Source organism: Tachyglossus aculeatus, chromosome X1 (genome assembly GCF_015852505.1).
Source record: "Tachyglossus aculeatus isolate mTacAcu1 chromosome X1, mTacAcu1.pri, whole genome shotgun sequence".
NCBI lineage: Eukaryota > Metazoa > Chordata > Mammalia > Monotremata > Tachyglossidae > Tachyglossus > Tachyglossus aculeatus.
This window is the reverse complement of record NC_052101.1, coordinates 51,159,415-51,303,593: the sequence shown is the minus strand read 5'-3', so window position 1 is coordinate 51,303,593 and position 144,179 is coordinate 51,159,415. Positions and strand designations below refer to the sequence as shown.

Genomic DNA, 144,179 nt, shown 5'->3' with positions numbered 1-144,179 from the left:
TGAGCCCCCCGTGGGACAACCTGATCACCTTGTAACCTCCCCAGTGCTTCATTCATTCATTCATTCATCCATTCAATCGTATTTATTGAGCACTTACTGTGTGCAGAGCACTGTACTAAGAGCTTGGAAAGTACAAGTTGGCAACATATAGAGACGGTCCCTACCCAACAGCAGGCTCACAGTCTAGAAGGGGGAGACAGACAACAAAACAGAACATATTAACAAAATAAAATGAATAGAATGAATATCTACAAGTAAAATAGAGTAATAAATATGTGCAAACATGTATACATATATACAGGTGCGGTGGGGAGGGGAAGGAGGTAAGGCGGGGGGGATGGGGAGGGGGAGGAGAGGGAGAGGAAGGAGGGGGCTCAGCCTGGGAAGGCCTCCTGGAGGAGATGAGCTCTCAGTAGGGCTTTGAAGGGAGGAAGAAAGCTAGCTTGGCGGATGTACAGAGGGCGGGCATTCCAGGCCAGGGGGAGGACGTGGGCCGGGGGTCGACGGTGGGACAGGTGAGAACGAGGCACAGTGAGGAGATTACCGGCAGAGGAGCGGAGGGTGCGGGCTGGGCTGTAGAAGGAGAGAAGGGAGGTGAGGTAGGAGGGGGCGAGGTGATGGAGAGCCTTGAAGCCGAGGGTGAGGAGTTTTTGCCTGATGCGTAGGTTGATTGGTAGCCACTGGAGATTTTTGAGGAGGGGAGTAACATGTCCAGAGCGTTTCTAGACAAAGACGATCCGGGCAGCGGCGTGAAGTATGGATTGAAGTGGGGAGAGACAGGAGGGTGGGAGATCGGAGAGGAGGCTGATGCAGTAATCCAGTCGGGATAGGATGAGAGATTGAACGAGCAGGGTAGCGGTTTGGATGGAGAGGAAAGAGAGGATCTTGGCAATGTTGGAGAGGTGAGACCGGCAGATTTTGGTGACGGATTGGATGTGAGGGGTGAACGAGAGAGCGGAGTCGAGGATGACACCAAGGTTGTGGGCTTGTGAGACGGGAAGGATGGTAGTGCTGTCAACAGTGATGGGAAAGTCAGGGAGAGGGCAGGGGTTGGGAGGGAAGATAAGGAGTTCATTCTTGGACATGTTGAGTCTTGGACATGTTGGATGGCGGGCAGACATCCAATTGGAGATGTCCTGAAGGCAGGAGGAGATACGAGCCTGGAGAGAGGGAGAGCGAGCAGGGGCAGAGATGTAGATTTGGGTGTCATCAGCATAGAGATGATAGTTGAAGCCGTGGGAGCGAATGAGTTCACCAAGGGAGTGAGTGTAGATCGAGAACAGAAGGGAACCAAGAACTGACCCTTGAAGAACCCCTACAGTTAGGGGATGGGAGAGGGAGGAGGAGCCCACAAAAGATACTGAGAATGAATGGCTGGAGAGATGAGGAGAACCAGGAGAGGACAGAGTCTGTGAAGCCAAGGTTGGATAGTGTGTTGAGGAGAAGGGGGTGGTCCACAGTGTCAAAGGCAGCTGAGAGGTCGAGGAGGATTAAAACAGAGTAGGAGCCGTTGGATTTGGGAAGCAGGAGGTCATTGGTGACCTTTGAGAGGGTAGTTTCCGTGGAATGTAGGGGACGGAAGCCAAATTGGAGGGGGTCGAGGAGAGAGTTGGCGTTGAGGAATTCAAGCCCTCTTTTGCCCAGCTCACTCTCCCTTGTGAAACATCTGTGCACTTGATCTGTGACCTTTAGGCATTTGATATTCACCCCATCTTCAACCTCATGGCCCTTATGTACATATCTAAAAATTATAGATTATAAATTATTTACTTATTTTAATATCTGTCTTTCTCCTAGACACTAAGCTCATTGTGAGCGGGGAACATGTCTGCCAACTCTGTTGTGTTGTACCCTCTGAAGCGCTTAGTACCGGGCTCTGCACATGGTAAAGGCTCAATAAATACCATTGATTGATTGATTGAATTAGACACAGTCCAGGCCCATAAGGGGCTTATAGCCTAGGAGGAGGGGAGAATAGGTTTCTTCCCCATTTTACAGATGAGAAAACCAAGGCACAGAGCAGTTACCTAACTTGGCTAAAGTCACACAGAAGATAAGCTGCAGAACCATTATAACCCATGTTTCTGATCTCTTTTCACTAGGCCACACTGTTTCTCATGGAAGTTTATGAAGAGTGGAGAGATGTGTGCAGAAAAATCTTTCAGGTGGTAGAGTGAAGTTTGAACTAGAAGGGGGAGAATCGGGAAGAAGGGAGGTCAACAAGGAGGCTGCTACTATAACCAACCTGGGGTAATATGAGTGCCCCAGGACCAGTGTGGACCAGTGTGGTGGCTGTTTGTATGGAAAGGAAGGTGCTTGGAAATGTAGAGGAATAACTGATAGGATTAATCAATCAGTGGCATTTATTGATACCCAAATCTTCATCTCCAGCCTTGATCTCCTGATCTCCCTCTCTGCAATCTCATACTTCCTCTTGCCTTCAAGACTTCTCTACTTGGATGTCCTCCGGTCACCTCAAGCTTAACATGTCCAAAACAGAATTCCTTATCTTCCCACCCAATCCCTGTCCTCCCCTTGACTTTTCCATAACTGTAGACAGCACCTCCATCCTGTCTGTCTCACAAGCCCATAAACTAGGTGTCATCCTTGACTCTTCTCTCTCATTCTAGACTGTGAGCCCACTGTTGGGTAGGGACTGTCTCTATATGTTGCCAACTTGTACTTCCCAAGTGCTTAGTACAGTGATCTGCACACAGTAAGTGCTCAATAAATATGATTGATTGATTGATTTAACCCGCATATTCAATCCATCACTAAATCCCGTCAGTCCCATCTTCACAATATCGCTAAAATCTGCTCTTCCCTCTCTGTCCAAACTGCTACCACGTTAATACAATCACTCATCCTATCCCTCCTGGTTTACTGCATCAGCCTCCTTGTCGAACTCCCGGCCTCCTGCTTCTCCCCACTCCAGTCCATACTTCAGTCCTCTATCCAGATCATTTTTCTACAAAAGTGTTCAGGACATGACAACCCACTCCTCAAAAAACTGCAGTGGTTGCCCATCTACCTCTGCATCAGTCAAAAGCTCCTCACCATTGACTTTAAAGCACTCCATTACCTTGCCCCCTCCTACCTCACCTCACTACTCTCCTACTACAACCCAGTCAGTACACTTTAATCCTCCTAATGCTAACCTTCTCACTGTGTTTCGATCTCACCTTTCTCGCCGCTGACCCCTTGCCCACATCCTGCCTCTGGCCTGGAACACTCTCCCTCCTCAAAGTGACAGACAGTTACTCTCCTTCGTTTCAAAGCCTTATTGAATGCACCTCTCCTCCAAGAGGCCTTCTCTGACTAAGCCCTCCTTTTCTTCTTCTACCACTCCCTTCTGCCTTGCCCTGACTTGCTCCCTCTGTTCTTCCCCCCTCCCAGCTCTAAAGCACTTATGTACATATCTTCAATACTTTTTTATGTATTAATGTCTGTCTTCCCTCACCCCCAGACTGTAAGCTCGTTGTGGACAGGGAATATAATAATAATAATAATAATAGCATTTGTTAAGCGCTTACTATGTGCAAAGCACTGTTCTAAGCACTGGGGAGGATACAAGGTGATCAGATTGTCCCATGGGGGGCTCACAGTCTTCATCTCCATTTTACAGATGAGGTAACTGAGGCACGGAGAAGTTAAGTGACTTGCCCAAAGTCACACAGCTGACAATTGGCGGAGCTGGGATTAGAACCCATTACCTCTGACTCCCAAGCCCATGCTCTTTCCATTGAGCCGTGCTGCTTCTCATGTCTCAGAATATGTCTGTTTATTGTTGTATTGTACTCCCCCAGGTTCTTAGGACAGTGCTGTGCACACAGTAAGTGCTCAATAAATATGATTGAATGAATGAATGAATTGAGCACTTTTTGCATGTAGAGCACTGTGCTAAGCACTTGGGAGAGTAGAATACAACAGAGTTGGTAGACACAATCCCTGTCCATAAGGATCTTACAGTCTACGGGGGGAGGCAGACATTGAAATCCACTACAGATAGAGGGGATATAGAAGAGCATAAATATATTTACATGATTGCTTTGGGGTGGAGTGAGTATCAAAATGCTTAAGAGATACACAGCCAAGTGCATAGTATACACAGAGAGGGGAGCAGATAGGGGAAATGAGGGCATAGTTAGGGAAGACCTCTTGGAGGAGATGTGTTTTAGGAGGGTTTTGAAGGTGTGAAGAGTGGTGGATTGTCAGATATGAAGGGGGAGGGAGTTTCAGATAAGAGGATAGTTGTGGGCAAGGGAGCAACGACAAGACAGAAGATATCGAAGGTCAGAAAATAGGCTGGCATTAGAGGAGCTAAGTCTGTGAGCTGGGTTGTAGTGGGAAATCAGAGAGGTTAGGTAGGAGGGAGAGAGCTGATTGAGTTCCTTCAAGCCAATGATAAGCCGTTTCTGTTTGATGTGGAGATGGATTGAGCAACCATTGGAAGTTTTTGAGGATTGGGGAGATATTGGCTGAAAACGGTCCATGTTCTGCACACAGTAAATATTTAATAAATGTTATTACTTCTAAATGATTTTTCAGAAAAACAATCCAGGCAGCAGAAAGAGGTATGTCCTGGAGAAGTGAGAGACAGAAGGCAGGGAGGTCAGCAAGAAGGCTGTGAGTAATCAAAGCTGGGAAATGATAATCAATCAATCAATCAATCAATCTTATTTACTGAGCACTTACTGAGTACAGAGCACTGTACTACGTATTTGGGAGACTACCCCAGAGTTAGAAGATACATTCCCTGCCCACAATGAGCTTACAGACTAGAGGGTGAGACATTATTATAAATACATAAACTATAGATGAGCATGTAAGTGCTGTGGGGCTGAGGGAGGAGTGAATAAAGAGTACTAAAACCAAGTACAAGGGTGACACAGATGAGAGAGGGATAGGAGAGGTGGGGAAGCAGCATGGCGTAGTGCACAGAGTACGGGCCTGGGAGTAAGAAGGTCATGGGTTCTAATCCTGATTCCACCACTTGTCTGCTGTGTTTCCTTAGGCAAGTCACTTCATTTCTCTGGGCCTGTTATCTCATCTGCAAAATGGGGATCGAGATTGTGAGCCCCATGTGGGACAGGGACTGTGCCAACCCAATTTGATTGTATCCACCCCAGTGCTTAGTACAGTGCCTGGCACATAGTAAGCGCTTAGCAAATACCATAATTATTATTATAAGAGGAAATGAGGGCAGCTTAGTTAGGGAAGGCCTCTTAGAGGAGATGTGCTTTTAATAAGACTTTGAAAGTGGGGGGAGGGATCATCTGTCAAATATGAAGAGGGAGGGCACTCCAGGCCAGCGGCAGGATGTGGGCGAAGGGTTGGCGGCGAGATAGACAAGATCGAAGTACACAGAGTAAGTTGACATTAGAGTGGCGAAGTGTGCACGCTGGGTCACTGTAGGAAATCAGAGAGGTAAGAGTGCCAGGGTGAGGAAAAGTGCTTGGATCAGCTGGTAGCAGTTTAGCTGGAGAGGACAGGGTGAATTCTAGAGGTGTTGTTGCCGTAGAACCGGCAGAATTTCTTTACAGCTTGAATGTGCTGGGTGAATGAGAGAGATGACTAAAGAAAAGTCAATCAGTCAATCAGTGGTGTTTATTGAGTGCTTACTATGTGCAGAGCACTATATTAAGCACTTGTGAGAGAACAATAGGGTAAATAAAAGTGCTACCTACCCCAGACCCAAGTGCAGTGTTTAACAAATAGTGCTTAACAAATACTGTTAACTAAAAACCAAAAAAGCCCCACCACACAAAAGAGTCTGTTGCTTGTTTTTTTTAAATTAGGCACAGTCAATTCTCTTATAATGCAGAAGCAGTGTAGCCTAGTGGATAGAGCCTGGGCCTGGGAGTTGGAAGGACCTGGGTTCTAATCCCGGCTCTGCCACCTGTCTGCTGTGTGACCTTGGGCAAGTCACTTAACTTCTCTCTGCCTCTGTCTCTGATATGTAAAATGGGTATTAAGACTGTGAGCCCAATGTGGGAAAGGGACTGTGTCCAACCTGATTATCTTGTATCTACCCCAGTGCTTAGAACAGTGCCTGGCTCATAGTAAGCACTTAACAAAATACTGTTATTATTATTATTATTATTATTATTATTATTATTCTCCTTGAAGAACCCTATGTGAAGGAGAATCAATTAATCATATTTATTGAGAGCTTATAGAGTGCAGAGTACTATACTAAATGTTTGGGTGAGTACAATGCAGTAGAGTTCATAGATGCAATCCCTGCCTTCAGGGAGAATAGTCTAGTCAAGGAGCAGCAGATAATTTTTGCTATAGTATTCATTCTGATTGCTTACTGTGCATAGAGCACTGTACTATGTATGTACTTTTTATGGTATTCATTCAGTACTGACTCCGTGCAAGCGCTGTTTTAAGCACTGGAGTACATACACGGTAATCAGGTTAGTCACAGTCCATGGGTCTGTGGGGCTCACAGTCTTAATTCCCACTTTACAGATGAGGGAACTGAGGCACGGAGAAGTTATGTGATTTGCCCAAGGTCACACAGCAGACAAGTGAAAGAGCCGGGATTAGAACCCAAGTTTCTTTGGCTTCCAGGCTCACACTTTATCCACTAGGCATGCTGCTTCTATTGTTGCTACCTTATGCAGAACTTCATAGTGAGCCCTGGGGAGAGTACACCTTGGCATTAAACAGAAACTCCTCCCCATCAGCTTTAAAGCAGTCAGTTGGCTTGCTCCCTCCTTCCTCACCTCCTTGATTCCCTGCTACAACCCAGCACATGTTCACTTTGCTCCTCTAACACCAACCTACTCACTGCACCTAGATCTCATCAACCTCTTCAGTGGAATTTATGGCGTTTGCTACGTGCACGGCATTGTACTCAGCACTTACGAGAGTACAATACGAGAGAGCTGGAAGACATTTTCACTGCCCACAGTGAGATTAATGTCTAATTGAGAAGCAGCATGGCCTAATGGATGGTGCATGGGCTTGGGAGTCAGGAGAACCTGGGTTCTCATCCCGGCTCTGCCACTTGTCTACTAACCACTTACCTTCTCTCTGCCTCAGGTACCTCATCTGTAGAATGGGGATTAAAACCGTGAGCCCCCCATGGGACAACCCGATTACCTTGTATCTACCTCAGCTTTTAGAAAAGTGCTTGGCACATAGTAAGCGCTTAACAAATACCATTATTATTATTATTATTCTAATCCTGGCTCTGCCACTTGTCTGCTGTGTGACCTTAGACTTAACTTTTCTGTGCCTCAGTTATGTCATTTGTAAAATGAGGATTAAGACTGTCAGCCCCATGGGGGACAGGGACTGCGTCCATCCCGATTTGTTTGTATCCACCCCAGTGCTTAGTACAATGCCTGGCCCACAGTAAGGGCTTAACAAATACCACAACTGTTATTAAAATCAAATCTCCTCCAAGAGGCTTTCCCTGACTAAGCTCTCATTTCCCCTCTCCCTTCTGTGACACCCTGGCACTTGGATTTATTTATTCAATGTTTATTCACCCCACCCTCAGCCCCGTAGCACTTATGCACATATCTGCAATTTAAATGTCTGTCTCTCCCTCTAGCTAGTGAGCAGTGAATATGTCCTTCAACTCTATTATATTGTTCTCTCCCAGATGTTTAGTAAAATGTTATGTGCCCACTGATTGACTGATGTAGTGATTGATACACTAGGGAAGGCGACATGGTGTAATGAAAGAGCACCAGTCTGGAGGCCAGAGGACCAGATTTGAGCTCCTGGCCTGCTGTGTGACCGTGAGCAAGTCATTTAACCTCTCTGTACTTCAGTTTCCTAACCTGCAAAATAGGGATGATAATACCTGCCTTTCTACCACCCAGCATTGTTGTAAAGGCAAAAATGGATAATTAATATGAGTGCTACATACCAAACCCTATACCAAACCAAGATATAATTTTACCAGAAGCAAGCATCACACATTCCCTTTCCTCAAGGAATTTACAGTCTAATTGGGGAGAATAAACCTGGCATCCAAGCCTTTGGAGGTTTTCTTATCTCAGGAATTAAAGAAAAAAATAAAAACTCTTCTTAAAATTGAATCTCGTTTTCCTCTTGAGTTTTAACCAGGGACTAAATATAAATCCTCAAAACAATAGCTGACCTTGGTGCACTGTTCCATTTGAAGAGCTGTAACTCCCCATTGTCTTGGATTGCTCCTCCCCAGCCATGGCTGCCAAAGGGCAGAGGCCCAGAGGGCGGGACAGCAGAGAAAAGCATAAACAAAGACAAAAATGTGAAGGCACTTGAAGGTTTGAACAATTCTGTTGCTCTCAGAAATCAAAATACTTTCCTTGCCTACCAGAGAGGGCCAAAGAAAACCACCGTCTTCTTCCCCGTCCACTTGATTTCCTTGTTGGCCCGGGTGATTTCTTGGCAATGGCTAAGGACAGGTTCCCCCAGATCTGGGCTTCCCTGAGATTCATTTATTCAATCGTATTTATTGAGTGCTTACTGTGTGCAGAGCACTGTACTAAGCGCTTGGGAATATACAAATTGGCAACATATAGAGACGGTCCCTATGCAACAACGGGCTCACGGTTTAGAAGATTTGGGGGAGTGGAGCATCTTCCTGTCATGGTCTGGGCTCGTGGGGAGCTAACCCCCCGTTGCTGGGGACCACAGGACGTTTTGGCCGGAGTGGTCTCTGGAGGTGGGCCGTGATGCCATGCAGAGCTGTGGGGGAGCTCCAGGGGTGCTGTGGAGGCAAACACCTGCTGGCTTTCCAAAGGGGCTTCAGTTACCAGGTGATGCTTCGGAGATCCCTTGTCAGAACCCTCCACCCCTTCTCAGCCCTGGCACTTTGGCCCATTGGCAGGACACTTTTCATAGTTTAATCTCAGTAGTACAAGAATTTACTGCCATTTAATCTGATACTCTTTACCCCCTGCAAGTGTGTGCCTGTGTGTGCCCGTGTGTGTGTCTGTGTGTGTATGTGTTTAGACCCAGGAATGAGTTTTTCCGCCTGCAGGATTGCCAAGCGCCCATAAATCGGTAGACTGTAACAGCATCCTAAAATTTTAAGCTGGTAAAACCATTTCGACTTCCATAAATCTGGTGGTGCCACACTGGGGTAGCCGTGGTTGTCGAGGCAAATGTGGAAAACCAACTGCTGCATATGCAGGAAGGGCAAGAAAGGGAGCCCTTTTACCACCAGGTTCTGCTCTCCCTGGCTGATCAGTGGCAGTAGTGGCAGTGCCAGTCCTGGAGCTTGGATCTCGGTGCCCTCTCCCACCCCTGGCCAAGGAGGGAGCACTCACCTGTGGCAGTGGCTGCATGAGTGCCAGGCTAACACCCTACTACCTCCTCCTTCTGCTCTTCTTCTTCCTCTTCCTCCTCCTCTTTCTTACTCTTCTCCTGGTCCTTCTCCTTCTTCTCCTCCTCCTCCTGCCCCTCCCTCTTCCTCCTCCTGCCCCTCCTCCTCCTCTTTCTCTTCCTGCCCCTCCACCTCCCTACTCCTTCTCCTCCTGCTTCTCCTCCTCATCCTCTTTCTTCTTCTCTTTCCCTTCCTCCTCCTCTTCATCTTACTCTTTGCTCTCCTCCTCCTCCTCTTCCTCTTCCCATTTACCCTCCTCTTCTTCCTCCTGCTCCACTTTGTCCTCCTCTTTCTTCTCCTTCTCCTCCTCCTCTTCCCCTTCATCCTTTTCTCCTTCCTACATCTCAGCCCCAGCTGCCAGCTCCCAAAGCCAATCATGTCCCCCACTCTAGCTGGGTTCCCTTTCTCCTCCCAAAACAACAGGGCCCCAGCTCCATACACCCCCTCCCCCAACCCTGTTTTTCAAATGATGCACCTGTCCTGCTATAGGCCAGGGTTAGCTGGGAGAGGGGAAAGGGAGAGAAGGAAAGGGAAGAGGGGAGATGAAAGGGGGGAGAAGGGAAAGGGAGACAGTTTACCTGGGAGGAGTGGTCAGGGGAGCTGCCACTTCAGAGCTCTGTTCCAGGCAGATAGAGAGGAAGAGGGGAAGAGAAAGGAGCTAATAACAGTAATAATTGGAGTATTTATTAAGCATATACTAAATGTCAAGGCACGTACCAAGCATTGGAGTAGTTGCAAGGTAATTGTATTGGACAGTCCCTCTTCCACATGAGGCTCACAGTAGGAGGGAGAACAGGTTTTAAATCTCTATTTTACATATGAGGAAAATGAGACACAGACATATGAAATGACTGGCTTAAGATCACCCAGCAGGCAAGTGGCAGGGCCGGGATTAGACCCCCTCTTCCCAGACTCCTGCTCTTTCCACCAGACGACACTGCTCTCATGTGGTTCCTAGTTGATGTTTCTAGTTGTTTCCCCCAATATCCCTCTCCCTCACCCCCGAGCCTGGGTTTGCGTGCCCTGCAGACTTCTGCTCCCTGCCCTAAGGGAAATGAGTCCAACCTGAATCCGACTGCTTGACTAGGGCTGTGTTGTAAACGATTTCACCACCAGAGGGAGACCTTGTTTGATAAAATGGGAGGCCGGGCGTCTTCTGGCCGGCAATTCCAAACCCAGAAAGTCCAAGTCGGAGGCATCTTAGGGCCTGTTTCCCCAGTCCTGCCACCAGACACTGGGCAAGTGAGTTGTGCTACTTTGTGGTCCAGGAGCTTGGGAACGGCTAAAACCTAGGTTCACTTAATTTTGTGCTATGAATCGTTAGTCTGTTTGGTGGTAGAACACTGTGACGCTTAGGTTTGGCCCTTATGATTTTCCCCATTAATAGCCTATCGGAGAAAAATTGCTCTTCCTGGCTCCCAGCCCCCGTCCATGGATGCGGGGGTGGTGGGGTGGGGAGAACCTGCCACTACCATTCATTCAATCGTATTTATTGAGCGCTTACTGTGTGCAGAACACTGTACTAAGTGCTTGGGAAGTACAAGTTGGCAACATATAGAGACGGTCCCTACCCAACAACGGGCTCACAGTCTAGGTCATGCCCACTCCAAGGCTGGGTCTGGATAGTCAAGTCTATTACCCAGTTAATTCTCCCCTCCCCGCCATGCCACCCAAACCCCTCACCATGGCATGTTGGCCAGAGAAGGGAGGGATCGCTTGTGGAAATGATGGTTTGCATAGGGTGGCCACTTTCCGATTTGATTTTGCTGACAGTGTGGTTTCCAGATGGCCGGCCCCATCTATTACAGACTTGACACCAGATGCCTTTATTGCTGGTATTTTTCCCCTTTTGGCCCCCAGCCTCACTGTGCCTCCACTCCTGCTGTCCAGGCGTGCAGCTTAAGAGGGGCTTGGGAGGGGGAAACACTTTGCACCTGGAGTGAGGGAGGGAGGATCTGTGCTCTGTCTTCTGGGGACCGCCCCCTTCCCCCATTGCTCATGCTCCCCAGAAGAATCCCTGCTTCACCCAACCTCCAGTAGCGGTAGGAGAGGGCTTGGAGCCACAAATCCCCAAACAGCCCCATCCCAGTGGTGAGGGCATGGTTCAGTCTGAAATGGGCAGGGGCCATGTCTACTAACTCTATTGTATTTTCCTCTCCCAAGCGGTTAGTACAGCGCTCTGCACACAGTAAGTGCTCAATAAATACCACTGATTGATTGATTTACTAATTAAATGATCATCACAATAGAGCTGAGCCAAGTCCTCACTTTGGGGGAGGAGGGGTGGAGTTCGATGCCTTCCGATGCTTAGTTGGAAGCCGTGGAAGCTCAGGGAATAGGGGTGCAATTCATCCATCAAACAATCATATTTATTAAGTGCTTACTGTAGTGTGGCTCAATGGAAAGAGAAAGGCTTGGGAGTCAGAGGTCATGGGTTCAAATCCCAGCTCCAGCAATTGTCAACCGTGTGACCTTGGGCAAGTCACTTAACTTCTCTGTGCCTCATTTACCTCATCTGTCAAATGGGGATTAAGACCGTGAGCCCCACGTGGGACAACCTGATCACTCACCCTGTATCCTCCCCAGCGCTTAGAACAGTGCTTTGCACATAGTAAGTGCTTAACAAATGCCTTCATTATTATTACTGTTTGCAGAGCACTGTACTAAGCTCTTGGGAGAGTACAATGTAGCAGAGTTGGTAGACATGTTCCCTGCCCCCAAAGAACTTTCAGTCTAAAAGGGGAGGCAGACATTTAAGTAAATGACAGATATGTACATAAGTGATTTGTTTTGTTGTCTCTCTCCCCTTCTAGATTGTGAGCCCATTGTTGGATAGGGACCATCTCTATATGTTGCCGACTTGTACTTCCCAAGCGCTTAGTACAGTGCTCTGCACACAGTAAGCACTCAATAAATATGATTGAATGAGTGAATGTGGGACTGAGGGTGGGGTGAATAATGGGTACAAATCCACGTGCAAAGGTGATTCAGAGAGGAGAGGGAGTAGAGGAAATGAGGGCTTAGTCTGTGGAGACCTCTTGAAGGAGATGTAATTTTAATAAGGCTTTGAAGGTGTAGGATATCTGTAGCATATCTGCATTTTGTAACTGTAGGATATGAAGAAAGAGAGCATTCCAAGTCAGAGGCAGAATGTAGGAGAGAGGTTGGCCGGGAGATAGATGAGCTTGAGGTACAATCAGTCAGCCAATCAATGGTATTTATTGAATGCCTACTTATTGCAGAGCACTGTATGAAGAGCTTTGGAAAATACAACAGAATCAGCAGGTAAGTTCCCTGTCCACAATAATAATAATAATAATAATGATAGCATTTGTTAAGTGCTTACTATGTGGGAAGCACTGTTCTAAGCACTAGAGGGGGATACAAGGTGATCAGGTTGTCCCATGTGGGGCTCACAGGTTTCATCCCCATTTTACAGATGAGGGAATTGAGACCCAGAGAAGTTAAGTGCTTGCCCAAAGTCACACAGCTGACAATTGGCGGAGCCAGGATTTGAACCCATAACCTCTGACTCCCAAGCCCGTGCTCTTTCCACTGAGCCACACTGCTTTGGGAGCTTACATAATGAGCTTACAATCTAGATGGGGAGACATACATTAATATGAATAAATAAGTAATGTATCACATATAATTTAAAGATGTGTGCATAAAGGCTGTGGTGTTGGGGGTGGGGTGAAGTGTGTGGGCTGGGTCTTGATAGGAAATCAGAGAGGTAAGATAGTAGGGGCTAAGCTGATTGAGTTCCTTAAAACCAGTGGTGAGGAATCATTGATGCAGAGGTGGATGGGCAACCCCTGGAGCTGCCTCAGTGTACTGTCTTAGTGTGGACTCAGTTGTCTAGAGTCATGTGTTTGGAAAAATAATACGGAGACAAGTCAGGGAAAGGGCATATTTTTTCATTTAAAATGGGTACCCAAGCTCAGGTTGTAAGGTTGGAGGGCTGGTTACCCTGAGATGCTGTGGGTGAGGCACTGTCAAGAAACAGAGTTGAGCCATCATTCAGTGCTCAGTAGTATTTATTGAGTGCCTTGTGTGTACAGAACAATATGCTAAGCCCGTGGGAGAGTACTATAGAGGTAGGATAATAATAGTGGCCTCTCAGGGTCGCACCTGGAGAGTTTCCAGTACTCTACCAGTCTCGACTATGGGAGGGAGAGTCAAGCAGACGCATACCCATTCCATTCCTAGCTTGGGTAGTGGCAAGAAAGTGGAAAGCAATCAGCTGCAGGTTGCTCACCTGTGCTGGGCAACTCACCTGTGCTGGGCAACAGCAGCATAGGAGAGAGTCGAGGGCGGAAATTCAAGTTTATTGTGTGAAAGGAAACAGTGGTAAACTACTTGCATATTTTTAGCAGGAAACCTCTGTGGATATGCTACCAGAACGATTGCAGATGGAGGTGGGGCATTCTGGAAGAGATGTGTCCATGGCGTCGCTATGGGTCGGAGATGACTCGACGGCATGGTGGCATTTCTTGAATGCATACTATGTGCCAATCAATCAGTTAATCAATTCTTTGTATTTATTGTTTACTGCGTGCAGAGTACTGTTCTTAGCACTTGGAGATCTGTAATACAGTAAGTAGGTAGATATGGTCCCCGCCCACATGAAGCTTACAGAACAGTGGTGTACACAGACATTGAAACAAATTACAGATAGATATGTGCATAAATGCTGCAGGGGTGGGATGAAAATCAAAGTGCTTAAGGGGTATGGACCCAAGTGCATCGGTGACACAGAGGCCATGAAATACCATACCATAAAATACAAAAATACAAATACTATAAAAAAGGGAGGGGAAAGGAGAGAAGTATGAGAAGCAGCATGGCCTAGTGGAGAGAGCACAGGGAGTCAGAGGACCTGGGTTCTAATCCCACTTCTGCCACTTGTTTGTTCTGTGATTTGGGGCAAGTCACTTCACTTTTTTGTGCCTCAGTTACTTCATCTGTAAAATGAGGATTAAGACTCCGAGCCTTATGTTGGACAGGGGCTATGTCTAACCCATTATCTTAAACTACACCAGTGCCTGGAACATAGTATGTGCTTAACAAGTATTTTTTTTTTAAATAGGAAAATGCGGGCTTAGTCAGGGAAGCCTTCTTGGAGGAGATGTGATTTTCCGAAGGCCTTGATAATGGGGAGGGTGGTGGGCTGTCATATATGAAGGGGGAGGGAGTTCCAGGCCATAGCAAGGACATGGGCAAGGGGTCGGCAGTGAGATAGATGAGATAGAGGTATAGTGAGTAGTTTGGCATTAGAGGTCTGCAGTGTGTGGGCTGGGTTATACTGGAAATTAGTGAAGGGGAGAGCTGCCTGAATGCTATAAAGCTGATGATAAGGAGTTTCTGTTTGATTTGGAGGTGGACAGGTAACCACTGGACTGAACATATGTTTAAAGGTACAGATCCAAGGACACAGGTAACACAGAAGGGAGGGGGAGTAAGGGAACTGAGGGCTTAGTCAATCAATCAATGGTATTTATGTAGTGCTAATTATATGCGGAGCACTGTACTAAGCTTTTGGGACATGCAACAGAATTAGTGGACATGTTCCCTGCCAATAACTAGCTTACAGTCTAGAGGAAATCTAGTCGGGGAAGGCCTCTTTTTTTTTTAATGGTAGTTGTTAAGCGTAAGAGAAGCAGCATGACTCAGTGGAAAGAGCCCGGGCTTTGGAGTCAGAGGTCATGGGTTCGAATCCTGGATCTGCCAATTGTCAGCTGTGTGACTTTGGGCAAGTCACTTCACTTCTCTGGGCCTCAGTTACCTCATCTGTCAAATGGGGATTAAGACTGTGAGCCCCCCATGGGACAACCTGATCACCTTGTATCCTCCCCAGCACTTAGAACAGTGCTTTGCACATAGTAAGCGCTTAACAAATGCCATCATTATTATTATCCAGTGCTTAGAACAGTGCTTTGCACATAGTAAGCACTTAATAAATGCCATCATTATTATTATTAGTAATGGCTAGGGTAGATCCGAGATAATCAGATTGGACACAGTCCATGTCCCTTGTGGCACTCGGATACCCGGCTTAAAAATGAGATAACTGAGGCATGGAGAAGTTAAATGACTTACCCAAGTCATTCAGCAGACAAGTGGCAGAGCCAGGGTTAGAACCTAGATCCACTGAATCCCAGGCCCCTGCTCTTTCCACTATGCCACACCGCTTCTCCTTCTCTTTATTCATTCATTCATTCCATCATATTTATCGAGTGTGCTCTTGGGAGAGTATGATATAACATTAAAAAGACACGTTCCCTGCCCACAACAGGCTTACAGAGGAGATGTGATTTTAATAAGGTTTTGAAGGTATGGAGAGTAGTGGTCTGTCACGTATGAAAAAGGAGGGAATTTCAGGTCAGAGAGTTATAAATTAGATCGCGGTACAGTGAGTAGGTTGGCATTGGAGGAACAAAACATGCGGGCTGGGTTGTATGAGGAAATCAGTAACATAAAGTAGGAGAGGGATAGCTGGAAGTAATGAGTTTCTGTTTGATGTGGAGATGGACAGCCAATCACTGAGCCGACCACGTTCTTGAGAAGTGGGGGGACACATGGACGGAAGGTCTTTTTGAAAAAATGATCCAGGCAGCAGAGTGAAGTATGACTGGAGTGGGGAGAGGCAGGAGGCGGGGAGGTCAGCGAGTAGGCTGATGCAGTAATCAAGGAGAGATACAGTTAGTGCTTGGATCAACGTGATAGCAGTTTGGATAAAGAGGAGAGGGTGGATGGATGGGAAATGGAAGGATGGCTAGGAAGATAAATGCTTCAATAGTAGAGTCAATGGTTCATACTCTATCCTAATCCTCCTCGACCTCTCAGCTGCCTTCGACACTGTGGACCACCCCCTTCTCCTCAACATGCTATCCAACCTTGGCTTCACAGACTCCGTCCTCTCCTGGTTCTCCTCTTATCTCTCTGGTCATTCATTCTCAGTCTCTTTTGCAGGCTCCTCCTCCCCCTCCCATCCCCTTACTGTAGGGGTTCCTCAAGGTTCAGGTCTTGGTCCCCTTCTGTTCTTGATTTACACTCACTCCCTTGGTGACCTCATTCGCTCCCACGGCTTCAACTACGCTACGGCTTCATCTCTCCACTGATGACACCCAAATCTACGTCTCTGCCCCTGCTCTCTCTCCCTCCCTCCAGGCTCACATCTCCTCCTGCCTTCAGGACATCTCCATCTGGATGTCTGCCCTCCACCTAAAACTCAACATGTCCAAGACTGAACTCCTTGTTTTCCCTCCCAAACCCTGCACTCTCCCTGACTTTCCCATCACTGTTGATGGCACTACCACCCTTCCCGTCTCACAGGCCTGCAACCTTGGTGTCATCCTCGACTCCACTCTCTCGTTCACCCCTCACATCCAAGCCGTCACCAAAACCTGCCGGTCTCACCTCCGCAACATTGCCAAGATCCTCCCTTTCCTCTCCATCCAAACCGCTACCCTGCTCGTTCAAGCTCTCATCCCATCTCGTCTGGATTACTGTATCAGCCTCCTCTCTGATCTCCCATCCTCCTGTCTCTCCCCACTTCAATCCATACTTCACGCCGCTGCCCGGATTGCCTTTGTCCAGAAACGCTCTGGGCATGTTACTCCCCTCCTCAAAAATCTCCAGTGGCTACCAATCAACCTACGCATCAGGCAGAAACTTCTCACCCTCAGCTTCAAGGCTCTCCATCACCTCGCCCACTCCTACCTCACCTCCCTTATCTCCTTCTACAGCCCACCACGCACCCTCCGCTCCTCTGCTGCTAACCTGCTCACCGTGCCTCGTTCTCGCCTGTCCCGCCGTCGACCCCCGGCCCACGTCATCCCCCTGGCCTGAAATGCCCTCCCTCTGCCCATCCGCCAAGCTAGCTCTCTTCCTCCCTTCAAGGCCCTACTGAGAGCTCACCTCCTCCAGGAGGCCTTCCCAGACTGAGCCCCCTCCTTCCTCTCCCCCTCCTCCCCCTCCCCATCCCATCCACCTTACCTCCTTCCCTTCCCCACAACACCTGTATGTATGTATATATGTTTGTATGTATTTATTACTCTATTTATTTATTTATTTATTTTACTTGTACATATTTATTCTACTTATTTTATTTTGTTAATATGTTTTGTTTTGTTCTCTGTCTCCCCCTTCTAGACTGTGAGCCCACTGTTGGGTAGGGACCATCTCTATATGTTGTCAACTTGTACTTCCCAAGCGCTTAGTACAGTGCTCTGCACACAGTAAGCACTCAATAAATACGATTGAATGAATGAATGAATGGAGTACTGTAAGGTTCCAGGTGGCTGGGAATGTTCTCCTCTCAGACTATCCCCCAGGCTGGAACACCCTCCCTCCGCAAATTTGACAGACTGCTGTGTTCTACAACTTCATGATATCCTACAACCCTACCTCCTCCAACAAGCCCACCCCCATTAATTCTAAACCCCCAAAGAGGATTCAGTTCAATTCAATTCAATCATATTTACTGAGTGCTTACGGTGTGCAAAGCACTATACTAAGTGCTTGGGAGAGCACGATATAACACAGACACATTTCCTGCCCACAGTGAGCTCACACTCTAGAGGAGCATGTCTACCAATCATCTTCCTCACTTATTCCCCTATTGAAACCCATCCTGAGCACTTCTGTATACATCATTCAATTTTACCTTCATTGTTCTATTTGTAAATATGTTCATATATCTCTCCCCCCTTAGAATGTAAGCTCTTTGCAGATAAAGGAATGCACTGCTTCTTTGTTTTGTACTTTCCAGGTGCTTTGAACAGTGCATTGCACCTAGTAGATGCTTAAATAGCAGCAGTTAAGTTCTCTAGACTGCAAGCTCATTGTAGGGAGGGAACATGTCTGTCAGTGCTGTTCTATTGCACTCTTCCAAGTGCTTAGTACAGTGCTCTGCACACAGTAAGCACTCAATAAATACGATTGATTGATTGATTGATTAGTACTACTACTACTGCTACTACCAGGGTGGTTCCAAAGGGCTGAAGGGGTCAGCGGGATGGACAACTTGAAAAGTAGCAGCTGCTCTCACACCAACAATGCAGTTGGCTACATGGAGAGAGCCACATCTGTTTCGAATTGCGGACATTCAGCGATCAGGGTGGCGGAACGGATACAGTATCTTATAGCCTGGGAAATCCCTACCAGGAAGATGACTCCGTTTCCGAACATTTCACCTGCAGGTGGCAATGTGACCAGCTTTTAAATCTCCCAGTTAAAATGGAAAAAAAAATGAAACATTGACTGTCTCACCACTTTCCTCAATTTGGTTCAATCTTTCATGTTTCCCTTAGGTGGGGTCTGGTCTGCTTTTGCATGGGCCAGCAGTTGTCAGACCTGGAAAACTTGATAGCCTAGTGGAAGGAGCACAGGCTTGGGAGTCGGGAGGACTGTGTTCTGATCCCAGATCTGCCACTTTGATCAACCGGTACATGGTGTTTATTGAGCACATACTGTGTGTAGAACCCCAGACTAATCACTTGGGAGAGTACAATACAATAGAGTCGGTAGACATGATCCCATTTGCACCCTGACTCTGAGCAAGTCACTTAATTTCTCTGGGCCTCAGTTTCCTCATCTGTAAAAGGTTCTCCCTCCCTCTTAGACAGTGATCCCTGTATGGCCTGGGACCATAGCCTATCTAATTATTTTGTATCTGCCACAGTGTTTGGCCAAAGTAAGTGCTTAATAAATACCATCATTATTATTACTCCTCTCATCACCTCAAAAGCTCCAGCGGCTACCAATCAACCTACACATCAGGCAGAAACTCCTCACCCTTGGCTTCAAGGCTCTCCATCACCTCGCCCCCTCCTATCTCTCCTCCCTTCTCTCCTTCTGCAGCCCAGCCCGCACCCTCCGCTCCTCTGCCGCTAATCTCCTCACCGTGCCTCGTTCTTGCCTGTCCCGCCGTCGACCCCCGGCCCATGTCATCCCCCAGCCTGGAATGCCCTCCCTCCCCACATCCGCCAAGCTAGCTCTCTTCCTCCCTTCAAGGCCCTACTGAGAGCTCACCTTCTCCAGGAGGCCTTCCCAGACTGAGCCCCCTCCTTCCTCTCCCCCTCCTCCCCCCTCCATCCCCCCCGCCTTACCTCCTTCCCTTCCCCACAGCACCTGTATATATGTATATATGTTTGCACGTATTTATTACTCTATTTATTTATTTATTTTACTTGTACATATTTATTCTATTTATGTTATTCTGTTAATATGTTCTGTTTTGTTCTCTGTCTCCCCCTTCTAGACTGTGAGCCCACTGTTGGGTAGGGACCATCTCTATATGTTGCCAACTTGTACTTCCCAAGCGCTTAGTACAGTGCTCTGCACACAGTAAGCGCTTGATAAATATGATTGATTGATTGATTGATTGATTGATCACCCTCCCCTAACATATATGTCCCCCTTGGACCAATGAATCACAGTCCAAGGCCAAACTCTAATTTCAAAAGATGACTCCTTAGAGGCTATTTTGAAAATATCTCTCAATTAAAAACAGAGCCCCCATTCTCAATTAGAGAAACATTGGATTGGTTAGGAATGAATGGATTTGGCAGGCAGTAAAGTAGTTGGCTTTGCTGTCACTACCTTTTATCTACCCAGGTGCTTAGAACAGTGCTTGGCATATATAAGTGCTTGACAAATAGCATAATTGTCCAGCATTTAGAACAGTGCTTGGCACATAGTAATAATAATAATAATGGCAATTGTTAAGCGTAAGCGCTTGACAAATACCATCATTATTATAAATAAAAACCCCTTAGTAAGACAGAGCGTGCTGGCTGCACAGTGTTTCATTTGGGAGTTTTCTTTGGTTTCTGTTGTCTGGAAATTACCATGGCAACAGAAGCAACCACAACACAAACCCAGTGTGAGGGCTTGGCCACAGGAAGTAACCACTTCGAAATGTGCAGCCCTTAGTGTGCTGAGCAGTGGAGTAGTAATTGTAATATAATTCTTATAATGATAACAATAATAACTGTGGTATTTGCTAAGGGCCTTCTATGTACCAAGCACTGAGGTAGATGCAAGATCATCAGGTTGGACATAGTCCCTGTCTCTCACTGGGCTCACAGAATAAGCAGGAGGGAGAGCCAGTATTTAATCCCCATTTTACAGATGAGGAAACCGAGGCACGGAGACTTGAAGCGGCTTGCCCGAGGTCACACAGCAGGCAAGGGGCGGAGCTGGGATTAGAACCCAGGTCCTCTGATTTCCTGGCCCATTCTCTTTTCGCTAGGCCCAGTTGCTTCCCAAGCGTAAGAGCCTTCTGTTTGTAGAGCAGTGGATGCGGCGTGATGTGTCCAAGGAAGGCGGCTGTTCTCTGAGACCTCGGGGATGTGTCTGACCTTTGGAGCAGCTGCTGGAAGGGTGCGTTGGGGCGCCGCTCTCCGCTGTTACTGGGATCCAGGGACCTGATCTCCTTAGGCTCCATTTCCTTGCCAGTGCATCCAATTCCTCACGCTATTCTTTCCTCTTTCCTCTCCATCTCCTGAGCACTGCCCTGCTATTCTGCTCCCATCCCTCCCTTCCTTGAAATCTTCCATTGGTTACCCGTCTCCCTCTGCACCAAATAAAAACTTCTGAGCATTTTTTAATGGTATTTGTTGAGCATTTACTACGTGCCAGGCATTGTACTAAGCACTGGGGTAGATACAAGCTAATCGGGTTGGACATGGTCCATGTCCCACAGAAAGCTCACAGTCAATTAATCAATCAATCAATTAATTGTATTCATTGCGTGCTTACTAGGTGCAGAGCACTGTGCTAAATTCTTGGAAGAGTACAATACAACAGAATTAGCAGACACACTCCCTGTCCATAATGAGTTTACAGTCTATAGGGGTAGACTGACATTAATATGAATAAATAATAAATTTATAATATATAATATGGGTCAGAGATGGCATTAATATGAATAAATAAGCAATTTATAACATATAATTTAAAGATATGTGAATAAGTGCTTTGAGGTTGGGGGTGTGAAAATCCCCATTTTGCAGACGAGATGACTGAGGCAAAGAGAAGTGAACTGATTTGCCCAAGGTCACATAGCAGATAAGTGGTAGGGTTGTGATTGGAACCCAGGTCCTCTGACTCACAGTCCCAGGCTCTTTCCTCTAGGCCACATTCCTTCTCAAACATTGGCTTCAAGGCTTTCCACCAGCTTTCCTTCTTATCCCAGATGAGCCTTCTCATCCTCCCTTGCTCTCCCTTCTCCTGTCTCCAGCCCCACGTATGCTTTCACCCCTGACCATAGTTCTCTTCACCTTCAGCCCCTTCTTGAAGTTCCATCTCCTCCAGGAAGCTTTTCCAGATTCATTATCTTCTTCCCCCAGCCATATAATAGCAATAATAATAATTTCAGTATTTGTTAAGCACTTACTGTTGCCAAGCACTGTACTAAGTGATGAGTTAGATGCGAGTTAACCAGTCCCCTCCCCTCTCAAGATTGCACCTGGAGAGTTTCCAGTACTCTACCAGTCTTGGCTACCCATTCCATTCCTAGCCTGGCCAGTGGGTGAAAAGTGGAAGGCAATCTGCTGCAAGTCAAAACTCCCCTGTGCTGGGCAGCAGCAGCATGGGAGAGAGTCGAAGGCAGAGACTCAAGTTTATTGTGTGGAAGAAGGCGATGGTAAACTACTGCCGTATTTTTACCAAGAAAACTCTATGGATACACTACCAGAATGACTGCAGATGGAGAGTGGGGCGTTCTGGGAGAGATGTGTCCATGGAGTCTGTATGGGTCGGAGATGACTCCTCGGCATTGGACAAGAATCAGTTCCCATCCCTATCTAAAGGAGAGGGAGAACAGATATTTAACCCCATTTTGCAGATGAGGAAACAGGCACAGAGACATTAAGTGACTTGCCCAAGGCCACAGAGCAGGCAGGTGGCAGAGCTGGGATTGGAATCCAGGTCCTCCAGTTCCCTGACCTAATGATCTTTCCCCAAGGCCACACTTCTTCACATCCTCCAAACTACCACCTGAGCACATTTTTTGTACTCATTTTTTGTACATGTGTCCAAAAGCACTAGTTAAGCATATATTCATTCTCTTATCCATTCTCTATTTCCTCCTGCTTGTAAGTAATGTTGTGCCTGCCTCCCCAGTAAATTGTAATTCCTTGAGGGCAGGAATAGTATCATCTACCAGCACACAGTACAGTTTTCTACCAGCACAGAATACAGTGCTCTGAACAAAGAAGGATCTTAGTCTATTGCTCACCCCATAGTAGTTGCTCAGTACAATGGTCAGGATACATTTTGGTAAAGTGCTATTAATTATTGAATTAATAGCATTGATCAATAGAGGATAATCTATGTTATCTGCCCCTGGCCATCCCAAAACCTTGTCCCCTAATTGTTTCCCCAAACTGGGGTAGATTTAGTGGATTGAGCTTGGGGAGAAGGAGTTAGTGGAGTATGAGTTCCTTTTATGGGATTGCAACTCCCTTGGGAATTTTGCCTTATCCGTGAGGCCCTGTAAACCCTGTGAGCTTCATGAGAGCCGGGACTGTGTCTGATCTGATTATCCTATATTTAACTCAGCATTTAGCATAGTGTTTGGCACAGAGTAAGCCCTTAATAGTATTATTAGTAATAATGCCTGCCAAATCTTCTTTGAGCCCATCAGGGTGAAATTCCATATGACTCTTCAATCTGTTGTATTTATTGAGCACTGACTGTGTGCAGAGCACTGTACTAAGTGATTGGGGAGCCACAACATAGGATTGGTAGACATGTTCCCTGCCCCCAAGGGGCTTACAGTCTAGAGGGAGATCTTTGAGTCACAATCTGGAGAAGCCTTGTGGCCTAATGAAAAGAGCCTGGTCCTGGGAATCAGATGACCTGGATCCTAATCCCTGATCTGCCATGTGTCTCCTGCGTGACCTTGGGCAAGTCACTTAACTTCTCTGTGCCTCAGTTTTCTCATCTGTAAAATGGGGATTAAATCCTCTTCTCTCCAGTTTTGACTGTGAGCCCCTTGTGGGACTGGAATTATTATTATTATCATTATTATGATTAGCTCTCTGTTCCTCTGATCAGCAAACAGCATAGCTTGCTGGAGGCCTTTCCAGACTCCCTTGCCTAGGATAGAACTCACTTTTGATCAGACAATAAATCAGTACTATTTACTGAGAGTTACCTGTTTCAAGAACACCCAGCCAATTGCCCACTGTTTGCAGAGCACTGAAGTGGTTGTGTCTACTGTGTACAGAGCACTGTATTAAGACCCACTTGGTCCAGGACCCTATTCTGGGTTCCTACTGTGGACAGGCACTGTACTGGATACCTACTGAGTACATAGTGCTTGGGAGGGTACAATAGAGTTCAACCCAAAAGGGTAAGAGTTGCAAAAGGGTAAGACTGGCCGTGAGCATATTCTCTCTCTCTCACCCTCTGTTCTTTTACCCTTTGAACTTTGCTAAAGGATCCTCATGGCCTAAATTTCATAGAACCCATTATCCCCTCAGCATCACAGTAAACACAAGCTTCCTCTCCTGAATGAGGCTCAAGTTATTTACATGTTGCAGTCCAGAAAGAACTGCTCTGCTGCTGGTTATCTGAAGAGTGGAAGCGAGGGATTTTCCACCCGCTTATTCAAAAATGCATTTCCTGCTAAGGGCGGGGAGCCCGGCGGATGGATCCGCACCCTCCAGCCTCCACCCTCAGCTGCAGCCAAAGCCTTTTCCTGTTGGTTTAGCTGGAAGAACACTCAAGTGCCTGAGCGGTGAAAGGCAGGGAGCGATATATGTTCTGCTCACCGCTGTTGTTCGCCGAGTCCCTTCCACAAGCCTGCCCCTGGCCCAGCTCCGTGTGGGGATCGACGTGGCCTCAGGGGAAAAATCAGGGACTGTGAGCTAGGGATCCCTGAGCTCTAGTCCCAGCTCTGCCTTCTTTGTGATCTGGGGAAAGTCACTTGACCTACTATTGAGAAGCAGCATGGCCTAGTGGATAGAGCCCGGGCCTGGGTGTCAGATTCTAATCCTGGCTCTGCCATTTGTCTGCTACATGACCTTAGGCAAGTCACTTAACTTCTTTGTGCCTTTGTTCCCTCATCCATAAAATGGGGTTTAAGATCATGAGCCTTGTATGGGACAGGGGCAGTGTCCAATCCAATGACCTTGAAGCAGCGTGGCTCAGTGGACTTTCCTGGGGACTTTCCTGGGGAGCACTGGGGAGGATACAAGGTGATCAGATTGTCCCACTTGGGGCTCACAGTCTTCATCCCCATTTTACAGATGAGGTAACTGAGGCACAGAGAAGTTAAGTGACATGCCCAAAGTCACACAGCTGACAATTGGCAGAGCCGGGATTTGAACCCATGACCTCTGACTCCGAAGCCCGTGCTCTTTCCATTGAGCCATGCTGCTGGACAGGGACTGTATCTGTTCTGATGCTCTTGTGTTTAGGAGGGTGCTTGGCAAACAGTCAGTGCTTAGTAAATATGATAATAGTAACAGTGGCTTTTAAAGCACTTACTCTGTGCCAAGCAGATAATCTGCTTGGCACAATAATCTGATCAGACACAGTCCCTGTTCCACATGGGAATCAAAGCCTACGGGGGAGAGAGAACAAGTATTGAATCCACATTTTACAGATAAAGAAACTGAGGCTTAGAGTAGTTAAGTGACCTGCCAAGGTCACTCAGCAAGCAAGTGGCAGGAGGGGGTTTAGAGCCCAGGTCTCCTGGCTGCCAGCTCCGTGACCTTTCCACTAGGCCACACTACTTCTTTAAAATAGTAACTGGGCGCTACAATAGAGAAGCAGCCTCCTAGTTCCCAGCCCCCAGCCTTAAGATCTCCCTTGGGCAGAGTCCGGTACACACCTTCAGAGCCCAGCTAACCAAGTGGGGCTGCAGCCCTGAAGTAGTGGGCCCAACCCCCCATGAAGACCCAGGCAGCTGTATACTGTTATCTGCTTTGAAATGGATTAAAGCTTGGCATTCCAAAATGCATCCACAGTGAGTCCATAATGCAAGAAGTGAGTCAGAAAAAACAACTTCTATTTGGCTTTCCCCTGCCCTCCTCCTGAAGGACTTGTCTTGTCTTATGCTGTTGAGTCATTTCCGACCCATAGCGACACCATGGACAAATCTCTCCCAGAATGACCCACCTCCATCTGCAAACGTTCTGGTAGTGGATCCTTAGAGTTTTCTTGGTAAAAATATGGAAGTGCCATATTGCCTCCTTCGGTGCAGTAAACCTTGAGTCTCCTCCCTCGACTCTCTCCCATGTTGCTCCTGCCCAGCACAGGTGAGTTTTGACTTGTAGCAGATTGCCTTCCACATAGCTATCCACTGCCCAAGCTAGGAATGGAATCTGTGTGCCTCTGCTTGACTCTCCCTCCCATAGTTGAGACTGGCAGAGTATCGGAAACTCTCCAGATGTGACCTTGAGAAGGGTCCTGAAGGACTAGTCATCTGCAGTCACCCAGAGGGGCTCCTCTTGCCCTCAGCTATTTCGCTCCATCGACTGCTCGCTCCCCTTTTGAGCCCTTCTGTCTTTTAGACCCTGCTCCCTCTTCCCACTTGTCTCTGGTCCTTCTCCCCACCCCTCGGGAGAGCTGGATATTATGCTGGTGTGGCCATTTGTCCAGTTTTATAACCCCATGACATTTTGGTTTTCAGCTGATCTGTTCCTCCTCTGTTTCAGCAGGACCAGAAGCCCTCATATCTGCTGTTTTTATGTTAAGCACCCAGCCTCCCTCTATCTCGACTCTAACTGCTGAGCCAAAGTAGCGTGCAAGGTCACATGAACCAGGGAGGCCCTGGTTCGAGGGCAGGGCCAGGGGCCATGGTTCCCCCAAACCCCAAACTCTCTGCATTTGGTGGATTTCCACCCAACACCTTTCCATGTGTCCTTTTGCTGCTATTATGTTATATAACTAAACAATCACTCAATCAAATTTATGGAGTGCTTACTGTATGCAGAGCACTGTACTAAGCACTTGGGAGAGGACATTATAACAGACTTGGTAGGCATGTTCCCTGCCCACAATGAGCTTAGTTTAGGGAGGGAGAACCTCTGACTAATCTAACTCTCTTGGTTTTCTGTAACATACTCTGCAGCTCCTGGGTTGGCAAAGGCTGTCAGGTATTTGGGGTGTCATGGGCTAACAGAACTAAACACAAACTAAGCTAATCAAACCCCTTTTCCTCTTCCCCCCGTGGTTCCAGTTTCTAGAACCCCAATCCCACGAGTATTTGTGGTTTGAGGTGTGCCATGAGTTGCTCCTTCTTGAGAACAGCCTCGAGGGTAGCCCGCATCAGGGATGGTGCTGGAACATATCCTTCCAACAGCTGAGTCACTGAGACCCAGCCCTGACCTTCTCCAAAGGGAGGTTCAACCAAACAGGGGTCACATGGGCATTTACTCGTCCTGTTTTGTGTGTCCCACAAAACACAAGGTCTCAGAGAGTTCCGGAGGGCGGAGGGAGGAGGTTTTGAAGTAATGTTAAGGAGCGGTTGTGAAATCGGCTGTTTACCAAGCCTTCAGATGAAAACATAAGCAACTTAGTTCTGCGTTTAAGGTTTGGTTAGCATCCCAGATTGGCAGAATGGTGGGGTGGGGTGTGGGGCGGGGTGTTCCTTATAGAAGAATTGGATAGGGAAAATAAAGGGTGGCAAGAGGAAACAAAGGGAGAAAATGTGGGGAAATGAAAAACAAATGGCATAATGAAATGTGTGACCCTATGCCAGCAGAGAAGATCTGGAAGCAGCAGAGCCAGGGTCAAAAGAGGACAGTGGAACCATGGAAAACTCGAATTGCTTTTTTGGGGTTTTTTTTTGCTTTGCGAATTCATCTGGCCATTGCACATCACAAACAACAGGTATAGTGCCTCAGCCAAGTACTTGTAGGCTATTGTTGGGGAAAAAATAATTAACAATATTGACATTGTTAAAGTCAATGTGATCCATATATAATATATATATATATATATATATATATATATATATATATATGTATGCACTGTTCACCGCATTCATATTATTAATGTTGTCCAATTGTCATTATAGGGTGTGTGTGTGTGTGTGTGTGTGTGTGTGTGTGTGTGTGCGTGCGCGCGCGTGCAAGAGTGATGATTGTGTACAACTTTGGAGGAAACGTAAGATTAAAGTAGACTTGGTCCAGGGTGCCTGCTTTCTACTCCTACTCCACCTGGCCTGAAACTTAGAGATAGGGCTGATCATTCTCTCTGTCCTCATTACCATAATCATCTTCCTCTTCATCTTCCTTCTTCATCTCCATCATAACCTATACCACCATCGTTGTCCCTCCTAGACTGTGAGCCCACTGTTGGGTAGGGACCATCTCTATCTGTTGCCAACTTGTAATTCCCAAGCGCTTAGTACAGTGCTCTGTACACAGTAAGCGCTCAATAAATACGATTGAATGAATGAATCGTTGTCATCATCAGCACCTCCTTCATCTTCCTCTGCTTCATCATTTTCATCAGCATATTCATTCTTTTCCTCTTCCCCATCTTGGTCAACCCCACCTCCATCATCAGCATATCCTTCATCGTCATCACCATCATCACCATCAACACCCCCCAGATCATCCCCTTCACCAACCACCACTGAGCTCCCTCCATCTCCTCAGTCCTTTAAAAGTAAATAAAGTACAGAGAATCCAGCCCAACCTCTAATCTGGTTTCTAATTTGCTTTCAGTAAAAGTGAGCGAGGCCTCCTAGCTCCATTTTGATCACCTTGAAAATAACTGTCCTCGGGGCCTAGAAGAAGTCAAGGCAGGCAGAGAGGAAGCACACAGCTTAGAGGAATTCTCCCTTGTCTCTTCAACGCATGGCCTTCTCACCAGGTTTCCTGGCTCTACCATCAGGTGGGGCTATCTGAGATGCTACCTGCAAGCAGCTGGGTGGTTATCTTGGCTCAAGGCGGCCGGGAGTCACGAGAAGAAGAGGGGAGGGTTAGGGGAGGGAGAAGGAGTGGGAAATGTGAGTCATGGGTCTAAGAGGAAGTGGTTTCTGCTGGCTGACATGAGGCCACCCCAAGTCGTCCCAGGGCCGAATTTCAGCTCCCTGCGGACAAAGGTGTCCCAGGGCCCATCCTGACTCTGTGACCCCGTGTGTTAGGGGAAACAGGTGAGTTGCCACTGTAGCTGAAGCTTGATTCTCAGTCATCCAGCAGGGTCTTGGGGATGAGTGCACTCTGAGAGCTCTGAAGACCTGCTGTTAGCCCTCTCTGCTACCCCAGCAATACCCCACCCGAGGGAACTTCCACATAGGGCCCTAGGGAAGGGAAATGTTTGGGGGTTGGGCTGTTCTGTGCTGATTGGGCTGTTAGACCGCTGATGCATCAGTTCCTCCTCCAAGAGGCGGTCAGCGTCCGAGCGCAATATACCACAGAGGATCACGATCCTGTGCTCCTTCCCCCTTTAAGTCCCCCATTAGAATCATGTCCTCCAATTCCCTTTGGTTCTCTGGGGCTGGCTCACCTGATCTGATCCCCCCAAGGGATGCTGCTCTGGAGCCCTGTGGTCTGTCAGGTGTCCAGGCATCTGCACACAGTAAGCGCTCAATAAATACCGTTGACTAATTGATTGACAGCCTCAGTAGGAGTAGAATGTCTGAACATTCTTTATACCTCCAGGGTCTGCTTTGGCGTAATCAGCTCCCTCCCTCCAGCCACATTGGCATGAAACAGTGGAAGGCTCAATTTTGAAAACAGTTTGAGAATTTCATAACTCCCCCACCTTCCTAGTTCTGTGGGACTCTGTCTCCTCCTTAGAGGGAGGGAAGAGACTGGCCAGGTTCTGTTATATACAGTCGTATTTCTCCCCACTGAAAATCATGCTGTGTCTATCTGCCTTCCTGTTAGATTATTAGATCCTTGAGAGCCTGGAGCACTCTTTTACCTCAATTGCACTCCCCCAAGTTTAGTGATCTGCCCACCATAAGTGCTCAATAAATACAAGTGATATACGGATGAATTACTCTCCTTCTTCCCCAGTATTCCTAGTATTGCTTGGCAGTCGCAGCTCTAGACTCTTCCACCTCCATCATCTCGTTCTTATTGTTCCCCAAGTTTGGAACTCCTTCTGCCCCCAAATCCAATAGATCCCAGCTCTCCCCGCATTCAAATCCTTCCTGAAGGCCCATCTCCTCCAATGAGCCTTTCACGATTAAGTCCCAGCACTTCAAGTCGTATAAACCCAGCGGCCATCCCAACCACTTAGATCTTTTTTTAAAATGGTATTTAGTCCAGTGTTTAGTACAGTGCTTGGCACATAGTAAGCACTTAACAAATATGAGATAATCAGGTCTGACAGAGTGCCTGTCCCATGTAGGACTCCCCTTCTAGCTAGGAGGGAGAACAGGTATTGAATTCCTATTTTGCAGATATTTATCTGTACCAACTCTCAGCAATTACATATATATGTTTTTTCAAATGTGCATTCAATTATTTATTTTGACCACTCTAGTTTTAAATAGTTTTATGTCTGTCTATCCCACTAGAGTTTAAGTTCCTTGTGGACAGGGAATAGGTCACTTCTTTATTCTCTATTGTTCAAGAGTTTAGTTCTTGTCTACGGTGTGTACAGATGGAAAGGGCTGGGACCAGAAATCGGGGTAATGATTTTGAGGGCTCTACTGGATCGAGTTTCTCCAATATGAGGGACGGAGCATGCATAGAGGCTAGGCAGCAGTCCTGATGTGAATAAAGGAGAAAGACTCAGGAATGGATCCAGAAGAAAGTAGCATAGGCATTCCTCTCAAACCCAGAAAAGGATTTCTTCTGAAAGTGAATTATGCATTTTCTTCTAGAAAACGGGGGGGCTTCACACTTACTATTTAATTCTCTCCTTCCTGTCCCCTTCAAGCCCTCTCCTGGCCGCTTTTTCAAGGCCCGACTCTTGAAATGCTAAAACGGTGATTTCTACTAGAATCAATGACTTTACTTTCCATCCAGAGAGGTGAGCTGGAGCCACTACCGGGATGGCTGTTGGCAGCACTGCGTGGATTCTGGAGGCCTCTTAGACTGTAAGCTCTTCATAGGCAGGGATTGGGTCTGCCAGCTCTGTTTTTTTTATTTATGGCAATTGTTAAGCACTTATTATACGCCAGACCCTGTTCTAAGCACTGGGTAGGTACAAGATACTCAGGTTGGACATAGTCTCTGCCCCACATGGGGCTCACAGTCTTAATCCCCATTTTACAGGTGAGGTAACTGAGGCATAGAGAAGGGAAATACAAGGTCACATAGCAGACAAGTAGCAGAGCCGATTAGAACCCAGGTCCTCCCAAATGTTTAGTACAGTGCTCTGCACATAGTAAGCACTCATTAATACCACTGATCCCTGAGTGATTGATGCATAATAATGATGTTATTTGTTAAGCACTTACTATGTGACAAACACCTTTCTAAGTGCTGGATTTGCTGACTTGACCGGTCACATGCTTAGCTCACTAGCACTGGGGGCGTTGGCAGGGAACCGTGGGAAGCATTAACACTTCCCAGACCTCCCGGTGCTACCAACCCCAGAGGGGCTGGGTGAGCAATAAGGCTGAATAATTAGACCCGGAATGAGAAAAATTGCAATGGGTCTTGTCACACAGATCTTTTCTCACCCCAGATGTGGCCATCAGAAGGGAAGAGGATCAGGTAAGGCAAGGAGTATCTGGGGAGGGGTCTCCGCGAACTCTTTGTAATAGGTTGGAACTCTGACATACCAATGTGTCAAGTTGCCTCTACCTAAAGTCAGGGACACCCACTCTGTCAGACTCTGCATGGTGCCGAGAGACCTACTGGGCCTCCTCACTACAAGTATGCCAACTTGTTGCTGACTTGTACTTCCCAAGCACTTAGTACAGTGCTCTGCACACAGTAAGTGGTCAATAAATACAATTGAATGAATGAAAGGTAGGCGGAGTGAGTATTCTAGGAATTTGACCCAGAAACTTGAAAAGAAGCTTGTTTGGGGGTTTTAGAGGTAGCCCGTTTGGGGTTACTTAAAAGGGAGCCCACTTGTGGGGGTTTGAGAGGTAGCCCAAGGAGACAACCAGTGTCTCCTTCCCAGTTTTACCAGCTGCTAGAAGTGGGGTACCATGCGGGCCAGTGTACTTATTTCTTATTAACCTAGGTTTAGCTTTGCTCCTGAGGGGGTTCTTTGTGCTATCATCTTAATAAACCTGCTTCTGTTTCCCACAACCCTCGAGTCTGGGAATCCATTTCTAACTCTCCTATCCATGAGCTTATGAGTTACCTGGTGGCTGGTTCCACCTGAGGACAGCTGACCTGGAAGAAACAGGCATATGTTACTTTACATGTGCTATACAGGTTCTCTGATGTAATGTACTGACAACACACATGCCATTTTGCGCAAATCAACAGACCCTAGAAGGTTTCACCCTAACTCCCTCCTTTACTCCAAAGCCAATGCATTCCTCTCTCGGGTCCCTCTGAGCATGGTGCCATTTGGCTCCAGAAAGGAAGGCCAGTAGGTCTCGGGCAACTCATTTAAAGTCTTTGTGCCTCAGTTTTCTCATCTGTAAAATAGGAACTCAATACCTGGGCTCCCTCTTACATAGACTGTGAACCCCATGTGGGACAGTGATGATCGTATATCTATCCCAGTGATTAGTACGGTGCTTGGCACATAGTAAATTCTAAACAAATGATATTATTATTATCATTATTACTCTCTTACTCTTTTAGTTATTGTATGTCTGTGTCTCCCTGTTCCCTCCACTAGCATACAAGCTCCTCCAGGACGATGACTGACCGCACATCGTTTACTTTCATCATCAATATGATTGATTGATTGATTGATCTGCATTTCCAATGCCTGATATCAGTCTCGTACTCAGTAAATAATCCAGGATAATGCTCCTCACTGGTAGGAGTCCATTACAGAGCTCCTTGCACACAGTAGATAAATGAAGACAGTGCTCCTTACTGGTAGGAGTCCACTACAAAGCTCTGTGCAGACAGTAGGCAGTACAGGACAGTGCTCCTCATCCAGTTGGAGTCCACTTCAGAGCTCTGCGCACACAATAGTTTCCCAGTACAGATGGGAAAATAAGGGCATGGGGTGGTCACTTCCTGCTTTTTTTTCATGGTATTTGTTGAGGCACTGTACTAAATGCTGGGATAGTTACAAGCTAATCAGGTTGGACACAGTCCATGTCCCATGAAGGGGTCACTGTCTTAATCCTTAGGCCACGTCATACCTCTGGCCTTGAACGCCCTCCCTCCTCAAATCCACCAATTACTCGCCCCACCTTCAAAGCCTTACTGAAGGCACAACTCTTCCAAGAGGCCTTCCCAGACTAAGCCCCACTTTTCCTCATCTCTCACTCCCTTCCGCCTCACCCTGACTTGCTCCCTTTGCTCTCCCCGCAACCCGCCCCACAGCATTTATGTATATATATATGTATTGTATTTATTTATATTGATGTCTGTTTATTTGTATTCATGTCTGTCTCCCCCACACTAGACTGTGAGCTTGTTGTGGACAGGGATTGTCTCTCCTTATTGCAATATTATACTTTCCCAAGAGTTTAGTACAGTGCTCTGAATACAGTAAGCGCTCAATAAATATGATTGATTGAATGAATGAATGAATCCTCACTTTAAAGATGAGGTAACTAAGGCACAGAGAAGGTAAGTGACTTGCCCAAGGTCACACAGAAGACAAGCGGCAGAGCTGTGATTACAACCCAAGTCCTCTGAATCCCAAGTCCTCTAAACCATGCTGCTTCCTCCCTGTTTCCCAAAACCCTGCCCCAGCCCACTTTGTACTCCGGAAAAAAAAAAAATCACTTTAGCCTTCCCTCCTCTCTCTCTTCCCTACTCCACTAACCCATGGCCACATCACTGGATGGGTGGAGGGGGGGAAGTGGAGAGTCCAAACTTATTTATTTTGCTCTCCAACAGCAGTCCTGGTGGAAGGGGGAGCCAGGGCAGGTGAGGGAAGATTGAAACCCTCTAGACCATAAGCTCCTTGAGGGCAGGGAATGTGTCTACCAACTGTTTTATTGTACTCTCCCTAATTCTTAGTACAGTGCTCTGCACAGAGTAAGCACTCAATAAATTAACACTGATTGAAACCAGTAACAAAATGAGCTCAGGCATTTCCAGTCTCCATGCTCACCCTGCTCCCCTAAGACCAGGGTCAATTCAGAATCAGCTGGTTTTTCTGTCCAACCAGCTTTTCCTGGGGAACAGCTGGCTCAGGATGCAGAAACAGACATGTTCAGAATGCTCGGCATTGGCATGGGCCTTTTCATCCAGGTTTTAACTCCCTCCAGCAGGAAAACCTCTCAATAAATCTTACTTTTGCTTTTGCAGTGCCTTCTCTCTACAGTTCTCTCTCTTATAACCTTCTACTCTGTTGCCCAGTGCTATCACTCCAGTGAGGACGATAGTAGGTACTATGGGCCAAGCAATATGCTAGGTGCTGGCACAGACACAGGTTAATTAGAGCAGGCACAACTCCTGTCTGTCATGGGGCTTACATTATAAGAAGAAGGTGGAGCAGACATAATAAGCACTCAATATGTGCTCACTGACCTAAGTGCTGGCGTAGATACAAGTTAATCAGGTTGGACACAGTCCCTGTCCCACATGGGGCTCACACTCTTAATCCCCATTTTATAGATGAAGTAATTGAGATTCAGAGAAGTTAGTGATTTGCCCAAGTCGCACAGTAGACATGTGGCTGAGCCAGGATTAGAACCCAGGTCTTCTGACTCCCAGGCCCATGCTCTATCCACTAAGCTATGCTGCTATTCATCTTATCCCCATTTTATGGATGAGCACACTGATTCATTCAATTGTATTTATTGAGCACTTAGTGTGTGCAGAGCCCAGCGATGCCCAGAGGGGTAAAATGACTTGCCCAAGATCTCACTGAAGGCCAGTGGCAGAGCTGAAACTAGAATTCAGATCTACTGACTCCCAGTTCCATGTTCTTTCCAGGGGAAGCAGTGTGACTTAGTGGATTAAAATTGGGCTGTGGAATCAGAAGGACCTGGGTCCTATTCCCTGCTTCTCCACTTACCTGATAGCTCCACAACCTGATTAGCTTGTATCTTCCCTACTGCTTAATACAATGCCTTAATACTTAATATATAGTAAGTGCTTAAAATATAACAATAATAATATAAAGAAGCCATGATTTCTCCTTAGGTGTTGACCTAGTTTTTTATTCACCATTATCATTCCCATTGCAGGTCAGAGGCCTCCTCCCCAAGGCCCCAACACTGATTCAGAGAGAAAAAGGAGGTCTGTCTGTCCTCCAGTGGACTAAACTCTTGAGTCAAACTACTGGCCCTATGGTGAGTCATAAAAGATCCAGCACTGAATGGTCATCAACTCAATTTATGGTCTGTTGTCAACCATCCAATTGTTAATCAAACTAATTACTGTTCCTAGTAATTTCCAGGTCGTGATTAGTGCAGCAAAGTACCAGGTGCATCTGTCCAGGAAAAAGGAAAAAAGGGAGGATAAAAATTGCCTCTGGGGGAGAGAGGAGGGTCTCCATGTGGCTATGGTCTATTTGCAGTCCACTCCCTCAGAACAGATTGCACCAAGGTAGGTTCTTCTTTGACTGCTTTCAGTGTGTACTAAAGGAAAGAGCACTGAACTGAGAGACAGGACATTTGAGTCCTAGTCCCAGCTCTGCTGTGTGACCTTGGAGAAGTCACTTAACCTCTCTGAGCCTCAGCTTCCTCATCTAAAATATGCGGATCAGATGCATGCTCTCCCTACCCAGTGCTTTGAACGGTGCTTTGCACATAGTAAGCACTTAATAAATGTCATCATCATTATTATTATTACTTCTTAGATCAGGAGCCCCCAGGTAGGACAGGGACTATGTCTGATCTGATGATTCGTAGCTACCTCTGTGCTAGGGGCCATAGAAAGCACTTGTAAAATACCATCATTTACTGACTTGTGGCTATCTGTGGGAGCATCCTGCTTGAACACAGAATCCCGTCCTCATTTAGGGGGTGTGGTGGCATTCATAAATTTCAGTAATTGGGGTGGATGGAGAACTAATCCTGGGTTATGATTGGCTAGTGACAGATTTCAGTGATTAAGTTGCTGACATGTTGATTCTGAATTTGGGGAATAAAGTGTTCATAATATTCCAACAGTGGACATTTTGATATTTTAGTTTAGAGCCGCCAAAGCAACCAACATAATCTGAACTCCTTTCGTACATGCCAAGATTTTACTTATTTCCCGGGACACAAGTTATTTCCTGTTTTAAAGGTGCTTCCCTTTAGTATTTCTTGGTTCCACCACTTTCTCTGTGTTCTTCCTACCATTGCTCTGGTTTCAGGCCTCAGCACTTTACAGCTGGTCTAAACTGCAACAGCCTCCTTATTGGTTTTCCTGCCTCCAGTCTCTCCTTGAGTCAGTCAAGTCCTAGCACCTTTCTCCACTCCTCGAACTCCTTTTGTCTCACCTTAAGAACCTCCAAGGGTCTTATTGCCTCTCTCAAAAAGTAAAAAATTATAAACAAAGGATTCCAAGTTTCACTCACCTCTCTCCTTCTTACCTTGCTGCTTTCTTTCATTCAATCATATTTATTGAGTACTTACTGTGTGCAGAGCACTGTACTAAGTTCTTGAGAGAGCATTCCAGCTCTTTGCCGTTCCCAAGACAACCTCTTAACTATCCCTTGCTCATGACCACCCTATCCTAAACCCAATTCTCATTCCTTGCATGAACTCTTTCCCCTCACATTCTCCCTTCCTTATATAGTCTCCAAAAGCCACTTCATCCAAGAGGCCTTTCCTGATTAACCCCCAATCTTCCTGATCATGTCACCTCAGCAGTTTCACTTCAGACACTCAGTCATAGATTCTTTTGTGTAATCATTTTATTAACTCATGTTTCTGTTTCAACATGTGCATCTATTCTAAAGAAGGACCATGGACTAGTGAAAATACATGGGCCTGGGAATCAGAGGACCTGTGCTCTAGTCCTGGCTCTGACACTTCATCAGCCATGTGGTCTCGGGCAACTCATTTAAAGTCTTTGTGCCTCAGTTTGTGCCCTCCTGGGCCTAGATTGGATGCTCCCTGTGGGCCAGGACTGTGTCTGGACTGATTTTCTCATATCTACCCAATTTCTTCAGAATGTCTTCCTCAATTAATTCACAGCACCTAAGACTCTTCAACCCCATGCCCACCCTTAGGAATAATAATGGTGTTGTTTGTTAAGTATTTACCACCTACCAAGAAATGCACTTAGAGCTAGGGTCTTTGTGGTCTTTGTGCCTCAGTTTTCTCATCTGTAAAATGGGAATTCAGTACCTGGGCTCCCTATTACATAGACTGTGAACCCATGTGGGACAGTGAATGTGTCTGACCTGATGATCTTGTATCTACCCCAGTGATTAATACGGTGCTTGGCACATCGTAAATTCTAAAGAAATGATATTATTATTATTATTATTACTCTCTTACTCTTTTAGTTGTTGTATGTCTGTGTCTCCCTGTTCCCTCCAGTAGCATGCAAGCTCCTCCAGGGCAATGACTGACCGCACATCTTTTACTTTCATTATCTGCATTTCCAATGCCTGATATCAGTCTCGTAGTCAGTAAATAATCCAGGATAGTGCTCCTCACTGGTAGGAGTCCATTACAGAGCTCCTTGCACACAGTAGATAAATGAAGACAGTGCTCCTTACTGGTAGGAGTCCACTACAAAGCTCTGTGCAGACAGTAGGCAGTACAGGACAGTGCTCCTCATTCAGTTGGAGTCCACTTCAGAGCTCTGTGCACACAATAGTTTCCCAGTACAGATGGGAAAATAAGGAGGACTCATAGGTCAAAGAGGGAAGATCATTAGTTGTGCTTTACATACGATGAGTTTGAGAATTCTGCAAAACAACTAAGTGGACAGGTCTTTGAGGCAAACGCACATGCAGAATTTCTGGCAGAGGAGAGGGAGAGGTCGTGGAAGTTCAGAAAAGGCAAGTGGCATATTCTCTGTCCACACAAAACTCGCCCTCTAATGGGGGACACGCAACATAAAACAATTTACAAAGAGCAATCAAAATATATAAATGAATTTTCAATTAAATAAATGTGTATCTCTCTTTCTATGCTCTATATACACATAAGCCCCATGTGGGACAGGGACTATTTCTGATCCAATTCTCTTAGGTCTACCCTAGTGATTAGTACCATACTTGGCACATATTAAGCACTTAATGAATACCATAATTATATATATGCATGCAACTCGAGGAAGGATACAAGCAAATATATATGAGCTAATAAATAAGGATGAATCTTAGATGTGGGTCAGCCCTGTGCCTGTATTTCAACCTACATACAGCACTCTGCAGCTTGAGCACTGGCGTGGAGGAAATAATAATAATAATAATGGCATTTATTAAGTGCTTACTATGTGCAAAGCACTGTTCTAAGCGCTGGGGAGGTGACAAGGTGATGAGGTTGTCCCATGGGGGGGGCTCACAGTCTTTATGCCCATTTTACAGATGAGGGAACTGAGGCACAGAAAAGTTAAGTGACTTGCACAAAGTCACGCAGCTGACAAGTGGCGGAGCCGGGGTTTGAACCCATGACCTCTGATTCCAAAGCCCATGCTCTTTCCACTGAGCCATGCACTGTGGAGGTGATCCAGGGTGATCCAGGGTGGGAGTTAGTGGGGTGTGATTGACACAAGAACAGAATGAGGGAGTTGAGTTGGATGGAGTGGGCAATGGAAAAGGTGTGGTTGGGTAGGGGGTCCGAAAGGGGCATGATGACTTAGGATCAGTAGAGGAGCCTTCTATGGATCAAAGGCCTCAATCTTTTCTCTGCTCTCTAAGCACAGGTAACCCTTGGGTGTGGCAGTGCCAGCCAGTATGTGCACCCAGGGAGAGGATCTGCTGGTGTCTGCTGCCATTTCTCTTGGGACAGTGCCACTGGAGAGAGAGAGAGGCCGCAGCACCCTTGCCACCCTTCAGGAAAGATAGGAGGGCAGTTTGTGAGCCTTAGACTGGGCAGCATTGGGACATGCATTTCAACACTGAGCCATGACCAGGGTGGTGGGTACCTGACAGGGTTGCTTGGCGTGCCTTTGGCAAGGTCCCTGCAGTTGCCAAAACCCATTCAAAATTTGACACAGGAGCCACCTTGTGGGTTAAACTGGATTATTTTCATGCTAATTAACCTCAGGTGTCAGTGACCCTTTTAGGACAGTAAATCTGGCTGGATGATGGATCTGGGGGTGATGCCCTCCAGGAGAAGGTGACGGCTTACTATCCTTTAGGGCTTGGCTTTCTCTCATGCCAGCCTGGGCAAGATTCAGAATTAGGAACAAACACCAAGGGGAGGCTGACCTCTGGAGGTGTAAGTACTTTTATGTGTGGGGAAGAAGAAGATTCCTACTCCCCTGTTCTCCTCCTCAACCCCCTTTCCAGATCCCTGCAGTCCTCCAGCCCCAACTCCCAGGGAAATATAGCCAGTTGGGGTTCAGGACTGGCCAAAGGAGGGTCTGGTAGAAGGCTGGGCAGGAGGTGAGGGCTGAAGGCGGAGGGGAGGTGGTGCAGTCATTTCCCTGTCGAACCGTGGGCCTGTCTACTTTGGCCTTACCAGGAAGAAGACTGGAACACGTGTACTAAACTGATTTAAAGGCTTGGTGTGTGACCTTAGACAAGTCAATTAACCTCTCTGTGCCTCAGTTACCTAATCTTTAAAATGGGGATGAAGTCAGGGACCCCCATGTGGTTCATGGACTGTGTCCAACCTGATTACCTTGTATCTAGCCCAGCTCTTTGAACAGTGCCTGGAACATATTAAGTGCTTAACAAATACAATAAAAAAAGAGGAAGGTGAACAAGCAGGCTCTGTTTAAAAAACACCACATTTTCGTGAGGCCCCAGGAAGCCTGCTCTCTCTGGGAGAAAATTCAGGTGAGAGGGGAAGAAAGGAAAAAGGGAGGGAAGACAGGAAAAAGAGAGCTACAGAGAGTGAGAGACCTAAAGAGAGGCAGAGGGTTAGAGATAGAGAATAGAGAGAAGGACAGAGACACAGAATGAAACAGAAAGAAACAGAACAGAGATGAGCAGAGAGAGAGGCACCAGAGCAAGGAGAGGGACTGGTAAATAGAGAAGGGGGAGAGAAGAGAGTCACAATGAGACAGAGATACTGAGAGTGACAGGATCAGAGAGATAGAGACAGGCTGATCAAACAGAGAGCCTCAATGAGACAGAGACATTGAAACTGAGAGGGACAGAAGGGAAGACAGAGAGAGAGGGTCAGAGAGATAGAGAGACAGGCAGAGAGAACAGAGAGCCACAGTAAGATGGAGAAAGACAGAGCCAGAGACAAAGAAAAGAGGAGGGTGAAGAAGAGATGGCCATGGGCCAGTGAAACAGGTGAGATTGTCTAATCCAATTGTATTATGTCTACTACAATGATTAGCATAATATTCGGTACATACTAAGTGCTTAACAAATAACATTATTGTGATCATTATTATTATAATTGCTCAGTAGAGGGCTCCTCACACAGTAAGTGCTAAATTACTGCTGTTGCTGTTGATGCTGCTGATGATAGGTGGATGGATGTTGGTGACCCAGGGCCCGGTGGAAAGAGGTTCAATGGAGAGACTGTCCATTCAATGGAGAGACTGTCAGTGGAGAGACTGCATTGGTACCAAACTTGGCTGGGCAACAGGTCTGGGAGTGAACTGGCCTGATTTGGCTCCAGGAGGAGGTGAAGTTGAAGCTGACTGATGACTGATCCAAACTCTTATGACAGTAGCTTTGAAGATTTCTTTTGATCTGCTACTCACGGGACCTTTCTTGTTTCACCAAGCTCCTCCCAAAACAGAAACCCATTGGGGAAGCCACCCTCCCTCTGTCCCTCCTACTCCCTGACCCCAACACACAGCCACAACCCCAAATGACTTCTGAGGGCAACAGGAATTTTATGGCAGAGTGGGGCAGCCCCCATTCCCCGACCCCACCTTAAACCCACTTCCTGGACAAAACCTGCTGGTTTTTACTGCCAGGGTTTCTGACTTCTTGTACTGTTCCTAGTTTTCGATGTCATTTGGATTATAGTCTCACTGTGGTATGGATCTGCCCCCCTGGGCCTAGATTGGATGCTCCCTGTGGGCCAGGACTGTGTCTGGACTGATTTTCTCATATCTACCCAATTTCTTCAGAATGTCTTCCTCAATTAATTCACAGCACCTAAGATTCTTCAACCCCATGCCCACCCTTAGGAATAATAATGGTGTTGTACCACCTACCAAGAAATGCACTTAGAGCTAGGGAAGATCCAAGATAATTACACTGGACACAGTCCCTGTCCCACATGGGGCTCACAGTCCAAGTTATAGGGAGAAAAGGAATTAAGTCCCCATTTTACAGATGAGGAAAGTGAGGTGCAGAGAAATTGTGACTTGCTCAAGGTCACACAGCAGGCAAGTGGTAGATTTAGGATTAGAAGCCAAGTCCTCTGACTCTGAGGCCTATGCTCTTTCCACTTGGCCACACTGTTGCCCTTAGTACTTATATTTTCATACTTATCATCAGGAACTATATACGTCCATATACTCAAGTACACATTCAGTTTTTCAGCTAATTTCACCCTGATATGCTTGTGTCATTCCCTTTCAATTAATCAATAAGTAGTATGTTTAGAATGCATACTGTGCATTAAACACTGTAATAAATGGCTGAAAAAGTATAATACAGTTAGCAGACAGGATCCCTACTCTCAAGGTGCTTACTGGGACAAACAGATGCTAAAATAAATTCATTCATTCATTCATTCAATCGTATTTATTGAGCATTAACTGTGTGCAGAGCACTGTACTAAGCACTTGGAAGAGTACAAAATAACTAAGTGAGTAGGCATGTTTCCTGCCCGCAGGGAGCTTACAGTGCAGTGGGTGAGACCAACATTAATATGTCTATAAATTATGGGTATGTACATAAGGGCTGTGGGGCTGACAAAACAATCCAAGTGCAAGGGTGACGCAGAAGGGATAGGGAGTAGAGGAAATGAGGTCTTAGTCTGGGAAGGCCTCTAGGAAGGAAGGAAAGAAGGGAGGGAGGAAGTGAAGGCAGGAAGTGGGGGAGGAAGGAAGGAAGGGAGAGAGGGAGGAAGGAAGGAAGGAAGGAAGTTCCACACACTGTAAGCAGTCAGTAAATACTATTGGATGGTTGATTGATTGATTGGCCCACAGGTCAAAGAGCTCAAAGTTCAGTGTGGAGTCCGCATTACCAACTATGTTATATTGTACTCTCACAAATGCTTAATACAGTGCTCTGCAGACAGTAAGCACTCAATCAATATGATTGATTGATTGGTGCCCAGGCCTCGATGGAAATCAGTTCACAGGTCCAGGAGAACTGCATCTCTTCAACTTCCCCTCTGACTTCCATCTTGTTTGTTTTTCTGGAACATCGTGAGTGGGGAGTGCAAAGGAGGAGGGCAGATTATGACACTGGCTGTGAACTGCAGGAGAACTCTGTTCTCTGAGACAAGTGACATGAAGCAGTATAGCCTAGTGGATAGAGTGTGAGCCTGGGAATCAGAAGAACCTGCGTTCTAATTCGGGCTCTGTCACTTGTCTGCTGGGTGACCCTGGGCAAGTCACTTCACTTCTCTGGGCCTTAGTTCCCTTATCTGTTAAATGGACATTTAGACTGTGAGCCCTTTGCAGGTCAGGGACTGTGTCCAACCCGATTACCTTGTTTATACCCCAGCTCTTAGTACAGTGCCTGGCACATAGCAAGTGCTTAACAAATACCATAAAAAAAGGGGATGAGTTGGTGATGAGATGGGAAATGGTCAGGCTGGCAGGAGAAGGAGGGGGATTGTAGAGAAGGATGGAAATCTTCCAGGCTGGATTAAGGCACGCAAGTAAATCTCCTGGTCTCTAGTCACCAGAAGAGCGTGATCTAATAATGGAAAATCAAAATATCATCATCCCCTGAATCTGCATGGCACTGCTTATTTTTCTAAAGCCTTTTCCTGTAAGGGCGGGAAAACAAGGATCTCATCCCGATTTTACCACTGAAGAAATTGAAGCTCAGAGAGGATGAGCTATTTATTTATCAAGTTCACACAGCAGGCCACTGGAAGAGCCAGGACAAGAACCTGGGTTTTTTTTCCTCCTAGCCTTGTTCTCTCCCCACTAGGCCAGTTTGTCCCAAGCAGGATGGGCTTCAAAACAACCCAAGCCAAGGGACCACCCTCTTCCGAGTGGCCTCTGGGCCCACTGGAAGCAGTTAGTTGTGTGGCCAGCACTGGCAGTCTCCTTCCGGTTCCACCCCGGGCCTCCCTGAGCAGGTCACAGGCCACTTCTGGCCCCATCCTGGGTCAGAGCGAGTGAGCGGGCAGGTGAGCTGACTGAGCCCAGACACTTCACTGGCTGGATGCTGCTGCCCAGCTTGAAGCCTTTCCTGCTCCAGCTCCAAAGCCTTTACCGAACTGGAGAAATATGTGTTTTCGGCTCTGCGTGCCAGCTCCTCTGGAGGGAGCGGGGAGGGCGTGAGGGGGAGGGTGCTTAATCTTTTCAAGACTCTCTGGAAGAGAGCTGCAAAAAGAGATCATGTGGCCCATGCTGCTGTGGACCAGCAGACCCTGCTGCTCCCCTGTAATGATGGCCCGGGCTCTGGCGTTGGGGGGTGCGAGGCTGCTCCCTCAGTGCAGTGGGGAGAGGACAGGGGACCCCTGGGGAAAGAGTTGCCTGCCCACCACTGGCCTCTTCCTCGCTCCAGTGACCGCTCCCACCCCCCAGGCCCAACTTCGTTTATTCATTCAATCATATTTATTGAGCAGTGTTCAGAGCACTGTACTAAGCACTTGGGAGAGTATGATACAACAATAAACAGACACCGGGACGACAGTGGCCATACTTGTTTCTTGATCCTCCCTCCCTCTCCCCTTCCCCCCAAATAAAATTGTTTCCTGCCACAAGTTTTTGTTACGGTGCTTCATTTAGGCAGTCAGGTTTCAGGGAGGTTGAATGACACAGGACAGGAGCAAGGGGAAGGATTGGCAGGAGCTGGTGAGTGGGCAGTGCGGGGCCCTGGAGCCCAGCGTCAGCTCCTGCCCTAAGAGCCAGGCACAAAAGGGGCTTATGGAGAACAGCTGGGGCTCCAGACCTGTCCATTTTACTGAAGCAGTATGACTTTGCGGAAAGAGCATGGGCATCAAAGATCCTGGGTTCTAAACCCACTTCTGCCACTTGCCTCCTGTGTGACCTTGTACTTCCCAAGCGCTTAGTACTGTGCTCTGCACATAGTAAATGCTCAATAAATATGATTGAATGAATGAATGAAGTCATTTAACTTATCCATGCCTCAGTTTCCTCATCTCTAAAATGGAGATTCAGTACCTGCACTCCTTCCCGTTTGTTCTGTGAATGCTGTGTGGGATAGAGACTGTGTCTAACCCAAATATCTTATATTTACCTCAGCACATAGGTACAATGCTTTGACACATAGCAAGCACTTAACAAATAACATTATTATTATTATTAGTAGTAGTAGTAATAATGGTAATAGAGAAGCAGCATGGCTCAGTGGAAAGAGCAATCAGTGGAAAGAGCACGGGCTTTGGAGTCAGAGGTCATGGGTTCAGATTCCGGCTCCACCAATTCTCAGCTGTGTGACTTAGGGCAAGTCACTTATCTTCTCTGTGCCTCAGTTACTTCATTTGTAAAATGGAGATTAAGACTGTGAGCCCCCTGTGGCACAACCCGATCACCTTGTAACCTCCCCAGCACTTAGAACAGTGCTTTGCACATAGTAAGCACTCAATAAATGCCATCATTATCATTATTATTAATAGTACTACTAGTATCATTGTTATTATCTGGCTACAGCTTGAGTACTGACTTCTGAGAGTACCCTATGCCCACAGGCACCCACTGCTGCTGCCCTGCCTGCCCCAGCCCTGGCAGCCCTGGCGAGGAGTTGGTGGCTGAGGGGACTCAGTACTAGCACTTTTGAGCCCAAAGCAGCCCACCTTCCTAGGGTGAGTCTGGGGCAGGGGCTGAGGGGTGAGGAGAGGAGCATGGCTCAGTACTCATGACTCAGCCAGTTTAGGCTACTGGAAAAGAGACAGTGGGGGGCAGAGATGGGGAAGGCCCCGCAGGGTGGGGAACTCTCCAGCCGCACTGACAGGGGGAAAGAGGAGGCTTGGGCGTTGCCCTTCCTCGGGGTTGACTGGTGTCTCCCACCCCTTTTAGAAGTTTCTGGAAAGACAATGACTGGTGCCTCCCTCTCACAGGTGCAGAAGAGGTTGAGCCGGGAATTCGGGTCACCTCCTGATGTGTATAGGAGCCAAACTGATCCCTAGTTCCCCTCCCACCCTTCCCAACTTGGCATCTACACCACCTGGCCAGCCCTGGTGGGTGGCCAGGTGCCCAAGACCCAAGGCTGGGGTGAGCAGCCTGGGCATACCTTCACATATGCAGCAAGCCACATGATATCATCAGGTCACATGGAAGGAGGACTGCCAATTGGGCTTTTGCATCAGGGCAGCCAAATATCTGAAGCTGATCTGCCCTCACCTTCACCCCACTTCACCTGTGCCTTGGCGATGCTCAGCAATGGAGAAGATTTCTGCTACTGTGCCAGGCTCTATGAAAAATGCTGGAGCAATCAGTCGATCGATTGGTTCATGTTTGTTCAGTGAATGCCACTGATAGGTCGATCGATTGATTGTCCAGTCAGTGGCCCTCATGTTGAATGTTCCCTGTCCTTAAAGAGCCCACAATCTAAGGAGGACATAAGCTAACAAAACGTATTTGCAGAGTGTAACCAGGAGGAAAAAAACATTGGTTCTCCACGACATCTCTCCATCTGAACAGCTAACACATTGCTCCATTCATTCATTCATTCAATCGTATTTATTGAGCGCTTACTGTGTGCAGAGCACTGTACTAAGCGCTTGGGAAGTACAAGTTGGCAACATATAGAGACAGTCCCTACCCAACAACGGGCTCACAGTCTAAGTCCAGGCACTTATCCTATCCCACCTTGACTACTGCATCAACCTCCTCACTGGCTTCTCTGTCTCCTGTCTCTCTCCACTCCAGTCCATACTTCACTCTGCTGCCAGGATCAGTACTGTGCACTGATTCCAGCCCATGCTTCATAAATACTGTTACATGCAGTGGTCCCTTTGGGTCCTGCACTTAAAAAAACCTTCATGTACACTTCTCAATATTACAATAAACAGACACATTCCCTGCCCACAAAGAGCTTAATTAGCTGAATATTCATTTTTTTTATATCCATCTCTAGATATAGCCTAAAATGATTACTACATTTCAGGCAGAATCTATTTTAGGTGACAACTAAGATAGGCCCACACATGGAACATGAATCAAATAAAGACTTCTTTTTATGTAATAATAATAATGTTGGTATTAAGCGCTTACTATGTGCCAAGCACTGCTGTAAGTGCTGGGATAGATACAAGGTAATCAGGTTGTCCCACGTGGGGCTCACAGTCTTCATCCCCATTTTACAGATGAGGTAACTGAGGAAGTCATGCCTACAGTTAATATCCCACTAGGGCCAAAGAAATGAAAATCCAGAAAATATGGATTGTTCTTGTTCTGAATTATCCAGATAGTTGCCTTAGTTTTCTTATTTCACTTTCCTAATACAACCCTGGCCATTCTGAAAATCCACCTAATGATGTTCCTAATGGAGTGTCATTATTATTGAAATGGAAAGGATACAACACCTGTTGCTAAGTACTGAACTAGACCAGACCAAACTCAGCCACAGCCTAGGGTTAATGTCTGTCTTCCCCCAAAGACTGTAAGGTCCATGTGGGCAGGGAACATGTCCACCAACTCTTGAATTGTATTCTCCCAAACACTTAGTACAGTGCTCTGCACACAATAATTCTTAATGATTTTTTTATGGTATTTGTCACTCCATGTCAAGGACTGTTCTAAGCACTGGGGTAGATACAAGTTAATCAGGCCTAATACAGTCCCTGTCCCACATGGGCCACACAGTCTAAGTAAGGGAGAACAGGTATTGAATCCCCATTTTGCAGTTGAGGAAACTGAGGCACAGAGAAGTGAGTTGCCTAAAGTCACCCAGCAGGCAAGTGGCAGAATTGGGATTGGAACCCAGGTCCTCGGGCTCCCAGGCCCATGCTTTATCCAGTAGGCCAGGCTGTTTCCCAATCAATTGATTGACTGATTCCTGTCACTGGGGCCAGATTCTCACTTCTGGGAAATGCCCCCTATCAAACCCAGGAGATCCCAAGAGCAGAGACCCCGGCTGCTTTTGGGATCCCCATTAACGGAAGCAGGTGAAGTTTGGTTGGTAGGAGCGGTTGCTTGTCAAATCTTCTCTGTGTTTTCCCACCCGTCTTGCCTGGAGCCAATCAGATGTCCTCGCTTTGGTGGTAAGGGTTTTCCTAAACTCATGCTTCCGCTGCAAGTCAGAGTTTCTCCGTTGACGCCTGAGGCCACTGGTGACCTGCATGAGAACTTTCACTTCCCCATCCAGATGTGTTGCAGAAGAGTTTCGCCATCCACACCCTCCTCCCCCAGAACGAGGCAGGCTGAGGTGGGGGATTGTCTGGGCCATCACCTTCTGAGTGGCTTGAGAGAGAGGTTGAGGTCCAGACCCCCACACCCACAAAATCTTATGTGATACCAGTTCTGGCCCAGGCAGGAAACCTCCTGCCAGTCCCTGGGAGTCTCATGGGCTGGAGGCACAGGTGACGTTGGCAGGTCTGAAGCTAACCATAGGGAGAAGAAGCTTTGCACGAGTCCATTAACTTGAGGAGCCAGGAATCACCTGGGCAATGGCTGTCCAGATTTTTCCTCCTGTGGGAGGCATCTCCTGCTTTGATCTCTCTTGAGATTCACAAGCCAAAGTGAACAGAGCCACGTAAAGGGAAATCCACTCCCATTACACTGCTACAGAAGTAACTGTGCTGTTGGGCTTTACACAAAGGAGCAACCCCTAGAGGAAAACCCTCTGGCAACATTCTGTGTCCAATTAATAATATTAATTATGGCATTAAGTGCTTGCTCTGCTCCAAGCATTGTGCTAGAAACATGATAATCAGATCGGACCCAATCCCTGCCTTACTTGGGAGGACCTGGGTTCTAGTCCCGGCTCCACTGCTTATCTGCTGTGTGATCTCGGGCAACTCACTGAACTTCTCTGGGCCTATGGTACCTCATTTGTAAAATGGGGATTAAGACTGTGAGCCCCATGTGGGACATGGCCAGGGTCCAACCTGATGATCTTGTATCTGCCCCAGAGTTTAGTACAGTGCCTGGCAAGTAGTAAGCACTTAACAAATACCATTAAAAAACAGAAAACAAAAATCCAGGCATCTCATCTCCACTTTCCAGATGAGGAAATTGAGGCCTAGGTCAAGCACTAGACCAGTGTCAAGTTGGGACTAGAACTTGATTTCACCAGCTCCTAGTCCCATGCTCCTTCTTCCAGGCCATGGTGCTTCTCTGACAGGATGAGGAAAACCTAGCAGAGAATGATGGAAAGGCTTGGCTTACTGAAACTAGGGAAAAAAGGCAAGGAGTTGGGATTGAAGAAGGGAACCTGAGGGGAGGACTAGTAAGTCTTCGGTGAGCGGCTGGACTATTAAAAGTCTTTTCGTCTGTGAAGGTCCGTTCTCGTCTGTGAAGGTCCATTCTTGACCATTCTGACCTGTCACTTGCATGCTTTGTGGGCCCAAACAACTGCTGGCCTATAAATGTTCCATCTCATCCCAGATACGATTCACATCACACACATGATTCACACCATATTTTTCTCTGATTTTATTATTACAAACAATGGTTTTCCACACTTCTCTCTCAGAGGATCTTTGCACAAACAACGACCTTTTATCTCTGGTAAGAAATGACATAGAAACGTCCCAACCCAAAGCATTCACCACACACAAGAAACCAAATCATAGCTTATATCATGCAGTTTCTCTAATTGAAACAGATTTTTCAAAACACAGACCTCACACCTCAGAGGAGCCTCACCAAAACAAGAAAGATGTGAAACATTATTCTGAAACATTATTCAGAATCTGCAGTTAAGTGTCATGAATTTGAGCTTTCCTCCTGGCTATGGTTTCCCTTGTGAAATGTATATAAAACAACCATTTCCAGGAAAATGAGTAATATCACACACACACACATCCCCCCCCCCCCCACACACACACCCACACACCCATCCCCCCCCTCCCTTTTTGGTCATCATCTTTCTTTAGATGGAGCCCACAGAGGTTGAAGTGTGATATTTGGATTGGGTAAAATTCAGTATCTTCAGCCAACCAATTCTAACTGTGATCGAAAGTATTCACTGTCTGTCCATTCACCCAGCTGCTCTGCAGGTTATGGTTTCATCCTCTCTAGCAACCTCTGATAGGCTGGAGCTGAAAGAGAAGGGGAAGAGAAACACACTTATCAATGGACAGTGCAGAAGAGTATATATCTATCCAGGGACCTACTTTTCTTGTTTTCAGCTTCCTCCTCCACATAAAGTGCAGATACGAGAATACTACCACTCTCCTCTTCTTCCGGGCAAAATCGATTGGACTCCCCTGGCTTTTGGGAATTTCCAACAAGCCCCCTTGTAGCCAGCCGCCCCATGCTACAAGCCTTAAACATGAATCTTCCATCATGTTAGCCTTTTGGGCTGAAGGATTTGGAAATCTGTTTGGCAAGAGGCTGCAGTTTGCATGTCTCAGAAGAGATTAATCAGCATGCATGTGCCCTGTTCTGGCCTGTTAATAGGCCACTGTTGAAGTCAGTGATATCTGAACTGGCAGCCTAAGGTAATAAGGCAGGAGATCCACAGCTGAACTGACTGAAAAGCATTAGAGATTTTCCAGAAATCAATGAAATAAAAATTCCATAACTTACCCAGTCGTATAGATCTTTGGGAAGCCTGTAAGAAAATCAAAGGCATAGTGTTTTAGAGGGAAGATAACCCCCATGCTTATCTTTGATTGGGTATTAAAACCTTCCCTACCCCTATCTAAATAACACAGCAGGTGAGTGTGGATTATGCACGGTCTGAAGAGAGACTGGGAAAAATGTGCATAATTGGAACAGACAGAAAGTTCAACAACCTCATTCAACAGGTTTTCTCCAAATGGTTAAGAAAAAGCAAAATTTGAATTTTGCCTCCTGCCATTGTCTCTGTCCTTTTCTGAGGACGGTAAACAATGACCAAAAACAAGGTAGGAGTGGGGAAGTGAAGGAGGAGGAGGAGGAAGAGACAGGGTTAATCCATAAAGGCAGGGATTAGTCCCTGCTGGGTGTCTGGAAGTTGGAAGGACTAAGTATTTGTCCAGCCGGGATAGTGCAGGGGAAATTCCAGGGAAAATCTCCTTTTGGGTCCCCTGTATTTCAAATTAGAATCTTCTTGTGAGAGCACCCTGGCACTTCTCACCAGTGGAAGTTGAAGAGAAAGGGAAATCTTTCAAGCAACCAGAGCCCTTCATCATCCACAGTATTTTCTGATGCCTTCGGTGTGCAGAGTGTGGTGTTGGGTGCTTGTGAGACATATAGAAGCAGTACGAGGCATTGCCCTTTAGGTGCTTACCATCAAACTGGGAAGGCTAGCCAATATAAATGGATGCCTATACAATAGTTAAATGAGCCTGACAGTAGATGTAAACAAGAAATACAGAGGGATAAAAAAACAAATCCCACCCCAAATAACCAATGTATAATAGGATTGTTGTGGTGCTGAGGGGAGGCGATGCGCAGGGGAATTAATCAGGGAATGCTTCCTGGAGGAAGTGATAGTTTAGAAGGGTTTAAAAGGAGGGAAGGGATAGATAGTGTTCCTGGAAGGGGGAAAGGCATGAGCAGTGGATCGGAGATGGGAAAGTTGCAAAAGAGGCAGGGCTAGGTGGTTTGCTTGGGAGGAGTGACAAGCCCAAGAGGGTTTTATCATCCTGATCATAATCACCAGCACCTACTGGGTGCGACTGTGAGAGGGGTACTGTACTGGACATATACAGGGTGTGGAGTACTACACTGAGCACCCACTGGATTCATAGTGCTCTCCTGGGTGCTTGGGAGTCTACCCTGGAGGAGTTTACAGGCTAGTGCAGGAGACAAGCAGCCTCAGATGGTCCAATGTACAGTAGGTTAAAGAGTAACAGAATCAATACAAGTCATCGTTACAGTGCTCTGCAAATAGTAAGCACTCAATAGAATTGATTGATTGATTGAAGGCACAAGGATGGAAATCATCACATGCCAAACAAACAGATATCAATCAATCGATGGAATTTATTGACGGCTTACTAGGTGCAGAGCACTCCACATCCAGGCCAAGATAGTTGATGGAATGAGAATCCTGGGGCAGTGATGACAAGTCAGGGGAGACCTTCTGGAGGAGGGGGCTTTTTGAGAAAGGCATTGAAGGTGCAGAGAGATGTGGTTTGGTGGATTTAATTGTGGGAGGTGACTTGAGGCCAAAGAGGGGAGAGACTGGAGGTGGGAAGACCGGTAAGGAGGCTGATATGGTAATCCAGCTGGGAGGGAAGAGGATTTGAATAGATATAGAGGTTGTAAGAGTAGAGAGGAAGGGGCGTATCTGTGAAATGTTACCGAGGATGGAGCAGCAGAATTTGGAGAAAGACTGAAGGAGAGATGAAAATGAAGGGAAGGGTTAGGAGGGAAGATTAGGAATTGAAGCTAGGCTCAGAATGTTGTGAAAAAGGAAACTGACATTGCTGGAAAGAAATGGGGGTGCAATGTGCATTGCCCATTAGTGAAGCTGCTGATGCACTGAAATGGATTACTGGGGAAGCTCGTGTCTCCCCCTTACTAGAACATTTTAAACGTAGACTAGAGCTGTTTGGGTGCCTTTAAAATGTAGCCCTGCAGGGAGGCAAGAGTCACTTCCAGCCCTCAGATTCCCAGAATAGGGTGTGCGCCCACCCCATTCCTGATACCTGCCACTAAAACTGGGTGAGAGGATTGAAAAGGGAGGCATTGCCCAAGAAGGAGAGCCACCAAAACTCACTTTGGAATACGCGGATGCCTGTTTGAAGATTTCCAGTGCCGAGTCTGCAAGCTCATCACCCCTTTCCTGGGGTCTGTTGGCTAAACACACAAGATTATGTTTAAATGGATTTCTTCCCCTTCCTGCTTGAGTTAGTTACAACTGGTCCTTGGATGCTCCAACCTGCTGGAGTCTCCAGTGGGAATGTTTTCCAGCCACTCTGCCCTGAAGGTGCAGGGGAACCTGGATGGGGGTGTCCGGCTCATCCAGGGAGCCAAATATTTATATTATTATTGTATTTATTCCAGGTTTCCTCTGGGCCAAGCACTGTGCTAAAGGCTGGAATAGATGCAAAAGCTCATTGTGGGCAGGGACTGTCTCTATTTGTTGCTACATTGTACTTGCCAAGCGCTTAGTATAGTACTCTGCACACAGTAAGCGCTCAATAAATACAATTGAATGTATAAGTGAATAACTGGATCGCACCCAGTCCTGACCCACTTGGGTCTCACAATCTAAAGAGTAGGAAGAGCAGATAGTTTATCCCCATTTTGCAGATGAGGGAACTGAGACTCAGAAGGTTTGAGCAACTTGCTCAAGGCCACACAGCAGGACAGTGGCATAGCTGAGATGAGAATCCGGCTCTCCTGTCTCCCAGCCCTGTACTCCTTCTACCGTGTCAGGCCACAGACTTCGTGTATGAACCATGCTGATTGAATACACGGCTCCATTTCCAAACAGACAACTATGCGGCTGGTGAGAACTTGGCTGAAGGAGAGCATGCTATAATTTGGTTGATGTGAATGGAATCAATCGATCAGTAATATTGATTGAGGGGTTACTGTATGCAGAGCACCATACTAAGCCCTTTGGACAATACGTGATTCCTGCCTTCGAGAAGTTTAAAGTCTAGGGGGATTCTCTCTGTCTTCTCAGACCCAACAGAGAAACAACAAAGGACTGAAGACTGTGTCACTGATTTAATTGTACTGTAGCTAATCCAGTACTTAATACAGTGCTTAGCACATAGTAAGCACTTAACAAACAAATAATAATACAATTATTACTGTTATCATTATTTATTGGGAAAGATGAGGTGAAGATGACTGCACCTGTTTGCTTTATATCATTGGTTTTAGTTGCCAAGACCAGGGTGGGATTAGATACTAGAACATTCTGTGCAATTATCTCCCATGTTTCTTTAAGGGCAGGCAGTTTAATTCTTTGGATTTCTATAGCACCTCTTCTAGGAACCTTAAATCCCAGTTAGCTCCTTCAACCACCTACTATTCCTATAAATAAGGAACAACTGAGGCCCAGAGAGGATAAGTAGCTTACCCAAGGCCACAAAGCAAATAAGAAGATTGGGCCTACAGACCAAATTTTCTGGCTCCTAGTCAAGTGGTATTCCCAGCAGTCTTCCCTATTCTATTTATCTTCCAAAGCGCAAGGGCTCAGGGCCAAAGCCTTGTCTTACCTGGAGGTTGTAAAACACTGTTGATGGCATAGATCACCCCATTCGTGGCCATAATGTCAGTCTCAACAACCGGCTCTTTGTTGATGTTCACAATGCTGTTTTTCTGGGAGAAGACAATGAAAAGCAATCAGAAAATACAGAACTAATGATTCCTTCACCTGGATCCCCATTCCTCTAACCAAATAGAGCCGACTTTCAATTTCATTTCAGCTCAAACATTTTCTCTCTCTCGAGTTTTTTTACATCCATTTACTCACTAAACTTTTAGAATTCACCAGAAGAAAGGGAGACTTGCCACCATCTTAAGTCCCTTGAAAGGGTGAGAGGCAAGACAAAACCAGTTTTCTGTTCTCCACTCCGGGGAGATAACTTTGCAAAACACATTTAAATGGAAACAGGAACCTAAATTCTGCATTGCTAAATTAACAGCTACTTGGGTTCCTCTTCTGTGGAAGAGGCCCAAAGGGAGTTTTGGCACGGGGATTGGCTGCTTCTGGTCTTTTTCCAGAAGCTCAGCTTTTTCTAGTCATCATTTAAGAATTCGGGAAAACTGGGCTATTTTCATTTTGAGGAGCTGGAGTTAGCCATTTCAAATCTGCCTCCTTGGGGCCAATGGCCTTCTGAAAACATTTTGCAGTTCAAAACTGCCAGCCCCTCAAAGTTTCTATGGCCCCACTAAACTGCTGGTGCTAGACAGAATTGCTTAGACAGAGCATGTGCATATTTATCAACTGGACTGATGAACTGTGGTATTTCTTGTCATTATTTGTTGTCATAAAAGGAAGAGCTTACACTATGAACCCAATGTGGGTCAGGGACTGTGACCACCCTGATTATCTTGATTCTATCCAGTGCTAAACAAATACCACAACTATTATTGTTATGAGTTAATCAGATTGAACATAGACCCTTTCCCACATGGGTCTCATGATCTAAGAGACGGGGAGAGAAGGCTAGCTTATCCCCACCTTTACAGATGGCAAGGCTAAGGCCAGAGAAGTCCAGTGACTTGGTCAAGGTTGCAGAGTTGGACTAGAACCTGGATCTCCTGGCTCTAAATCGTGTGCTCCTTCTACTAGGCCACACTGCTTCCCTTGCTGAACAAGACCCCAGTCAATTAATCGATGTTATATACTGAACCCTTACTTTGAACGGAGCACTGTACTAAGATCCCAAAGCACAGAAAATCCCAGTTCCTCAGGGGAGAGCACTCACCGAGCTGACTTCCAGCTTGTCCCCTTGCAGGGATTTTAACCTCACCAGGGCCCCAACTGCACCGCTCACCAAGATCTCATCCCCAACGTGGTATTTCAGGACACTGGCAAGCTCCTTGGTGTTTCCTGGAAGGATAGAGACATATGCAGTAAAACAAGAGGTGACGATGTCGCTTCTTGTTTTGCTGCTTTCTGTTCCTGAACTACGAGAGCAAGAACCAGCCGAAGGGCCAAACGTTAGCGGGATCCCTGCCTGCTCTCCTAGAATAAATGGTCCAGACTGCCCGTTCCTTCTGACTGGTTTATCCTGATGGCTGGAATGGTCTGCCTTTTACCCTCTTACAGGTCTGCCCCCAAGGCTATCATGGACTCATTCGGTAACATCTGAATACAGATGGAGAGAGTCTCAGCTGGCAAAGATATATTCTGTGTCTCAGTTTCATGAGCTGCAAAATAGGATTCCAGACACTAATGGGGGCATGAGGGTGTCAGTGTCTGAAGAGCACATTGAGTTGTTTGAAAAAGAAATGTGGGCATCACTATTATTTGCAAGGATTTTCCTGAGTGAGCATCTTATGGTGATGATGATGACAAAGATAAGGATGATAATGATGATGAGATTTCTTGTTGTAAACAACAGTTGAGCTTGGTCCAGGCTCAGAGATTCTGGAATTGAGTACCTGTGTGAAGGAACTGATTATAGTGCTAAGGCCTTGGGCAACCCCATTAGCACTCAGGACAGAGCAGATGAAGTAGCCTCTACACTTTCTTCAAAAGTTCATCCTCACCCAGAGAAGTCCCCAAGGGCGTTCTGAGAATTGACAGCCCTGCTAGATCTGTCCCTTTCAGAGTCCTTCTGACCCAACAAGATTTGAGTTAAACCTGTCAATATGGCCATCTCATCCAGGTGGAGCGATAAAGAGGACGGAGATGCGATTCTCTTGGCACAGGGAAGTCATTAGGTCATACATGCTATGAGTATGACTCCCATTTCACTGAGCTAAATATTTGCTTGGAAAGTCAGTGACATTTCCACACACCCCATCTGGGGTGTTTCATCACCCAATCAGCTACAAATAGTTGCAAAATAGTAGTAAAAGATTTACACACATTCTCCTCATGTCCATTTGCCGTCTTGGACTGTGGTTTTCTAAACTATGCAATTAAGAGGATAAACAGCTGGTCTTTGCAGAGGCTGTAAAATTGGAAAGCCAGGAGGGCCATGGGTAACCCCTGTAATTCTCCAAGTCACGCAGCCCCGGATTCTTTCCAAGCCATGTCAACGTCTGAATCATGAGAGAACTTTCTATGGCATGGGGAAAATCTGTCGGTGAACACGTTCATATCTCGAATCCTTCCATTTTTTGACTCACTGGCTGCTCTATGGTCTCCATTTAAGTGTAAGAGCCCTGTGGGCAGGGAACATGCCTTGTGCACCTGTGGTACTTTCCCAAGCACTGAGTACAGTGCACTGCACTCAGTAAATGCCATTGCTACTACTGAGTTTGCTGGTCTCTCCTTTAGCTGTAACCTCCTCCACCATATTTACTATTCTATTTATTTTGTTAATGATGTGCATCTAGCTTTATTTTTATTTATTCTGGTGACTTGACACCTGTCCAGATGTTTTGTTTTGTTGTCTGTCTCCCCCTTCTAGACTGTGAGCCCGTTGTTGGGTAGGGACCTTCTCTGTATGTTGCCAATTTGTACTTCCCAAGCGCTTAGTACAGTGCTCTGCACACAGTAAGCACTCAATAAATACGATTGAATGAATGAATGAATGAATAGACCCTTTAGCTTTGCTTCAGTGCCCTTGTCAGAGATGCAGGAGGCAGGGGGGCCTGGGATATGTGTCCACATTGAAGACAGGGAATATTGAGGCATGCCCAGGGATAAAGGGCATTTTCAATGTCAGACAGGAGCCCCGCTCTCATCTCCACCACCAATGTCCAATTCAATCCAACTAAACGTGCCATAGGACCCAATCTCATTTTTCCTGCTACTTTTCCAGGATAACTGAGATGTGGTGAATTCCCAGACTGGGTCCACATTCAGAGGCAAATGGAAGTGGGCTGGGAGGAGCTGGGTCTGACCCAGGGAAAAGGCTGAATGTTACTTTTGGAAGATGGAACTTATGGTGGGTAGGAACTCCATAAGGGCTGCAGAGTAAATTCTAATAGGATCATTTTTTTTCTGATGATCTCATTGGGTCACCAACCGAATGCAAAAGATGTTCGACAAACTGTACTAGCGATTCACACCAGGGACAGACTCCAAAGAGTTAGCTGAGTCACAAACAGGTGACTATAATGATGATAATAAAAATAATAACGGTATTTGTTAAGTGCTTACTATGTGCCAGACACTGTTCTAAATTCTGGGGTAGATATTAGATAATGGGATTTCCACTTACACACTGGAGAGGATCGGAGAATGAGGTGGGTATTTGGAATTATCGCCACCTCCATCATCAATAGCATTTGCCAGGTGTCTACCATTTGCAGAGCATAGTAATAATAATAATAATTTTGGTATTTGTTAAGCACTTACTATGTGCAAAACACTGTTCTAAGCGCCGGGCAGGATTCACGGTGGTCAGGTTGTCCCATGTGGGGCTCACAATCTTAATCCTCATTTTACAGAGGAGGTAACTGAGGCACAGAGAAGTTAAATGACTTGCCCAAAGTCACACAGCTGACAAGTGGCAGAGCCAGGATTTGAACCCATGACCTCTGGCTCCTAAGCCCATGCTCCTTCCACTGGGCCATGCTGCTTCTCCTACTTAGGGCCTGCTGGGTGCAGAGCACTGTACTGGTCACCTACTTTGTACAGAGTGCTATTTTGAGCACTTACTGTGGGAAGAGCACTCAATTGGGCACATACCAGTTGCAAAACCCAATATTGAGTGCCAACTGTGTGCAGAGCATTGTACTGGGCACTTACCATGTACAAAATGCTGTTCTGATCACCTAGTCAGGGCAGAGCACTGCACTAGTTTCTTGGGAATCTACAATAGATGAAAAAGACACACAACTCCTGGCCTTGAAGGCTAAAACTCGATCTCTGGAAAATATTTAAGGCTTGGGTAACATGGTCCTGGTGAGAGGCGGGGAACAGATCAGGTGGTCCCTGAGACCCCCCTTCCAAATGAAGAGCCTATAGGCCTTACCCACATGGTGAACACTCATGTCTTGAGGGATTCAAATGCTAATTTGAAATGTTTTTGCAAAGGCAAGACTCTTCCCCCAACCAAGGCCTACAATGACATCACTTACACATGGACATGTGGGGACCACATTGCCCAACTATCAACATTTTGCTGACCTGGTGACGAGGAGGAAAATGATGATCAAAAAGTTCTGCTACTCAGAGGGATCAGAAGAAGTTTGTCACGGGAAGACCCAGGCGGCAGATTTCAGAACTAGGGAAATGGGATGGGGGAGATGGGGGCCGGCCCAGAGGCAGGGGATGGGCTAGAAGAGCAGTGTTCTCCAGATAGATGGTCAGTTCTTCTAGAATGCAGGGGGGTTCTGAAGAACCCCACTGTACTTTCTTGAAAATCCATCATATACCTGCTGTGACCAAACCTGGGCACACACTCACAACTATTTCTTGACATCACAACACTCCAAACATTTCTTGACAGGGAAGCAGCATGGCCTAGTGGAAAGAGCACAGGCCTGGGTACTAATCCTGACACCGCCACTTGTCTGCTGTGTGACCTTGAGCAAGTCACTTCATTTAGTTCCCTCTACCTCAGTTCCCTCCTCTGTAAAACGGAAATTAAGACTGAATTTATATGTGACAGGGACTCTGTCCAACTTGATTATCTTGTATCTACCCCAGCGCTTAGTTCAGTGCCTGGCATATAGTAAGTGCTTAAGAAATACCATTAAAAAATCCTTGTATCATGCTGCAGGATGCACTATAGGAAGGCAGATGTGACAGACATATTCTTTTGGAAGAACGCTCGCTAATTTCCCCAACAGTGCTCTGCCCAAAATTCACAGTGAAAATGCGCACTATAGAAAACCAGACTGCACTAACTATGACTTATAAGTAAAATCATGAGAGGCTAGCATAAAGGGATCAGAGGATCCTGCATTCTCTTTCTGACTGATCCATTCTATCTCTTGGTCCCTCAGCCTACCTAACTGGGAAACGAGTACATGCTGCCTTGCTCAGAACCAGTCAGCAACTGACTGGGAAAAGCCCTGCCCTATGTGTGGGAAGGAGTTCGACACCCCCTGACATTCTTGTGGGAATTACTGGACTGAGATAGGGCTCAGTCCCTTGGGCCTTCTGGAAACATAGCTCTAGACATGCAGCAGTTAGGTTTGCCATTACCCATGAGTTTATTCAGTTCTCCAGGAGGCAAGGCCCGGAAGGCTTCGTTTGTGGGAGCGAAGACGGTGAAGGCCCCTTCTCGGTTCAGCGTCTCAGTCAGTCCCGCAGACTGAATGGCGGCCACAAGCATGCTGCGAAGACAGAGGAGAACATGACGTTAACCTAGGCCGATCCTCCCCCTCCCTCCCCAGAGCACCACACCACCAAAATTCATCTGCAGTGGTTGTGGAAAACAGCGTGGCCCGGGCAAGGGAAAGCCCCTACCTACCATTTCCATTGTTCTCCCTGCTCTCTCCAATTCTTCTCCAGAGCAGGGAACCATGGGGACCATCTCTCCCTGTCCTCATACTCAGAAGAGTATGATGAGCAGTGAGGAGCAGATAAGCAGCAGAGAGGGAAAGGAAGGAGCCAGGGACAAAGCTGGAATATCGAGTTTTAATCCCTGCAGGGGTACGGCAAGCCAATCCCATGCTCCAGACTATTAGGGCCTTAGAAACAGAGGAGGGCTGAAGCAGTAATGAAACTTATATGATTAGAGGATATGAATTTGAGGAAGTTTTTTTCTTACACTTTGGTTCCTAGGATACAAGGCAAATGCATTTTACAAAATGACTCTTCTTGGTACTAAAAAATTGGAGCAAATTTTCCTATTTTGCCAACTAATAAGTTAGTAAGGAGGTTAAAAGCATGGGAATCTTGCTACAAAATGGCAGATAATTAGGGCCTTATGCTCTCAGATTTGAGGCCCTGAGGCTTAGTGAAAATGGCGTGGGACAGGAAGCCGGATCCCACCTCTATCACTGGCTTGCTGCGTGACCTTGAGCAAGCTTCTTTCCCTCTCTGGGCCTTGGTTTCATTATCTGCAAAATAGGGATGAGATACTGCTCTCCATCCATCATAGAGTGAGAGCCCCAACTGGAACAGAGACAGTGCCTGATCTGACTATCTGTGTCCACCCCAGCACTTAGTCCTGTGCTTGGCACCTAGTAGGTGCTTAATCAATCCCATAATAATAATCAGGTGTGGTTCATTCCTTCCTGTTAGTAATTAAGGTCCTGCTTATGGTGGGGCAGGGAGGGGCTCATTCTTCAATCTCACTCTCAGATTAGCTGGAGCATCAACTCTTCCCTGACTTCCCCAGGATGGGATTCTGTTCCTGTCCACCTGTGAGCTCGAAGAAGGCTGGGATGCAGGCTGAGGGTCACACCCTGGAACAAGACCCCAACCCTGAGCCCCAAACCAGGCTCAGGGTGGAGGATCTCAGCCAGGAGACATACCTGAAGCGGTTGTCCCCCTTCAGCATGTCCATGATGGTCCCCATGGGGGGAGACAACATCCTGTCCACAGTGAACAAAGTGCCAAATCGTCCTCTCTTGTCATGGGCTGCAATGCAGCTGTTCTCAATGCACAGGTTCTGTGCAGGGGATAGCAGACAGACACAAGGACAGGACTGTTTATCACAACACTCTTGGGAACTTCACCTCCAGGCCAGAGTGATCAGGAAAACCATCACAAACCACTGGGAGGCCACGCTGACTCTCAGTGATAAACAGACTCTGTTTTCTAAGACAAATTGACTAAAAATGCCCTTTTTGGGGTTCCAGTGCTCAGCATAGTGCTTGGCACACAGTATGTGCTTAATCAACACCGTTGGTATTTTCATTCCCTGCTCAGGGAAAGTCCAACAGTAGGATGCCAGCATTCCTTTAAACTGTAAGCTCCTTGTCAGCAAGGAAAATGTCTATTAACTTTATTATGTTGTACTCACCCAAGGCCTTAATACAATAAGTTCCCAATAAATACCATTGATTGATTGATTGATTCTTAGGATCAGCCTGGTCTTACAGGCGCTAACGGCATTTGATGTGTTAGCCAGCTAATGAGATTGGGGTTTGCTCCTCATACTTCAGGCTGCAGTTCAGCATGGTTGTCTGAAAAATGGTTCTCTGGGAATTGGATGGTTTCTTGGTGTAAATTTTCAGGTAATTTGAGAATCACAGTGATTGACAGCTGCTCTCTGGCAGTGCTGGTGGGGGTATGGGGAGGGAGCTCAGGATGGAAAAGCAGGGAATGCTGTCTGCCCATCACAATGAGCTGGTTGCCAGGATCCTGAGGTGGACTTAGGACTGGACTAGATACTCTCCGTCCATCACAGTTTGTGTGCTTTTGATATCCTTCATATGGTCAAAAAAAAAAATCGCACTGGCCCAACCAACATTTCAGTGGTAAATAAAAGATTAGAGTGAAGATGGTTGGACAGTTACACAACACATCATACCATGTGAAATTCAAGAGGGTTACGTGTGACAAGAAATCTGCATTATCTGATCCTTTTTCTGAAAACTTCTTAATGGTCATTAGCACCCCTCAGAGAAGCATTTTCAAATTGCTGCAAAGGTAGTTTCTAGTAAAGAATTAATTTCAAATGGCGACAGTTGGTTTCTTTTTCAAAGCTAATGATTACTGATAACATCGCCATGGGATCAGGCCATCTGGCTTGAAACAGGTTGTACAAAGCATTCCTGAATAGAGTTGTAAAATACAACCATGTTATGATAACCATATTCTTCTATTCTTCCATCACATTCTATCCAAATTGGGCTCATAAATGTTGCATTCTGGCAGGAATACCAGTATGTGATTCCTTTTCCACTTGCTTGACTCACCCATTGTTAACATTCATTTGATACCTAGGGCCAAATACAGATTCAGGACCCTAATGGCTTTTCCAAATCAAAAACAAGGTTCAAAAACTTTTCCTGGACTGGCATGGCCCTCTGGACCTCTGGTAAGAAAAAAATGATATCAAGGAACATTTGGTTGCCGCAAAATAACTTTCTGTACATTCATATTATAAATTTTCTTTTATGGAATCATGTGGTCAGGGACTGTGTCTACCAACTTAGTATATTATATTTTCCCAAGCATCTAGTGCAGTGCTCTGCACATAGTAAATGTTCAATAAATACCAATGATTGGTGGGCTCTCACAGGGAGGCAGCAAGGCCTAATCTAATGAAAAGACCTGGAGGTCTTGGAGTCAAGAGACCCAGGTTTGAGGCCCAGCTCTGCCACTGGCCTGCTGCGTACCTTGGACAAGTCACTTCACCTCTCTGTTAAAAGAAAATGGAGATAAACAGTCCTGTGAGGGACAGGTACTGTGTCTGAATCTACAGTCTTCTATCTACCCCAGTGCTTAGCACAAAGTAGGTGCTTAATAAGTGCCACGCTTAATATTATTAAGTCATGCCCCTGCCTCCAAGCATGACTATTTTAAACTGATCCCAGGGGCAAACCTGTTCCAGGTCCGAGCCAACTGTTTTGCAATTTGCCAATCTTGGTTAAAAATTAATATCCATCACTGGAAAAGCCCTCCAAAAATTCCTTGGCTTGCTTTTTCTGGAAAGAGCATTGTTTCCCACAAGTAAACTTAACTTACATTACGATAGACAAAAACTCTCAGCTTCTTGCCACCCAGCGTGTCCAGAATCTGTCCATGATAGAGGTGTTTGGAGGCCAGCTGATCCTTAATAATGTGATTCAGAAGCAAATTCTTTGTGTTGCCGTCGATGCGAGGAGTTCCATCTGTAATGCAATGTTCATTAGGACTCGGTGGGGCGTTTTGCTGCCAAGAACAAAGGGCTGTGAGTGGGCAGATTCAGTGCGACAGTCCTACCTACTGAACCTTTCAAAGCCAATCACCACTCATTCCTCCACGAGCCCTCAGGAGCAGGAAGCTGAGCTGCAGCTCTGAGCAGGGAATCGAGCCTCTTCGGGGAAGCCATGTTGGCAATCGAGAGTGATTCGTTAGTGAAAAATAGAGGGGATTGGGAGGCAGATGAGACCGGGAACTTGGCTGTGCTTCTCGGGGACTCCGCTCTGCAGCTGCGTCTCAACAAAATTTACTCTGCCACACATTTCTCCAAAGACACCATCCTCCATAGTGGGGGCGGGAAAATGCAGACCACCTAGACCACCAAATGAGACCCTTGATCGCTCCTGTTACCTGTATTAATGGTGGTCTTGATTAAACCCTTACTCTGGCCAAGCAGTGTGCTGAGCGCTGAGGTGAATACAATGTAATTGAATTAGATACAGTTCCTGTTCCAAATTGGGTTAGCAGTCTAAGAGGTAGGGAGGATGGTTATCTTGTCCCCATTTTATAGCTAAGGAAACTGAGTCCCAGATAGTTTAAATGACTTGCCCAAGGTCGCACTGCAGGCCAGTGACAGAGCTGGGACTAGAACCTGGGCCTGTAACTTCAAATCCTGTGATCCTTATCTTCTCCTCAAGTCATAATTCTCCAACTACCTGTTCAGTACTTTTATGCCAACTACACACTTGGGTACTTACACCCACCCAAAACCCTCCTATGCATACTGGCTTGCTCTTGTATTTACGGACCAGCTCGTAAACATAACCCCTTCTCTTTCTTCTTATCTTTGGAATTATTTCAGTGTCTGTCTCCCACTGCTAGACTGTAAGCTCCCTGAGGGTAGGGATCATGTCTACTATCTCTATTGCACTTTCCCAAAAATTTAGTACAGTGCTCTGAACACAGCAGATATGGGAAGCAGCATCCAGTGGCTGCCTGTCAACCTACGCATCAAGCAAAAACTCCTCACTCTCGGCTTCAAGGCTCTCCATCACCTCACCCCCTCCTACCTCACCTCCCTTCTCTCCTTCTACAGCCCAGCCTGCACCCTCCGCTCCTCTGCCGCTAACCTCCTCATTGTGCCTCGTTCTCGCCTGTCCCGCCGTCGAACCCTGGCCCATGTCCTCCCCCTGGCCTGGAATGCCCTCCCTCCACACATCCGCCAAGCTAGCGCTCTTCCTCCCTTCAAAGCCCTACTGAGAGCTCACCTCCTCCAGAAGGCCTTCCCAGACTGAGCCCCCTTTTTCCTCTCCTCCTCCCCACCCCCCCACCCTACCTCCTTCCCCTCCCCACAGCACGTGTATCTATATTTGTACAGATTTATTACTCTATTTATTTTACTTGTACATATTTACTATTCTATTTATTTTGTTAATGTATAATGTTATTTTGTTTTGTTACTTTGTTATTCTATTATTTTGTTTAGCTTTAATTCTATTTGTTCTGACGACTTGACTCCTGTCCACATGTTTTATTTTGTTGTCTGTCTCCCCCTTCTAGACTGTGAGCCCGTTGTTGGGTAGGGACCGTCTCTATATGTTGCCAACTTGTACTTCCCAAGTGCTTAGTACAGTGCTCTGCACACAGTAAGCGCTTGATAAATATGATTGAATGAATGAATGAATAGAGCACAGGCCTGGGAGTCAGAAGGTCATGGGTTCTAATCCCAGTTCTGCCAGTTGTCTGTTGTGTGGCCTTGGGCAACTCTCTTCACTTGTCTGGGCCTCAGTTACCTCATCTATAAAATGGGGACTAAGATGTGAGCCCTATGTGGGACAGGGACTGTGTCCAACCCGATTTGCTTTTATCCACCCCTGCGCTTAGTACAGTGTCTGGCACTAAATGAGCTCTTAACAAATGCCATTATTATTATTCGATAATTATGGTATTTGTTAATCATTTACTATGTGCCAAGCAGAGTACTGAGCATTGGGATAGATAACAGATCATCAGGTTGGACACAGTGCCCATCCCACATGGAGCCCACGATCTAAGTAGGAGGAAGAACAGGTACTGAATCCCCTTTTAACAGAAGAGGAAACCGAGGCTCAGAAAGATTAAGTGACTTGCCCAAGGTCACCAAGCAGATTTTTGGTAAATACTACTAATTGATTTGATCACTGAGGCCATGCTCCCTTTTCTGGCTCTACCATATCGAACAGCAGATGACTAGATTCATGCTGAGTGGACATTCTTCTCCCATGGTCAGATACGTGGAAGAAGCATTAGCAAGCTGGCCAGGGCCCCATGGGGCTGGTGGCGATGGGCTGAAGAGCTGTGAAGGCATCAAATGGGTATTCTTTTCCAGGGTTACCTTTAAACACAGTATTCAGTGGTGCGAGGAGGGTGAGACGCTCGCTTCCAGAGAGATGAGACCCAAGCCCTGCTTGTTGAAAAAGGTCAATGGACGTCGAAACATCAGATTCTGCCGCCAACTCAAACAAGGTCTTAGCTGCGAGGAAAAAGAAAATCCGTTCCAAAGTTAAAAAGGTTGCTGGCATTCTCTATCCCCGGAATGCCAAGTATCCCCCCTCGAGCATTGCAAATGCAGACAGGAATCTCATCGGCCAGATAAACAACCACTTTAGGTGTCCCAGATGTGGGGCAGAGTCCAAGGGCCGAGGCTCTTGGGGGCCTGGAGAAAGAACCCCCTGTGGAACAGAAGGGGAAGGGGCAGCTCCTTCCCAGGATCCCGAAGATAGACTGGGATACATTGCTGGGATACACTGCTGGAGAACTAAGTTTGAGTTCCTCAATCTGCTGCTTCTGAATCATGGGAATGTTTAACTGGAAGTGTCGCTGGAATCACAGGCTAGGAGTGCGGGGGGGGCGGGGGCATGGCAGTGTGGCACACTCTTATTCTCAAAAGGAGTCTGTAGTGGAAAACTCCATTTGTGACCCAGGACAAATCTTCCCTTAAGGGCGAGCCTCACCAACTGATGTTTCCGGAGCCACGTCCCGGCCTCCAAGCCCCGAGTACATGCCGGCCCAACACCCTGCAGTTCAAACTTGTCCCTCTCAGGTCCCCGTGGATCTCGCCTCAGGACTGTCTCCTGTTCTCCTGGTGCCTGGGAGGCCCCAGGATGGATCCGGGAGACCACGGAAGTTGAGTGGGGCAGGAGTAGCTGGGCAAACCATGCACCTCTCTGACCAGACTGGGAGAGACGAGGCAAAACAGGCAACTAGGGAGACTTGCTGGAGCCAAAAACCAGGATCAGTAAGACCACTCACGAGTGGTGCTGAATGCACTGCGATGTACAATGCCGTACTAAGCCTTCCCATTATCTGCACCTGATGACTTTAAAGATCATGCTTAGGCCCGGATCCAAATGGTTTGAAATTCGAGTATGGGGAGAGTTTGGGAGGGGCCCTATCTGAGGCCTGGGTGCATCTTTCTCCTGAGCTGGCCTAATGAACCGCTACGTTCTTGACATAGAGTGGGAGAAGAAATCTGCATTGCGAATCCTTTTAAGTCCATAGTAGGTAAGCCAAAAAGAATCAGAGTCCTCTCTCCCCCTAGCAGCAGCCCCCTCAGGAGCAATGACTTTTTCATAGGCTCACAACCATGTGAGCCCTTTTTCAATAGAGGTCCTTTTTTCTCCATTCATCCATAGCCATTGTTACTGGTAGAACACTTTGAGGAATGGTTTTTACCATTGGCCTCAGTGCCCACTTGTCCTTTGTGGGAATTCAGAGCCCCTAACGGAGACCCCATTCAGGCTGGAGTGATCGAGTGATCCAAAAATCAAACCCAAACTAGAGGACTGCGCACAGGAAGAATGACTTTGTATTGGAAGTTATCCTAGAGGCCTCATGAGTGGCACGGGGAGAAAATGTATTTCCACCATTAATCTATCACGTCAGAACTTAACTACCAAATAGAGAGCACTTCAAGGGCAGTGACAAATATATATTGACTGGACGCTCTTAAACTCCTAGTTCAGTGCTATGCACAAAGTACATATGCTATGCACTAAGTACCATCTCAGTACAATGCTCTCTGCACAGGGGGCACCGAGTACAGTGTTCTACATTCAGTCTGTCTTCTCTTATGCTGCCAAGCTGTTTCCGACCCATAGCGACTCCATAGGCGCAACGCTCCCAGAATGCCCCACCTCCATCTGCAATCATTCCGGAGGTCTATCCATAGAGTTTCCTTGGTAAAAATACGGAAGTGGTTTACCATTGCCTTCTTCCATGCTGTAAACTTGAATCTCCACCCTAGACTCTCTCCCATGATGCTGCTGCTGCCCAGCCCAGGTAAGTTTTGACTTGTAGCAGATTGCCTTCCACTTGCTAGCCACTGCTCAAGCTGGGAATGGAATAGGTATGCTTCTGCTTGATGTCTCCCTCCCTTAGCCGAGATGGTGGAGTACTGGAAATTCTCCAGGTTGATCCTAAGAGGCCTACACTCAGCAGGCATTCAACTAACGACTAGCTGCCTGATGACTGTGCCGGAAACCCTCAGAAGAACTCTCTCCCACTGTTAATGGGGAAAATGGATGAAAACACCACAATGACGCAGCCAGGACGCCACATGTACCTGAGTCGGGGATCAGCAGTTCATCGATGTAGTGGACCACGCCATTGGTGGCCAGGATGTCCTTGTTGGAGATGATGGCTTTCCCATTCAGCGTGAGCACATCACCATTGCAGCCAACCTCCAGCTGGGTGCCCTCCAGGGTCTCCATGGACAGGCCCGCGATGATGGCTTCGGCGCACATGGCTGACTTCAGGATGTGGTGATTCAAAAGGTCTATGAGACAAGTGGGCTGGGTTACAGAACTGGCTCTGGCCCCAAATACAGGGCTGCAAAGGTGATTCAGATGGGAAAAAAAGCCTGTTTTCTGCTGAACCCTCTCGTTTGAGCTTTGGGGACCAGTGGTCCACCTTCCTCTGGTCAGCAGAGTCCATTTTTTAGTGGGTCTGGGAGTAGGGAGACAGCCACTGGCCTGCTGATTGATATTCGGTAAGGCCCTTAACCTCCCTGTGCTTCAGTTTTTCCATCTGTAGAATGGGGAGAATCATTCCTGCCTCTTCCTCCCTCATAGGGAATATGGATGGTGTGTGGGTGAAATGAAATGAGAGATGTTCAAGCACTTTGGGAAAATCAAAAAACTAAAGTAATACAGGATTTTGTTATTATTATTATTATTATTATTATTATTATGTCATGGCTCCTTGCTAAGCTGCCCATCCAGCTTCTTGTTCTCACAAAGCCTGAACCTTACCCAGTGGGGAAAAAAATTGAAATCCCAGCATGACTCAAAGTGAGGCAACTGAAGTGGCTAAACTGTGATTCACTATGGAGCCTTGTGGCTCTAAAAAAGTGTTTATTCCAATAGGAAATTTTCAAGAGCGATGGCCAGGGAGGAAGGGGCTTATAGCTGCACTTCAGTGAGGTGGCTGGGTTTCTTCCAACCATGTCCACTGCACTGGCTTAGCTAATCACACATTCCTTTGGTTCAAAGCAGAGGTTGCCCAAGTGCACCCTGGGATTCTAGACATTTAAACTAGGCAGGCAGGGCCCAAACAAGCAGCTTCAAGGGGCAGGGGCAAGATATTCTTTGACAGCCTCAGGGAGGCCGGCCCTGAAATCCATGAGGCTTTCTGACCCATGGCCCCAGGAAGGGGTTACTATCCCTTTTCCTGCCCAATGCAGAGTAGAGGGAAAGGGAAAGCCTAAATGGACCAGCTTATTTCTTCCTGCTCTCTGTGTGCAGCAATGCGTTTTGGGAAGAGGACACTTGGAATGTAGAGACATTCCCTTCCCTGCATCATTTCTCTCTCTCTCTCTCTTGCTCCCTTTCTTGGGGTCACATGGATGAAAGGTCACATCTCACACAGAATGCTTGTGGTCTAGAAGAGGTCTTTCCTTTTAAACCTGTGCTCCCCTGGGAAAAGCACCATTTGCCCTCCAGCTCCTAGCCTTCAGTGGTTCAGGGGGCAGAGCAGCGCTTAGGGCCGGGGGCAGGGCAGGGTGTGAGGCAGGGTTCACAGTGGAATACAAGGGGGTTAGGTAACCCACATCCCATGCCCCTCTGCCATATGGCATCAGCCACTGTGAACGAAGCCATGGAGAGGGGAGGTTAAGGCACAGCTCAGGCTGGGCAGCTTGGAGCTCCCCAGTGACCCATACTGACAAAAAAGAAGTCCTCCCCGACAGAGCAAAACCCAGCCCTGCGCGCCCGGGGAGACCCAGTCCCAGACAGCCAACCCCCGGTTGCCCTCTACCCAACCCCACCCCATCACGTTCTAACTTCATAGAAAAATGATGTCCAGGGTTAAGGGCGATTCACCTTTCAGAGCTTCCGGGTCACCCAGGATTCGGTTCAACGTCTCTTTAGGGATCTTCTCAAAGGCTTCATTGGTCGGGGCCAGGAGGGTGAACTGGCCATCACCCTCCAGCAACGTGTTAAGGCCGGAAGCTGCCACGGCAGCCTGAAAGAAATGGGATGCAGCTCACTCTTTCTACTGCCCAGCTCCTGAGGGAGACATGATCCTTTTCTCCAGAGAGGAGAAATAAGCATGGTTTCAGGATCACAGGAAGGTGTGAGCTTTAAATGGCTGCCCTCAATCAATCCATCAGTCATACTTATTGAACACCAACTGCGGACAGAGCATCGGATTAAACATTTGGGAGAGTAGAATTAGCAGACATGATCCCTGCCCTCAGGGAGTTTACAGTCTAGCAGAGGAGACAGCGTCCCATAATTTTCCAAAGAGATTTTGTATTATAAATCATATTAAAGGTAGCCTATTGGGTGAAAACACTTTATAGGGACTCTACCTTGGGCAGGGCGCTGTACTGTGTGCCTTGTGTGCCTACTGTGTGCTCTGAGCTAAGCACTTGGGAAAGTAGTCATAATAATGATAATGACTATAGTAATAATAAATATAATAATAGAATACGTTTAATATATAATATATAAAAATAATATAATAAATATACTAATGACTATCATAATAATAATAATGGTGATAAGGATGGTATTAAGTGCTTATTACATGCCAAGTACTGTACTAAGTACTGAGGTAGAGATAAGACAATCAGGTCGACACAGTTCCTATCCCACTTGGGGCTCACAGTCTAAGTGGGAGGGAGAACAGCTATTTCTGACCCTGACTAACCTTCATTCCCCACTCTATTTATTCTCCTTTCTGTGTCACCTATGCACTTTGGTCTCTACATCTTAAGCAGCATGGCTTAGTGGAAAGAGCATGGGCGTGACAGTCAGAGGTCATGGGTTCCACTCCCGGCTCCACCGCTTTTCAACTTGTACTTTGGGCAAGTCACTTAACTTCTCTATGCCTGTTACCTCATCTGTAAAATGGGGAGCCTCACGTGGGTCAACCTGATTACCTTGTACCTACCCCAGTGCTTAGAACAGTGCTTGGCACATAGTAAGCGCTTAACAAATACCATCATTATTATTATTATTATTAATATTAAGCACTTTGATACTCACCCTACCCCCAGCCCCACTGTACTTGGGTAAATATTCTTACACTCTGCTGTTTCCCATAGCTGCAATTTATTTTAACACCTGTCCACCTCATTAGATTATAAATTACTTGGAAGGAGGGATCGTGTTGACCAACTCTATTGTACTGAACTCCCCCAAGCACTTTGTATAGTGCTCAACCCACAGTACATGCCCGATATTTAATCCCCATTTTCACATGAGGAGACTGAGGCACAGAGAAGTGAAGTGACTTGCCCCAGGTCACACGACAGTCAAGTGACAGAGCCAGGATGAGAACCCAGGTCTCCTGACTCCCAGTCCTGTGGTCTTTCCTCTTGGCCACACTGCTTCTCTCACTGCTGAGTACTCCAGAAGCATGTCCAGGCATACATAACACTGTCGCCCTACATCTTCCAACCCCACTTTGGTTCAGAAGTCCCCGCCTCCTCCTCCTCAGTCCTGCCTCTGGAATACCCATGCAAAGGGGAACCCATCCAGATCACCTGAATTATCCAGATTCTCCAGGCAAGATGTGGGCTGTGACCTCCACGTGTAACAGGGATTGTGTTATCTTCTATCTACCCCAGTGCTTAGTAGAGTGCCTGGCATATAGTTAAGCGCTTAACAAATACCACCACTATTGTTGTTATTATTATTATTATTATTATTATTATTATTAATAAAAAGACTTCCCCTTCATTATACTAGGGAGAAGAGTGCTTACCTCTTCTGGGGGCCCCTCCAGGACAGGAGAGGCATCCACCCGATCTAGGGTTTAGCTGATTGGAAGTTATTTGCTGTGTATAAGCAAACACACTTCTGTTGCAAATTCCTCCCATTTGTCCACAGGGAGGGTGGTGATCAGCTGATCACATTGGGAGAAAACTGTACCCTGTACCCACAGAGGACTAAACTCCTTCCCCACAGCCACAGAGGAAGTCAACAGCTCAGTCTGGAATTAAATCCCAGGCTTGCAAGTCCTAACCTGTGGCCTGCCCGCTATTTGGAGAGGAACGGTGTACTGGATGTAACGTTTCTGAAGGGGGAGCAGGGTTCAGAAACAAACATGGAGGCTGACACAGGCTGGAGAACAACAAACTACTAAGAAGACATGCCATCTGGATCTAATTTATTTTTGTATTTTTATTAGGGACAGTTTCTAGGTAACCTGCTGCTGTGCTCAAGTCTCCCTCATTTGGAAAAATGAGTAGGTCCAGTTAATGGGAATTAAATAGAAAACAGCAAAAATCACAACAGTGATCTAGTTCACACACATACAATCCCACAACTCTGTGAATGTACTACCTAGATCATCTTCTTGAAACACTGTATGGCACATATTTCTCAACTCTTCAAAAACCTCCAATAGCTACCCATTAACCTCTTTATCAGGCAGAAATGCCTTCTCCTCAGCTTCATATCAGTTCCCCATCACTCCTCAATCAATAAATGGTATATATTGAGTGCTTACAGTGTTTGCAGAGCACTTGGTTGAGTAGTCAGTCAGTCGTATTTACTGAGAGCGTACTGTGTGCTCTCTGTACTAAGTGCTTAGGAGAGTTCGGTATAACAATAAACAGACACACTCCCTGACCACAGTGACCTTTCAGTCTAGGTGAGTGAGGAGAGAGATATTAATATACATTGAAAAATTACAGACAAATTATCTGCAAGGATAAATTTGAAGTGGATGAAGTCAGCCTGCTATCTAGATTTCTGCCAGCAGTGCTCTGTGGCTCGTGCACAAGGGCGAAGGAGCCAGACTGTGGAGGTGATACAGTTCAGTGAGTTGGTAGTATGAGATCGATGAAGAGATAGGGGAGTGAGTGAGTTGAGTTCAGTAGAGAGGGTGGTGTTGAGAGCATCAATTGAGTGTACTACAACAAAGCTGGCAGACACAATCCTTGCCCACAAGGATCTTATAGTCTATAGGAGGAGATAGGTATGAAATAGCAGGTAGGGGAAATAGTAATTACATTTTTAGTTCCTCCCCAGATCATCTACATACTACCTCATTCTTGACTCTCCTTCCTCCAAGACCTCGAGGAACAGCAGCACTGTTCCTCCTGCTTGAAACTTCTTTCCGCCTGAGATCTGCCAGACCACAGCTCTCTGCCTCTTCAAAGCCCACCTAAAATTCACCCTCCTCCAATAAGTCTTCCCTTATTAATTTCTCAAGAGCCCGAATTGCTGAAACCCAACAGCACTTCTACACTTCTACCGATTCTCAGATTTCCCAAAGCTAAGGATAGTAAATTATATATTTAACTATTCCATCCTGACATGCTCATTCTACTACCTATTATATCTTTGTTCTTCCTCCTATCCCCACTATTTGTAAATCATTTATATTGTCCTGTTTCTCTTCTTAGAATGTAAGGTCCTTGGGGGCAGGAGCTGTGTTTTTTTTCGTTACTGTGGTATTCTCCAAAGTGCCCAGTAAAGGGCTCTGAATGCATTACTCGATGAATACCATGGATTGATTGATTGACTGATTCTCTTCTGCACAGAGATCACAGGTTTGAAATGATCTGGGGAATATACCTACCCGAAGGGTCTCGAAGGTGTCCTCGATCTCAATGATGTGCTGGATACTGTTTGTCGTGGTGGAAATGACTTTGTCTATCAGGTGGACCACTCCATTGGTAGCATGGTGATCAGCTTTCAGTAGCCGGGCGCAGTTGACTGTGACAATCTGCAGAGAGGGAAAAAAGGGTTGTAAGTTAGAGGAGAGCTGGCCATGGGAAATCAGAAATTGTCTAGATTTTAAATTCCCCTTGACCATGAATGACTTACCAGGAATCTTAAGGATTTCTTCATTATGCTGCATTTTACCAACTGTTCTCTTCTAATAACTCAAGGCTCTCAGCCTAAGATGGTCTCTTCCTCTCCAAACCCCTGGGAACCAATTCCAGCAGAGCCTTCTCTTTTGGTTCTCTCATCCAGCCCTGATCTTTCACATTGGAGGTGAGAGTACTTGACCCACCTGCAGGCTTGGATCCTTTGAATCCTTTGTCCCTTCCCTTCTGCCCAAACTGGACTAAATTCTCTAAATGTGGCGCGATATCCCAGGGCACTAGGAGGATATAATCCCAGACTGTAAATCCCAGGAGATCAGGGACCTCCCTTGTGATCTCAGATTGTAAGCCCCTGCAGGGCAGAGACCTCCCTTATGGTGTCCCCTAGTGAAAATACCGTGGCCTTGGAATCAGAAGACCTGGGTTCTTGAGCAAGTCACTTAATTTCACTGTATCTCAGTTTCCTCACCTGCAAAATGGGGATTCAATCCATTTTCTCCTTCTCTCTTAGACTGTTAGCCTTGTGCGGAACAGGGACTGTGTCCAACCTGATTATCCTGCACCTCCTCCAGCACTTAGTACAGTGCTTAGCACCCAATAAGCTCTTGGCAACTACCAGATACTTTTGATGATGATTAAAGTTCTAGAGTGTGAATTTGGGTTGGATAAACTGTAGAGAGCAATGAGTTGGATTTTACTCCCTGTTTCCCATCACCACCCATCACTGAGAGCCAGCTGTCCAAGCAACAGTCTCTGTCTGGTCAAACAGCTCCAAGATAGACAATGGGGCTGGGAGAGTCCCAGGGAACTCACTCACTCCATTCGGGTAGTGGTGGATCTGGATGTCAGCGTTCTGGTACATGGAGGAGAGGGTTGTCCCGTGTTTGAGCTCATCGGTCAGGACCCGCCGGTCCACCATGTGGTAGCGAAGTGCGTTGAGCAGCTCGATGTTGACATTGCTGACCAGGGAGTCCAGCATTTCCTGAAAGCAGCCAAGTCAGGTTAGGGACAGGGCCGGGAGCCTGACTGCCAACATTCCCCGGCAGATCCGGGACTGAAAGTGTCATGGGCCATAGGGGCTGGAGGCATCTGTGATCCACCGCCCTAGAGAGGCTGCGAGGGAAGAGCCTGCCCTGAACTGCTGCCCACCGGGATGGGTGGAATAGGGCCTGGTGGAGCCAGAGGGAGGCTGGGGCAGCTGTACCTGGGCCCTGGTCAGCCCAGGCTGATGCTCTCTCCAGTGCCAGGGTCTGGGCTGGGACCAAGGCTGGGGGTAGGAGTGGAAATAGCTATAAGGAGTGGGAAGGAGCCTTCAGAAGAAGCCCTGGGAGCAAGCGGCCCAGAGGAATGGGGTGATGGAGGGAGAGCCTTGGCTCTCTGCCCATCTCTCAAAGTCCAGTTCTTCTTCCAGGAGAACCGGGTTTGGGAAGACTACATCCAGAAGCAGGTGGGATGACAGGGAGGTGTCTCATGGTTTGGGAACAGGAGGCAAGAACTCAAGCAATGAATAGGACAATTGCAGCAGGAGGGGAGAAGTTAATCAAATATTATCCCCTGCCTCTAAAGCCACCCCTCAATTATTCCGACTTCTCTCCTGGTTTTCTCTCCCAATGCTACAGGTCTCCAAGGAAGACGTGGTCTCCAATTTCTCTGAAAGGCAGTGTGGTCTAGTGGAATAAGCACGGGACCGGGTGTCAGGAGACCTGGACTCTAGTCCAGCTCTGTCCCTAGCCTGATGGGTGACTTTGGGCAAGTCGCCTAACCTCTCTGAGCCTCACTTTCTCTAACCATAAAATGGGGAGAAGATAACTGCTCCCTCCACCTCAGATTGCGAGCCCCAGTTGGAACAGGGACTGTCACCAATCTGATTATGTTATTTCCAAACCAGCACTTAACATATAGCAAGCACTTAATGAATGTCATAATTGCCCCTGCCTTCTGGTTATATTTATTGAAGTCTTTAATTCTTTGTGGCTTAAGCATAGGCTTTGCCCTCATTTACCACCCCCATCACCAGCAGATCAATGCTCAAAGCAGAATGGGAAGAGTGCATTTCCTCTCCATCCAGCTCACTGCTGTCCTGGGGCAGGAGTGTGAGCACAGCACACAGGGCATGCAGCCATCACACCAAGGCTTCAGTTTCCCAGCCACCACCCTGACCCATTATGAAGCCCCAATTTCCCCCGGAAATCTCCTCCTATAGCAGTCTCGGCTTACAGGAGAGAGAGAGTTCCAGGCCTCGTTGCTCGGGGCGAAGATGGTGAAACTTCCAGGTCCCTCAATTTCCGGCCTCAGCTTCTCCGTGCGGTCAGCGTAGAGCTGGGTGGTTGTGGCCCCTACAACTCCCAGAGTCTCGTAGATGTTGGAAAGAGGCAGTGCTAAGAAGGGAATGGAAAGGGATGGGGGGAGTGGAGATATGCACCACCCCCACCCCCCGAGTTGGACCAAACCCCCAGAATGACCCGTAGAACGTGGTTTCTTGACCCAGGCACTCAGTCTAGCTTTGGCTTGGGCTGGCCCCTCAATCAATCCACCAATTCTCTGAGCTCTTTCTGTGTGCAGAGTACTAGACGCTTACTGCTCAGTGTGCACCTGTCTTCTCTGGCCCACAGTTGTCCAACTCCAGATTTCCGTACTAACCACATAGCCCTTCATAAACCCAGCTCGGGCCCTTCTGGGGGTTACAGAGGTCCAAGAGATCAGAAAGGCCAGCTCCCCTGCTCCTCCTCCCTGCTCTCCAGCTAGGATGAATTTCCACTGGAACAGGACCCTATCATAGAGGAAAGACGATGTCAGCCGGTGGGAAGACTGGGCTGGGTAAGTCCTGCCCCCCGGGACCAGCTGGGAACACTACCCTTATAGACACAGCTCCAAGCTTCCAGGCACTGCCCCATCCTAGATCTCTGAGCCTGAACTCCCTTCCGTCTCCCATCATAACACAGAGGGTCATTCCCACCCCACAGTCTCCATTAAAATGGCTTCCTCAGGTCATCACTTCCAGTTCCTATGGCAAAGAGCCCGACCTAGAGACAGAATGATCTCAGAACCAGTCCTGAGACAGCTAAAGCTGGGCTCAAAGTGAGGCCAGAACAGGCATTATTATCTTCACCTGAACCTTCGAGGCCACACGGCACAGAATGGAAGAGGCTGCCAGAGAGTGTTTAGTGAGACTCCTGCTCTTGCTGAAGACTTTACACTTTTCAAATAGGGCTGCACTCCAAATAAACTGTTCTGAGGGGAGTGGATTTGACGCATAGCGAGTCCATTCATCAGACAGCTTGCCTCTCCCTGCCAGTTCCAATGCTTTGTTCCCTCTAACACCCCCACGGTAGTTTGGATGGTGTCTTAGTCCCTCCCACCCCTCCACTGAAATCCCTTCTCCAGCAAAATGCGAGTGTGGCATTACCAGCTGGGCAGCCTTTCTCCCCTGGAACCTTTTCATATCCAGGGCAACATTCATAGCTGATGATTCTGAAATGAAACACACACATTGGAGGTTAGAGCTGTCAACCACTGTAACCACTGGGTTACAGCCAACCACTGTCTTGAGCTGAAAGGTATGTCAGTTTGCATCAGTTTCTCTCAGTGTACTTGGGCAGGAGTTTCATGTCCCCGGCATTATCTGTGATATCAAGTTTACTATGGAATTCGCTGGGTTCTGCATGAACACAACTTCCGTGTTGTAGTCATTCATTCATTCAATCATATTTATTGAGTGGTTACTATGTGCAGAGCACTGTACTAAGTGCTTGGGAAGTACAAGTCGGCAACATATAGAGACGGTCCCTAACCAACAACGGGCTCACAGTATAGAAGGGGGAGGCAGACAACAAAACAAATCATGTAGACAGGTATCCAAACCATCAGAATAAACAGAATTATAGCTATATGTACATCATTAATAAAATAAATATAGTAAATACATACAAGTAAAATACAGTAATAAATATATACAAATATATTCAAGTGTTGTGGGGAGGAAGGAGGTGGTGGTGGGGGTGATGGGGAGGAGGAGAGGAAAAAGGGGGCTCAGTCTGGGAAGACCTCCTGGAGGAGGTGAGCTCTCAGTAGGGCTTTGAAGGGAGGAAGAGAGCTAGTTTGGCAGATGTGTGGAGGGAGAGCATTCCAGGCCAGGGGAAGGACGTGGGCCAGGGGTCGTTGGTGGGACAGACGACAGTGAGGCACAGTGAGGTTAGCGGCAGAGGAGTGGAGGGTGAGGGCTGGGCTGTAGAAGGAGAGAAGGGAGGTGAAGTAGGAGGGGGCGAGGTGATGGAGAGCCTTGAAGCCAAGAGTGAGGAGTTTTTGCTTGATTCTTAGGTTGACAGACAACCACTGGAGATTTTTGAGGAGGGGGGTGACAAGCCCAGAGCATTTCTGTACAGAGATAATCTGGGCAGCAAAGTGAAGTATGGACTGAAGCAGGGAGAGACAGGAGGATGGGAGATCAGAGAGGAGGCTGATGCAGTAATCCAGTTGGGATAGGATGAGAGATTGAACCAGCAAGGTAGCAGTTTGGATGGAGAGGAAAGGGTGGATCTTGGAGATGTTGTGGAGGTGAGACTGGCAGGTTTTGGTGAGGGATTGGATGTGTGGGGTGAATGAGAGAGCGGAGTCGAGGATGACACAGAGGTTGCGGGCTTGTGAGATGGGAAGAATGGTAGTGCCCTCTACAGTGACGGGAAAGTCGGGGAGAGGACAGGGTTTGGAAGGGAAGATAAGGAGCTCAGTCTTGGACATATTGAGTTTTAGGAGAGCTAGGCAGGTCATATTGAAGCCCTCCTGGCCAAGTGGTCTTTTTATGTTCTTAAATATCTCTAAAGAAGAATGCTGATCGAGATCCTTTAATCTAATAACCCATACTGACTTTCCAAACCAATGGTCAGTCACATTGACAGCCGACTCTGTGGATGTAAAGAGCAAACGACAGGCAGTTGGGAAACCTGGCATCTAGTCTCACCTCGGCCACTGGCCTGCTATGTGACCTCAGGCAAGCCAAGTAACCTCTCTAGGCTTTAGTTTTCTCACCTGTAAAATGGAGATAAGGGACTGCCCTCCCTCTCCCTTAGATCATGAGCCCTACATGGAATAGGGACTAGGTCCATCTGATTGCCTGAAATCTACCTCAGTGATTAGTGGAGAAGCAGCGTGGCTCAGTGGAAAGAGCATGGGCTTTGGAGTCAGAGGTCATGGGTTCAAATCCTGGCTCCGCCAATTGTCAGCTGTGTGACTTTGGGCAACTCACTTAACTTCTCTGTGCCTCAGTTACCTCATCTGTAAAATGGGGATTAAGACTGTGAGGCCCCTGTGGGACAACCTGATCCCCTTGTAACCTCCCCAGCACTTAGAACAGTGCTTTGCACATAGTAAACGCTTAATAAATGCCATTATTATTATTATTGTTATTATTATTAGCACAGCACTTGGCACGCAGTGATTGTTCCATAATTGTTATCAGCCTTCACTGGCCTCCCTAACTTCCCAGATTCCTACAAAGAAGAGTTTAATACATATACTACGGTGAAGTGGGGCCATCTAGGAATTGCACAGCCCCTAGTTTTGCTATGAGCAGAGGAGAAGGTGAGACAGAGGTCTAAACTTCCAAGCAAGGTGGTCCAGGACAGGCTCTTTCCCCTATGAGAAACCTGTTTTGCAGGTCATAAATGCTTATTAAATACCTCTGAAATGGTGAATGATGTTAAAGAAAAAAATGCCCTTTTTATATATCCTTAACCTAATACAATAATAAAGTGCCAGTAGTACCCACTTCTATTTGTCCACAGGACAATGAGTTGATTCCATAGGGCTGTCAAGCCATAATAGGTCTCAGAGATTCACCTTGAGCAGATGAATGCTGAGCTATTAAACACTGAGTTCAGTGTAGAAAAATCATCGTTCAGCAGAAACACCCAAAAGCCACAAACTAAGATCTTACCTTGAACTGCTGTCCTTTCTGATGCAGTATGTACATATCCATAATTTTTTTTTTATATTAATGTCTATCTCCCACTCTAGATTGTAAGTTTGTTGTAGGTAGGGAACTTGCCTACCAACTGTGTTGTATTGTACTCTCCCAAGTGCTTAGTACAGCGCTCTATAAGCACAGATTAAGTGCTTAATAAATATGACTAATCGATTGATTGATTCTCTGGCTAAATTTCACTTTATAATTGGATGATGAGGTAAGTTGTGAGGGAAATGCAGAAAATCCAGAATGCTCATCTCTCTGTCCTGCATCACATCCCTCTGAAATCAAGGCAAAAGTTTGCGGTTGGACTGATCCCCACTAATTAGAGAAGCACCCTAGCCTAGCAGGAAGAGCATAGAGCTGGGAGTCGGGGGACCTGGGTTCTCATCCCAGCTACACCATTTGCCTTCTGTGTGACCTTGGGCAAGTCAATGGATTTGATTGGGTCCCAGTTTCCTCATCTAATAAACAAAGATTCAAAGTCTGTTTCCCTCATCCTTAGACTGTGAGCCCCATGTGGGAGAGCAACTGTGTCCAGGCTTATTATTTTTTGTGCAGTATAGTAAATGCTTAAAAAATAACCACCGGTATCATCTATTAGGAACACAGAACCAAGACCAGTAACTGCACTTTGGTGATGGGGAATCCATTCTGTGGAATGGTTCCCAAAGAAACTTGCAAAGCAAACCAGACTCACTGTCTAGACTCTGGATAGACCATGTGGGGAACAGTCTGTCTAAAACAATCCCTTTCATAGCTGGCTGGTCATCTGTATGCCAGGTTGTTTTCCATTCTGTAGCTCTCACAGTGTTAGAAAGATCAACACTGTATAGAACCCTTTCTTTCACCCTAATGGCCTAAGAAGCGCACACACCAACTTCCAGGACTCTGACCACTTTTCAGGCTGGGACTTCCATAGTTACTTAACAGCATCTGGCTAAGAGACAGAAATAATTCTTGAATTCTAGCCCATTTTATTGGCCGGCAATGGTGCCCTCAAACACCCACACACTCTTGCACGCAGAGGGGAATGAATGACAATGATAATTACCATTAATTATCTTTAATTAAATAATTATTACTTGGCACACTTACCATATGCTGAGTACTATACTGCCTCTAGACTGTGCGCTTGCTGTGTCTGTTTATTGTTATATTGTACCCTCCCAAGTGCTTAGTACAGTGATGATGATGATGGTATTTGGAAAGCGCTTCCTGTGTGCCGAGCACTGTGCTTTGCACACAGTAAGCGCTCAATAAATACAATCGAATGAATGAATGAAAATACACCAAGTGCTGGGGTAAATGCATCGTAATCAGATCAGATATAGACCCTGTCCCACATGGGGCTCACAATCTAAGAGAGAGGGAGAACAGGTATTTAGCAGATGAGGAAACTGAGGAACAGAGAAGTCAAGTAACTTGCCTAAGGTCACACAGCAGGCAAGTGGCAGACAAATCCCATCTCCATCATCATGGCTGGAAAACTTCAGCTGATGCCAGATTCCCTCCTTCCCCTGGGCAGAAGTCCACTGAAGTGGCAGTGGATAAGCACACTACACACACTGGAGTGAGAGAGGCTGCTCGGACTAGTCCACTGAAATGAAAATCTGCCCTGAAATTGACCCACTTTTGGCTCCAAAATGAGCAATTGCTGACCCTGAGTCCTAGGAGCTGACACTGTGGCATCCCTTGTACCTCCCCAAAGGTGTGACCTGTGACTCGGACTGCCCTGGCACTGCTTCAACTCCACTATTATGGCCTCATAGCTTTAAAGCTGGAAGCGATCCTGGATTAGTGTGGGTCTCAAACAGATCTCTGACTGCTGGGGCCCAAATGGACCGCTTCCTCTACTTTCCCCCACTTCAAAGCCTTATTGAAGGTACATCTCCTCCAGGAAGCCTTCCCTGATTAAGCCCTCCTCTCCTTCTCCCACTCTCTTCTGTGCCACTCATACTTGCTCCTTCATTCATCCTCTCTCCCTTCCCCGTGGCACATATGTATATATCAGTAATTTATATTGTCTGTTCCCCTCTAGACTGTGAGCTCATTGTGGGCAGGGAATGTGCTTGATGTTATATTGTACTCTCCCAAGTGCTTAGCACAGTGCTTTGCATATAGTAAGTGCTCAATAAATATGAATGAATTGGATTGAATTCCTCTATCCCAGGAGGTGAAAATCCAATCAGGAACCTAATTGCCAGAGCAGAGGGGGCTATAAATTGTATGCTCCTTGTGGGCATGCGATGGCTGTTCTCTTTCTGGAGCACTTTTCCAAGCTCTTAGAACAGTACAGTGCGGTAGAGAAGCATTGTGGCTTAGTGGAAAGAGCATGGGCTTGGGAGTCAGAAGTTGTGGGTTTTAATCCCGGCTCTGCCACTTGTCAGCTGTGTGACTTTGGGCAAGTCACTTAACTTCTCTGTGCCTCAGTTACCTCATCTGTAAAATGGGGATTAAGACTGTGAGCCCCATGTGGGACAACCTGATTACCTTGTATCTAGTCCAGTGCTTTGCACAATGCTTGGCACATAGTAAGTGCTTAAGAAATACCATCATCATCATTATTATTATTATTATTACAGTTCACTATAGTACAGCTCAGTTCAAGGCACTCAGTAACTCCTCATGTTGATGATGGGCTGGACTCAATAAGATTGTCACTGACTAGATTTAGGTCTAGGATGCCTGATGATCATTTATAGTTCCCTATGCCCCTGTGATGTCTGTATCAGCAGACCCTTTCAGAACACTCTCATACAAAGGAGGCTTGTCAGGCACTTGGAATGCTTTCTCACCACAATTTCCTCCACTATTGGTTGAGTCACTCTGTGTAAAAATGTTATGATTAATAGTTCTGGGTCCCCATTGTGCTGTGTGCTACAAACCCTTGCTCAGCAGCTGTCAGCCGCCTGCCCCTCACCCTACCCTGCAGACTCTCTATTATTTGTATTCATTGTCCCAGCCCAGTTGGCCATTTTAAGAATTGAAATGAATTCTGGGGTGAATTTTTTAAGGTAATGAAATAAGCTCAGGCTACTAAATAAATAGCCACTTGTAACCATTTCCTGTAACAAAATCCTTATGTTTGGGATTTACAAGCAGCAGGGTTTTTTTTTTTCTTGGAACTGGAAAAAAAAAATGAACCTTCCAAAGACTTAACACTGGAGGAAATGAATGCAAAATCTTCCACAACAACGGGGAAAAGGAGATGGTGGATAATCAGAATTCACAGATAATCCAAAAGCATCAGCTTCATTAGACCACATCTTTGCTCAGCATTAAGCCATTAATAATAATGATGGTATTTGTTAAGCGCTTACTATGTGCAAAGCACTGTTCTAAGCACCATTGATCAGCACTTCTAATACACTGTCACATGCCTGCATTTCATTACAATAATTTCCTTCATTGAAATGAGGAACGTCTCTTCAAGAGACAACAGCTGCCCTACCCAAGAAGTCCACTGACAAGGAGTCAAGTAATTTACCCTATTCCCTGCTGAACCACAGGGAGTCAACCCATAAACCTCTCTGGTTGGCATTAGGGAAACACTCCAAGCCTGATGATGCAGTGTGGAACTAATGAGGACTAGTGGAAAGAGCCCAGGACTTGGAGGTAAGAGACCTGAGTCTCTTTTGTGCCTCAGTAAATAAAGTAATTTATTAAGCATTTACTATGTGCCAAGCACTGCACTAAGCTCTGGAACATCTGTAAGATAATCAAATCATCGTAATCCTTGTCCAGTGAAAGAGGGAGTGAGAGCAGATCACTTATCTCCATTTTTTAGATGAGAAAAATGAGGCTTAACTTGCCCCAAGACATACAGAAAGCCAGGGGCAGAGCTTGGACTGGACTCTCAGCCTCTGGGCTCCCAGGCCCATGCTCTTTCCACCAAGCAAAGCTCATTCCCAAAGACGGAACAGATGAAAGTTTTTTGAGCCTGAAGAAATGATTCCCATAGGCGATGGTACAGGCCATGGAGTACATATCTGGGAAGCCTCCGAGAGGGTGGTAATGGTTTAAGTTCAGTACCTCAACCCCTGTATCACAGAAAGCCAACACATGGCCTCTGCATTACATCCAATCACACAACAATCCTGCCTGGCCCAGGATGACATACCCTGGGGGCATTCCGGGAATATTCCGCCCACCCCCCACCCCATGAGCCTACTGGAATCCCAGCCTAAACATACTGAGGATCACAGAGCAGAGTGTGTGTTTGCTGCTGGCATGAAAACAGCAAACAACTCTAAGAGTTTCTGTTCAAATGTGAAAGCTGCTCCGTTTTCAGGGTACCCTGGACTAGCCTGCCAATGGCATCCCTCCTCTGAGGGCAAAGCCTGGGGGCACGGCGCCTGTAGAGACAGGTCAGGGGATCCCAGTTGCTGCTGGCAGCTCCTTCCCCGGGAGAGACCATGTGGTGCTTAGCCCGCCCTCTGGGCACTGGGTCTCTCCTCTCCTCTCTCCCTTAACTCCTCGCCCAAGGAGGCTGAGCTAACAATAATAATAATAATTGTGGTATCTGTTAAGCAAGCACTTACTATGTGTGGCTGAGCTAATGATAATAATAATAACTGTGGTATCTGTTAAGCAAGCACTTACTATGTGCCAGGCACTACTAAGTGCTGGGGTGCATATAAGCAAATCGGGTTGGAAATAGTCCCGGTCCCGTGTGCAGCACACAGTCTCAATCCCCATTTTACAAATGAGGCAACTGAGGCCCAGCAAAGTGAAGTGACTTGCTTAAGATCACACAGCAGACAAGTGGCAGAGCCGGATTTAGAATCCACAACCTTCTGACTCCCAGGCTTCTGCTCTATCCACTAGGCCATGATGCTTCTCTAGTACCTGAGGGGACAAGTGACTCAGGTGTGTTGTTCTCAGAGAAAGTTTGTGGCCCAGCTCAGACTTGGCCCCTGTTTTGCAGCCTCCACATGGATGGGAAACTCTAAGGATTTTCAGCAGAGTTGTACTTTCAGGCTCTGTTTCTCTCACTAGAAAACCTTTGGGGCACCTGAGGCTCCCTGTCTGGAATTAAGCGGACTATTTGCAAGAAAAACAGAGACCAGAGCCACCGTCTTTCTAAAGCATCCCCAAGGTTTGCCTAGGAAGCATCAGATGTAATAATATTGATGGTATTTCTTAAATGCTTACTTTGTGTCAGTCACTGTACTAAGTGCTGGGGTAGGTACAAGATAATCATATCCCACATGAGTCTTCCAGCCTAAGTACAAGGGGAACAGGCCTTGACTCCTCATTTCATAGATGAGGAAACTGAGGCAAAGAGAAATTTGGGAAAGTGACTTGCCCAAGGTCATACAGCAAGCATCAGAACTGAATTAGAACCCGACTCCCTGGCCTGTACTCTTTCTGCTAGGCTATGTTGCTTCTCTGTCATCTACACGCACTGCCTCGAATTCCTCAACACCAACTCTCTCTTCGACCCCTTCCAATCTGGCTTCTGTCCCCTACATTCCACGGAAACTGCCCTCTCAAAGGTCACCAATGACCTCCTGCTTGCCAAATCCAATGGCTCCTACTCTATCCTAATCCTCCTCGACCTCTCAGCTGCCTTTCACACTGTGGACCACCCCCTTCTCCTCAACACACTACCCAACCTTGGCTTCACAGACTCTGTCCTCTCCTGGTTCTCCTCTTATCTCTCCGGCCGTTCATTCTCAGTCTCTTTTGCGGGCTCCTCCTCCCCCTCCCATCCCCTTACTGCAGGGGTTCCTCAAGGGTCAGTTCTTGGTCCCCTTCTGTTCTCTATCTACACTCACTCCCTTGGTGAACTCATTCGCTCCCACGGCTTCAACTATCATCTCTACGCTGATGACACCCAAATCTACATCTCTGCCCCTGCTCTCTCTCCCTCCCTCCAGGCTCATATCTCCTCCTGCCTTCAGGACATCTCCATCTGGATGTCTGCCCGCCATCTAAAACTCAGCATGTCCAAGACTGAACTCCTTATCTTCCCTCCCAAATCCTGCCCTCTCCCTGACTTTCCCATCACTGTTGATGGCACTACCATCCTTCCCGTCTCACAAGCCCGCAACCTTGGTGTCATCCTCGACTCCACTCTCTCTTTCACCCCTCACATCCAATCCGTCACCAAAACCTGCCGGTCTCACCTCCGCAACATCGCCAAGATCTGCCCTTTCCTCTCCATCCAAACCGCTACCCTGCTCATTCAATCTCTCATCCTATCCCGACTGGATTACTGCATCAGCCTCCTCTCCGATCTCCCATCCTCCTGTCTCTGCCCACTTCAATTCATACTTCACACTGCTGCCCGGATCGTCTTTGTGCAGAAACGCTCTGGGCATGTTACTCCCCTCCTCAAAAATCTCCAGTGGCTACCAATCAACCTACGCATCAGGCAAAAACTCCTCACCCTCGGCTTCAAGGCTCTCCATCACCTCACCCCCTCCTACCTCACCTCCCTTCTCTCCTTCTGTAGCCCAGCCCACATCCTCCGCTCCTCTGCCGCTAACTTCCTCAATGTACCTTGTTCTCGTCTGTCCCGCCATCGACCCCCAGTCCATGTTCTCCCCCTGGCCTGGAATACCCTCCCTCCACACATCCACCAAGCTAGCTCTCTTCCTCCCTTCAAGGCCCTACTGAGAGCTCACCTCCTCCAGGAGGCCTTCCCAGATTGAGCCCCCTTTTTCCTCTCCTCCTCCCCATTCCCCCAGCCCTAACTCCCTCCCCTCCCCACAGCACCTGTATATATGTTTGTACAGATTTATTACTCTATTTATTTTACTTGTACATATTTACTATTCTATTTATTTTGTTAATGATGTGCATTTAGCTTTAATTATATTTGTTCTGATGACTTGACACCTGTCCACATGTTTTGTTTTGTTGTCTGTCTCCCCTTTCTAGACTGTGAGCCCGTTGTTGGATAAGGACCGTCTCTATATGTTGCCAACTTGTACTTCCCAAGCGCTTAGTACAGTGCTCTGCACACAGTAAGTGCTCAATAAATATGATTGAATGAATGAATGAACTTTGTACAGTGCTCTGCCCATGGTTAGTGCTTAATAAATACCATCATTACTACTTCTTCTCTCTCCACTGTTCCCCTAGAAGGATGCCCGTCCCAGGGAGGGAAGAAGGGGAGTCCGCCTTTGGCACCCCTACTTGTTCCCTAACTGAAGGTGGCCAGGTGACATATTTTGGAGGGAGGCAGGTGGGTGAGGGAGCTGTAGGGTGCAGAGGATGACACTCCAGGAGGGTGGTGGGGGCCAGGACCTGTATCCCCCAACTTTGATGAAGGAAAACCCTCCCTCCTCCATTGTCTCATGCTGGCGGCAATCTCCGGGCTGAAGGTCTGAGCCTTCATTCATGTTGGCATAATACTATTACTACTACTACTCTTTGTTAAGTGCTTACTATAAGCCAAGTATTCTAAGCACTGGGATAGATACAAGTTAATCAGGTCAGACACAGTCCCTGTCCCACATGGAGTTCATATCATCTCCCAACTTTTTAGATCCCCCCCACAAGTATCTCCTCTGCCCCCAAACCAGATTGGGAAATCCCCATCATCATCAATAACCTTTTAAAAAACTGGCCCACAGCGCTATACCTTAGTCAAAGACACTCAAAAGCACATGCTCCTCTGACATGCTTGTGCAAGTACTAGAAGGGCTTTTTCTGGGCACCTTAGCTTTCTTGAATGTTTTGGCCCAAATAAAAACAGCTTACACCACGCACACATAATGCCACCTTCTCTGTGAAGGTTTTGGATAGCTTTGGGAAACTTACGTGGATTTGCCGCAGATTTTCCTTTGGTACCACTGCTTGCAGTTTGTGAAGTACTTCTTGTTTGTCCCAATGAGTTTCTGCACTGCACACACATTAGGCCTAGGAAAGAGAAAAGCGAGCGAAAAATTAGACTGCAAGCACTTTTCTGAACCCACTTCCTCTAAAGTTCAGACCATTCCCGGCTTTTAAATGATTTGTCCTGGAACATTACAGTATATGGCCCAGAGCCTGAGCACAGCAGCAGAAAGACCAGCCTAGCGGGTAGCAATTGGGAGAGTATTTGCACTCCCTGAGCAGAACCTCAGTGAAGATTGAGAGGCCAAGAGGCAAGCCCAAACAGAGATGAGCCCATTGGAAATAGCCAAATCAGCACACAATGTGGGAGGGAATTTTGGCCGTCACTGGTCTTTCTAGTCATACTAGCACCCACGTACAAGTATGATCTCACTGACAATAGCCCCATCTTTAATAATAACAATAACAGACATTTGTTAAGCATGTACTATGTGCCAGACAATAGGCTGAGCATTCAGGTACAGAGTAATCATGTCACAGTCCCTGTCCCACATGGGGCTCACAGTTTTTGAATCCCCATTTTACAGACTGAGGCACAGAAAAGTTGTGACCTCATCCAAGCTTAAACAGCTTGCCAGTGGCAGAGACAGTATTAGAACCCAGGTGCTCTGACTCCCAGATCTGTACTCTTTCCACTATGCCATGCTGCTTCTCTGGCATGAAGGACAGCTAGGAGAATGAAGATGAGGAGGAGGAAGGGGAAGAGACAGAAGATGAAGAGGAGAAGGAAGAGGAGGAGGAGGAAAAAGGTGGGGGAGGAGGAGGAGGGGGAGGAGGGAAAATGTGCTATGGCATTGGAATTCCAGCAGTGACACTGACATGCTATTCTAAAAAAAAAAACCCTCCCTTGACCCCATGGCTCCCTCAAGCTATTGCCCATCTCCCTCCTACCATTCCTCTCCAAACACCTTGAATGAGTTGTCTGCACCCACTATCTCAAGTTCCCCTCCTCAAATTCTCTCCTTGCCCCCTCCAATCCGGCATCCGTCACTTTCACACCCAGAAACCGCCCCCTCAAAGGTCACCAATGATCTCCTTCTTGCCAAATCCAATGGCTTCTACTCCATCCTAATCCTTTGACCTCTCGGCTGCCTTCGACACTGTCGACCACCCTCTTCTCCTAGAAACATTATCCAGCCTTGGCTTCACTGACACTGTCCTCTCCTGGCTCTCCTCTTATTTCTCTGGCTGCTCATTCTCAGTCTCTTTTGTGGGCCCCTCCTCTGCCTCCCACCCCCTACTGTGGGGGTCCCACAAGGTTCAGTCTGGGTCCCCATCTATTCTCCATCTACACCCACTTCCTTGGAGAACTCATTCACTACCGTGGCTTCAAATACCACTTATGTGTCAATGATTCCCAAATCTACATCTCCAGCTCTGAGCTCTCTCCCTCTCTGCAGTTTCTCATTTCTTTCTGCCTTCAAGACATCTCTACTTGGATGTCCTACCATCACCTCAAGCTTAACATGTCCAAAACAGAACTCCTTATCTTCCCACCCAAACCCTGCCCTCCCACTGACTTTTTCCATCACTGTAGACAGCACCACCATCCTTCCTGTCTCACAAGCCCATTACTTTGGCATTATCCTTGACTCCTCTCTCTGTTTCAACCCACATATTCAATCTATCACTAAATCCTGCAGGTTCAACCTTCACAAAATCGCTAAAAGTAAACTTTCCTCTCCATCTGAAGTGCAACCACATTTAACCAAGCAGTTATCCTATCCCACCTTGACTACCACCAGCCTCTTTGCTGACCTCCCTGCCTCCTGTCTCTCCCCACTCCAGACTGTACTTCACTCTCCTGCCCGAATCATTTTCTACAAAAAAGTTTGATCCACACTTTCTTCAAGAACCTCCAGTGGTTGCTCATCCACCTTTGCATCAAACAGAAACTCCTTACCATTGGCTTTAAAGCACTCAATCATCGTGCCCCCTCATCTCGCTACACTCCTACTACAACCCAGCCTCACACTTCACTTCTCTAATGCCAACCTATTAACTGTATCTCCATCTTGTTTATCTCACTGCCAACCTCTCGCTCACACCCCGCCTCTGGCCTGGAACACCCTCCCTCTTCATATCTGACAGACAATTACTCTTCCCACCTTCAAAGCCTCATTGAAGGGCACATCTCCTCCAAGAGGCCACCTGACTAAGCCCTCATTTCCTCTTTATCCAGTTCCTTCTGTGTTCCCAGCCCCACCACACTTACCTACATATCTGTAATTTATTCATTTATATTAATGTCGTCTCCCCCTCTAGACTGTAAGTTCATTGTGGGCAGAATGTGTTATACTGTTGTAAGGTACTCTCCTAGGTGCTTAGGACAGTGCCCTGCACACAGTAAGCTCTCAATAAATATGACTGATTGATTGATTGACATACTATGACTACTCCCAACACTAGACTAGGGGCCTTTGGCTACTACACTGCAGGGACAATAAGCAGCGGCCCGAAGGAGTCAATAAAACTTCCACTCTCTTCCACACAGGAGTAGCCAGGAATGGAAAGACTTGTCCTCACTGTTATTTCTCCAAGATCCCATGGAGTGTCAAGTTAATAACTCCTCCTAGCCAGGATTTCACTGTGAATGCAGGACCTTTACCTCTTCTGCACATGGGTTCAGAGAAAGAGAGGTAACTAAGTGAGAGCAGTGTTTCGATCAGGATCTCCTGGAAAGCTGAAGGAATTAGGATCGAATTGGCAGAGGTGCAACTGGCCAAAACCACAGCCCTCAGTCTGCGTGGTGGTCATGGTGCAGCAGAAGGAAACAAGAGGAAGAAAGACTCTCATATTTTGATGATGCCAAATGACTTTCAAAGGCACCACTTTCAGTTTCCTCCGAGTTCAAAATGGGGCTCAAGGCAGATGAGTGGAGTTTGGGCGTTAATGGAAGATTTCCCTGATCTCCGCTATTCCTGTCATTCGATTCTAGTTCTTCAAGAACTGCTTATCTAGCACTTTCTTTTCAAGGAGCTCAAAGAACTGTCCAGGTCAACCAATTAATCCATCAGTGGAATTTATTGAACCCTTACTGTTAGAAGCGCTTGGGAGAGTATAGCAATAGAGTCAGTAGACGGAGCAGGCAGACATGATCCCCGTTCTCATTGAAGCTTACAGTCTAGTGGGGAAGACAGACATTAAAATAAATCACAAATAGGGGAAGCAACAGAGTATAGGGATTTGGACATAGATGTTGTAGAGGTGGGGAAAGAAATTATTTCAGGTATTATTTCATTTGCCACCCTACATTCCACAAAGTAGTTAAAGGACAAAGAATATTACTCCCATTTTGCAGCTGAGGAAACTGGTCCTCAGGAAGGTTGAGGGGCAATGGATCAGGAGTATTTACTAAGGGTCTGCTGTGAATGGAGCACTGTACTAAGCACAGTTGCAACCCAGAAACAGAATTGGAATCCTCCAGTTCCCAGAGTGCTCTTACCAGCTATCTAAGGAACTTATCATGTGTTACATTATGTTTATAGATTTTGTATACCATTGCTCTCAAAAGATGCGGGAGGGAATGGATGTGGCTGAATGCTAGGTTCAAAGTACGATGTCCTGCTTTATTCTTCAAAAGCTATTCTAGCATAATTTCCCAAGCGTTTAGTAAAATGCTTTGCACACAGTAACTGCTCGATAAATATGATTGAATGAATGAATCTTGAGAATGTCCCCATCTTGCTTCAGTCACTGCTAATAACCAGGAACCAGTTACTTTTGCAAATTCTCTGAAGGCCTCTGTGGAAATTAGCGTTTCTTCAATAAATTCTCACAAATGCTCCCACTATGTGTGTGTGTGATTTTCATACGTATCTCCAAGTAGACCATAATCTTCTTGAAGTTCTGTGGATGTGTAACTTGCTTCTGTGGTATATAATGTGTTGTCCTACTGGGCTAGGTAGTTAATACAGTGCTCTGTACACTGTAAGTGCTCAATACTATTGATTGATTGTGAGTCTCCTAAAAGAGCTAGAGGTTTTTCTGTTTTTAAGAAGATTGGGGTTCTTATAGAAAAGCAACACAGAGAGTCACAGCCGTTGCATAACATCAATCCATCTGGCAGAAATTACAGTCTACGCCCAGACAGACGAGTGAAGCCTCTGAACACGCCCTTTTCTTTGACTCTTGTGTAATGGCCAAATAGGACAAACCTGTCAGGGGTCCAGAGACTCACCCATCTCCATTTTCAACAGCTAGGGCTCAGGTGTAGCCTTTGCCCTGAAGCTTTAAAAAGGAAACATAGTAACCCCAAAGCCACCTTCTGCGGACACCCCAGCCAGCAAGCGCTAGTGGTGGAAGAGAAGCAGGTTGGACTTCCAACCTGCCAGAAGCCTGGAGAGCCATCAAGGGGAAAAGAACCGGACAGATTTTTGGGTTCCTGGGAGCCGTCACAGGCTATGCATCTCTTTGGGTAGGACTTCTCCTATCCCTAATCTATTTTAATGTCTGTCTCCCCCTGTAGACTGTATGTTCCTGGTAGGCAGGGATCGTATCTTGTTTGTTGCATTGTACTTTACCGAGTTCTTAGTACAGTGCTCGGCACACAGTAAGTGCTCAATTAATACCACTGATTGACTTTTTGGAGACAGTTTTACCACGGAGAATGGCCGGGAACACCCCTCCCCCAGCCCAGATAATCTGAATGCAACATGGGACGGCAAGAGGTCTCTGGGAGACACATTTGGGGCTGGGAGACCCTCCATCAGCTCCAAACTACCCTCAGGAAGGAACAGGAGTCAAAGCAGATCATGAAGCCCAGGTTCTCTCTATGGCAAAAGTTTGGTTCTGGGAAGTTCTCCTTGCTGGTAGCCAGCCCGGCCTAGTGGAAAGAATGAGGATCTGGAGGTTGGGAAACCTGGCTTCTAGTCCCCGCTCTGCCAACGACCTTGGGCAAATCCCCTAACCTCTCTGTGTCTTGGTCTCCTCACCAGCAAAATGGATATCATGGGTCCCATGTAAGACAGCCAAGGGTCCAATCGGATAATCTTGCATCTATCATTGTGGTTGGTACTTAATAAACACCCCAATTATTATTATGATATTACTGATCAGTAGTCATAATTACACTTACTATTACCAGGCTGCAGAGATATGGCATGGGGAAACAGTCTCTCAAGGCCACTTGAGACTAGACGAGATGACAGATGATGCCAAGACAGCAAATCCCCTTAGTGAAAAGGGTGAAAACCCTTGTGTTCTGTGCTTTCCTCACTCAGCCAAGCCCCTCTCTCTGCCAAGCCCCACTCTTGGTCAAACCCTTCTCTCAGCCAGACTCCTCTCTCAGCCAACAAACATCCCTTTCATCTCTTTTGGATCCAATCCCAGCCATAGAGCCTGCCCTCCCCTCACCATCAAGCCCTGGCTTGGAGACAAGATGAGCAGCTCTGTGCCTTGTGCAAGTCATTCATTCAATCATATTTATTGAGCGCTTACTGCATGCAGAGCACTGTACTAAGCGCTTGGGAAGTACAAATCGGCAATATATAGAGATGGTCCCTACCCAACAATGGGCTCACAGTCTAGAAAGTTGCTAGCTGACCAGTTCGTGGGAGGGGTGAGGGCCCGGGAGCAGAAGGAGCACAGTCAGGAGGGAGAGGAATGGACTCACTCCTTCCTGGGAATCTCTCCCAAGAGGGGAAATGGGCCCAGCACATCCTATGTCCCTGAAGAGTTTCAAGATCAATCAATCCATCAACCTTATTTATTGAGCGCTTACTGTGTGCAGACCACTTTACTAAGTGCTTGGGCGAGTAGAATGCGAGAATATAACAGACACATTCCCTTCCCACAATGAGCTTACAGTCTAGAGGATGCATCTGGGCCAGGGTTCACACACTTTCCCCAGGCACAGATAAAAGAACAAATGAAAGTCCTTACTTGCGCTGGCTGCTTCTCTTGGTCTTCTCCGTCAGGGAACCTGAGCAAGTTTCCTTACTGAGCTGCCTCCCAAGGTCCTTGGAAAATGGCTCACCCTCAGATATTTTTTCCAGCAGAAATGGTGTCAGGGCTTCAATACAGTAGGCTGTGTTCCCGAACTGCTCGCAGAAGCCTTGCTATGAGGTCACAGATAAACCAACCTGGGTTCTGCTTTCTTTGGCATTGCATGGTTGGTGGGAAAAAGGTGGATTTCATGAAAGAATGAAAATCCAGCAAAGTACCAAGTAAATCTTGCAGTGAAGAAATGCCGCCAAAATATACCCAAAGCACAGCTCTGCCTGGGCCTGGTAATCACTGGAACATGAGTCACAGGGCCCAAAAGCGATTCCATCACTTGCCGACTTTTTACTATTGCTATTGTAAATGAAGACCAGTTTTAACTGCACACAGTGTATGATGAAATCTTGAGAATTCATTCTAGGAACAAAGTTCACCTCCTGGCTTCATCACTTACTACATGATCTTGAGCAAGCCCTTTGACCTCAACAGGCCTCAGTTGCACTGCCAAATCAACATAATAATAATTCCTGTCCTTATCTCCCCAGAGACATTGCATTGTGAGCACAGATGAGATGATCTACAAAAGTGCAAGTGCTTTGAACACTTAACAGGAAAGATACTGTATGACCCCATGATATTTGTGTCTCGGAAATAGTTAGATCACTTGATATACTGGATTGCTGTCCAGATCTCCTAAGGAATAATGAACTCCAGCCTAATCTAGGCTCAGAGATATGTAATAAAGATTGCTCATGGTGAAGGAGAGATTAGAGAGAAGATAGTTAGAACCTTGATAGGCAAACAACAATGAGCCTTGCACCTGGTCATCATATTTGATTTTTACAAATGGATCTTATAGAACCTTCTTTCCTGAAGATCTTTGAATTCAGGATAGATTCTCACTTCTTCATTTTTATAATTATGGTATTTATGAAGTGGACACAGTCAGGAGGACTAATTCTGTGGAGAAGACACTAATGCTAGGAAAAGTCCAGGGAAAACGTGGATGACGCAGACCAGCATTCATTCATTCATTCATTCTAGATGGATAGACACCGTAACAACGATAACAGTTAGAAAGGTTGTGGATTATGGCAGAGGACAGAACATTCTGGAGAAAGTATATCCATGGAGTCGCTATGAATCAGAAATGACTCGACGGCACTTAATAATTTATGAAGTGCCTACTCTGCAATGAGCACTAGGATAGAGACAAGACAATCAAATCAGACACAGTCCTAGGCTGTCCCTCACAGGGCTCCCAAACTAAGAGATAGTGAGAATAGGTCTCTTTATTCCCATCTTAACCAAAACACAGAGAAGTTAAGTGACTTGGCCGAGGTCAGGGGCAGAACTGGAATTAAAACCTGGGTCTTGTGACTCCTGGTCCCATGCTCTTGCCGCTGAACTGCACTGTCCTCCCTTCCTGGAGAGATTTAGGCATAACTGCCTGTAGGCAGAAGGATGATCAGAATGATCTTTGGAGACTTGGGAATTTTTAAATCTCAACAAGGCATTCCAACCTGGACAGTAAAACTGCTGGACTCATTACTCGGGTCTCCAGTGGGTCGGGGTCAGAGGCTGGGCAGGTCTTTCCAAGAAGGTGACCCTCTGAGCTTTTAAAGACACCTGCCTCCTGGCTGGATTACAGCTAATCATAGCAACTTGCTTATCGTTCAAATGCTTCAGGCACTGAAATTTCCGAAGTCCCAACTGGCCCAACCAGTGTAGGGAAGTCCCAGGCTGTGGCCGGGCAGGTCATAAGACTGAGAGGATGGGCTACGGATGTCTAGTTGGAAAGAGCCTGGTACTGGGGATCGGGAGAACCAGATTCGAGTCCCAGTCCCATCCCTGTTGTGTGACCTTGCACGAGTCACTTAACTTCTCCAGAACCTCAGTTTCTTCATCTGGAAAACGGAAATGGGATCCCTCCTCCCCCTTCCTGTTAGACTGTGAATCCCTTAGGGCCCAGGTCGGCTGTCGGATGTGATGATCCTAGGCCTACCCTAAGCCTTTGGTCCAGTGCTTGGCACAGAGTAAGTGCTTCGTAGACACTTGGCCAAATAACTGGAATAAGCAGACAGACGGATAAATATTTGCCGAGGATCAAACGTCTGCCTCTGGGTGCCCGCCTCGGGGAACCGAAAGAAGCTTGGTCCACAGGCGGGAAGCTGATCCGCGCCGTTCTCGGGCACGCCCAATCTCCGTGCTCTACCTGGACCTGGATCTTCTCGAGCCCTAAAAGGTTAAGCGTCCGCGAAGCGTCCCGCGGAGGGTCCTGGCTCGGGGCAGTAAGCGGCTCCAACCTGGCCTTGGTCTCTCTGCGGCCAGGGCCCCGCGGAGGCAGAAGTCCCTCCCGACCCCGGCGCTAAGATTCCCATCCCGATCCCCAGAGTTGGCAGTCCCTTCTCTTCCCTTTCCTTACCCCGGCCGCCGCCGGCTCCCGTTCGGAAGGGCTTGCAAAGCCAGGCAGTTAGTTGGAGGCTGCCCGAGGCCATGCAGGCCCGCCCCCGCCCGCCGCGCCCCCCAGCCCGGGAGCTCCCGGCCGGCCGCCGGGGAAGGGGCGACGGGGATCCGGGCTCCGACCGGACCGCTGCAGCCGGACGCCGTTTGGCCCCAAACCCAGAAGTAAGAGAAACGGAGAGACGGGAGAGCGGCGGAGAGGGCGTCCCGCACAAGTTGGCCGGCTGAGCCCCTCGCTCCCGTCTCTGCTCCTAGCCTCTGCCCTCAGCTCCTGACTCCAGCCCCAGACAGAGGCCGTCTCTGCCCCTCGGCCTCTGCTCCAGCCCCTACCTCTGCCCCCGCCCCTGAACCAGCCCAGCCTCCAAGCCCGCTGTCTCCAGCCCCTGCCCCGCTCCTGTCCCAGCCTAGCCTCCAAAAGCCCCTGCCTACACCCCCTAGCACATGCCGTGCCTTGGCCTCCGGCCCCTGTTCCTGCTCCAGCCCCCAGCCTTACCCGTGCTGTCGGCCTCGGAGCCGGCTGTGCTGCAGGACCAGCTGGTAGGGGGACTTGGCCGCCCCAGAGAGGGGTCGCCACAAGGCCTGCGCCAGAGCCAGGGGGAGAAGCCACACAAAGGAGTTCATGGTCCCCGGGGGCGGAGGAAGGGGGGGCGGGGCTGCCGCCTGAAGGGCTCTGGGAGGGTCCTGAGGGGAGTGGGAGCTTCAGGCTGCCTGGAGCTGGATTAAATAGGAGCGGGAAGGGGGAAGGAAATGGGCGGAGAAGCCTGGGCCGGGCTGGGGGGGGGTATAACTCAGAGACTCCGCTGCCTCGATCACCCCCCAACCGCTCCCCGGGCCCTGCCCCTCCGGTTTCCTGCTCACCCCCTCCCCCGCTGCCTACCCCACACCCTCTCCAGCAGCCCTGGGGGTTGGGACTTTCCATCCAACCCCTCCCACCTCCCCCTTCCTCCCCCCACCCCGCATCCCTACTGCTCTTCCAAGAGCATCAGAAAAAGCTGGCTTCTAAGAGGATTCCCCCCCACTTTCCTCCCTCCATGCCCACCTGCCCAACGCCCTCCTGTTGCCCCTTCACCACCCTCGCCCATCAACCCCATGGTTCCCAGGCGCCGGGACGGACCCAGTGGAGGTGAGCAAGATTTAATAGCAGGGAAAAGGACATCAGTAACCCCTCTTCTCCCTCCCTTCTCCCTGGTCCGGAACCACGCTCCCCTGCTCTGCCCCACCTTCCCCAAGCAGGCCCCCAAGCACAGACCAAGGCCTACAGCCTCTCCAAATGGGCTTTCCCCCCACCACCCAGATCCCTTTCTCCTCATTTAGAGGGTCTGCTCAATAAGAGAGCCACTAACGAATTCTTAAGACTAGGAAGTTGTGGAGGAATCTGCTGAGTTTCTTGACCCCACTCTGGTTTAGGGTCCCCTTTGGGTCCTGTCCGATCCCAGGTTTCCTCAGTTGTGATGAGGAGGGAGTGAGAGGAGAGAAGAGTAATTAGTCTGGCAGGGACGGGTAAGGTGGTCTAAGATGCTTAGCTTGATGATGGTAATTATGATAGTTATAATTATTATTAGCATTGCCTTAGAGAGGTGCCCTGCAGTAAAGGTAGTTGATATCTGTGAAGGTCTTTTGAGTTCTCTGGTCCGAGAGGTTTGGCATCAATAAGGGGCTGTGGGTCACTCAGTTCTGTTAGAACACACAGAACACGCAGCACATGGGAAGCAGCATTGCCTAGTGGAAAGAGGAGCACAGGCCAGGCTCCACCACTTGTCTGCTGTGTGACCTTGGGCAAGTCACTTAACTCCTCGCTGCCTCAGTTACCTAATCTTTAAAATGGGGATTAAAACTGTGAGGCCCATATGGGACATGAACTGTGTCCAACCTAATGAACTTGTATCTATCCCAGTTCTTAGCACAGTGCCTGGCATATAGTAAATGCTCAACAAGTACGATAAAGAAAAACAAACCCCAAAATATATGTGTTTCCAATAAGTGCAGGGCACTGTGCTAAGCATTTAGGAAAAACAAAACAAAGAAGTGACACAACACCTTCCACTAAGGAGCTTAAACTCTAATGGCGTAAAAATATTCATGAGTAATTGAATGTACAATGAAATGAACATATTTACACAAGGACTGAGGATTAGGTATAACACCATCAATCAGTGATATTTATTAAGCAGTTAAAGCATTTATTAAGCAGGGAACAGTGCTAGAGATGCTAGAGGTGCTAGAGGTGGCCAATCCATCAATTGATCAATCATATTTATTGAGCACTTACTGTGTACAGACCATTGTAGTAAGTGCTTGGGAGAGTACAGTATAACAAAGTTGGTAATATGACTTGGGGGGCTGGGAATTAATCAGGGAAGGTTTGTGGGAGAAGGTGGGATTTCAGGTGGGCTTTGAATATGGCGGGGGGGGGGGGGGGGGGCTATGGTCTGTTAGATTTGGGGAGGGAGGGTGTCCCAAGCTGGGAGAACAATGTGAGCAAGGGAACAGAGGTGGGAGAGGTGAGAGTGAGGAACTGTTATGTTGGTTGGCTTGGGAGGAAATGAGCGAGCAGTCAGTCAATCGTGTTTATTGAATGCTTACTGTGTGCAGAGGACTGCAGTAAGTGCTCAGAGCATACAGTTTAACAAAATCGTATGCCCATAGCAAGTTTCCAGTCTAGAGGGGGAAGCAAACATTAATACAAATAAATAAAATTACAGATATGTACATAAGTGCTGTGAGACTGGGGGCGGGGGTGGTGGTGAATAAAGGGATCAAGTCAAGGTGGTGCAGAAGGGAGTGGGCGAAGAGGAAAAGAGGGCTAAGGAAGCCCTCTTGGAGGAGACGTGCCTTCAATAAGTCTTTGAAGGTGGGGAGAATAATTGTCTTTCGGATTTGAAGAGGGTGGGCGTTCCAGGACAGAGCCAGGATGTGGGCAAGAGGTTGGTGGCAAGATAGATGAGATTGAGGTACAGTGAGAAGGTTGGCATTAAGGGAGCCAAGTGTGTGAGCTGTGATAGAGAGTAGTGAGGTGAGGTAGAAGGGGGCAAGGTGATTGAGTGCCTTAGAGCTGATGGTAAGGAGTTTCTGTTTGATGTGGAGGTGGAGAGGCAATGACTGGTGGTCATTGAGGAGTGGGGAAATGGCCTGAACATTTTTTGTAGAAAAATAATCTGGGCAGCAGAGTGAAGTATAGACTGGGGTGGAGAGAGACAGGAGACAGATTGAGGAGTGCTAGGTGAAGAGAACAGGTATGTATAGAAGGGATGAGTTGACGGAGAGACTTGAAGCTGATTGTGAGGGGCCTCTGCTTGATGCAGAAGGACATGGGAATTCAGTGGAGAGTACTGAGGTGTGCCAAGTGAAAACTCAAGACAGTGATTCGTACAGCCGTGTGTAGTATGGAATAGAGGGGGAGGGACTGGAGACAAGGAGGTCAGCAAGAAGACTGCTACAGTAGTCTTGTCACAATGTGACTAGAACTTGTCCCAAGGGAATAGTTGTTTGGGAGGAGAGGAAAGGATGGATTCACAAGAGACATAGAAAGAACTGACAGGAGTTTGTAGTAGAATGAATGGGAGAACTGAAGGACGATGAGGAGTCAAAGATGACACTGAGGTTGTGATCTTCTGCGCCATCGAGGAAGGTGGTTTTATTGACTGAGAAAAGTTAGAAGGCAGAGGAGATTTAGGAGGGAAGATGAATGGTTCAGTTTTAGGTGTTAAGTTTGAGGTTCCAGGGGGACATCCAGATGGACACGTACCAGAGGCGAAGAAGATGCAGATTTGCAGGTTCAGTGAGAGGTCAGGGCTAGAGAGATTGATTTGGGAGCCAGCTGCTTAGAGGTGGTAGCTGGAACCATGTGAGTGGATGAGTTCCTCTGGGGAGAGTTGAGTGTAGAGCAAAACGTTTAGGCAAACCAGAACAGGGCCTTACGGGAAGAAAGGCAGAAGAGGAACTAGCAAGTGAAACTGAGGCAAAATCAGAGAAGTAGGAGAACCACTTTACTCAATATGGGTAAATCCTGATGAAAGATTTAGAGAGCAGAAAACATGAATTGTTTCTGGTAATAATGGTGATAATAATTAAGTGCATACTAGGTGCCAAGCAAGATATAAGATAATCAGACCAGACAGAATCCCCATCCCACCTGGTGCTCACAGTCTAAGTGAAAGGGAAAACTGGTATTGAATCACATTTTTACAGATGAGGAAACTGAGGCACCGAAAAGCTAAGTGACTTGCCCAAGGTCACACAGGAGGCACATGACAGAGCCGGCATTAGAATCCAGGCCGCTGACTCCAAGGCCTGAGCAATTTCCACTGGCCAGGTGGTTTCCCTGATGTAACAGTATTCACAAGTTGGTACTATTAGCCCGAGTGAAGGATGAAACCTATATGCAAATGCATGTGGGGGTTGGTCGAGATGTGGTAGTGCTTTGCTGCCCAGCCCCAGCCTCAGTCTAATTGTACCTTGCAGGACTCTCTGATTGTGTTTTTTGTATTCTTCTAGTGGTGTCCATAAATTTTCTACAAAAAAATTCAGGGCATGTCACCCCACTCCTCAGAAGACTCCAGTGATTCCCCATCCACCTCCTCATCAAACAAAAACTCCTCACAATTAGCTTTAAAGCACTCCATCACCTTGTCCCCTCCTACCTCACCTCACTACTCCCCTACAACAACACAGCCCTGTAATGCTAACCTTCTCACTGTGCCTCGATCTTGCCTATCTCACCTCCAACCTCTCGCCCATGTCCTACCTCTGGCCTGGAACACCCTCCCTTCTCAAATCCGACAGACAATTACTCTCTCCCCTCAATTCAAAGCCTTTTTGAAGGAACATCTCCTCCAGGAGGCCTTCCCTGACTAAGCCCCTCCTCCCCCTTCCTCTTTTCCCACTCCTTTCTGCATCACCCCGACTTGCTCTTAGCGCTTAGAACAGTGCTTGGCACACAGTAAGCACTTAACTAATACCATCATTATTATTATTATTGCTCCCTTTGTTCTTCCCCCATCCCCGCCCCACAGCACTTAGGTAAATATCTGTAATTTATTTATAGGTATTGATGTCTGTCTCTGCGCTGCCCCCAGACTGTGAGCTCACTGTGGGCAGGGAATGCATCTGTTCGTTGTTGTATTGTACTCTCCCAAGCTCTTAGTACAGTGCCCTGCACACAGTAAGCACTCATTAAATATGTTTGAATGGATGAATGAAAAACAATAGTATATAAATATGTTTGAAAAAATGCCTTTCATCGTTGTCTTTTTTATGGTATTTGTTAAGCGCTTACTATGTACCAGGTGCCATACTAAGTGCTGGAGTAGATGCAAGCTTATCAAGTTGGAACCAATCCATATCCTACATGGGGCTCACAGTCTTAATCCCCATTTTACAGATGAGGTAACTGAGGCATTGAGAAGTGAAGTGACTTGCCCAAGGTCACACAGCAGAAAAGTGGCAGAGCTGGGAGTAGAACTCAGGTCTTTTGACTTCCAGGCCTGTACTCTTTCCACTACGCCACTCTGCTTCTCTCTTTAGCCCATTCATTTCCACTGAATCAGGGGCTATAACAATACAGTCTTCCCCGACATGAAGGTCTTCAAGAATGCAATTCCCACCTTTTAGGAGAATAATAATAATAATAAAAATAATAATAATAATGATAATGGCATTTATTAAGCACTTACTATGTGCAAAGCACTGTTCTAAGCACTGGGGAATTTACAAGGTGATCAGGTTGTCCCACGTGGGCCTCACAGTCTTAGTCCCTGAGAACTTTCTTGTTTCCAGTCAGCTTGATCGGGACCATCAAATTGTGTCCAATCAGGGCTGGAAGGTAAATCAATCAATCAATCAATCCTATTTATTGAGCGCTTACTGTATGCAGAGCACTGTACTAATTGCTTGGGAAGTACAAGTTGGCAACATATAGAGACAGTCCCTACCCAACAGTGGGTTCACAGTCTAAAAGGGGGAGACAGAGAACAAAACCAAACATACTAACAAAATAAAATAAATAGAATAGATATGTACAAGTAAAATAAATAAATAAATAAATAAATAGAGTAATAAATATGTACAAACATATATACATATATACAGGTGCTGTGGGGAAGGGAAGGAGGTAAGATGGGGGGATGGAGAGGGGGACAAGGGGGAGAGGAAGGAGGGGGCTCAGTCTGGGAAGGCCTCCTGGAGGAGGTGAGCTCTCAGTAGGGCTTTGAAGGGAGGAAGAGAGCTAGTTTGGCGGATGGGCAGAGGGAAGGCATTCCAGGCCCGGGGGATGACGTGGGCCGGGGGTCGATGGCGGGACAGGCAAGAACGAGGCACGGTGAGGAGATTAGCTGCAGAGGAGCGGAGGGTGCGGGGTGGGCTGTAGAAGAAGAGAAGGGAGGTGAGGTAGGAGGGGGCTAGGTGATGGACAGCCTTGAAGCCGAGGGTGAGGAGTTTCTGCCTGATGCGCAGATTGATTGGTAGCCACTGGAGATTTTTGAGGAGGGGAGTAACATGGCCAGAGCATTTCTGGACAAAGACAATCCGGGCAGCAGCATGAAGTATGGATTGAAGTGGGGAGAGACACGAGGATGGGAGATCAGAGAGAAGGCTGATGCAGTAGTCCAGACGGGATAGGATGAGAGCTTGAACGAGCAGGGTAGCGGTATGGATGGAGAGGAAAGGGCACATCTTGGCAATGTTGCGGATCTGAAACCGGCAGGTTTTGGTGATGGCTTTAATGTGAGGGGTGAATGAGAGAGCGGGGTCGAGGATGACACCAAGGTTGCGGGCTTGTGAGACGGGAAGGATGGTAGTGCCGTTAACAGAGATGGGAAAGTCAGGGAGAGGGCAGGGTTTGGGAGGGAAGACAAGGAGTTCAGTCTCGGACATGTTGAGTTTTAGGTGGCGGGCAGACATCCAGATGGAGATGTCCTGAAGGCAGGAGGAGATGCGAGCCTGGAGAGAGGGGGAAAGAGCAGGGGCAAAGATGTAGATCTGGTTGTCATCAGCATAGAGATGATAGTTGAAGCCGTGGGAGTGAATGAGGTCACCAAGGGAGTGCGTGTAGATCGAGAACAGAAGGGGACCAAGCACTGAACCTTGGGGAGCCCCCACAGTAAGGGGATGGGAGGGGGAGGAGGAGCCTGCAAAAGAGACTGAGAATGAAAAATACCAACCACTTGTTTCTGTTTGTAACTGGCTCCCTGGCCCTCAGAGGGTCCTTCCCCTAATCGACCCAGGTTATTTAGGGTTCCATTTCTGCCTTGCAAAATGTTGGCAGTCAATCAATGAATTAATGTGGTTTGTTGAATGCTTATAGTGTGCAGTGCACTGTACTAAGCACTTTCCCAAGCACTTAGCGCCATTGTCTGTACCCAGGACTCAATAAGTAGCATTGATTGATTGATTGATTGGGAGAATACAAAAGAGAGAATAGACACAATTCCTGCCCTCAAGGAGCTTACAATCACCTGCCCCATTTTGTGTTAACAACCACCTTGAGGAGTGAGCATACCCCGGTTCCTCCCTCCAAACCACCAAGAAAAAGACTGAGTAGATTCCCTAAAGGAGACCACACATCTCTCCCCCATTCCCTCCCTTCCTCCCTTCCTCCACACCCCCGAGGTGTCACTGAGCTCTGGCGGTCTACCATCTCGACCCAATTCTCAAGCCTCCCAGACAACCACTTGACAATGATACGGCTGAAGCCACGTTTTCCTATTCATTCATTCATTCAATTGTATTTATTGAGTGCTTACTGTATGCAGAGCACTGTACTAAGTGCTTGGGAAGTACAAGTTGGCAACATATAGAGACGGTCCCTACCCAACAGTGGGCTCACAGTATAGAAGGGGGAGACAGGGAACAAAACCAAACATACTAACAAAATGAAATAAATAGAATAAATATGTACAAATAAAATAAATAAAGAGTAATAAATGCCTACAAACATACATATATGCAGGTGCTGTGGGGAGGGGAAGGAGGTAAGGCGGGGGGATGGGGAGGGGGAGGAGGGGGAAAGGAAGGAGGGGACTCAGACTGGAAAGGCCTTCTGGAGGAGGTGAGCTCTCAGTTGGGCTTTGAAGGGAAGAAGAGAGCTAGCTTGGCGGATGTGTGGAGGGAGAGCATTCCAGGCCAGGGGGATGACGTGGGCCGGGGGTCGATGGCGGCACAGGCGAGAACGAGGCATGTTGAGGAGATTAGCGGCAGAGGAGCGGAGGGTGCGGGCTGGGCTGTAGAAGGAGAGAAGGGAGGTGAGGTAGGAGGGGGCGAGGTGATGAAGAGCCTTGAAGCTGAGGGTGAGGCGTTTTTGCCTGATGCGTAGGTTGATTGGTAGCCACTGGAGATTTTTGAGGAGGGGAGTAACAGGTCCAGAGTGTTTCTGGACAAAGACAATCCGGGCAGCAGCATGAAGTATGGATTGAAGTGGGGAGAGCCAGGAGGATGGGAGATCGGAGAGGAGGCTGATGCAGAAGTCCAGACAGGATAGGATGAGAGTTTGAACGAGCAGGGTAGTGGTTTGGAAGTAGAGGAAAGGGCGGATCTTGGCAATGTTGCGGAGCTGAGACCAGCAGGTTTTGGTGACGGCTTGGATGTGAGGGGTGAACGAGAGAGCAGAGTCGAGGATGACACCAAGGTTGCGGGCTTGTGAGACAGGAAGGATTGTAGTGCCGTCAACAGTGATGGGAAAGTCAGGGAGAGGGCAGGGTTTGGGAGGGAAGACAAGGAGTTCAGTCTTGGACATGTTGAGTTTTAGATGGTGGGCAGACATCCAGATGGAGATGTCCTGAAGGCAGGAGGAGATATGAGCCTGGAGGGAGGGAGAGAGAGCAGGGGCAGAGATGTAGATTTGGGTGTCATCAGCATACAGATGATAGTTGAAGCTGTGGGAGCGAATGAGTTTACCAAGGGAGTGAGTGTAGATCGAGAACAGAAGCAGACCAAGAACTGACCCTTGAGGAACCCCTACGGTAAGGGGATGGGAGGGGGAGGAGGAGCCCGCAAAAGAGACTGAGAATGAATGGCCAGAGAGATAAGAGGAGAACCAGGGGAGGACGGAGTCTGTGAAGCCAAGGTTGGATAGCGTGTTGAGGAGAATGGGGTGGTCCACAGTGTTGAAGGCAGGTGAGAGGTCGAGGAGGATTAGGATAGAGTATGAGCCATTGGATTTGGCAAGCAGGAGGTCATTGTTGACCTTTGAGAGGGCAGTTTCCTTGGAATGTAGGGGACAGAAGCCAGATTGGAAGGGGTCGAGGAGAGAGTTGGCATTGAGGAATTCGAGGCAGCACGTGTAGACGACTCATTCAAGGAGTTTGGAAAGGAATGGTAGGAGGGAGATAGGGTGATAACTAGAAGGTGAGGTGGGGTCAAGAGAGGGTTTTTTTAGGATGGGAGAGATGTGGGCATGTTTGGAGGCAGAAGGGAAGGAACCAGTGGAAAGTGAGTGGTTGAAGATGGAAGTTAAGGAAGGGAGAAGGGACGGGGCGAGAGATTTCATAAGATGAGAGGGAATGGGGTCAGAAGCACAGGTGGCCAGAGTAGCACTTGAGGGAGAAGATCTCCTCTGAGGATACTGCTGGGAAGGATGGGAGAGTAGCAGAGAGCGTTGAGAGCCAGGGGGTTGGAGAAGGGGGGGTCATGTGTGGCTTCCTATGACTGGAGCCACTCATGACCCCCCACCCCCACCCCCCGACCCAGGATGAGTAGGGTGGGAGGGCAAGCAACCCTCAGTCCCCAACACCTGGAATGGTAATCATCTGGACATCATCTCAGCAGGCATTATTATTATTATCAAACACCATAATAATGTTTATTATTATCATTATTATTATGATGGTATATGTTAAATACTTAATCTGATTCAAGCACTGTTCTAAGCACTGGGATAGACACAAGATAATCAGGTGAGACACAGTCCCTGTCCCACATGGGGCTCACAGTCTAAGCAGGAGGGACATCAGGTATTGAATCTCCATTGTACAGAAGAGGAAACTGAGGCCCTGAGCAGTGAAGTGAGTTGCCCAAGGTCACACACCACCAAGCAACTGGCAGAGCAGGGATCAGAACCCAGGTCCACCAACTCCCAAGACCCTGCTCTTTCCACTAAACCATACTGCTCCTAGGATGGCTCTGCATATGGTGGAAATATCAATGTTGCTTACATCTTGTCTGGTGTTCAGTATGTCTTCAGTATTTGTCCTCCTGCTGCTTCTCAGTGATCAAATAATCAATTGAAGATCATATCTATTATGCACCTCTTAGGTGCTGTGCCCTGATCTATATGCTGGTGCAGGAACAAGCTAATCAAATCAGAAAACATCTCCAAGGGATCCCGTCTGGACTACTGCATCAGCCTTCTCTCTGATCTCCCATCCTCGTGTCTCTCCCCACTTCAATCCATACTTCATGCTGCTGCCCGGATTGTCTTTGTCCAGAAACGCTCTGGGCAGGTTACTCCCCTTCTCAAAAATCTCCAGTGGCTACCAATCAATCTGCGCATCAGGCAGAAACTCCTCACCCTCGGCTTCAAGGCTGTCCATCACCTCGCCCCCTCCTACCTCACCTCCCTTCTCTCCTTCTACAACCCACCCCGCACCCTCCGCTCCTCTGCCGCTAATCTCCTCACCGTGCCTCGTTCTCACCTGTCCCGCCATCGACCCCCGGCCCACGTCATCCCCCGGGCGTGGAATGCCCTCCCTCTGCCCATCCGCCAAGCTAGCTCTCTTCCTCCCTTCAAGGCCCTACTGAGAGCTCACCTCCTCCAGGAGGCCTTCCCAGACTGAGCCCCTTTCTTCCTCTCCCCCTCGTCCCCCTCTCCATCCCCCCATCTTACCTCCTTCCCTTCCCCACAGCACCTGTATATATGTATATATGTTTGCACATATTTATTACTCTATTTATTTATTTTACTTGTACAGATCTATTGTATTTATTTTATTTTGTTAGTATGTTTGGTTTTGTTCTCTGTCTCCCCCTTCTAGACTGTGAGCCCACTGCTGGGTAGGGACTGTCTCTATATGTTGCCAACTTGTACTTCCCAAGCGCTTAGTACAGTGTTCTGCACACAGTAAGCGCTCAATAAATATGATTGATCATCTAAGAGAGAGGGAGAGTGGAAAGCAACATAGGTGTAGTGGATAAAGCATGGGCCTGGGAGTCACGAAGTTGTGGATTCTAATTCTGGCTCTGTCACTTGTCTGCTGTGTGACCTTGGACTTCACTTCTCTGGGCCTCAGTTTCCTCATCTGTAAAATGGGGTTGAGACTGTGAGTCCCACATGGGACAGGGACTGTGTCCAAACCAATTTGCATGTATCCACCCCACCACTTAGTACAGTGCCTGGCCCACAGTAAGCACTTAACAAATATCAGAATTACTATTATTATTATTCCAATTTTACAGTTGAGGAAATGAAGACTGAGAGAGGCTAGGTGATTTGCTCAAGTCCATACAGGACTCAATGGTAGAATTGAGCCTCAAATCCAGGTCTCTTAACTCCCAGTCCCATGCTCTGTCCCTTTGGCCATCTTCTCAGAAATTCTATAAATTCTCTGCTGATTGGTTCTAGTTACAGAAATTTTCTATAACTGAGGTTCCTCTGGTTCCCAAAGGAATTCCTTAGACTGAGCTGTTACCTTCATTCAAAACCCAAAGGTCCCCAAGATCTCCCATCTTCCCTCTTGTGACCATTGCTCTCCTAACCAAACATTCCTTATCTCCCCTATGGGATCTACATCAAATAAACCAATCCACTGATCAGATTTAATGGGCATCTACTGTGTGCAGAGCGCTGAATTCAGAACCTGGGAGACTACAGTAAAATAAGTAAGATAGAGAAGCAGTGTGGTTCAGTGGAAAAGAGCATGGGCTTTGGAGTCAGAGGTCATGGGTTCAAATGCCAGGTCCACCAATTGTCAGCTGTGTGCTCACAACAAGTTGAGAGTGAACAGGAACAATTAAGTGAGATAGCATCTTTCATTGCTTTGCATGTTAACCGCATTTCAGCCTGTTTAATCCCAACTGAGGGTCCCCTAGGTCGCAGGAAAGGTTGGTTATTTGGGGAAGAACCCTTTCTGTGGTTTTCAGACTGAACTGGAAGGAGGAATGGGGAGAGAAAGGCAAATAGCAGAGGACTATGGTTCCCTATTAGGTTTCAAAGGGAAAATATTTTTGATAAGTACCACTCAGGATTTAGTAATTCATTCAGTGATAAACTAGACCATCAGCTCCCCCTCTAGACTGTAAGGTCCTTCTGGGCAGGGAGCATGTGTTGTATTGTACTTTTTCAAGCAGTTCAAGCAGTGCTTTTCACAGGGTAAGTGCCATTGATCAATTGATTGATATTTACTGAGTACCTCCTGAGTACTATTATTATTATTATTACTAGGCATGGTAAAATACCTGAGGAAGAAAACCCTTATTTCTTACCCTCAAGGAGCTTACAATTTCCCCTATTCATCCGCCTTTCCGTGTCGCCTGTGCACTTGGATCTGTACCCTTTATGCATTTGACATTCATCCAAGCCCCAACCCTATGGCACTTATGTACATATCACTATACTCTAATAACTTCCCTATCTGTAATTTACGTTAATGCCTCTCTCCCCCTAGAGACTGAAAGCTCTTTACAGGCAGGGATCATGTCTACCAATTCTGTTGTAATTTACTCTCCCAAGTGTTTAGTAGAGTGTTCTGCACATTCATTCATTCATTCATTCATTCCATCATATTTATTGAGCGCTTACTGTATGCAGAGCACTGTACTAAGCGCTTGGGAAGTACAAGTTGGCAACATATAGAGACAGTCCCTACCCAACAGCGGGCTCACAGTCTATAGTAGGTGCTCAATTAATAACATTGACTGTTTGATTGCAATCTAATGGAAGCCCCAAACCACCATTCACTGTACTACATCAGAGGGTTTCCCTTGCTGCCAAATTGAATAGCTGAAAAGTCAATGAGTGATCTCTCAACTCTATTCCCCACTAGCTAGACTGTGAAATCCCACCTTCTCCCACAAACCTTCCCTGATTAATTCCCAGCCCCCCAAGTCATATTACCAACTTTGTTATACTGTACTCTCCCAAGCACTTACTACAATGGTCTGTACACAGTAAGTGCTCAATAAATATGATTGATCAATTGATGGATTGGCCACCTCTAGCACCTCTAGCATCTCTAGCACTGTTCCCTGCTTAATAAATGCTTTAACTGCTTAATAAATATCACTGATTGATGGTGTTATACCTAATCCTCGAAGACAAATTTAATTAATTGGAGTGAGTTAGTAATGGAGAAGAGACACTAAATCAATCAATCAATCAATCAATCATATTTATTGAGCGCTTACTTTGTGCAGAGCACTGTACTAAGCACTTGGGAAGTACAAGTCGGCAACACATAGAGACAGTCCCTACCCAACAGCAGGGTCACAGTCTAGAAGGGGGAGACAGAGAACAAAACCAGACATACTGACAAAATAAAATAAATAGAATAGATATGTACAAGTAAGATAAATAAATAAATAAATAAATAAATAAATAAATAAATAGAGTAACAAATATGTACAAACATATATACATATATACAGGTGCTGTGGGGAAGGGAAGGAGGTAAGATGGGGGGGATGGAGAGGGGGACGAGGGGGAGAGGAAGGAAGGGGCTCAGTCTGGGAAGGCCTCCTGGAGGAGGTGAGCTCTCAGTAGGGCCTTGAAGGGAAGAAGAGAGCTAGCTTGGCGGATGGGCAGAGGGAGGGCATTCCAGGCCTGGGGGATGACGTGGGCTGGGGGTCGATGGCGGGACAGGCGAGAATGAGGCACGGTGAGGAGATTAGCAGCAGAGGAGCGGAGAGTGCGGGGTGGGCTGTAGAAGGAGAGAAGGGAGGTGAGGTAGGAGGGGGCGAGGTGAGGGACAGCCTTGAAGCCCAGGGTGAGGAGTTTCTGCCTGATGCGCAGATTGATTGGTAGCCACTGAAGATTTTTGAGGAGGGGAGTAACATGCCCAGAGCGTTTCTGGACAGAAACAATCCAGGCAGCAGCATGAAGTATGGATTGAAGTGGGGAGAGACACGAGGATGGGAGATCAGAGAGAAGGCTGATGCAGTAGTCCAGACGGGATAGAATGAGAGCTTGAACGAGCAGGGTAGCGGTTTGGATGGAGAGGAAAGGGTGGATCTTGGCAATGTTGCAGAGCTGAGACCGGCAGGTTTTGGTGACGGCTTGGATGTGAGGGGTGAATGAGAGAGCGGAGTCGAGGATGACACCAAGGTTGTGGGCTTGTGAGACGGGAAAGATGGTAGTGCCGTCAACAGAGATGGGAAAGTCAGGGAGAGGGCAGGGTTTGGGAGGGAAGACAAGGAGTTCAGTCTTGGACATGTTGAGTTTTAGGTGGCGGGCAGACATCCAGATGGAGATGTCCTGAAGGCAGGAGGAGATGCGAGCCTGGAGAGAGGGGGAGAGAGCAGGGGCAGAGATGTAGATCTGGGTGTCATCAGCGTAGAGATGATAGTTGAAGCTGTGGGAGTGAATGAGGTCACCAAGGGAGTGAGTGTAGATCGAGAACAGAAGGGGACCAAGCACTGAACCTTGGGGAACCCCCACAGTAAGGGGATGGGAGTGGGAGGAGGAGCCTGCAAAAGAGACTGAGAATGAACGACCGGAGAGATAAGAGGAGAACCAGGAGAGGACGGAGTCTGTGAAGCCAAGGTCGGATAGCGTATTGAGGAGAAGGGGGTGGTCCACAGTGTCGAAGGCAGCTGAGAGGTCGAGGAGGATTAGGATAGAGTTGGAGCTGTTGGATTTGGCAAGCAGGAGGTCATTGGTGACCTTTGAGAGGGCAGTTTCTGTGGAATGTAGGGGACGGAAGCCAGACTGGAGCGGGTCGAGGAGAGAGTTGGTGTTGAGGAATTCAAGGCAGCGCGTGTAGACGACTCGTTCAAGGAGTTTGGAAAGGAATGGTAGGAGGGATATGGGGCGATAACTAGAAGGTGAGGTGGGGTCAAGAGAGGGTTTTTTTAGGATGGGAGACACATGGGCATGTTTGAAGGCAGTAGGGAAGGAACCAGTGGAGAGTGAGCGGTTGAAGATGGAAGTTAAGGAGGGGAGAAGGGATGGAGCGAGAGATTTCATGAGATCCCCTTCGTGTCTGGGATGGGTACATAAGGGGAGGAGGGGAGGAAGCTAGCCACTGTTGACCATGTCCACTGAGGACTGAGCCAAAGAAACCTGGGCTAGCAGGTGACCAACACTGGATTGGGCTCCTCAGAAAGCCTGGAAGAATTATTTATGGAAGAATAAACAGTTCTAGGGCCAGCACAAGGCCTCCTGAGGAGGGGAATAATTAGACACCCTCTCTGCAAGTTGACACAGTGCTCTGGAAATGATAAACACTGAATACATACTATTGACTGACTGACAATGCACATGATCACGTATGCATTATAAGGGCCTAGCATCAGGTAATGATTTCACAAGGATCACTTTGCCAAAGCCTGAAGCTTTTTCAAGAACATACCAAAGGTAAAAACAAATGCTAAAGGCCATCTACTAACAATTTTATCTCTTAGTAAATCTCAACATTCTTGCGGTTCAAAGGAAAACCTCAGCAGCAGAGTTGTAAGGCAGCCCCACAGCCCTGCTGCCGGCCACCCCCTCTGACAGTGACTTTGGTGGTGACTGTTTCTGCTTATTGTCAGACGCCAGCCCTAGACTCTCCTCTATCCGGGAGAACTTTACTATTCACTTCAATCAATTGAAGATATTGAGCACTGCACTGAGTGCTTGGAAGAGTACAAAGGAGATGGTAGACACACTTCCTGCCCTCAAAGAGTAATAATAATAGTAATAATAATAATTGTGGTATTTGTTTAGCGCTTACTATGTGCCAGGCACTGTACTTAGCGCTGGAGTGGATACGAGCAACGGGCTCACAGTCTAGAAGGGAGAGACAGACAACAAAACAAGTAAATAGGTGTCAATACCATCAGAATAAATAGAATTATAGCTGTATACACATCCTTAATAAAATAAATATAGTAAATATTTGCAAATAAAATAAAGTAATAAATATGTACAAATATATACAAGTGCTGTGGGGAGAGGAGGGGAGTAGGGCAGAGGGAGGGAGGGGGGCGATGAGGATGAGAAGAGGAGGAGGAGAGGAAAAAAGGGGGCCTCAGTCTGGGAAGGTCACCTGGAGGAGGCGAGCTCTCAGTAGGGCCTTGAAGGGAGGAAGAGAGCTAGTTTGGCGGATGTGTGGAGGGAGGGCATTCCAGGCCAGGGGAGGGACGTGGGCCGGGGTCGGCTGCAGGTCAGGTGAGAATGAGGCCCAGTGAGGAGGTTAGCGGCAGAGGAGCGGAGGGTGCGGGCTGGGCTGTAGAAGGAGAGAAGAGGGGTGAGTTAGGAAGGGGCAAGGTGATGGAGAGTTTTGAAGCTGAGAATGAGGAGTTTTTCCTTCATGCGAAGGTTGACAGGCTAGAAGGGGGAGACAGACAACAAAACAAAACAAGTAGGTATCAATACCATCAGAATAAATAGAATTATAGCTATTTACACATCATTAATAAAATATAGTAAATATGTGCAAATAAAATAAAGTAATAAATATGTACAAATATATACAAGTGCCGTGGGGAGGGGAGGGGAGTAGGGCAGAGGGAGGGAGGGGGGCGATGGGGATGAGAAGAGGAGGAGGAGAGGAAGAGGAGGAAAAGAGGAGGACTGGAGATTTTTGAGGAGGGGAGTGACATGCCCAGAGCGTTTCTGTACAAAGATAATCTGGGCAGCAGAGTGAAGTATAGACTGAATCAAGGAGAGACAGGAGAATGGGAGATCAGAAAGGAGGCTGATGCAGTAATCCAGTTGGGATAGGATGAGAGATTAAACCAGCAAGGCAGCAGTTTGGATGGAGAGGAAAGGGTGGATCTTGGCAATGTTGTGGAGGTGAGACCAGCAGGTTTTGGTGATGGATTGGATGTGCCAGGTCAATAAGAGAGCGGAGACAAGGATGACACCAAGGTTGCGGGCTTGTGAGACGGGAAGGACGATAGTGCCATCTACAGTGACGGGAAAGACGGGGGAGGACAGGGTTTGGGAGCGAAGATAAGAAGCTCAGTCTTGGACGTTGAGTTTTAGATGGCTGGCAGATGTCCAGATAGAGATGTCCTGAAGGCAGGAGGAGATACGAGCCTGGAGGGAGGGAGAGATAACAGGGGTGAAGATGTAGATTTGGGTGTCATCAGCGTAGAGATGATAGTTGAAGCCTTGGTTGTTGGGTAGGGTCCGTCTCTGTATGTTGCCGATTGGTACTTCCCAAGAGCTTAGTACAGTGCTCTGTACACAGTAAGCACTTAATAAATGTGATTGAATGAATGAATGAATGAATACAAGTAAATTGGGTTGGACACAGTCCTTATCCTACATGGGACTCACAGTCTTAATCCCCATTTTATAGATGTGGGAAATGAGGCACAGAGAAGTTGTGACTTGCCCAAGGTCACACAGCAGACAAGTGTTGGAGGAGGGATTAGAATCCAGGTCCTTCTGACCCTCACGCCGGGGCTAAATCCACTAGGTCACACTGCTTAAAATCTAGTGGAAGAGACAGACACTAAGATAAATTAGAGGCAGGGGAAAAGGTAGAGTATAAGGATACGGACCTAAGTGCTCTGGTGGTAGGGCTGGCATGAGTATCAAAGTACTTAGGGGTTTCAGATACAAGCGTGTAGGAGACCAGAAGGGAGGGGAAAACAGGGTGGAGAAATGAGAAGTTAGTCAGGGTTAGTCACCTGCCTGGAAGCAGGGAGAAGTGCCAGGTACTTTCTTGATATCCCTTCCAAACATTTGGTTGTATGATTTTTATGATGCTAAAGAGGAAAAGAATTCCTTCCGGGCACTTTCTATATGACCATATGTTCCCTGTGCATATATATGCACAACCATATGCACAACCTGATGAGCTGGCAGCTGTGTAAGCTGTTGGCAAATGTGTGCCCGCTATGTGCTGGGAGCTGGGAACCAGAGCCCATTCTTCCAGGAGGTGCTAACTTGGAGAAAACTCTTCCCCGCCTCATGGAAAGCTACACGCCCAGTGACGCTCACTGAGCCCTCCACTTTCTCAGGCGTCGGGATCCTGCGGCCAACGGGAGTGGATTGCCCCGCGAGCTCGAATGGCAGGCAGTGAGCTCTGCCAGGGACACTCACTGGCCCCGGGCCGGCATGCTTTTCCTGAGAGGGAGGAGCACCCGGTTGTTCACGCTGGATCGTGTTCCTGGCTTGGGGCTCTCAGGTCGAGATCTGGGTTGGAAAAACAGAGCCCTGCCTGTGAGTCACCACTCGGAGGAGAGGGCCCCTGCCAGCTGGTTGGGCTGCTGATGGAAGTGATTGACTCTTCTGAGAATTCCAGGGCCTGCCCAGAATGGGAAACCTGATGGCCCAGGTGGTGTCAAAATGGGAGGCAGCTGGGCCTGATGGAAAGAGCATGTGACTGGGAGCCAGACTGGGTCTTACTTCATCAGTGGCCTGCTGGGAGACCTAGAAATAGTCACTTCTCCTCTCTGGGTCTCAGTTTCCTCACCCGTAAAATGGAGATGAGATCCCTCCTCACTCTACCTCTTAGGTTGCGAACCCTGGGTGGGATAGGGATAGTGATTGACCTGATCATTTTGCATTTATCCCAAGAATTTCGCACAGCACTTAACAAATGCTGTTAAGTGTACAACAATTAATTAATCAATGAATTACAAAGGAGCCATGCTTTCCATTTTCAGCTCCACCGGTGACTTCCTGTCTGTTTCCTTTCCACTCCATTCACGTTTTCCTCCCCTGTAAATTATTTTGGATCTGTCTTCCCTATTAGACTGTAATTTTTTTTGTGGGCAGGGATTGTGTCTTCTACCTCTATTGTATTCTCCCAAGCACTGTACTCTGCCCACAGTTGATATCACTGATCCCACTGATTAGCTGATGCATCTCCACTGAGAAGTAAAATGGAGGCATTTAACTGGATAATTTTGCACCCAGAAGCCTTTGGGAAAAAGGGGAGATGTTGTTCATCTTCACAGCCCAGAGACACTGGGTAATTTCAAGTAAAATGATACATCTCACTTAAATAACTAGAGAGCTGTGGCTGAAATATTTTCATTCATTCATTCAATCGTATTTATTGAGTGCTTACTGTGTGCAGAGCACTGTACTAAGCTCTTGGGAAGTACAAGTTGGCAACAATTTTCATGGGGCCTGAGTTATGTGGGCTATTTGTGGGTGTGTATATAGAGCATGTGTAACTAGCTAAATTATTCCAGTGTTGTAAACTTCCCAATGTATTAAAGAAGGAAAATAGTTACTTAATTGTTAAAAAAAAAACCCAACCCCCACCGCCCATCCTGGAGAAACATTTAGCAGTAAACATTCCCTCACTTATTCACATGGGATATGCTTTCTGCAGTTTTAATTCCAGTTGAAAGTGGCCAGGAATGGCAGCTGTTGGAGGAAGGTCACGGGCTAATCTCTCCCCAGAGAGGATCAAATGCCAAACAGGAGAAGCTTCACAAAAGAAGAATTTTTATTTGGAAAGATTTTCCATAGTAAACAATCCAAAGGAAAGAAAGAGTGAATTCTTTGAAACTGAATAAATATTGTTAGAAATCTGCTCTGAACTGAATTAGGAGGACCTTATTTTGGTAGGAAAATTTAATTAAATAATGTATTTTGGAAAATAATATTCAAGTGGGCTATGGAGTCATGATTATCAGTTCTTTCAGTTTCCCTGGAAGTCTCTTGACAAGAGGATTTTAATCAGAAAACAGAGGCCCTACTCACCACAAACCAGTCCCAAAACATAGTTATCCTTATATCAACCACAGAAAAGCCAAAGTAACAACATGTAATTATAGTTTAGCCATCAAGTCTATACAGTGGGCACACTCACAATCATTTCCAGAGTGATTTAATTCCAGCACTCATTCTTTAACTTGGATCACAATTGTAAGTTAAGGCATATTTAAGCCAAATATCTGTCTATGTAATTCTGGTCAAAAATCCTGTTTGAACCACACTGTTCTGGATAAATCAGGTGAGAGGGTTTTTTAGTCCCATTGATCACAGCCCCTGTAGCAGTTATGTACATATCTTATATACTGCACTCTTTTCCTCCCCCATCTGTAATTTAATTACATGTCTGTCTCCACCACTAGATTGTAAGTTTCTTGAGGGCAGCGATCATGTCTTCTAACTCTTTTGTACTCTCACAAGCATGTAGTACAGTGCTTTGCACACAGTGGATGATCAATAAATGCAATCAAATGACAGTTGATTGATCAGCTAGGATGGTGTTTATCAATTAATTAATCAATCAGTAGTATTTATTGAGCATTTACTGTGGGCAGAGCGCTATACAAAGCACTTGAAGACTAGAACACAAGATAACATACACATTTCCTGCACACAATGATTTCACAGTCTAGAGCGGGGGACAGACATTAATATAAATAAATAAATTACTACATGTACATAAGTGCTTTGAGGCTGGGCAGGGGGTGGTGAATAAAGGGAACAAGTCAGGACGATGCAGAAGAGAGTAGGAAAAGAGGAAATGACTTCATAAGTGAGTCAGGGAGTCAGTCGTATTTACTGAGCACTTAAAGTGTGCAGAGCACTATACTAAGAGCTATACTAAGCTCTTGGGAGAGTACACTATAACAATACGACAGAAACATTCTCTGCCCACAATGAGTTTACAGTCTAGAGGAGACAGGCATTAATATAAATAAATAAAATTGCAGTTATGTTCAAAAATGCTGTGGGGCTAGGAGTGGGAGGATGAATAAAGGGAGCAAGTCAGGGAGATGCAGAGGGGAGTGGAAAAAAGAAAAAGAGGGCTTAGTCAGGGAAGACCTCTTGGAGGAGATGTGCCTTCAATACGGCTTTGAAGAAAGGGAGAGTAATTATCTATCGGCTGTGAAGAAGGAGGGCGTTCCAGGCCAGAGGCAGGATGTGGGCGAGAGGTCGGTGGCAAGATAGATGAGATCAAGGTACAGTTAGAAGGTGGTGTGGGCTGGGCTGTAGAAGGAGAGAAGGGAGGTGGAGGTGAGGTAGGAGGGGGCAAGGTGATGTAGAGCTTTGAAGCCACTAGTGAGGAGTTTTTGCTTCATGCGAGGGTTGATTGGCAACTACTGGAGATTTTTGAGGAGAGGAGTGACATGCCCAGAGCGTTTCTGTAGAAAGATCAGGCAGCGGAGTGAAGTATAGACTGAAGCAGGGAGAGACAGGAGGATGGGAGATCAGAAAGGAGGCTGATGCAATAATCCAGTCGGGATATGATGAAGTGCATAGGCAACACAGAAGGAAGAGGGAGTAGGGAAAAAAGAGGGCTTGGGGAAGGCCTCTTGGAGGAGATGTGATTTTAGTAGGGCATCGAAGGTGGGGAGAGTGGTGGTCTGCTGTATAGGGAGGAGGAGGGAGTCCCAGTTCAGAGGGAGGATGTGAGTAGAGGGTCAGTTGTGAGACAGACAAGATTGAGGTACAGTGATAAAATCAGTGTTGGAGAAGCTGAGTATGTAGACTGGGTCGTAGTAAGAAATCAGAAAGGTGAGGCAGAAGGGCCAAGTGTTTTAAAGTCTATAGTAAAGAGTTTTTGTTTGATTCGGAGATGGATGGGCAACCACTGGAGGTTCTTGAGGAGTGAGGAGATGTGGGCAGAACCTTTTTAGAAAAATGATCTGGGCATCAGAGTGACATATGGACAGGAGTGGAGAGAGGAAGAGGGGAGGCCAGCGAGGAGATTGATGCAGTAATCAAGGCGGGATAGGATAAGTGCCTGGATCAGCATAGTAGCAGTTTGGATGGGGGAGGAAAGGGTGGATTTTAGTGCTGTTTTGAAGGTAGAATTGACAGGATTTGGTTACATTGAATATATGGATTGAGGGAGAGAGATGAGTTGAGGACAATGCCAGGGTTACGGGCTTGTGAGATAGGGGGAATAAAATCCCTCCTACTGCCGTTTCCTCCCATCCTGGACCTTAGAAAACAGGGGAAATGGACAACATAGAGTTCTTTCTTCATTCATTCATTCATTCATTCAATCCTATTTATTAAGTGCTTACTGTGTGCAGAGCACTTTACTAAGCGCTTGGGAAACTACAATACAAAAATAAACAGTGACAATCCCTGCCCACAACGAGCTCACAGTCTTGGGGGGAGAGAGACCGGCATCAATACAAATAAATACAATTTCAGATATAAACATAAGTGCTCTGGAGCTGTGAAGGGGGGAAAGAGCAAAGGGAACAAGTCAGGGTGACGAAGAAGGGAGTGGGAGGTGAGGAAAAATAGGGCTTAGACTGGGAAGGCCTTTTGGAGGAGATATAGCTTCAGTAAGGCCTTGAAGGGGAGGAGAGTAATTGTCTGGAGGATTTGAGGAGAGAGGGCATTCCAGGCCAAAGGCAGGATGTAGGTCAGGGGTCGGCAGTGAGATGGGAGAAATCGAGGCACATCCCTCCTAGATTACTGCATCAGCTGACTTACCAACTTCCTCTCCCCACTCCAGTCCATACTTCATTCCACTGTCTGGATCATCTTTCTACAGAAATGTTCAGGACGTGTCACCCCCCCACCCCTCAAAAAATCTCCAGTGGTTGCCTATCCACTTCCGAATCAAACAAAAACTCACCATTGGCTTTAAAGTAAATCTTTCCCTCTTCTACCTCACCTGGCTTATCTCCCTTCTACAACCTAGCCCACAAACTTCACTCTTCTGGTACTAATTTTTTCACTGTGACTTCAACTTGCCTGTCTCACCACCGACCCCTACCAATGTCCTCTCTCTGGCCTGGAACACCCTTCCTCCTCAAATCCGCCAGACAACTACTCTCCCCCGGCTTCAAAGCTTTACTGAAGGCACATCACCTCCATGAGATGTGGAGGACATTCCCAGACTAAGCCCCACTTTTCCTCATCTCCCACTCCCTTCTGCATCTCCCTGACTTGTTCCCTTTGCTCCTCCTCCCCTCCCCACCCCACAACACGTATTTGTATATCTGTAATTTAATGTTTTTATATTGATATCTGTTTGTTTTAATGTGAGTTCGTTGTGGGCAGGGATTGTCACTCTTTATTGTTGTATTGTACTTTCCCAAGTGCTTAGTACAGTGCTCTGCACACAGTAAGTGCTTAATAAATACCATTGATTCAATGAATGAATGAGAAGATTGGCACCAGAGGAACAAAGTATGTAGGCTGGGTTGTAGGAGGAGAGAAGTGAGGTGAGGTAGGAGGGGGCAAGGTGATGAAGTGCTTTAAAGCCAATGGTGAGCAGTTTTTGTTTGATACAGAGGTGGATAAGCAACCACTGGAGATTTTTGAGGAGGGGTGCGACATGTCCTGAATGTTTCTTTAGAAAGATGATCCGGGCAGCAGAGTGAAGTTCCCCTGACAGCTTGTGTGTTTGAAGAATTCTTCATATCAGGTAAACCTGCTCTTTGATGCCTTGTCTGGTGAGGGTAGAATCATTGGAAAATAGTAATAGTGTGTCTGCTAAAGAGGGCAAAGTCTGTGCTGCAGGATTCTCACTAGTTATTTTGCACTTTTCCATTTTTAACCTTCTTTTCACCCTTTTTTAGGGCAATCAACTCAATTCATGGATGATATTTACTGAGTATCCATTGAGGCTGGGCACTGTACTAAGCATTTGGAGAATAGAGCAGTAACAAGACACATATTCCCAGTTCTCAAACTTACAATCTAATGGGGGAGACTGACAAAAATTATTTATAGAGAGTAAACACTGGAGGAAGATCAAATATAAGCAGGAAGCATTCATTCAATCATATTTATTGAGCACTTACTGAGTGCAAAGCACTTGGGGCTTAAACAGTGCAAACACATCAGGATATTAAGAGAAACAAAGAGAAAGAAAGAGAAAAGAAAGAAAGAAAGACAGGGAGAAAGAAAGAGGAAGGGAGGAAGAAAGGAAGGAAAGAAGGAAGGAAGGAAAAATCATACACTGAGCTGAAGATACAATTAAAATTCATAAGTGCCAAAGGTGGATGCTATTTTGACACAGCTGGGGCCTTTGTGACCTAATCTGGGAAGGTTTACAGTGGCAATTTGGGAAGATGGAAAAGTGTGGGGAGAAAGGGAGTTGAAAATGAAAAGAACAGCTTGAGCTAGTGGTCGAAAGTTAAGAATGAGGTTCTTTGGGAGGAATGTATAACAGTAATAATAATAATAATAACAATAATAATAATATTTGTGAAGAAAATGTGAGTTGAGGAGGAGAGGGTGAAGAGAGCTGACACGATGGAGAGAATTGGCAAAGAGCCTTCAGTGGTCAGGAGTTTCTGCTGGATGCAGAGGGAGACGGGTAATCTTTGGAGGCTTTTGAGGAGTGGAGGAATGTCTGCCAAGCAACTTTGCAGGAAGCTGATTTGTGCAGCTGCGTGGAATATGAACTGGAGCCAGGAGAGGCTGGAGACAAGGGAGATCAGTGAGGAGGCTAGTGTGGTAGCCTAATCCTGATAAGAGCAGAGCTTGGATCAGAATAATAGTTGTTTGAGTGGAGAGGATGAGGCAAATCTGGGAAGGTATTAAAGAAGAAAATTCTCCAAGATTCATTCATTCAGTCATATTTATTGAGCACTTACTGTGCGCAGAGCACTGTCCTAAGTGCTTGGGAGAGTACAATACAATAAATCTAGTAGGTGACTGGATAGGAGGAGTTGAAAGATAGTGAGGAGTCAAAGATGATGCCAAGATTGTGAGTTTCTGGAACAGGAAGGATGGCATAGTGGATACAGCATGGGCCTGGGAGTCAGAAGGTCATGGGTTCTAATTCCAGCTCCACCATGTGTCTGCTGTGTGACCTTGGGCAAGTCACTTCACTTCTCTGGGCCTCAGTTACCTCATCTGTAAAATGGGGATTAAGACTGTAAGCCCCACGTGGGACAACCTGACTACCTTGTATCTACCCCAGTGCCTAGAACAGTGCCTGGCACATAGTAAGCATTTAACAAATACCATAATTATTATTATTATTATTATTATTAACGACAGATAGGAAAGTTAAGAGGAGGACAGGTTGGGGGGAAGAGATCAGCACTATAAAATTCCCATCACTTTTCCAAACCTGTGTGCTCAGTCTGAAGTGCAGATTGCTCCAAAGGCATCTTATTTATTCTGATGACTTGACACCTGACCACATGTTTTGTTTTGTTGTCTGTCTCCCCCTTCTAGACTGTGAGCCCGTTGTTGGGTAGAGACCGTCTCTGTATGTTGCCAACTTGTACTTCCCACGTGCTTAGTACAGTGCTCTGCACACAGTAAGCACTCAATAAATACGATTGATTGAATGAATGAATGAATCTTAACCCAAACTTGAAAGCTTTGAATCTGACCTCTCATCTTCATTAATTGAAGACTTCATGACAAACCCATTCCTCAGATGATTAAGGACTGAAACAAACTGATCAAAGACCTTCATCATAAACCCTACCCAGGAGCAACATGGCATAGAAACTCCTCTCCACACCCAGACTCTAAAGGTGTGGAGAGAGACGGTAGGAAGTAAAGAGGCCGGGGCAGATGGTGGGGAGGGAGGCGGTGATCCATGAAAAGAGAGAAGGAAAGGTCTTCCTCAGACTGGCACTGTTTAGTACATTCCCTGAGGTTGATTAGAAAGCCCAGGAAGTTAAACCTAATGGTTTATATAAACCACACAGGATCTCCCAGAAAGGAACTGAGGGTTTAAGAGTTTACAAGACCTTAAGTGGAGGAAACTGGGGAGTTTAGATTGTGGCTGCCCACGATAACAATAACAAAGATTAGTCTTTCTGGTCTGCATCTAGTTCCCAAGGAGGAGAGTGTGCAGCAATGAAGACACAAGAATGCTGGTGGATCAGAAATGACCCGTCACAGGGTCCTTGACTAAATAATTCTGGACACCCCTTTGCCCACCCCAGAATGGCATCAGGGGATTACCCACAAAAAGGCTCTCTGTGGAAGTTGGTAGATCCTGTGGAGTTTCTGAGTGTACCTCTGGTCTAGATACTCGAGAGCCATTGCTTTTCCCTCCCAGGGTCCCCAAACTATGGAACTAGGCAGGGAGAGCTAGGATGGAGGGAGGCTGGGAGCTGAAAATACAAGCACAGGCCATAAAGATGCCCAATGCCATGTCTGGACCGGGCAGAGGTCTGGCCAGCAGGAAACTGGACTGTCAGTCACTGATGGATTAAAGCTGGATGAATGACTGCTTAGATATGAAAGATTTCTTTCCCCAAAATCTCAAGCATAGATTTCTGTCCAGAACAGTTGTGAGCCAGGATCATAGTTCCAGCACCATCTATCCCCACTTTGCTAGTGGGTGAGGATGGGTTAGAAGGCTGAGTTGTAATTAATCGCAATACTTATTAAGCACTTATAATGAGTCAAGTGTAGCAAAGCAGCGTGGCTCAGTGGAAGGAGCCCGGGCTTGGGAGTCAGATGTCATGAGTTCAAATCCCAGCTCCACCACTTGTCAGCTGTGTGACTTTGGGCAAGTCACTTAACTTCTCTGTGCCTCAGTTACCTCATCTGTAAAATGGGGATTAAGACTGTGAGCCCCACATGGGACAACCTGATCACCTTGTATCCTCCCCAGTGCTTAGTGCAGTGCTTTGCACATAGTAAGCGCTTAACAAATGCCATTAAAAAAAGCATAGTACTAAATGCTGGGATAGGTACAAGACAATCAGATCACACAGTCTCTGCCCTACATGGGGCTCACAATCTAAGAAAAAGGGAGAGTAGATATCCCCATTTTACAGGTGAAAAACTGAGGCCCAGCAAGCTCAAGATCACTCAGCAGGCCAAGGCAGAGTAGGGACTAGAACCCAGGACTCCTCACTCCCAGTCCTGTGCTCTTTCCCCTAAGTCACACTGCCTTTCACAGCTTATGTTCGACCTGAACATTTCAAACTGTTTTGTTGTTTTCTTTGACCCACTGTGAATGGTTTAGTCAACCTTAGCACCAGACTGTCAAAATTGCAGGCTTAGAGGAGAACCATGCTTCCTTTTTGTCCAGGATGTCTACATTTACTCTACTCCCTGAGGGCAGGGATGACGCAGCCTCAGTGTTGAGGGGAACCATGAGCTCAACTGTTTGATTCCCCTGAAGGATTATCTCTGGGAGAGGCCATTGCCTACCAGCTTGAGAGTATCTTCTTCTCCTGTTGACACCTGCTTAACTTCAACTCCCAGGATTAGAGTAGCTAATCTTTTTTCCAGTCTGCACATATTCCTTCTCAGTCACACAGCCTGGGGCCAGGGAAGGCAGCAGAGACCTCAGCAAAGCAGAGAAACAGTCTGAGTTTCTGGGACAGCCTTACAAACAGTGACATGCCTGCAAATAATAATTTTTACCAGCACCCCCACACCCCCGAGGGGAAACCTGGAATAAAATACTCTAATAATAATAATAATAGTGGTATTTGTTAAGCACCTACAAACTGTTCTAAGCACTGGGGCAGATACAAGATAACCAGATCCCACATGGGGCTCACAGTCTAAGCAGGAGGGAGAACAGGTATTGAATCCCAATTTTGCAGATACAGGACATGAGGCACAGAGTATAATAATAATAATAATAATAATAATAATAATAATAATAATAATAACAATTGCAGTATTTGTTAAGCACTTACTATGTGCCCAGCACTGTTCTAAACTCTGGGATAGAGCCAGGGTAATCAGGTTGGGCACAGTCCCTTTCCCACATGGAACTCACAGTCTTGATCCCCATTTTGCAGAGGAGGTAACTGAGGCGCAGAAAAGTGAAGTGACTTGACCAAGGTCGCACAGCAGACTAGTGGCAGAGTCAAGAATAGAACCTGTGACTCCCAGGCCAGTGCACTTTCCACTAGAACACACTGCTGCTCTGTTGTAAGTGGCTTGTCCAGGCCCATTCATTACACTTAGGTGGATGGGGAGCAGAGATGGGGGCGTTCAGGCAAACAACTCTCTGCCCCCCAAACCCTGGAACTGAAAGTCACCTTGGCATGAACTTAGCAGTCCTTGGGTGGCATGGCACATGGAGGAAATGTCAGTGTCCCTCACTTTTTCCATGGTGGTTGTTAAATGCCTTCAGCATTTGGCCCCAGCTGTCTATCAGGGTTCAAATAATTAATTAATTGTGATATTTATTAAGCACTCATTTGATGCCTAGACCTTTGTTAAGTGCAGGGATAATCAGATTGGACAAAGTCCCTCTTTCCCATGAGGTCCCAAGTCTAAGAGCTAGGGATTCTGGGTATCTTGTCCTCAATTTACAGATGAGGAAACCGAGGCCCAGTGAGGTTAAACAACTTGCCCAAGTTCACAAAGCAGGGCAGAACCCAGGTCCCCTGGCTCTCAGTCCTGTGCCCTTGCCAATAAGCTAGGCTGCCTCCCATATAACTGAGTAACCAATCAATCAATCAATCAATCATGAGCATTTACTATGTGAAGAGCACTGTACTAAGTTCTTGGGAGAGTACAATATAGCAGAGTCTGTGGACATTATTTCCTTCTCTCAAGGACCTTACAGTCTAGTGGGGAAGACACTAAAATAAAGTATAGATAGGGGAAGTAGTACAGTATAAGGATATGTTTATGGATCCAAGTGCCTAGGTGACACAGACAGGAGCATGAATAGGGTGGGGAAATGAGATTAAATAGAGAAGATTTCTTGGAGGAGATAGAATTTTCTTAAGACTTTGGAGGTGGGAAGAGCAGTGGTCTGTCAGATAAGAACAGGGAGAAAGGAGCAAAGGGTTGATGGTGAGAGAGACAAGATTGAGGATGAGTGAGCAGGTTGTTGGAGGAGAGAAGTGTGTGGACCCGGTTGAGGTGGGAGATAAGGAAGGTTAAGTGGGAATCACAGTAGCTCTGAAAGTTTTGGAGAGTGTCTGCAGATGGCAAGGTTGGAGCTGCCTTACAGAGAAGCATTTGACCTGTGGCTAGATGCTAAGTTCCCTGTGGGCAAGTTCCTGTTGCATTGTTCTCATCCAAGTGCATGGTACAGTGGTCTGAAAACAGTAAGTGCTCAATAAATACCAATGATTGATTGATTGATTGACTGAGAGTCCTAGGTCTTCACCCCCTACTTGTTGCTGTATCTCCCTTTGTCTAAACACACCTGCCTTCGTCCAACCAAATTCTCACTTGCTGCCATCAAAGCCTGTTTCTTTCTGCTTAACTCTCTATCTGCTCATCTATGGAGCAGTTGGCTGGCTTCCTCCTCCAAATATAACCTTACTTTGCCTTGCTTTTGTGGATTTAGGGTAGATAGCTGTCTTGCTGTGTGACCCTGGGGAGTCACTTAACTAGTGTAGACCTCAATTTCCTCATCTGTAAGATGGGGATGAACTATCTACTCTCTTTATTTCTTAGACTGTGAACCATGGGTGGGAAGGGGTCTGTGTCTGAGCTAATTATCTTGTATCTACTCCAGAGTCTGGTACATAGTAAACACTTAATAAATACCATCATTTTTGAAGACGGCTATTAATCTAGCGTTTAGCCTTCTCTTCTCCAGACTAACCAACCTAAATTCCTCTCACCTTTATTAGAACAATCTATTCTCCAGGCTGTAATCCTCTGATCCCTCTTCCATTGCTTGCTGGACACCCCGGGGTCTTAGGGTCTAGCCAAGGCAAAAGTGGCCAAAAGATTATATTACATCCCAGATAAAACTAGACAACCAGCCATTGGTGTGGTGTCTTCAGATCTGTCTTAAACCAATAATCCTTCTGCAGATTTCTCAGGTCCAGGTTGCAACTGTTTATCTCCTATGCAGTGCATTGCTGAAAATGGAGAAGCTGGAATTCAAATTTTGCACCTTCAGTCACTCCAGTGTCTGGTTAATTGCTGATAGGAGATCCTCCACCGCTTTCACTTCCCTCCCCACTTCCTATCATCCCTACATCTTTCCCACCCTGGATTACTCCAGTGAAAAGATTCTTGATCCATCACCTGTTTCTTTCATCAGTTCCTATGGGTTTCCAAAGCCACTGCATTGAGCCCACTCACATCCCATTGCACATATGCGAACACTTAAACATCACGCTAAATCTCCTGCTTGCTGTCCAAAGTAGAGAGGTTTGCAATTCAAAAACTTCAACAGGAAATTCAGCAAATTCCCTACCATGATTTCCACCCTCCAGAGACCCCAACCTCTCCTGCATCCATGCCTGACCCCACTATAACTTTTTTTCTCTAGACGCAAATTATATGGAGTGGGAGCTATTGCAGCTCAACTTTCATGGTTCAGGACCATCTGGGAGGGATCTGTCTTCACAGGGGTTGATGGATTGACTGCCCAGTCCTCAGAGGGTCTAAAACATCAGCGAAACCACAGGAGGAGTAGAGGTGGCCAACATCCTCTCGAAGGAGCCAACAATTCACCCAGCTATGACTAAGTCAGGGAGCTGGAAGGGGTGGCTGCTGAGTTTGAAAGGACAGAATCCAGAGGACTCCTCCAGAAAGACAAAATTAATTTGTAGACAGCACTTCTCCAGGAAAACTAGAGGCAAGAGAGAAAACGTCCAAAACTATGACCTTTCTTTCCCCAACTCAGCATCCATTTTTCTATAGGCTTTCCATGAAGAAGACACAAATGTAATTTTGTTGTCAATTGAGTGATCTTTGCCATAAATGCATTAGACTCAAGACTCCAGGCTATACGTCAGAGGCAGTTCCAATCTGCTTGACCATAATCTCTGCTTTGTATTTCATCCCCTTTGCAAGCACTGGCTCTTTAGAAGTGGGCTACTTACTCTACCTATCGATCAGTAGTTTTTATGGAGTGCTTACTTTGTGCTGCCAAGCACTGCATCAAGTGCTTGGGAGAGTATAATAGAATTAATAAAACACTATCCCTACTTTCAAAGAGTTTCCAATCTAGTTGGGGAAACAGACATAAAAATAAATTACAATAGGAGGAAGCAACAGAGTTTAAGATGGGAAAGATGCACTCTATGGGTTATGTGGAAATGCTGAAGGGACACTTGGGGGTGGAAAATAATGTGGGGATGAGAGATTAATCATGGAAGATCTCCTGGGGGAGATGTGAATTCAGAAGAAATTTGAAGACAGATAGAGCAAGGGTTTGCTAGATGAGAAGGGGGAGGGCGTTCCAAGCAGGTAGGAGGATGTGACTGAGGGGTGCATGATGGGAGAGATGAAAGAGAAGCAGAGAAAGAACCATGAGCCCTACTACCCCAAAGTGTGCTAGGCACAGGGACAGAGCTCAGGACTCTGGGCCCGGGTCAGGGGTTAGGGAGCAGGGGGGCAGTAAGTCCACCCACTCCCCCGGGTGAAGGAGCTGCTGCTCCCAGGGAGAAGAGAGCTTGCTTCTGTTGTGCCTTCTTTAATAATAATAACAATAATAATGACATTTTTTAAGCACTTACTATGTGCCAAGCACTGTTCTAAGTGCTGGGGTAAATAGAAGCTCATCAGATTGTCCCACGTGGGGCTCATAGTCTTAATCCCCAATTTACAGATGGGGTAACTGAGGCCCAGAGATGTTAAGTGACTTGCCCAAAGTCACACAGCTGACAAGTGGCACAGTCGGGATTAGAACCCACGACCTCTGACTCCCAAGCCCATGCTCTTTCCACTACGCCACGCTGCTTCTCTGATTTCACTTATCCTTATTTTACTCAATATCCAATCAATCAATAAATTAAAGGCATCTATGGAGCGCTCACTGTGTGCAGAGCACTGTACTGAACTCTTGGGAAAGTACAATATAATAGAGTTGATAGAGTCCCTGCCCACAGGAAGCTTACAGTCTACAGTGGGAAACAGACATTAAAATAAATTACAGATAGGGGAATAGTAGAGTATAACAATACATACACAAGGGCTGTGGGGATCCCCAGAGGGGAACTGTGGGAAACTTCCTTCCATGCCTTGGTACTTGTGGACAAGGAGATACTCTGGGGCAGAGGGGCCAGGTGGCTGGGTGGGGTGTGGTACAAAGCAATTATCCTATGGCTAAGAACAGCAGTGGGGACATCGGTATTTTCTAAGAGCTGCGAGTTAAGGCTGCAGAGTTAATCTTGCCATGCCTTTCCTCTCTCAGGCCTGATGCTAATTTCAGATTTCATAAGGTTGAATCTACTCACCTTCTAAAACACTAAAATTCCTAGAATTCTAGAGCTGGAAGCTGGGGGCAGGGGGTGGCCTTCTGAAGGTCATATAGTCTGTTCCCCCCGCCTCTGGGTAGCCCTGCAGCTAAACCATACAGGATAGGCGATGGTCTTCTTTCCAAGGAGGATTCTACATCTTCCTGCATAGGCATGATAGCCTAGTGGAAAAACCATGGGCCTGGGAGTCAGAGGACCTGGGTTCTAATCTTGGCTTCACCACTTACCTGCTGTGTGGCCTTAGCAAGTCACTTAGCTTCTCTGTGCCTCAAATGCCTCATCTGTAAAATGGGAATTAAATACCTGTTTTCCCTCCTTCCTTGATTGTGAGCCCTGTTTCAGACAGGGACTGTGTCCCATGTGACATTGTTATGTTTACTCCAGCGCTGAATCAAGTGTTTGGCATATGATGAGAACTTAATAAATACCACAGTTATTTTATTATTTCAGCACTGGTCTACCCTGCCATTTGGGGAAACCTTCCTAATGCCTATCTTAATTTAACCTGCTGTAGTGTGACTCCATTCCTTGGAGGAATATTTTAATAAAAGATGCTGCTTTCATTTTACAAATAGCTTTGGGGATCCTAAAGCAAATGGCTTAATCAATTAATTAATCAATGACGAAGTCCTTCCTGAATGCTGCTAAACCGAAAGGCTGGACATTAGGAAGAAATATCATTTTTCAAGAGACTTTCTGTCTCCTTAGCGTATTTCTGGGCCAAAGCCTACCCTCCCATCTGAATTGTGGTCCTTTCAAATTCCAAACTTAGGGAAAGATTTGACCTTTTGTGTAATGCACAGGATAAACCACACTGTTGATACCTGTCATGGTTCCAACCAGAACCCGGTTGGGAGCGGAGGGGAAGGAAGCGGGGGAGACCTCAATTCTTCTGATGATTCACAGCCACAGTCCATAGAGATGTAGGTAAGGAAAACAGCAGTGAGAAAAAGCAATGGAACCAGCTGAAGCCAGGCTGGCTGGAGGCCAGCCAGGAGGCCAGGCTGGGGCAGAAGGCAGCTTGCGTCATTAACTAGTCCTCTAGTCTCCAGGACAGTGGCCACTGCCTGAACACGCAGAGATAGAAGCACCGAAGTGATGTTTTTAGTATGGATGGAAAAATGAGGCCAATTCCAAATCCCGGCTTCAGCATAAATCGCCACCATTAAAGATTCCTTTATCAGCGGTCCAAGCTGAGGCAGCCTCGGACACCGGCTTCCTGCCCCTTTGCCAGGGTCAGCTGAGTGACCAAATAGAGTTTCATCGTGGATTTTGGGGATCAGACTTCTGTCCTGGGGGGAATAAATCAGCTGTATGATGCATTGGTCCCCAGGGCCATGCGTCAGAAGAGCAAGCAGGTTGGCCTAGTGGAAAGAGTGTGGATGTGAGAGTCAGAGGATCTGAGTTCTAATCCTGACTCTGACACTTTTACAGTGTGTGACCTTGGGCAAGTCACTTAACTTTTCAGTGACCTCATAGGTAGAATGGAGGTAAAGACTGTGAGCTCCATGTGGGACATGGACTGTGTCCAACCTTATTTTATTGGATCTACCCCAGCACTTACAGTAAGCACAGGTTGGGGATGTAGCTCAGTGGTAGAGCACATGCTTCGCATGGATGAGGTCCCAGATTCAATCCCCAGCATCTCCACCTCTGATTTTTTTTATGGGAATCAATCAATCAATCAATCAATTGTATTTATTGAGCGCTTACTGTGTGCAGAGCACTGTACTAAGCGCTTGGGAAGTACAAGTTGGCAACATAAAGCAGCATTGCCTAGTGGCAAGAGCGGGGGCTTGGGAATCAGAGGTCTTGGGTTCTATTCCTGGTTCCACTGCTTGTCTGCTGTGTGACCTTGGGCAGGTCACCTCACTAATCTGTGTCTCAGTTCCCTCATCCATAAAATGGGGATTGAGACTGAGCCCCACATGGGACAGGGACTGATTACCTTGTATCTACCCCAGCGCTTAGAACAGTTCCTGGCACATAATAAGCACTTAACAAATACCATCATCATCATCATTCTTATAAAAAAAGAGCAAGGCTTATCATTCCAAGGTCCCTCTTTGTGGATTGATAAACATTTTCAAATCACCTCAGATCCCTGATGCAGAGAGATAGTCCTGACACTTACGGATGGCTTGGTGAGATTTCCCTGGCACCTAAGCCTTCCCTGTTTGCAAGTGGGGCACTTTGGATGCTGTTTTTTCTCCTGCATCAGTATTTATCGAGATCCAACCGTGTGCGGAGTACTGTACTAAGTGCCTTCTGTAAGCAAAGGATAAACTGATCACCTACTTTATGTAGAGCACTTTACAAGGTGTTGGGGAGCATATGATAAAAGTCAGAGATATGACCACTACCCTCAAGGAGCTTACAATCGTTACTATGAATCAATAAAATTGATTGAGTGCTTATTCTAGGCAGCACATTATACTAAGCACTTGGGAGAGTATAAGAGTTGGTGGGCATGATCCCTGCACTAAAGGAGCTTATAGTCTAGTTGGGGAGACAAAAATGAAAATAAATTATGGGTAGGGGAAGGAAGAGAGCATAAAGCTATATAAATGAGGACAGTGGAGGCCGGCGCTGGAGGGGTTGGGAGGACCCAAGTGCTTAGGTGACATGGAAATGTTATTGAAGTGGCAGTAAGGGACAGTAAGTCAGTAAGCTAGCATTTGCCCTTTCACTCTGGGGGTCGCCCCACCTGGGAGTGACTGGGTCCCTACCCACTTGAGGAGCCTTTGTTGGTCACGAGGTGACCAGGTTGGTTGCTGTAGTTTTGGACTTTTTTTCTGTAACCTGCTAGCCACCTGATGTCATCTCAGTCCCCTCCCTCTGGTTGCTCAATCGCTGCCTTCTCACCCAGCACCTCCTCCATGTCCACCCAAATCACTCCCATCCATCCCCTCCCCACTCTTCATGCTTTCTCCTCCCTGCCTCTCCTGCCCCATTCCATCCTATATTCCCAGCCTCACTCCTCGCACCCTCCCCCTGCAATGGCACCAGTGCCTGGCGACTCACTCCCAGCTAACCACTTCCTACCTCTCATGTGCCCACCCCACCCTTGCACCTCCCCCAAAGCCTCAGCCCAATCTGGCTTGTGGAAACCCCACCCCATCATTGGAAAGCTTCCCTTCATCCTTGGCATGATCCTGGCCCAATCACTGCTCCTGTTCACCATTACTGAAACCTGGCTCTTCCCAGATGACAATCTCCCCTGATGCTCTCTCCCAATGAGGCCTCATATTCTCTCACTCCCCAAGATTTAATATTTCCCTTTCTATGAATCCCACAACAACAGTGCTTTGCACATAGTAAGTGCTTAATAAATGCCATTATTATTATTACCCCCCACTCCAATTTCTTGTTGCTGTTGTTTACTGGGAGGCCAGGTCCCACCTCCAAATTTCTGAACCACTTCAATTCCTTTGTCAATTTCCTTCTCTTTTTTTCCATCCCTACATTGATCCCTGGGGACTTCAACACCCACATGAATGTTCCTGATGATCTTTCCGCTGTCCATTTCCATTCACTCCTCAACTCCACCAACCTCCTGTCCCACTTCACTTTACCCACTCACCAACTTGGTGACACACTCAATCTTATCCTCTCTATTCACTATACAATCTCTAACCTCACCAACTCTGAAATTCCACCCTCCCACCATAACCTCCTGACCTGCGTTCTCTCCCACACATCCCTCCCCTGCAAATCTGTCCTGTTCCCCCACAGAGACTTCTGATTTTTTGACCCCCTCCAATTCTCTATGGTCACCATGCCTCAATTGGTCTCCATGCAAATTCATGCCCTCAACTCTGCCCCCTCCACTAAACTCAACTCCGTCGCTTTCCTGTCCCTCCACCGATCTTGTATCACCTACCTCAGCCCTGAATCACCTCCACAGTTCACTTCCTCCACAAGCTGTGGAGCACTGCTAGTGGAAATCCGTACACCAGGCAGACCTTGTTCAACTCAAATTCATCTTTATCAACTTTAGTTCTGCCCTCTCATCTACCCAGCAACAGTATTTCTCCAACCTTATTGTCTCCCATGCTCATTTCCCACCCCAGCTGTTTCAGACTTTGAGACCTCCTCAAACCACTGCTTCCTCATCCCAACATCTCTTGCCTCTAATGACCTTGCCACATACTTTCTCAATTAAATTGAACCCTTAGGGTGCGCTTCCAAAAATCTCCCCTTCTCCGTTCCAGTCTCATTCTCCTCCAGCCCCCTTTTCAACTCTCCTATCCTTATCAGGAGTATCTCATGAGAAAATCTCCCACCTCCTCTCAAATTCTCCCCCTTCCACCTGTAATTCTGACCCCATACCTTCTCAACGTATCAGAACACTTTCCTCCACCTTTCTTCCATGTCGGACCACTATCTTCAACTGTTCATTTTCCAAAGGCTTCTTTATTACCTCCTGAGGGAGCACGGAGTCCTCTGCAAGCCCACAGCCTTTCTGGGACCAGGTCAGGCCAGCAGCGTAGCCATGGGCTCTGAGGAAGGCAGCTGAGGGGGTCTGTGGAATGCTCATCCCATCCTAATAATTTTGCTATTTGCTAAGCATTTACTATGTGCCAAACACTGGGGGGAGAGACAACATTACCTGGTCAGATAGAGTCCCTCCGTCTCAGCTTAAAGGGGAGGGAGAGCGTGTATTGAATCCTCAGTTTACAGATGAGGAAATTGAGGCACAGAAAATGAAATGACTTGCCTAGGGTCACGCAGCAGGCAAGCAGGATCTGGGCTTAGAACCCAGATCCCCTGGCTCCCAGGCCTTTCTGGCATCGGCCACACCATCTTTCACCCTGAGCTAGCACAGCCCCAGCGGGGTGACCTGCAGGATCTGTATTGGGGCTACAGCTGCCCATTGAGCCAGACGTTCTCTTATGGATCCAGCTCAGCCATCAGCTCTTTCCACAGAAATCTGCTGTCCTGGTTAAGGATGAGGGTTGTGCTAACATGGTACCACCTATGCACCTAGGGCTCCTGGAGTGGGTGGGAGGGAGGGTTTGGAATGGATCAAGCATACCTTCCCTATGGGATTTTAACTTGTGCTTCCTGCTGGAGGGGGAGGAGGGGGACGAGGAGCCTGGGGGGTCTTGCATGGTTCAACAGTTTCATCTGTTCCTCCTCTAGCGACTCCAAGGGGACCAGTCAAAGCCAACTGAGCTGGCTTCTTTAGAGCCAGGAGGACAAAGGGCAAAGATTGTTCTGGGTTCATTCATATAACTTGGATTTTAAAACTTCCATTTGTTTTTAATCTGTATCTATCTTCCCTGCTAGACTATAAACTCCTTGAAGGAAGGGATTTTTTTAAAATGGTATTAGTTAAACGCTTATTATGGGCCAGGCACTGTACTAAGTGTTGTGGTAGATAAAAGCTAATCAGGGCATATACGGCCTATTTCCCACATGGAGCTCACAGTCTCAATCCCCATTTTACAGATGAGGTAACTGAGGCACAGAAAAGTTGAGGGACTTGCCCAAGGATTACATCTTCTGCTGCTAGTCTACTCTCCAAAGTGCTCAGTATGGTGCTCGACACACAGTAGGTGTTCAATAGTTGTTATTAATTGGTTGATTGAGTTCTGAATACAAGATTAGTTTGGCAGAGGATGGGTGGAGCACCATGACGTAATGGATAGAGCATGGGCCTGGGAGTTCTAGATCATGGGTTCTAATCCCAGTTCCATCACTTGTCTACTGTGTGACCTTGGGCAAGTCACTTCATTTCTCTGTTCCTCAGTTATCCTATCTGTAAAATGGGGATTGAGACTGTGAGCCCCATGTGGGACAGGTACTGTGTCCAACATGATTTGCTTGTATCCACCCCAGCACTTAGTAGACTGCCTGGCACATAGTAAGTGCTTAACAAATACCAATATTAAGGGTGGAAATTTGAGCACATCTCCCCATCTCCCCACTCCCCCAAAACCTCCAGTGGTTGCCCATCCCTCTCTGCATCAAAAACTGACTTTAAGGCACTTAATTGACTCTTTCTCCCTTACTTATCCTCAGTCCTCTCCCACTACACCTGGCCTGCATACTTTGCTCCTCTCAAGCCAATCTTCCCACTGTGCTTCATTCTCATCTCTCTCACTGCTCACCTCTTGCTCATGTCCTCTCTTCTAGAAGCCGCATGGCTTGGTGGATAGAGCACAGGCCTGGGAGTCAGAAGGACCTGGGTTCTAATCCTGGTTCTGCCACATGTCTGCTTTGTGACCTTGGGCAAGTCACTTTGCTTCCCTGGGCCTCAATTACCTCATCTGTAAAATGGGGATTAAGACTGTGAGTCGCATGTGGGACAGGGACTGTTCCCAACCTGCTTAACTTGTATTTACCCCAGTGCTTAGAACAGTGCTTGGCATATAGTAAGCACTTAACAAGTACCATTATTATTATTATTATTGTTGTTACCTGGAACTCCTTCACCTGATCACTGTTCTCCCCATCTTCAAAGTGCTTCTAAAATCACAATTCCCCCAGGAGGTCTTCCCTGATCAATATCTCATCTCCCCTCCCCATTTCCCCCCCACCTCCATTTCAGCATGCAGATACTCAATCAGTCAATCAGTGGTATTTATTAAGCGCTTATTAAGTGCTATACTGCACTGTACTAAGCACTTGGGGTAGTACAGTACAAGAGAATTAGCAGACACATTCCCTGCCCATAATGGGTTTATATTCTAGATGGGGAGACAGGATTAACATGAATAAATAAGTAATTTATAATTTAAAGATATGTACACAAGTGCTGTGGGGTTGGGGGTGGGGTGAATATCAAATATTCAAAGGTCACAGATCCAAGTTCATAGATCATGCAGAAGGGAGAGCAAGCTGGGAAAAGAAAGCTTAATTGGGGAAGGCCTCTTGGTGAAGATGTGACTTTAATAATGCTTTGAAGGTAGAGAGAGGGGTGGTCTGTTGTATATGGAGGGGGAGGGAGTTCCAGGCTAGTTGGATGACATGGCAAAGGGGTTGCTAGAAAGATAGATGAGATCAGGTCACAGTGAGTAAACTGGCACTAGTGGAGCAGAGTGTGTGGGCTGAGCTATAGTAGATTAGTGAAAGTGAGTGAGGTAGGATTGGGGCAAGCTGATTGAGTGCTTTAAAGCGAATGGTAAGGAGTTTCTGTTTGATTCTGTTTCACCCTCACCACTCAGTAGCATTTATTCATTCCTTCATTCAATCGTATTTATTGAGCGCTTACTGTGTGCAGAGTACTGTACTAAGCTCTTATTTATATGCATAGGCAAGCACCATGGCCAAATGGATCGAGCATGGGCCTAGGAGTCAGAAGGACCTGGATTCTAATCCGAGCTCTGTCACTTGTCTGCTGTGTGACTTTGTCCCCATTTTACAGATGAGGTAACTGAGGCACAGAGAAGTTAAGTGACTTGCCCAAAGTCACACAGCTGACAGTTGGCGAAGCCAGGATTTGAACCCCTGACCTCTGACTCCAAAGCCCATCCTCTTTCCACTGAGCCACGCTGCTTCCCCGAACTTATTTATTGAGCACATAGTAAGTGCTCATTAAATACGATTGATTGATTGTTACTTCGCCAACCTGTAAGTTATTTCAGTGTCTGTCTCCCCTACTGGATTGTTAGCTCCTCGAGGGCAGGGATCATGTCTTTCAACTCTGTTGTTCTCTCCTAAGTGCCTCGGGTTCCACTACGGGTTGGTGCATTTTTCACTGTGAAACGTTAATGAGGCGATGATATGACCAACTGACAAACGAAAGGCTTAAAATGGCTACTGATGGATTGTCTCATAGTATAAAACACTACGTCTTCCAGTCTCTCCAGCAGTGGGCAGTGCCGGGGGGAGCGAGGCAGGACTTTTCCTTGAAGCTTAGCAGGAGGAAGGGAAGACACATGTGGGGAGTGGACTGTCCAGTGGGGCCACATGCATGCTGTTTCCTTTAAAACCGAAGCCTGTATAGGTAAAGGGGGAGGTGGATGTACCCAATTTCCACTTTAGTGGTGGCTGGAGGGAAGGAAGTGCATTATCCTCCTCTCTCCTGTCTCATTAGCCCAGGCTCCAGAATAGAGACAAGAGCAGGGAAAGCAGGAAAGCACCTGGAGCTCCTCACCAGACAGACCCCAGCCCCTGAGGGTTTGTGCCACCCAAGGTCCATCGTGCCAGGCTCTGGTGCAACATCCGAAGTGGGGTAGGCAAGAAAGTCAGGTCCACCTGCCCCCTTGTTTTTGGTTTCTTTCTATTTAAAAAATACTTTTTTTCCCCTTTCCCAAATGGTCCCCCAACACACCACCCAATAGATCTCCACACTGGGTCCACACAGTGGCTGGTCTCAGCTCTCAGGAGGAGGCAGTGCCATGTTGGACTGTAGTTCAATTTCTTCTCTCCAAGACTGGTAAAACCGATAGGACACCCAGACAAATTTGTTAGCCAACCAAATGCCTCTTATGCAAATTGCACTCTCTTCATGGACCCAGGGAAAGGAAGGTGAGATGGTATTGCAATTGGCACCAAGGGGGCAAGGTGGGGATTGTAGTTTTCTGAGTCAAGCTCTCTCATCCCTAGTGAGTGGGAAGCCCACATTCAGCTCCACTGGAGAATTTGGTCTTCGGAAACCTGCCCTGCCTCTCTCTCCCCGAAGCTGTCCAACATTGGGGCACAGAAAAATCCCATCTACTTTGGGACCAATTTAGACCAATACAAGCCCATTGTTTCTGTAGCCCACAAAGAATGGGGACCTGTGGAGAGAAGGCATGTTACCAATATGTATTAGAGGTCAGGATTCATGTTTTCTTGCAGAGGAAGAGGGGTTCAAGATATCCCATCTCCAGCCACCAGGGTCACTAGGCTGATCACAGGTGGTTGGCATCAGGGGTCTCCGACTGGGTGTTTAGGATGCCATGGGTTCCTCTTACCCTCAGGGGGCTCTGGGGCACCCCAAGCCCAACCTAGGTGCAGGGGTTGGGAGAATGTAGCCAGGGATCAGATTTCAGCTGTGGCTGATCTGCCAGCCCCTGACCACCAGTTTCGCGCCACGAGAGGACATGGCAGTGGGGGTGGAGGCCGACACCATCCACAGCCTCAAGTCCCACTTTTCCAAACGAGTGCCAAATTTCCGGTATTTTCCATTCTGGATGTCTCTTTGAGATTGCTGCTCTTCAGTCGATAAATCAATTGAAGGTATTGACTGAGCACCTACTAATTGCAAAGCACCATACAAGCCCTTAGGGAAGAAACAGTAGCAGAGTCATCCTTCAGTTCGAAGATGGCACTTTGAGTGTGAGCATCTTTGAGAGAGTATCCCTTGCACATATACCCTAGGTTCATGAAAATGCAGAAGTGCATCTTTTCTGGTCTTTTGCCATTTGAGTGAGCATGCATAAGACTAATGGTTAAGAGGGGGAAAGCTCTGTCCAGCCGCCAGCAGGTCATGGGCTTGAATTGCTTTTGCAGCCATAACGATGGTTCGCACTGAGCCATTCACACTCCCAAGACACAAAACAAGCTGGTTTGGGGGAAGTGGACCATATGCCCCCTCTCCACAAAGAGCATCTAATCTAATGTGGGAGACAAGTAGATGCTACCTTTGCTTTCCTTGGACTGAGGCTCCATGGCAGAGGTGAGTCCTGGGCTGCTTCCACAAAGGAGTCAACACACCAGTTCCTTCTCCCAACCTTCCCGTTCATCATCAATCCCCTGCCCCTTTGGTGCCACAGAGCCTGATGGAGAGAGCTCAGGCTGCTGGGGTCGGAATGGATCTGGGCTGCCCTGGGGCTGGGACAGGGGTGGTGCGCCCACCACATGGTGAGCTCGGGCTGCTTCAAGGCTGGTGTCCCTGCCGTCTCTCCTCAAACATCAGAATCCTGGTTCCAGCCCCCACTGACTCCACATCTGGCCCCCACCCAGCAGTCTGGATCCAGATCCTAGCTGCCTGGTAACAGGGATTCCAGGATGGCACTTCCCAATGTCCCCCGAGCAGGAGGAGCAGATGCTGATGGAGATGACCACTGATTGACTTAGGGCCTGGATTGATGGCCCAACAACTAACGGAAGGCCACATTAGTCGTACCCCTAAGACTGTCTGAGCGAAGGATTAGGTAAATGGACAGAAAAGTACAAAAGGCCAGATCTGCAGACAACGCGTGCTCCACAGTGCCTGGACCTGCAGACATATGCTGGGACCACCTAGGAGGGAGTGAGAATAAAGGCGCTTAGATTGGAAGGAGCTACTGTTTGGTTGTTTCTATGCTCTACTACCAAGGGGAGAGCCAGCAGCAGACATAAATTAATTTTAGGTGGTGGAGCAGGAAGAAAAACATGGGTAAAATAGGTGGTAAAAATATAAATCAGAATAAATGATTGAATACACACTCACTGGACTGATACAATGCAGTGTTGGGAGTTACATGGAGAAGTCTTCCTGGCAGGTGTGGGATTTTAGGAAGGCTTTAAGGACAAGCTGTAAGGGCAGGAACTGTTAAGATCTAACAAAATATTCTGTTACTTCATCATTCATCTCATGTTTCTGAGCACAAAATTCCCCATTCAATTAATAATAAAAATCATGGTACTTACTAAGCACCTATAGACTAAGGACCAGAGTAGATATAAAATAACCCACTAGACTGTAAACTCATCCCTCTAGACCGTAAGCTCCTTCTGGGCGGGGAATGTGACATTTGCATTGTTGTGTTGCATTTTTCAAGCACTTAGTACAGTGCTCTGCACAAACTTCTCAATAAATACAATCAATTTATTGATTGATAACAAGATTAGAAATAACCGGAAACCAGATTGGAAACCCCATGATGAAGCTCATAGTCTTAAGATGAAGCGAGTCCAGGAATCTTCTCCCAGTTTTACAGAGGGTGAAACTGAGGCTGAGAATGGTTGAGCTAAGGAGGCTAAGTACCTATGGTCATGAATCAGGTCTGTAACGGGGCTGGGAGTAAAGTCTGGGTCTCCTCTCCTGTAATTATCAAGAATAGCCATGGCCTGGGCTGCACTGCTTTTGATGGATAAGTGCTCAAAGACCCTGATTCCTACAAACCATGCTCATCTGAAGAAAGAAACCAGGATTTGGCCAGGCAGCCATAGCCGTGGATGACAGAGAGGGAGGGGCTTGGGTTTAGGTGATGTAACTTGGTGACATAACCTCATTCCAGACATCTGGAAAGGATTTCTCCGCACGAAAGGTTGGCCAGAGGGTCAGGGAACGTCTTTCTTTCCGCTCCTTTTCTGCCCCGTTCATCTGTTTGGAATACCCAGTGCTGGCCCTCATACAGCATTTACAGGAATGTGCTCAAAGTGCACCTCTTCCCAGGAAATAGCTTTATGGTAACGTAACACTTTGGCAAAGAATGTTTTTATTTTTGGAACTAGAGTGGCTTTTTTTTTTGTTTTGAAGTAAACAGTTTCTCTTGATATTGCTTTTCTTTCCAATCTTTTGCTTTAATCTCCAAGCCAACTTTTTCCGCCAGCCTTTTCCCTAGACACTCCTCAGCCTGTGGTGGCAAACGTCACTGCCCAAGAATCTCACACCTGCAGCTGATTCAAGAGGGGGAGTCTGAACGGCTCTTCTGGGGCCAGTTCATGAACGTCCACTGCTGCATTATTCCCCCTTTCAGGTTGATTTGCCTGCTGGTCCTGCTAGAGGAGAGCTCTTTTCATGCAAAAAGGCCAGAAGAAAGGAAATCTTTGAGCAATTGGTGATCAAAGAGCCCATCCTACAATCCAAACACACATTTAAAGGAGCTTACTTCCTTGTGGAGGTGTCATGAGAAAATAGGAAGAATTGGAAGTTAAGATTGTATTTACAGGGATGTTTTCTAATGGGATGTAGAGGTGGAGAGAGGGAAAACTGGAGGAAAAATAAAAAAGAGGAGGACGAGGGCAGGAAATGATTTAGGAGAAGGAAGAGGAGGAGGGTAAAGGAGAGCATCTGCGTGGACAGAGAGAGAGGAGAGACAGAGATAGAGATAGGTAGAGAGGGAGAGAACTTATTCCTAGTTGTGGTCATTTGGAAATGGTGGGAGTAGATGCCAGAGCAACAAAGCCTGCTATGCTGTTACCATCTCACTCTCTCCGCCTCCTCCTGTGCTAACAGCACTTCACTCTGCAGCAGCTCCAAAGCCGGTGCATGTGGGGAATGAAACTTAAATTTTGCCAGGACCTGAGGAGACTTAATGGGGGCTACTCTTACCCCCTGCTCTGGCATTCCCCTGGTTGGCCTGGAGCCACCCACTGCCGGTAGCAGTGCATGAGGAACTTGCCACAGAGCTGCTCTCTTGCCCCCTGCCCTGGGTCCCTTGGGGAATGGGTGTTTTCCTTCCCTGCCTGGTATGGCTAGCACACTTGGGAGTGCTGATACTGCTGTTGCTGGCATGGGCACCTCAGAGGAGGGGAGGAAAGCTCCTCCCACCATCTGGTGCGGACGATGGGAACCCCAATGCATCTCACACCAGACTCTGGCAGGGAGCAATGAGTGGCACTGCCATTTTGGCTCCCCTTTTGGTCCCTTTTTGGCTCAAAGGCGTGAGATAGGTCAGCTACAACCTGCCCAAAAAGCTTTGGGGGTGAAACCAAAGACATGATCAGCTCAGAGTGGGCACCTATGTACATTTAATTCCAAGGAAAGCCTGGTATGGCTTGTGAGCCATAAGCAGCCAACTTCTGCATTAGAGTGTTAGTTGATTGAAGGCAGGGAGTGAGCAGTCTTCCTTCTGTGCAGTCTTCCTTCTGTACAGTCTCCCAAGAATTTAGTATGGTGCTTCACACTCAGTAGGCACTCATTAAATACCACTGATTGCTGCCCAAAAGACAAAGCTTAATCAAGGCAGGGCAGGCAGAACAGAAGTCAAAAGTGACCCATGTCAAACCTAATTTTGTTGAGCTGAGACTGTGGTGGGGACCACAACGCTCAGTCAATAATCCTCACTGAGTCTCTTTATTTTATTTTGTTTAAGTTTTAGTGCTGCTTAGTCACTAACTTTCCCTCTCAGGATCACACCTGGAGAGTTTCCAGTACTCTACCAGTCTTGGGAGAGTCAAGCAGAGGCATACCCATTCCATTCCTAGCTTGGGTAATGGGTAGCGAGTGGATGATAATCTGCTACAAGTTAAAACTCACCTGTGCTGGGTAGCAGCAGCATGGGAGAGAGCCGAGAGCAGAGTCTCAGGTTTACTGCACGGAAGAAGGCAATGGTAAACCACTTCTGTATTTTTATCAAGAGAACTCTATGGATACACTACCAGAATGATTGCAGATGGAGGTGGAGCATTCTGGGAGAGAGATGTATCCATGGAGTCATTATGGGTTGGAGTCGACTCGAAAGCATAAAGCAAAACAAGTCATATACTGCATACAAAACCCAGGTTTCAGAATGAGCCTGGGGCAAAATTTCTCAGTGTTCCCTGAAGAATCAATTGTTTCACACCTCTCTGGTTTCTAACTAGAAATTGAAGGCACTGGCCTAGAAATCGAGGAGACCTGGGTTCTAAACCTGGCTCTGCCACTTGTTTGCTGTGTGACGTTGATCAAGTCACTTAACTTCTCTCTCCCTCAGTTTCCTTAGCTATAAAATGGGGATTCAATACCTGTTCTCCCTCCCGTATTTGACTGTGAACCCCATGTGGGTCAGGTATTGAGTCTGATCTGATCGTACTGTCTCTACCCTAGTGCTTAGCAAGGCGCTAGGCACATAGTTAAGCATTTAACAAATACCACTATAGTCATTATTAGGAATGTGCCCCAGATTACATGTCTCCTGCTTTAGAGTGGAAGCTCCATGTGGGCAGGGAACTTGTCTTGTGCTTCTGTTGTACTTTCCCTAGCACTCAATACACTGTACTTCATCCACTGGGTATGTGATACACCATGGCTCCTATTTCTAGTGACTGAATACATGCTACATGCCCTTGGAGATCTTGGTATGGGCCTTCACATATCAGGGAATAAACCTAACTAAATGGGAGAATTAAATGCCACCAAAATTCACACACACCTTCCTCACTGTGTGCACTAAAGGAAAAATCAGCTCAGGCTCAGGAGAAAAGAATGGATTTACCTTTTTGGATGACCCAACTATTAACCTCTTTTCTTTGAGTTCAGAACTACTACAGTTCTACATGGAATGCCAACAGCCCCACAGTCTTAATAGAAGTGAGTGGCCCACTCAACAGTAGCGCTAAAAGGGGACGAGGAGCTGGATGTGTCCGCCGCTGCTGAGGAGGCTCCCTGAGGCTCTCTCCTGTCCAGCCATGCACTGCAGCTCTCACCCTGAAGGCCTCAAAGCACCCTGGGACTATATGATTGACAAGGGTCTGATTGGCTCACATGACCACAGCCCAGTCAGTGACATACAGATGACATTGTACCTGGAGAAGCTCTGCTCTGGTTGAGTGGATAGAATACAGACACTTCACCCTTCCCGAACCCCACCAGACCATCTCTTACCTTGAGGTGTTCCTTTTCTCCATCTCTTTCTCTCCATCTCTGCACTCCCTTCCCTGTCTCTTTCTTCCTCTCCCTCTTTCTGTTTATTTGCTTCTCTGTCTCTGGCCATCTCTCGCTCTCTGTCTACCCTGCTTTTTCAGTTCTGCCTATAGACTCTGGCCCAGTCCCATATAATAATAATGATGGCATTTATTAAGCACTTACTATGTGCAAAGCACTGTTCTAAGCGCTGAGAAGGTTCAAGGTGATCAGGTTGTCCCACAGAGGGCTCACAGTCTTCACCCCCATTTTACAGATGAGGTAGCCGAGGCACAGAGAAGTTAAGTGACTTGCCCAAAGTCACACAGCTGACAATTGGCAGAGCCTGGATTTGAACCCATGACCTCTGACTCCAAAGCCCGTGCTCTTTTCCACTGAGCCATGCTGCTTCTCATACATATCCATATCCTATCAATCAATCCATCAATGAATTGTATTTATTGTGCCCTTGCTGTGCACAGCACTAAGAGCTTGAGAGAGTACACTGTAACAGAGATGGTAGACACATTCCCTGTCTATCATGAGCTTATAGTCTAGAGGGGACTACAGACATTAATATAAATAAATTCCAGATATGTACATAAGTGCTGTGGGGCTGAAGGAGCGGTGAATAAAAGGTGCAAATGCAAGTAGAAGGGTGATGCAGAGGGGAGTGGGAGAAGAAGAGATAAAGATTTAGTAGGGGACAGTCTCTTGGAGATGTTCTTTGGATTGGGGAGGATGATTGCCTGTTGGATATGAAGAAGGAGGATGTTCCAGGCCAGAGGCAAAACATGGGCAAGAGTAAGGTGGAGAGATAGACGAGACTGAGGTTTGGTGAGTGGGTTAGCATTACAGGAGCAAAGTGTGCGGGCTAAATTGTAGTAGGAAATCAGGGAGGTAAGATAGGAGGGAGCAAGGTGATTGAATGCTTTAAAGCCTGTCAAAAGTAAGGAGTTTCTATTTGATGTGGAGTTGGTGGACAACCACTGGAGTTTCTTGAGTTGTGGGAAAACAGGGATTGAATGGTTTTGTAGAAAAATGACCTGGGCAGCATAGTGAAATGTGGTCTGGAGTAGTGAGACAGGGAGGCAGGGAGGGCAGCAAGGAAGCTGATGCAGTAATCAAGGTGGGAAAGATATGTGCTTGGATTAATGTGGTAGCAGTTTGATTGGAGAGGAAAGGGTGGATTTTGGCGATGTTGTGAAGGTTGAACTGGCAAGATTTGGTGACAGATTGAATGCTTGGGTTGAATGAGAGAGATGAGTCGAGGCTAACGCCAAGGTTACGGGCTTGGAAACCCAGGTGGAGTACAGGGTTTGGGTGGAACGATAAATTCTGTTCTGGACATGTTAAGTTTGAGGTGTTGGTGGGACCTCCAAGAAGAAATGTCTGTGCTGAGCCTACGATAAGCTACCTTTTTAGTGATTATCTGTGATGCCGTGAACAACAAGGAAGAAACTTTGAAAAGGCATTAATGGGCTTTACTCGAGGCAGGTGATTGTGGGCCTAGGGGAGCGGATCATGGAGGGAGGCATGGGTTTCTCTCCTTGTTCTACCCGGTAACGGGCCTGGACCAATCAGTGACTACCACATACAGCCACAGCTGCCATGCCTAAGGTGGTTGCTTTGAGGCACCATGAAAGAGGGGGGCACTTGGAGATAGCATGCAGAGGAGCAGAAACATGCAGAAAACCAAGAAGGAAGTATGCTGAGAGCAGCAGAAGTAGCAGGAGAGCAGCACTTGACAGCAGCAGAAGGCAGTAGCAGCACTTGGAAGCAGGAAGAAGAAGCATTGGCAGAAAGGACTCCTTTGCCACAGACTGGTATTGGACCCTTGGGTGGTGTAGTGAGTGAGTGTATGAGTGTGTCACTCCCTTGCATGTTGGTAAAACCAAGTAAAAAACTTTTCACAGTAAGCTTGGTGGTCAGAGGTGTGGTTTAACTTCTACAAGGTGTCACTGAGGTTCCCCTGGTCCAGGAAGGCTTGTGACAATGTCCTGAAAGTAGGAGGAAATGAGAGACTGTAGAGAAGGAGAGAGATCAGGGTTGGAGATGGAGACTTGATGTATGTGCATTCTCTGGCTAAGAAGGCTGAGTCTGAGAAAAAAGACCATTAGAGTCTTTTCTAGGTCACCAAAAGTTAGCTTCTAAAGTGCCTTGTCCATTGAGAGAGGTCTCTTAGCCCAGAGAAGAGAAAATTCCAATGGCAAATACGGTCTCAACCCCATGCACAGATACTGTCGTGCTTTGAGAAAACTTCTTTCAGCTTATTCACAAGACTCCTGCATCTCCTCTGCTTGCTGTCTTACTCCTTTACTCTACCTTTCAGGACAGAAGCTAAACACAATCACAACTTGTTCTCTGTGAGCATCAGCAATTTAAAAGCAGTGTGAAAGCATTTGAAATCTAAGTATAATATGAAGTCATAGTAATGAGAAACAGCATGGCCCAGTGGATAGAGCATGAGGCTGGGAATCAGAAGGACCTGGGTTCTAATTCTGGCTCTGCCATCTGTCTGCTGTGTGACCTTGGGCAAGTCACTTAACTTCTCTGTGCCTCATTTACCTTATCTGTAAAATGGGGATCAAGAGTGTGAACCCTATGTGGGACAGGGACTGTGTCCAACCTTATTAGCTTGTATCTACCCCAGTGCTTAGAACAGTCTCTGCCACATAATAAGTACTTAATAAATACCATTTTAAAAAGTCAGAGTTCCATTTCACACTATAAATGCAGGCGATGATTTATAATGTCTCAAGGAATAAATTTGAAAATTTGAAAATTTCTCCACAAAAAACAGATCTCCTAGTCAATGAAATTTCATCTTTGGGACAGGGTCAAGTAACCCAACAATGATACCTTCTCATGGTTTCTTTTTTTAAATTATATATCTATCTATCTATATATAGATAGATAGATAGATATAATTTTAAATTATATATGTTTATATACATTATATATATGGTGGCTTAATAGGCATGGTAAAGTCTTAATATTAATTAACCTTTCCCCACATGGCAGTAAATGGAGGGAGAAAATAATTTTGTTCTGCCAG

General features: G+C 46.9%; 1 protein-coding gene and 1 non-coding gene across 2 annotated transcripts; one reads left to right on the top strand and one right to left on the bottom strand.

Moving 5' to 3' along the window:
• Window positions 1-13,450: 13,450 nt before the first annotated feature.
• On the top strand, window positions 13,451-13,588 carry LOC119920046. The gene has a single exon (XR_005447816.1). It is a non-coding gene; the product is annotated as a small nucleolar RNA SNORA7 (small nucleolar RNA).
• A 34,970-nt stretch (window positions 13,589-48,558) lies between these two features.
• On the bottom strand, window positions 48,559-95,252 carry TGFBI (transforming growth factor beta induced). The gene is made up of 17 exons (XM_038740430.1): window positions 95,012-95,252; window positions 86,038-86,136; window positions 75,706-75,770; window positions 74,517-74,677; window positions 73,117-73,281; window positions 72,050-72,196; window positions 68,335-68,476; window positions 66,579-66,791; window positions 64,350-64,487; window positions 61,820-61,965; window positions 59,659-59,795; window positions 58,382-58,512; window positions 54,036-54,160; window positions 52,821-52,923; window positions 51,365-51,444; window positions 49,243-49,267; window positions 48,559-48,752 (listed from the first exon to the last, which is right to left on the bottom strand). Exons 1-17 carry the CDS (start codon window positions 95,137-95,139, stop codon window positions 48,712-48,714), a joined length of 2,046 nt encoding a protein of 681 aa, XP_038596358.1. The 5' UTR covers window positions 95,140-95,252; the 3' UTR covers window positions 48,559-48,711.
• Between the last annotated feature and the right edge of the window lie 48,927 nt (window positions 95,253-144,179).

Bases quoted from the DNA above. Each gene is read 5' to 3' on its own strand.
- TGFBI (XM_038740430.1), bottom strand. From the start codon at position 95,139: ATGAACTCCTTTGTGTGGCTTCTCCCCCTGGCTCTGGCGCAGGCCTTG. The intron at 74,678-75,705 runs GTAATGCCACAC...TTCCCTTCTTAG, and splicing joins GGAGAAAGGCTGCCCAGCTG to CACTGCCTCTTTCCAACATC. The intron at 51,445-52,820 runs GTAAGACAAGGC...TTGTGTGTTTAG, and splicing joins CAGTGTTTTACAACCTCCAG to CCAACAGACCCCAGGAAAGG.